General features: G+C 41.8%; 2 protein-coding genes across 5 annotated transcripts in view; one reads left to right on the plus strand and one right to left on the minus strand.

Annotated features, from left to right (window-relative positions):
* The window catches only part of RFC2 (replication factor C subunit 2), a 10,719-nt gene extending 7,510 nt beyond the window's left edge, over window positions 1-3,209 (minus strand). Inside the window, exons 1-5 of one of the 2 annotated variants that reach the window (XM_075262783.1) lie at window positions 3,028-3,209; window positions 2,099-2,168; window positions 673-714; window positions 484-590; window positions 1-66 (exon numbers count right to left, since the gene is read on the minus strand). The exon at window positions 1-66 is cut by the window's left edge and continues 36 nt beyond it. In XM_075262783.1, the coding sequence (XP_075118884.1) occupies window positions 1-66; window positions 484-590; window positions 673-714; window positions 2,099-2,168; window positions 3,028-3,134 (392 nt within the window). In that variant the 5' untranslated portion in view covers window positions 3,135-3,209. The remainder of the gene's footprint in view (window positions 67-483; window positions 591-672; window positions 715-2,098; window positions 2,169-3,027) is intronic. The other variant, XM_075262784.1, reaches the window with a different exon arrangement.
* A 10,324-nt stretch (window positions 3,210-13,533) lies between these two features.
* Window positions 13,534-98,127, plus strand: CLIP2 (CAP-Gly domain containing linker protein 2). 3 transcript variants are annotated; one of them, XM_075264866.1, is made up of 17 exons: window positions 13,534-13,983; window positions 44,759-44,980; window positions 53,284-53,822; window positions 61,743-61,867; window positions 68,690-68,903; window positions 69,629-69,826; window positions 72,601-72,704; window positions 76,152-76,212; window positions 80,449-80,553; window positions 84,386-85,330; window positions 86,135-86,192; window positions 87,632-87,715; window positions 88,789-88,945; window positions 90,595-90,754; window positions 92,851-93,036; window positions 95,650-95,712; window positions 97,138-98,127. In XM_075264866.1, exons 2-17 carry the CDS (start codon window positions 44,869-44,871, stop codon window positions 97,147-97,149), a joined length of 3,123 nt encoding a protein of 1,040 aa, XP_075120967.1. In that variant the 5' UTR covers window positions 13,534-13,983; window positions 44,759-44,868; the 3' UTR covers window positions 97,150-98,127. The 3 variants fall into 3 exon arrangements, with proteins under 3 accessions (XP_075120967.1, XP_075120966.1, XP_075120968.1); XM_075264865.1 differs by having other exon boundaries at window positions 13,534-13,778; XM_075264867.1 differs by lacking the exon at window positions 80,449-80,553 and having other exon boundaries at window positions 13,534-13,778.
* Window positions 98,128-127,423: the final 29,296 nt, after the last annotated feature.

Genomic DNA, 127,423 nt, shown 5'->3' on the forward strand with positions numbered 1-127,423 from the left:
CCTTTTGGAAGTGTAACCTTTTGCTGTGCGAACATTTTAATTTTGTTTCTCACCACATCAATACCTCTATAGGAGAAAGAAGAAGAAAAAAAAAGTTAGCGTATAATCAGCGAGAACCTCCCCACACTGCGGCGGCCAACCTTCATCTATCTCCCTGCCCTACCGGAACGTCCTTGCAGAACTAGACAACCACCATCCGGACGTATATACCAAATGGGCATTCCAGAAGTGGTTAAGAGGCTATACAACACTTTGTCTTATATAAAATGTGCAGGGGAGCAGACAGATGTATAAAAGGAGGGAAGAAATACTTGCTTTGTTTTAGACCTGCAAGCCCAGTTTCCTTCGAACCAGAATGATATAAATTCAAACGTTAAAAGACTGCAATTATTTTTATTACTCCTGTCTGCACAAGTCTACCCCTCAATAGTCTCCTTAATAGTATACATAGGTATCTTGATACTGACCAAATATTTAACTTACCGATCATTTGAGGCATTGAGCTCCAGAACAGCATCTTTAAGTGCTGGACCCAAAAGTGCCCGAGCTAAACATAATATACTTGTTGTTTTACCAGTTCCTGGGGGACCCTGTACATGAAATAAATACAGATTACTTTACCAACCAAAACATTTGTATCATTTAAGTCAGGTAGTGAGATTGTATACTTACAGCGATGATTATGTTTGGGACATTTCCCTCTCTTGCAAATACCTAAAAAAAAAACGACATGTCACATGAATGGCTCTGCAAAAGTTCTCTGAAAGTGGGTCATGTATAAGCTATAAATCACACGGTTGTTGTAACATTTTTAAAATGTAAGATGAGGGACTTAACCTATAATCTATACGTTTCAGGGTCATTGACACTTCTCCAAATGCAATATGGTAAAGGTGTGGTTACTTTAACCGTACTCTTTTCAAGAGAATGATAAAAGCATGACCGAAAACACACACAAAGAGCAGTAGCTTTAACTGAACAGTAAAACTACAGGATTCTGTTAAGGGCTCGTTCACATCTGCGCCCGGCACTCCGTTATGCAGGTTTCTGTTTCCTGCATAAAACAGAGCAGGAGACGGAAACCTGCAGGAGTCTCTAACCCATTCATTTGAATGGGTGAGAAAGCTGTCCGGCCGTGAGCGGCGGTGAGCGTTTTATGCTCTCCGCCGCGAAACCGGGTTTTTTAATCCGGACACAGAGTCGGACATGCAGTACTCTGTGTCCGGATTTTAAAAAACGGTTTCGCGGTGGAGAGCTTAAAACGCTCACCGCCGGACCCGGTCTGTGCTTTCCATCTTCTTGCATGTAGAAGATGGAAAGCACAGAACGGAGTGCTGAACGCAGGTGTGACCCTAGCGTAACCAGTAACACATATACAGCTCTTGAACAAGATTTAAAGGAGTTCCCCATCATTAGAAAAACATGACTACTTTTATCCAGAGGGAGGAAAAATAAAACAAATAAAAACAAAAAACACACACCTATTTTTGGCTGGTATATAATACAGCCAGCTCCCACTGCAAATAGTTGTGATTGGTACCAAAACACTATTGTAAATACTGACGCGTTTAAGGGGGCGTACACACTTGTGCCCGTGTCTGCCCGCCTGGTCTCCATCCTATTTCCTTGGGAAACTGCAAAGGGAATGGCTTCCCTGCGGTGGTCAGTTTTAAAACCCATTAATTTGAATGAGTTTTAAAGCAAACTGCTTATGTCCACCGGAAGAAAATAAATAAATAAAAATAGCGATTTTTTTTTTCTTCACTTTTTTTCAAACCATCAGATCTTTCCCCAAATGGTATCAATAAAAACATCATCTTGTTCTGCAAAAAATAAAGATGCCATACCCAGCTCGCATTTGGAAATGTGAAAGCGTAACAGATGCCAGAACCTGGCAGGTAACACAGGTAACATGTAATTTTTACAACATACCAAATGCTGTGTGCAAATGCCCCCCCACACACACCAAAAAAAAAAAAAAAAACCCAAGCAGAAAAATATAAAATTATTCCATCTCCCATTAAAATAAGACACTTGCAGCAATCAATCGCCTGCCAATGAAGCCTTCAGGGCACTTATCTGAGAGTAAGGAATTTACCTCAAGCCGACTAACAGTTTCTTCATTGCCAACGATCTCATTCAGTTTTAATGGTCTGTATTTTTCAACCCTATGAGAAAGAAGCACATGATCAGTACAGGTCACATTGATGCAGTTTTTCCTGATAAATACTATTTGAACTGTTCAAAGATCTCTCATTGCAATTCTAAATTTGGCCATACCAGAGATAAAATGCAGCCAAATGTTGTTGACTAGGAAAAAATTACCATGAATAACCATCTGGGAAATAACTTCTGTATGGATTTTTTTTTTGTGCTGCAAAGAGGCAGAGGAAGAAAAATAAAAAAACAAACAAAAAATATACTCACCTGTCCCCAGTGTCTCCCACTCGCATGTCACCTGTCACCCCAGAGCAGTAGGATCAGACCACATTGGAAGACACTGGGGACATGAGATTGGTTTTAGGTATTTTTTTTCTTTTACATCACAACCAGAGAGCAAAAGCAGCTTTTCTGACCAAACCAATGGAGCCTTAAAGTTACTGCAACCACCAAGATGCTGGTAAATGTCAAACCTTCAGAAGCCCATGTTATAGCTCCCTCTGGGGTCAGTCCCAGGTCATGCAGAGAAAGAGGATGAAGTTCTGTTCTCTGCTGCCTGTCAGCTAATATTCCAAACATCTCCCATTGTACAGCGACACCCGGATTGTAATCTGGGCAACCACGTCAGGAGCAGAGCGGGTGTCTTCGTCCCATACAATGTAAAATCCCCCCAGACATGAACCTGCCCCCCTCCAGTGGTCCACTGTACATATTGTCCCGCACACCATATGCAATGGCTGGAATCTCTTCTTGCAGAATATAAACCTCGCAGGGAGATTTCCAATCACTTTACTAGCACCGTAACAAACTATACGTGTGCTCCAGGCATACAGCAGGCTATGGAGTCACTGTACCCGGCACACTCACCAGGGCAGCTCGTACGTCCCCGCCGGCCCCCTACTCCCTTGCGCGGCCTGCTGCGGCTCCTTGCTTCCCTGTCCCCCGGACTGCGTGTCTTCCATTTCTACTTCCATGTTTATTTCCCGCCGGCGCCACACGAACCCTAAGCCGTCATCAGCACGTCAGCACAGCGCGCCTTCCTCACAGAGTCTGCGCACTGGCGAGTAGGATTGACATGTAGCGGCGCGCTGTATTAGGCGCTACAGCTTCGTACATCTGACTGCATTTTGAACAGCAGATTCTGCTTTATAATTTAAGGCTGAATGTATATTGTAATTATGTATACGGTGCGTTACTGTGCCTGCTGGAATAGAAAAATGGACGTGTAGTGTCCTAGTCCGCCCTCTAGCGGCCATTCTTCCACATAACATGATGTGATCTAGGGTTCAGTCCGCTTGTCGCTCGCCATTGTTCTTCAAACCTACGGCAAGCAGATGCGGACGTCTAGGAAGGGAGAAGGTTCCTTGTAGGTTACAAGACACCAGAACGTGGTGTAACATCAGGCTGGTAAACTACTAGCCAGAATAAACAATGGCGGCCAGTGAATTTTATTTTACTGACAATAGTGCTATATGGTGTACAGTGGCATAACTAGGAATTGTGGGCCCCGTGGCGAACTTTTGACATGCCCTCGACCGACGCCGAAGACCCCTCCCCCTGAATTCCTGCATGCAATATTATGCCCCATTGTGGCCCCTGCACACAGTATTATCCCCATAGTGGCCCCTGCACACAGTATTATGCCCCATAGTGGTCCCTGTACACAGTATTATGCCCCATAGTGGCCCCTGCACACAGTATTATCCCCACAGTGGCCCCTGCACACAGTATTATGCCCCATAGTGGCCCCTGTACACAGTATTATGCCCCATAGTGGCTCCTGCACACAGTATTATCCTCCATAGTGGCCCCTGCACACAGTATTATCCCCATAGTGTCCCCTGCACACAGTATTATCCCTCATAGTGTCCCCTGCACACAGTATTATGCCCCACAGTGTCCCCTGCACACAGTATTATGCCCCATAGTGGCCCCTGCACACAGTATTATCCCCATAGTGTCCCCTGCACACAGTATTATCCCCCATAGTGGCCCCTACACACAGTATTATCCCCCATAGTAGCCCCTGCACACAGCATTATACCCCATAGTGGCCCCTGTACACAGTATTATCCCCATAGTGGCCCCTGCACACAGTACTATCCCCCATAGTGGCCCCTGCACACAGTATTATCCCCCATAGTGGCCCCTGCACACAGTATTATCCCCCATAGTTCCCCCTGTACACAGTATTATCCCCATAGTGGCCCCTGTACACAGTATTATTGCCCCATAGTGGCCCCTACACACACAGTATTATCTCCCATAGTGACCCCTGCATACAGTATTATGCCCCATAGTGGCCCCTGTACACAGTATTATCCCCATAGTGGCCCCTGCACACAGAATTATGCCCCATTGTGGACACCCATAAACAATTATTATAGGAAAAGGGCAAAAAGAATCCAGCACTCAGGAGTCCAATGTAGAAATAGATGAATAAAACTTCACTTTTATTGTGGTGGAGCCATACTCCGAAGATAAAATGAGTCATGAGTCCGACTGCAGAAATGGATTACCGCATTCCCAACGCGTTTCGGTGCTATAACACCTTATTCATGCGGGCCTAAGCATCACATTATAATATACAATTTTAGTATGTATAATGGTAGACATGTATAGAAGCAAATACAGATAGATATAGAGAGAGAGATAGATAGGAGACAGATAGATAGATAGATAGATAGATAGATAGATAGATAGATAGCTGTATATACTTACACATATACCCATCTACTCACACACATACAGTCATATACAACATACACACACACACACACACACACACACGCCCAAACTGGTATGAGTCCACAGTCTGTCTAGTTAAATTACTGATGATGCACGGACCAGTCCCCACGGATTGGGACGGCAAAATGTACACAAAAAGAAAAATAGTCAAGCACCAAAAGCATGTAATAGTCAAGCACTAAAAGCTATGTTTTAGCATATTACATGCTTTTGGTGCTGGACTATTTTTCCTTTTGTATACACACACACACACACAGCTATCTACACACATATAGGACTCACACAGTATATAAGACACATAATGTAAACACATATACACATATTTTACCCAAGAATATATACTTACCTTTGGCTGAATTGCTGGGTGCACAGGACATGGAGGAAACTGAGGGTGACATCTTACTAATCCTCTCTGGTTTATTTCTAGACTCTTCTGGAAGATTGAATAGAAGATCCTGGGCCACAGCTGACCATGATGTCCTCAACCGCAGACAGCGAGGCCATGGCTAACCCCGCCACAGAGCATCATCACCACAGAGAAGCAGATCACCACTGCGCCGCTTCCCGGAACATCCGCAGTCCCTGCCAGGACCCCCCGCACCAGGACCTGCAGAGCCAATTCCTGACCAGCAGCCGCCAAGACCATTTCCAGACCCATCGCATAGACCAGAGGAGCCAACACCTGCGCCCACCCCTCCAGCACCTGACCCAGTACCAACAACACCAGCCGCAAGACAGGCGCGAATCCACACAGTAAGGCATCTGAATCTGCTGCCTACACAAACCGTCACTGAGAGTCACCAATCCTGTCCAATATGCCTGGAGGACTACGAGCCTAGAACGACCATCACCGTACTACCATTTACATATACCTTCCACCAGCCCTGGCTCGAACGTGGCTCAGCAGCACCCCCACCTGCCCAATGTGCAGGACGAGATGTATCACCAGGAGACGGAGGCGGAGACAAAGGTGGTCATGAGCGGCCCAAACTGCGAACAACAAATAAGAGTGTAATAAACATTGACACCATTTACCTCGTTACAATCTTGTACGTTTCCTGTTATACGTTATTTAAGGTTTTCTCCATCGTCTCCATCATATCGCGGTTATGGCGATCACGTGCTGGGACGTACAGAGGTAGCGGCGGCGAATGGTGCAGCCCACGGGCACTATGGCGATTTACCATAGTTACATAGTGCACCATACGGTAAGGCTGGGTTCACACAGAGTTTTTTGGTCTGGAATTTGAGGTGGAATCCACCAATAAAAGCCTCAGAATAGAGTCCTATGTAATCTGCTAGCTTTTTTTCCCTGCTAGCAAAAAAAAAGAAGCGACATGACCTTTCTTCAGGCAGATTCAGCTTGAAAATACCAACAGGAGTCAATGAGAGGCGGAAAAACCGCGTCGCAGTTTTTGACACGGTTTTTGCCAAAAACCGCTAATGGTTTTTTCAAGGTCCATACACTGTGCTGGAGGAAAAAAAACTAAAAAATGCCTCAAATGCTCCAAAAAACGCATCATGTCATACAACGCTTCCTAACCAAATTCATTGACACCTAACAACGTGTGAACTAGCTCTCATTTTGCATTATTCGATGTGTTTTGTTTTTTGCTTCTCATTTAACTCTTATTGCTACATAACGCTTTTGTTTCAATTGTTCAATTATTTATGTTTTTTTTTTTTTATTGTTCCATGCTTCCCCTTTTTCTTTATCCCTTACCTATTCCATGTCCCTTTCCCCTCCCTCCACACTCTGTACCAATATTATGATATGCAGGTGTCCCGCACATGCGCAATAGACTGCAAATAGTATCCATATCACAGTACTGTATGACACATGTGCTGCATGCAGACATTACGTCCCGGGCCTGCTGCCGGCTCCCGTGAATATGCAGTATCTGACAGTCCAGGCTCATTTACTCTTGCAACAAGTAAACTCTTTTCCATCTTCCAAATGTTGGTGATCTTTTGGAATGCTGGTTAACCCTTGACTCCCCTATTGTCAGCAGGGCCGCCGATAGGCCAGTACTACTGGTACTGGCGTCAGGGGCCCGGCCAAATTGAAAAATGGAGGGGGCCCGGTTTTGGCCCGCTACCGTGTGCCGGCCCCCTGGCGCCCGTAGCAGTCATTGTGTATGTCCTATTTCAACTCAGATCTGCATCCAGAGGACGCAGATCTGAGTTGAAGACATACGCGGCTGAAGCAAGGAGCTGACCTGTGTCAGCTCCTCGCTTCGCCGCCGCCGCTGCTACTGGCTTGTAGACGCGATGTGATCACATCGCGTCTAAAAGCCAGTAGCCGGCGGCAGCAGCGAAGTGAGGAGCTGACACAGGTCAGCTCCTCGCTTCAGCCATCGCGTCTACAAGCCAGTAGCCGGCGGCGAAGCGAGGAGCTGACACAGGTCAGCTCCTTGCTTCGCCGCTGTGCGCCTCTCTCGCTGTCACATATGCGGCTGAAGCGAGGAGCTGACCTGTGTCAGCTCCTCGCTTCGCCGCCTCCGCTACTGGCTTGTAGACGCGATGTGATGACGTCACATCGCGTCTATAACTGTGCGCCAGTGAGAGAGAGGCGCACAGAGAGCTGCGAGGGAACGAAGGAGAAGGTAAGTCAGTCAGTGTAATGTGGAACGTGAAACTGGGGGCAGAGAGAGGACGGCATGACACTGGGGGCAGAGATGGAGAGGACGGCATGACAATGGGGCAGAGATGGAGGGACATGAATATGGGGGCAGAGATGGAGAGGACGGCATGACAATGGGGGCAGAGATGGAGGGACATGAATATGTGGGCAGAGATGGAGGGGACATGAATATGGGGGCAGAGATGGAGGGGACGGCATGACAATGGGAGCAGAGATGGAGGGACATGAATATGGGATCAGAGATGGAGGGGACATGAATATGGGGGCAGAGATGGAGAGGACGGCATGACAATGGGGGCAGAGATGGAGGGACATGAATATGGGAGCAGAGATGGAGGGGACATGAATCTGAGGGCAGAGATGGAGGGGACATGAATCTGGGGGCAGAGATGGAGGGGACATGAATATGGGGCAGAGATGGAGGGGACATGAATATGGGGGCAGAGATGGAGGGGACATGAATATGGGGGCAGAGATGGAGGGGACATGAATATGGGGGCAGAGATGGAGGGGACATGAATATGGGGGCAGAGATGGAGGGGACATGAATATGGGGGCAGAGATGGAGGGGACATGAATATGGGGGCAGAGATGGAGGGACATGAATCTGGGGGGCAGAGATGGAGGGGACATGAATATGGGGGTAGAGATGGGAGACATGAAACAGGACAGAGATGGAGGGGACATGAAACTGGGGGCAGATATGGAGGGGGGGGACATGAAACTGGTGGCAGATGAAGGGTGTATATGAAGCTGGGGGAGAGATAGAGGGGGGACATATAATGTACGGGTGACTGTAGGAGGATTATACTGTGTGCGGGCACATGAAAAATTAATGAGAATGGGTGGAGTCAACATAACAGTGGGTGGGGCTAAATTTGCCGCGGCGCGCAAAGCGCGCCGCACATTTTGTCCCTCTTTTGGTTCTTCAAAAGTTGGGAGATATGGGTACAGGGGGCAGTGGAAAGATGTTAGAAGGTGGACGGGGGGGGGGGGAAGGGGGATTGTTGGGGCATTGGGTGTGCGGCACTGCGGAGAGGGAACGTCTGGGGCAATAATATATAATATATAAGTTTTTAGCTGGAGAACTACAAAGCACACAATACCTCCAAAGGTATGTGTGCTTTGTATTAATAATGATGTAGGCCGCTATGCTACTAGCATAGCAGCCTGTTTGGGGTTGGGACTTTCACTTTAAAGGAGTGTTCACATTGCGTTTTTGGCCTCCCTTGCCGGGATACGTTGGTAACCAGTCACAATCAGCTCCCCACTTATCCCTGCACAGAGAACTGCAGGCCCCCCTTTTTTTTAATGGCCAGTTCTTCGTGCAGGGATAAGTTGACAGCTGATTCTGACTGGTTACCAACGTATCCCGGCAAGGGAGGCCAAAAACGCAATGTGAATAAGCCCTGAGGATTTATTAAGAGAGCTCTTATAGATGGTGTTGGCTCTCTATAGGCGCTGTCACAAGGAGCAGATTGTACCTGCAAATAGAATCTGATTAAGCCTTGTAATGCTGCTAAATAAAGGGAAATGTAATACAGAATTGGTATGTCGCAAATTAAAGTAGTTTTAAAATGGGGGAGGGGGGGGCCCAGACACTTAGGCTGTATGGGGCCCCAAAATTCCTGATGGCGGCCCTGATTGTCAGTATGAAATTATGAAGTTCCTTTTCCCCTAATACATACACTCACCGGCCACTTTATTAGGTACACCTGTCCAACTGCTCGTTAACACTTAATTTCTAATCAGCCAATCACATGGCGGCAACTCAGTGCATTTAGGCATGTAGACATGGTCAAGACAATCTCCTGCAGTTCAAACCGAGCATCAGTATGGGGAAGAAAGGTGATTTGAGTGCCTTTGAACGTGGCATGGTTGTTGGTGCCAGAAGGGCTGGTCTGAGTATTTCAGAAACTGCTGATCTACTGGGATTTTCATGCACAACCATCTCTAGGGTTTACAGAGAATGGTCCGAAAAAGAAAAAACATCCAGTGAGCGGCAGTTCTGTGGGCGGAAATGCGTTGTTGATGCCAGAGGTCAGAGGAGAATGGCCAGACTGGTTCGAGTTGATAGAAAGGCAACAGTGACTCAAATAGCCACCCGTTACAACCAAGGTAGCCAGAAGAGCATCTCTGAACGCACAGTACGTCGAACTTTGAGGCAGATGGGCTACAGCAGCAGAAGACCACACCGGGTGCCACTCCTTTCAGCTAAGAACAGGAAACTGAGGCTACAATTTGCACAAGCTCATCGAAATTGGACAATTGAAGATTGGAAAAACGTTGCCTGGTCTGATGAGTCTCGATTTCTGCTGCGACATTCGGATGGTAGGGTCAGAATTTGGCGTCAACAACATGAAAGCATGGATCCATCCTGCCTTGTATCAACGGTTCAGGCTGGTGGTGGTGGTGTCATGGTGTGGGGAATATTTTCTTGGCACTCTTTGGGCCCCTTGGTACCAATTGAGCATCGTTGCAACGCCAAAGCCTACCTGAGTATTGTTGCTGACCATGTCCATCCCTTTATGACCACAATGTACCCAACATCTGATGGCTACTTTCAGCAGGATAATGCGCCATGTCATAAAGCTGGAATCATCTCAGACTGGTTTCTTGAACATGACAATGAGTTCACTGTACTCCAATGGCCTCCACAGTCACCAGATCTCAATCCAATAGAGCATCTTTGGGATGTGGTGGAACGGGAGATTCGCAAAATGGATGTGCAGCCGACAAATCTGCGGCAACTGTGTGATGCCATCATGTCAATATGGACCAAAATCTCTGAGGAATGCTTCCAGCACCTTGTTGAATCTATGCCACGAAGAATTGAGGCAGTTCTGAAGGCAAAAGGGGGTCCAACCCATTACTAGCATGGTGTACCTAATAAAGTGGCCGGTGAGTGTATGTCCCCTTTATTTTACTACTGCATACTATTATACTATTTTACTCTTCATTCACTCTCTTCCATATCTACCCTTTTAACAATATTCTACTGGTGTTGTTCTGCAATATTCTATTTTATACACTCTATATACTGTTTGCACTTTAACTATGTACTCCCCCATACAGTATGTTTATTCAATATTGCTCTAATGTTCAGACCTGACTTGATAAAGGTCAGCATTGACCCAAATGCTGTTTTACACTGATCTATTTGAAGGATTACTACCTTGCTTTACCTGAATGGATGGATTATTTAATATATGGATCAAAATGTGATCTCCCATGATCTTCACTCACTGATATGTATGAGAGTTCTTCTCACAATAAATCTTATTTGATTTAAGCAGTATAACCAAAACGAGTGTGTGCTGTGGTTTACTACATCATGTCTATGTGAGTTTTAGAACCCTTCCATTGAACACCACGTGATAGGGGAGTGCAGTATCATTGTTGATATATCACCTCTTCAGGAAGGCTTACAACCTTGGTACTACTGCCACCACACCACCATCTGAACAGCATGTACCCTCACCTATCATCTCTATCCCCTTTCCATCATAGATTGTAAGCCCTTGAGGACAGGGCCCTCTATCCCACTATCCCAGTTGGTCACTGTTAGGCATGGTTCACATCTGCATTCGGTATTCTGTTTGAGAGTCCGCTTGGGGACCCCCAAACTGAATACTGAACGCATTAAAAAGTGGTGAGGTAAGAGACCACACAGACCCCATAAACTAGAATGGGGTCCGTGTGTTTTCCATGCGGTGTCCGCACAAATCATGCTGAGAGAAAAGTGTGCAGTACGTGTGGTTTCTTAGCTCACCACTTTTTAATGTGTTCAGTATTCCCCAAGTGGACTCCCTGAATGGAATGCCGAATGCAGATGTGAACTTGGCCTAATTATTATAAATGTTTTGTGTATTTACACAATACATAAGATACGATGTATAGCACCATGGAATTAATAGTGCTCCAAAAACAAACAATAATAAATATGTCACAGTTGGAATTTTTTTCTATAATCCCCACCATTCCTGAGCAATCTTTATATGCTATTTACACTGTGTGCTATCAAAAGGGCAATTTCGGGCAGGAGCAGGCAAGGGGTATGATTATGAGACACTGGCTGCCTGTTTTTGGAGCTTTGAATCACGTCCTTGTGTTTGACACTGCACTTCTGAGAATGCAAAGCTTAAATAGTACTTGCTGCTCAAGAATGGTGTGAACTAGAGAAAAAAATCCAACTGCGCTGGAATCAGTGGATGCTAAGAACTGGAGGTGGTGAAAGGTTCTCTTAAACCCTGCCCAATGCCCATCGAGCCTACTGACCTGAAGGCTTGATGTTTCTGTGAGTTTAGGATCTTTACAGAGAAAACAAGATCATATGACCAAAAGGTTCTGAATCCACAGAATATGGCTGACGAAGTCATATTGGCGAAACGCGCGTCGGGGCGCATTCGTATGTGGTAGAGCTTATGTTTATGATTTGTATTTGTGGTCTCATGAGGGTCTCCTCCTTTCATGCACTTTAGTTGGCTGAGATTTTTCTCATGCCTTGCTCCACTCCTTGTTTCATGTTTTTTTTTTTTAGATTGCCTTTTAGCACACCATTGTTTCTAAAACACCACTATTATATTCACCATCTATGTGGCTGTAGGTTCCTCATGTTTGCATTTTTATATTTTCTCTGAGTCTGCATATGCTTTTTACATTTATGTAAAAGTGCTGATTTCTCCCTGTTAAGACTTTGTCTTTTGGTTAATTTGTAATTGCAGCACTCTCATTATTTATGTTGCAGTTCATGTCCGCTCTCAACATGATTTTCCATTCAGACCTTCCACATTGATATTTCAGGTAGCTTTGGTCCCCCTGTCTTGTGTGTAATGTTTGACATGTCTTAATTTTATATTGTGTTTCAATAAACATGATTTATTTTATTATGTTTGGCGGTTTCTGTCATTTTGACAAGTAGTGTAAGGCCCCGTTAACACGGGGCAAGAGGGGGCAGGTTTCGGCGCTGAATCCACGTAACAATCCACCCCCTCACAATAGTGGTCTATGTAGACCGCTAGCGCTCTTTTTTCCATGAGCGGCATGTTGCCGCTTATGGAAAAAAGCGAGCTGCCCTTTCTTCAGGTGGATTCTGCGGCTGATTCAGCAGCGGCGTCTGCCTCGCGGCAGCACGCTCCGGACTAGGCCCGTTTATTTGACAGGCGAATTTTGGTCCTATTCTGACATGGCTTCCCGCATCAAAATCAGGACCAAAATACGCCCCCCTTGCCCCGTGTGAACTAGGCCTAAAGCACAGCATTTTGCATCCTGCTGTCCCAGACTTACTGGATTTTAATTCGCATATATAGGCAGACACACGTGTGTGTGTGCGTGTGTATATATATATATATATATATATATATATATATATATATATATATATATTATATATATACATATATATATATATATATATATATTATATATATACATATATATAAAACCTTTTTCGTTTTAATAACTTTATTACAGCCTGTATGTGAAGATGGTACAAACATGAAGGCCTGTTTATCGATGGCTGGATAGATAGATAGATAGATAGATAGATAGATAGATAGATAGATAGACAGACAGACAGACAGATAGATAGACAGACAGACAGACAATGGAAGTCTGTATAATACACACCTAATGTGATTGTGTGACATTGCTCAAAAATAAAAAAAAAGATGTGGCCATTTCTAAAATGATATCCCCCATATTACAGTCGACGGTTTATGTTAGTAATGTCTTGGTCTATAGCCTAACCAAAGGTGAAATCTATAGCGATGTCCACAGTTACAATGGCATCATATCCATGACCAAGAAACATAACAGGAGCAGCAATATTGCCTTGTGACTGAGGAAATCTGAGCCTCAAAGAAATCTGCCCTCCCTCCTGGCTTTAAAAAAACTGCCGGTCTGGGAAACAGAAGTCTCCATTCTGTGCTGCCTCATAAAAACAGCTGGATTTCCCCTCCTCCTCCTCCTCCTGCCTGTGACTGGCGATCTCCCCTCTGCTTCCTCTTTTGTTTCATACATTCAGTAATGCAGACTGAGTGCATGTGAGCCAGGCAGGCAGGGAAGCAGGCAGGGCATCCTCAGCAAGGCTCAGCCTTCACAGGCATTGTAAGGACAAGTGACTAGACAGGGCACACTACTAGGATGCATGGGATGCCACACAACGCTGCTCACAAGCCCTGACTGCTGTATGGATGTGCCCTTCATGAACCCCAGGAAGGACAAGGTACGATCTGAAGCCAGTAGCCATAGTGAGTTGCTGCTTGTGCTGTCACTGCTGTGCCCACTCTGGCCACTGCTTCCTCCCCCATGTTGAGTCCTTTGCCTGCAGGGAGTGGCTGGGCTGAGAGAGCAAGGGGCTGACTGCAGGGCTGGGCTGGGACTCACAACATCTGATACCCAGACTTCACTGGATGCTGACATGTCAAGAGGTAAGGGCATGGTCTGCGGGCATTGCTTGGGTAGCAGGGTGGGCATGGCAAGGGTGTGTAGGGGAGTTACCAGCAACCCTCAGAGATCTGCAACAAAGGAGGTAAAATGCAGCCGGCGTGGCACCGGTGCTCTGCTCCATGCTGCCTGGCATATACAACTGGGCATGCTGCTGGCTGGCTGTGGAGCATCAGGGGGTCTTCATGGCATCCAATCATACACTAAAATGTGCTGCATCTGGTTTTCAGGAGAATCAAATTGACATCTTGCTTTTGTGCTGTATGGTTAGCAGACAATGCATGTGTTATTCCCGTCATATACAGGAAGACTGGAATGTATGACATATTGGAAAGCATTCAATCAATAGCTGGATGGTGTATGTACTGAAGGGGTGTGAGTAGCGAATATAGGTAATGTATAGATGAGGAGATCAGGCAATGTACAGAGAGCTGCTCCGATTAGATACTTACTGTATATTCTAGCTACTGTTTGCAAGGGACAATAGGACGTGGAATATACATGGTTTCAGCAGGGAAGACCAAGGAGGTATTGTAAACTACTAGTAGATATTTATGTCACTTCTTTACAGAAAATGTACCGTGGTCCATGTTTGGATATTGTATTCCAGTGTGACTTGTATTGCATTGTATAACTGGCACATCTCTATAGTCTTTCTTGTAATGAAGACATGAATATTGTTATTTTATCTGTGTGGAGAGTTCACAGGGATTGTTATTTTTTAGATATTTGACCTAACCCATATAAATCTTCCAGACAAAGCTCTGTGAGCAAATATGGCCCATCACATATCCATATCCTGCAGTTCTCATCTGTAGTAACTAAATGTTTCTCCTTAAAATGTTTCGGTTCTTATTTTCTAAACCTTTTGATGTTATTTATGAAGCAGCCAACTGTTGTGACACTGCGTCCTAACAAATTGAGAATGGTGTTGCTGACTGGATGACCACCTGGCTTACTGGATAACCACCCAGCTGACAAGGATCTTCTTGAGATCCTACAAACTCCCATGGTCTGTTTATTCTACCCATGAGTAAGCAGATACATCAATGCCAAATTCCAGGCCACTTAGATGAGGAAGCCTCCTAGACTGAAAGCTGCTGGGACATCCCACTAGGGAGGACCTATTAACATATAGACCTAATGTCAGGATGACACTGCAGTCACACTTGTACAGTTCATCCTATCATATCATTATCAGAGCCACATATACTTATCTATTTTGTATGTCTTATAGGATACCAAGTATCATAGTTTGTAGTGAGTTTTCGTATGTGGTCATCTAGTAATGTCTAGCTTGGTTCCCAAATTGCACACTAAAAATAACTCTGTGTTTGTTCAACAAATGTATTTATTTTAACATAAAAATGTCCTTCTCTTGGTATGGATTTCCACTACATAGCAGATACACACTATGCCTTAGTACATCCTTGTACCATGGCAATAACATTTTCAGTGGAATATATTTATTTTAGCTATCATCTATAGAAATGTGTGACGCTGGGATAGTAGTATGAGCAGGATGTGAACTTATATTTGGTTAAACACACATACATTTTGCATGGGATATTTGCAGGAATATAGACAGGGGAATATGTTGTAACTCAGTTCTGGTGGAGGAGGGTGAAAGGTTATAAACAGCTAATTCCATAGATTGGGAATACAGGCCAAGTTTTGCAATCCACAATAAATGGTGTAATTGCTTCCTGTCTCTCTGTACGCTTCTTGAGTGCCAAATCCAATCATGGAAATGTAACTATTGTATAACATAATGTTGCATTCTTAGTTCATTAACGTCTGTATTATAGTAAAGTGTGTGCAGCAGACACAGGATAAACAGAGTTATTGTACAATGCTTCCTATCACATAACCTTAGATAGACGGTGCAGCTGACCTGCGAGTGCTTATGGGGAAAACATTGAGTGCATTGTGTTTCATGATCCTACCAACTCCCTGCTTAGGATTTTAGGCTTAATAGCTGCCTATACTATTAAATGTTATGTTTTAGTTCATTTCTTGGTATTTTGTTAGTGCTTGCATAGACTCATCTTTGGTGAATTTACAGTAAAATGTTAAGGAGTTGAATAAATAATCACAACTAATATCTACTTATCAGCAAGCAATCCAATCATTTTCTTCTAGGTCTTAAAGGAATTAAAATATCCTGCCCATTCCCTATGAATAATGCAAGTTGCTAATGGGCTGACAGTATTGACTGGAATACCTTGGACCAACCAGAGTAAACAGTAATGAGGACTCACCCTGCAGCTATATTGAAAGAGTATATTTTATTACTGAGCCCTTTTCATAACACAAAATAGGAATATGGTACTTGGGATGGTAAAACAAAAAGTGATGATCACAGCAGTGATGAATCTGCTCAGCTGTCAGCTTCAGATAGGTCCAGGAATGGACAACCCTATCTAGCTGTCCATATACATTAGGTTACTGTCGGTTACTGTCGGCTGAACCCAGCGGCAGCAGCTTACTTCTCACAGAGACCACATGTATGTTCAGCCAAGCGGAGCACACATGTGTACAATTGGTGGTGGGGGTGTAGTTATGCTATTTTTTTCACTTTGAGTTGTTCTGTATCTCCAAACAGCAGACATTATAGAACAAAGCGTCAGGTATATTGGGTGTAAGCATCTCTGTTATGGCCAGAGATAAGTATTTAAAGAGGTGTAATACATGCCTGGCAGTTCTCCAGTATACTGAACCTGTAGATAATGGATAGAGAGGAAAACCAGAGAGGAAGTACTTACTCTATAGGAGTGGATTCTGACCTCCATGAACCTCACCATTCCTGAGAATGAAGGCCTCCGGATTCTAGTTTGTGTGGTAGTATGTGCATGTACTTTCCCTCTGCATACAGATGAATGTGACCATCCGAAACAGTCAAGCAGTTGTGTTCATGTCTACTGAAAGGGTCCTACTTTCTGGCCAAGTATAGCAATTTGTAGCCCTTAGTTCTCATCAACTGTGTGGTCACATTATTGTACCCCACTTTAATTCATTAATGACCTAATCATAAAAAATGATATATGGATTTGATTGCGACTTGTCTTATTTTCAACTCTGTTCACATTACCATTATGAACTTCCATTGCTCTCATTCATCATAGGCATTAACAGTAGTAGAATGACGTCTATCCGTGTCCGTTCCAATTGAATCTAATGTTAAAAACATAATGGAACTTTTCTACCATGTTATTTGTTTAATTTTGTAAAATGCACTACTTTTTTTCTGTCAGAAAAAAATTTGGCAGAAAGATTCCATCATTTTTTTTTGCTTGCTGCTGGGATATCACGTGTATTGACAAGTGTCTGTTCATATTTGGTAGGTAAAGTTGAATTTATCTAAAGCTACTGGATCATGAAATATTTTTAGTAGATGTTATCAGTCTCGCACTTGTTGTCAGAGTGTGAGAAACGCCATGGTCTTGACACCACGGCAGCTGGCAGCTGCACTTAACTACTTCTTTACACTTGGTATATTTCGTGCTGTACACTGCAGTATTCTTATCAGACAAGGTTGTACGTATAAGATTTTTAAAGAAAGATCCTTTTATTAAAGTTCTGTGACAGTCCAATCATGAAGTATACAGGTTTGTAGGTTCCTACTAACCTAACAAACTACAACGTCCAACAGGTTTTCTTCCAGGATTGCTCTGTATTTAGCTCCATCCATCTTCCCACCAAATCTGACCAGCTTCCCTGTCCCTGCTGAAGAAAAGCCTCCCCACAGCATGATGCTGCCTCCACCATGTTTCACAGTGTGGCTGGTGTGTTCAGGGTGATGAGCAGTGTTATTTTTCTGCCACCCATAGCGCTTTTCATTTAGCCCAAAAAGTTCTGCTTTGGTCTCATCTAACCAGAGCACCTTCTTCCACATGTTTGCTGTGTCCCTATTATGGCTTGTGGCAAACAGAACTTCTTATGTCTTTCTTTCAACAATGTTTTTCTTCTTGCCACTCTTTCATGAAGGCCAAATTTGGGGAGTGACTTACAGTTGCCCTGTGGACAGATTCTCCCACCTGAGCAGTGGACTTATGCAGCTCCTCCAGAGTGACCATGGGCCTCTTGGCTGCTTCTGTGATCAATTCTCTCCTTGCTTGATCTGTCAGTTTAGGTGGATGGTCATATCTTGGTAGGTTTGCAGTTACAGAATACTTTTTCCATTTTTGGATGATGGATTGAACAGTGTTCCTTGGGATGCTCAAAGCTGGGATATGCTTTTATAACCTATCCCTTCTTTAAACTTCTCCACAAGTTTATCTCTGACCTGTCTTGTGAGTTCCTTGGTCTTCATGATGCTGTTTGTTCACTAGTGTTCTCTAACAAACCAGTGAGGTCTTCACAGAACAGGTGTATATACTGTATACTGAGACTAAATTGCACACAGCTGGACTCTATTAACTAAGTGACTTCTGAAGCAATTGTGGGCACTGGATTTTATTTAGGGGTATTAGAGTACAGGGGGATGAATACTTTTGCAAGTCACACTGTTCAGATTTTTATTTGTTTAAAATTTATTAAGTTACTTAAAATCTCAATAAAATACATTTAAGTTTGTAGGTATAAGGTGACAAAATGTGAAGAGGTATGAATACTTTAGCAAGCCACTTCTGTAGCATTGTCATTGGGAGAAGTAAAGCTAAAGGGAGTGAGACAAAAGCCTGTACAAAGAACAAAAATTATTTTAAGATAAAATTTGTAACTACACCAAACTATGAATTCAGGGACTGTCAAAGCAAACACAGTGCCCTGTATAAGAACAGTTAATGGCCCCTTGTTTATTTCTTCTTTACTTCTCTTACATATATAGTACTAACATATTCTGCAGTGTTTCACCAGCATTGTCAGTCACTGTCCCATATAGGGCTCACAAACAAAGATTTGTATCAGTATGTCTTGATGTCCATTATGGAAAAACAAGAACAAATACCGAACCGATCCTCGTGTATTATCACTAAATAAGTGTAGTGAACATATAGAGACCGACAAATACCTGCTCACCTGGGTGGGTTGTGAAGAGTCACAACAACCCAAAAAAGCCTTGAACACCTGTGGGTCCTAAGGGGATGGTGCTAGGACAGAAGCTGTGGGTACGCCTCTAAGACGTGTAGAGAACCAGCAGAGAATGGACCAACCCGAGGTACAGGTTAATAACAGTGCTCGTCCAAGCGACTATTGGAGTTCTTCTTTATTGGTAAAAGTAAGCACAACGCATTTTGGACATGAACATGTCCTTTGTCAAGTGCACAATCACTGGCCTGGATCAAGCCATCCAAGCCAGTGATTGTGCACTTGACAAAAGACATGCTCATATCCGAAACTCATTGTGCCTACTTTTACCAATAAGGAAGAATTCCAATAGTCGCTTGGGCGAGCGCTGTTATTTACCTGTACCTCGGGTTGGTCCATTCTTTGCTTGCTGTCCATTATATCAGCATAGAGCCACCCCCTTATGTCTTTCTAACAATCCACCAGTAATTGTTAGCCATGAAGTTCATTAGCTTAGATGTTTACCCACAATCTAATAGACAGTAGAAAGCTACTGTTCAGGTAAGAGGCCCCGTGACATACTGGGCCCTGCACAGGTTTCTCCAATGGTATGTCCACCCTTGTATGAATGGGAAGCCCCCATATTTGTGTAACACATTCATTGATCAGGCTCTTCGGAGCTTGTGTATAATTCTCTACCCAGTTTTGTAGGTTTTCAAAATGGTACACATTATATGCACCAGGAGCATGACAAGGGGTGGTGAAGGTCACTGTTTTTCTCATTTTACAGAGCACTTTGTATCACTGGCCTGTTGTAGTAAACTGGTAATGTGGAATACATCTCTTTGTTACTCGCAGAACTGAGTTGATGCTGACAGACAGGGTGCATTGATGTTTGTCAGTGAGTGAATGTGTTTTCCTCTGAATGTGCTTTGATACAAAACTAGTGCAGTTCTGGAATGCCTCATTTGTATTCCGCGTGGCTGCAGTCTGCACTACATAGTCACAGCTGCCAGTTCCACTCTCTGTAGACCTCTCCTATTTGGTTCCTCAATCACCCCACAATTTCAATGGCGATGGGACTGTTTTTGTTTGTCATGTGTTCCGGAATATTTCATGTCATTGTCCAATTCAAGTGAATAAATTGATTCTCTCTAATGAGTGAAACTTGGTAGTGGATTTATATTTCTATATTTCTATGAAAATACATATTTTAACTGTTAATATATTTTGTCTCTTGGTCCTGTTAAATGCAGCAAATATAGTCTTTTAATAGCTTATATTAGTTCAGCGTTTGTATCCTGAGCCAAAGAAAATGACTAGCTATGACATCGTGCTATAATTTTCACAGGATTTCACCACATTTGTGACTCATGCTTACAATAATTGAGTAGTTTGGGTTCATTGACTTCCTGTTTGTGCTACGACTGTTCTCATTACATGTGTGTGTCTGACTATTCACCCTTCTAGACGGAGGCTCTAATCTGCCTTCTCCCAATGACAGTGTATGGCACATGTAGGGTATAATACCACATGAAGGCTCAGATGACAACAAGCAAAGCCATGTTTTCTTGGTCTACTTACCCCATTCTAAATTTAGTTTGCAAACCAGATCACTATGTGACAACAGAACTATAAGGGCATTGTACCCATTGGACAGTACTGCAGCAAAATACAGTGATTCAGCCAACATGTCAATATGCCTTAACTATGTAATGTATTTGTTTTTTCAGAATCTGCTAAAAGCAGTTTTATTAGATCAAAATATTGATGGGTGACTGCATGGCTGGGGGATTAAATGAAAAATAACTGAAACTGAATATCAAACAGGATAACCAATGTGATTTTGTTTTGTGAGGTTCCACCTGTGGATTTGTTCTGACCAAACACATTGGAATTATAAGTGCTATTGTCTTCAGACCCCAGAGTATTAATGAGTGGAGACCCATGGGAGAGAGCAAATAAAAAACAGTGCTACTCACCTTTCAAGGGCTCCAACACAGCTCCCTTTTCTCTTCAACACTTCTGACTGATGTCAGGGACCACTGTGGCCTATGAATGTGCATCAGTGGGTCACGTGGTGTTGTTCCACATAGATACAAGCGTGGCCATGGCCATATGATATATGGTTCAAGGTCATGTGACGAACACTCAGGTGCAAAGCTCATTACCGGGCAACTGTCTGATTACTGTGCTGTGACTATAATGAGTTGTGTACCTGTGTTCATCACATGACAATGGACTGTATAACTACCAAAGACTGAGCCCCACAGCAATTTTTTGACTTCGGGGCCCTCATCCCATGGCATAGTGCCCACTTTCCTGGCCCCTCCACACAGTATAACACCAAATTTGCACATACTTTTATGTCCCATAGCATCCTCTCCACACAGTATAATGTTCCATAGTGCCAGCCTGCACACAGTATAATGTCATATAAAGCGCCTTCACACAGTATAATGTTCAATAGTGGCCTCTCCGCATAGTATCATATCCCATCATGGCCTCTGCTGGGTTCGTTGCAAATACTGCAAACATTTCAGGTTTTGCAGAACTTGAAATTTTTTTGGGTACATAACCCACAAACTATTATTATACTCTTGGGTCTTTTCAGACCCCAGAGTATAATGATCGGAGGCTCAGGGAAAGTGAAAACATAAAAAACAGTGGTACTCTCCTTCTCTGTGCTTCGGTACGACTCCCTGCTGTTTTCTGCCCTCTTCAATGCCATCACAGACATGGGTTATGCCGTCTGTGGTATCACTACAGAGATCGAAGTCGAGGCCAGAGAGGTGAACAACACCAGTTTTTATGTTTGCTCACCTTCCATGGGCCTCCGATCATTATACTCTGGGGCGTGAAGAGACCTGCAAGTATAATAATAGCAGGATTTGTTGGCGTTCACCCAACAAATACTCTTGCTGCAGGCCCATGACTTAACTTGCTGATCCCCACTCCTGCTACCAGCCACCTCTGTTTCCCCTTCTTGCCTCCAGGGGGTCCCAGTGATAATATATGAGAAGCGGGGGGCGCCCTGGAGAGCAAAAGGGTAAGCTGAGACGGCCGTGGGCAGGAACAAGGTTGGGTAATTAAATAGAGCCTGCTACCTGCTGGCAGCAAGAGCCTAACAGGCCCCTTAAAGTTTTGGCTCTGTGGCATCCATAACCATGGACTGATTTTTATCCAGTGGAACTAAGCAGAATGGATAACAGCAAGCAGAGATCCAGAAATCTATGAGAAATTGGTAGAGAATGTATATTGGAAAATTATATGACTTTCATTATATAAACAATAACATTTTTCCCTTAAAATTGGTGTGAAACTGGACAACCCCTTTAACTAGTCATAGGGGAGGGACAGGGATTTAGCAAAATGACTACATGACTGGATATAGCTGCTCCCTGTTCCCTGTGACTATTTAGGGTAAATTTCTTTATGCTAATCTAGATTTCTAGGAAAGGGTGGAAAAAAGACACATGATAGGTTCCCTTTAAAGAGGACCTTTCGTGTCCTCAGGCACATGTGGTTTTATATATCGCAAGAAAGCCAACAGTGCGCTGAATTCAGTGCATTGTCGGCTCTCCTCTTATGTGCCTTGGGGCTGGAGATATCAGTGCCCTTATAATGTCACCGATGTCTGCCCACTGTCAGAAAGGCATTCCTGACGGTCTAGCTGGGGTGTGAAGAACACTCCCCCTGACAGTTCTCGTCCATAGCTCTGTACTGTCAGAAGGGGTGTTCCTTACCACCTAGTGATGACGCTATGCTGTGAGGAACGCCCCTCCCCGACTGTACTCGTCCATAGACTAGTATTGGGGGGGGGGGCGCATTCCTCACAGTTCAGTGTCATTGCTGGGCGGTAAGGAACGCCCCCTCTGACAGTATAGAGCAATGGACGAGTACTGTCATGGGGGCGTACCTCACAGCCCAGCAAGACTGTCAGGAACACGTTTCTGACAGTGGGCAGACATTGGTAACGGCACCGATATCTCAAGCTCCGGAGCACATAACGGGAAAGCTGACAGTGTGCTGAATTCAGCTCACTGATGGCTTTCTCACGGTATATAAAACCGTATGTGCCCAAGGATATGAAAGATCCTCATAAACCATCTACGGTACCGGGACTGATAGCGCTTTACCCGGGGCACAGAATTCAGCGCACTGTCAGCTTTCCAGCAGTATATAGAACTGCCTGTGCCCAATCTGATGAAAGGTCCTCTTTAACCCCTTCCCGACATGCGCCGTAATAGTTGAAAGTGCCAAAACGCCATTTTTTCACTGTTTTGATTCTGATAAAAATTTGAATAAAAAGTGATCAAAGCAATAACATTTCCCGAAAATGGTAGAACTAAAAAGTACACCCGGCTCCGCAAAAAAAGACGCCCTATGCATCCCCGTACACTTACGTATAAAAAAGTTACGGCCGTCGGAATATGGCGACTTTTAGAAAAAAAATTTTTTAACACAGTTTTGGAATTTTTTTTAGGGGTCAAAATGTAAATAAAACCCTATAAATTTGGTATCCCTGGAACCGTACCGAAACACAGAATATAGGGGACATGTCATTTTGGCTGCACAGTGAACGCCGTAAAACCAAAGCCCGTAAGAAAGTCGCAGAAATGCATTTTTTCTTCAAATCCACCCCATTCTGAATTTTTTTCCTGCTTCCCAGTACATTATATAGAATAATTAATGGCGGCATCATGAAGAAAAATTTGTCCCGCAAAAATTAAGACCTCATATGGCTCTGGGAGCGGAGAAATAAAAAAGTTATGGGGTTTTGAAGGAGGGGAGTCAAAAACGAAAAACGAAAATCAAAAAATGCCATCGGCGGGAAGGGGTTAAGAATAAGTTGGACTGGAAGGTTTTATGAACATGTCACTTAAAGGGATTCTGTCACCCTGAAACTTGATACCAAGCCAGTCACTGTACATTGTAGCTGACGTTATTCTAAGCACCATCATACCCATAGATAATCCAATAGATGCACCATTTCCCAGGAAAAAAAAAAGATTTATAAATATGCATATTAAGTTAGAAGTATAATGGGGGCATGATGACACTTATAAAAAACAGTTGCACAAAATAATATTTGTGTAAGCATTTTTGATGTGAACAGTAACAGCGTTCCCACAATAGCATAGACTAACTGGAAACAAACAATTCTGAGTTTCATTCTATTTCCATATGCCCTAAGTGAAGAAATAAAAATATGTATGATTGTGTCCATATGGAAAGTGTCAGGAAGTTGTTTCCATTCTTTCCCCTAGTTTTATGATTTTAGCTTCTTAACTCTTACACTTCTTCTATTTATGAGAAAAGAGAAGTACCGATACCTCTGCATTAGGAATAAATAGTTAACCTACAATTCTGGCTGTGGCTTCTGTACAGGCCATTGTTACTTGTGTAAGGGACATTCTTGTTCACTTATTTGCGTAATAAGAAAGACATCTCTGAAAAGTACAGAAGCCGCCCTACAAAGAACTGTCATTAGCTTGACACTGACTTCTACTTTATTTTACTAGCTTCTATGACTGTATGGGAGGAAGTGGTCCCTAACCTAGGAGTTCCGTCTATATGAGTTCAAGTTGGAGGTCTCTTTATTCAAAAGCTAAATTTTCATATACTGTCTATAAACAATTGCTCTGAATTTTCTGTGGAGGATGAACAAAAAAGACTCTTTGTAGTGTGACAATATATAGATAAAGTAGTTAGCAGAAGTTGATATATGGTTTGTTGGATATGGAGCACTGAGCACAATGGGGGTATGTCTTAAAGCTTCTGCTGACCAGACGTGTAAGAATCAGTGGAGCTTATTTATACTGTTATGATGGCATTTTATTAACTCCACCTTCATAGAATATTCTTCATAGTCCTTTTGGGAATTGTCATCAGCATATTGGACAACTTGTTGCTTTTTAAGGGAAACACCCTAAAAATTGGCTGGAGGGGACATGATATCAATATATGATGGATCCCATTTGTTATTCCATGACTGCAGTTCATAGTAAACAGATTGTAATACAAGGTTTCAGTTATTTGTCATGTGTTTCTTACATAAGTAGATAATTTTAAGGTATAATAATTATGAAGATTAGTAATTCAGCATATAGAAGGTTGTAAATAACTCGCCAGTGGCAATCAAATACCATAGACATAATACACATGTCAACACCATATGTCCTATTCCTAAATGCCAGCATCCCACAGAAAACACATACCAGAAGACCCTAACACCATAATACAGTACAACATCTTACTGTAGTAGTGCACGAAACACCACAATGCTTCACCACATCCAACTGTAGAAGTGCCAGATAACACTGTGCACCACATACTAGTTTGGCAATAATCCCCACATTATGTCATTAGGCTTATTGAAAAAAGCCATGCATGATGCTAAGGGGGCTGTCCTTAGAGACAGCAAACTGAGGCACTGTTTTCCTAGTTACATCCTGGATTTGCATATTTTTCCCATAATCCCCTAGTGGAGCGAAAATGGCTTGTAAGTCTCCATACGCCTGTAAAGGTGCACACTCCCTAAGGAGTGTTACTATCCCCAGACACCACAGTACACCATCATCACTGGTAGCAGGATTGCCCCCAAAACCTTCCCCTGTAGTAATAGCAGATGTAGTCTCCCCATTTCCACCTCTCTCCCACTGGGAACAGCATTCTGCCCAAATAAAACCTTTCGAAACTGCAGCAACTCATTCCTCAATTCTACACCTCCCACACTGTCAGGAGAATCTCCACAACAGAGAGGGTAGATAAGAGAAAAACTTCCTACCTCCAGTACCAGTCCATGAGACTTCTGCCTCCAGATAAGAGCATTCAGCCTAAAGACTGTGCTTGAACTGACCCCTGCTCCTGTGGACTTTTGGTGATGTCATCACAGGTCCATCAGCCTTTCTAGCTGTGGAGTCTGCATTGATAATGTAAAACTGACATTATCAGTGCAGGTCCTACTTTAGAGTCCTTGCTTTGTGCTAAATCTGAAGCTGGCAGGGATCTGTGCTTCACCACCTAGTAAGCCTTAAAGAGGACCTTTCACCATATCTGGGTACAGGCAGTGTTATATACTGCCAGAAAGCTGACAGTGCGCTGAATTCAGCACACTGTCGGCTTTCCCGATCCGTGCCCGGTGTAAAGCGCTATCGGTCCCGGTACCGTAGCGCTTTACAGTCAGAAGGGCGTTTCTGAGCATTAGCCAGGAACGTCCTTCTGCCTCGCGGCGCCTATTGCGCTGTGCTGTGGAGCCGGGAGGAACGCCCCCTCCCTCTCCTGATAATGCTAGTCTACAGACAAGCAGAGGGAGGGGGCGTTCCTCCCGGCTCCACAGCACAGCGCGATAGGCGCCGCGAGGCAGAAGGACGTTCCTGGCTAATGGTCAGAAACGCCCTTCTGACCATAGAAGAGCTACGGTACCGGGCCGTAAGCTCTTCACACCGGGCACAGATCGGGAAAGCCGACAGTGCGCTGAATTCAGCGCACTGTCAGCTTTCTGGCAGTATATAGAACTGCCTGTGCCCAAAAGTGGTGAAAGGTCCTCTTTAACTTTTTTTTTTTTACATATGCTTGTGACTTTCTCTGATTTTTCTTTCCTGGTCTTTAACAATTAAAGTACAACTAAAATGTCAGCGGTATTTGTGTGATTAATACTTATTGTACTATATATACGTTATTAGCATAATTTCGGATCCTTTCTGTAAAAATGTTACCCTGTTTTCTATCTATCTGTTGCTTCTGTATTGAGATCTGTTTCCTCCTCTCACTAAGTGTTACTGTGTATGAAGTATGGGCTTGGAGTACATGGCTGTGTAATATGTAGAGAAAATTAGGGAATTCAAACAGTTATATCTTGGATATTTATAAATTGTACAAACTTGCTTTTGGTGTCATATGAAGAGGAGATCTAAATTATTCCCAGAAATATCACTGGTTGAAAACACAGTTGGGATTAGGAATTTTATATCATATACATTATACAGCTGCATATACATGTAAATATCAATCCCGACTGTGTTTTCAACCAGTAATATCTCTGGAAATAATTTAGATAGCATTGTAAAAAACAATCTCTTCTTTCATATGAAACCAAAGCAAGTTTGTATGTTTTATAATGTTTGAAGTTACCCCTCCCCCCCCTCCTCATTTTACACAGCCCCATACTCCCGTACACCACACACACTGGATCCAAAATGTATTCATAAAGTGTATTACAAAATCTGATCCGTTCCATAGCCACCTGTCATCTTCCTAGCCTTGAGCTATTTATAGCTTATCCTACAGATAGACCATAAATTCCACATTCCTGCACAAAACCTTTACAGAAATACGTTGATAACAGATAAAAACACCCAAGCTGTCTCCAGCATCGCACATTTGTAATATTTTAGAAATATAAACTTATTAATGCATGTTTTGTTTGAAGGACATTTGTATGAGGAGCTTCTAAAGAGTTGCCTGGAATCTACTTGTTGCTACCATGTACAACGAGTAAGCATTTCTCCCAGTCATAATACCGATATATCCTCCTGTACTTGGTTACAGTAGTCAGGTCAGTGATGTAGTGAGTAGGAGTCACCAACTAAATCATGAAAGGCTGATTCACTCCAGGTTCATTGACAGAGATTTCCTCACCCTCAGCTGACTGTTTCAGTTTGTAGACATTCACAGCAGGATGTTTAGTCAATGGCTGTATTTAGCAACCACTAATAAACCCTATATGTCTTTGATGACTTCTTCACAGATTGTTTTGCTTGACATCTCATGACAGATGCACTTGAAGCCAGGGAAAAAGATAGCAGGTGTGCACCTTATTATTCCCCTCCCCCAGTCCTCCCCTCCAGGTCCCAAACATAAAATATTTGCCATTATGGTTATTGGTAAGCCATCAAAATGTTACCATGATATATTAAGAGAGGCAGTAAATTCTGGAACACAGGGTTCTGGCTTTGTAAGTGACACTAGAGATAGAGTACAGAAACAAGTGCCAGTTGACACAACTTAGCATTGAACGCAGTATATTGGGGGTTAAATGTCAAGTATGATTTCTGATTGAACAAAACTCCATGGTATCCCATCTTCTGGGGTTATAAGCTTAAAATTCTTTATGTTCAACCAGCCCGCATATTATCCTGGATAGCCTTGAAATGTAATCTATTGTTTGAGCATAGTAACATACTGTATGCTGTAAGAACATGTGTTATGTTCAAGCAGACACCTGGGTCCCTGCGTAAAACCTAGGGCTACTGATCAGTTACAAACCCCTAGTGATTACATTTCATACTTGAAACAGAAAAAAAACATGTCATAAAGGCTGTATATAAAGGGAGTCTATCATTGGCAAAATCAATTTTGAAATAAGCATAGATTCAGATAAGGAAAAAGTAGAGAGTCCAGCAGTACAACGTTTCCTAAAATATAACTTTTATTCTGACATGATAGATAATAAAATTAGGGGTGCTTATTCAAGCAAGAAGAACCCCTGTCATGCAAACAACGTCTTGGCTGTCGCGTTTCGGAAAAAAACGGTTTCCTTAGTCGTAGCCTGAGCCTATGAACTGACTGCAAGTGGGCTGTGTTTTTTTCCCTCCCCCTTATCCTACTCTGTCAATATAGATTAAGATAGCCTTTATAAATTAAAGACTATTCCCGACACACCTTTATTATGTTTTCTCCCAGGGTTTTTTCATAAATCAAGTTTTTAGCAATATGTAAATCAGCTGCACGGAGCCCAGGTGGCTTTATCCCTGTGCTCTGAGTACAGCCATGTCATACAAATCTGAACTCCAACGTCTGGATACATCAACGCCCACTTCTTGTAAAACCATGCCTCCTCCTCTTCTTAGCTGCATTAATAGCAGTTTCCGATGTGAGTGTGATCCAAATCTTGCGTCGTGTTGGAGCCAAGCTCATTACATGTGAATAAAAACTTGATTTATGAGAAAAAAAAACGCTTGGAGGATGGACATAATGAAGGTATGTCTGGAATAGTCTTTATAAAGGCTTTCTGAATCTATGCTTATTTAAAAATTGATTTTGTCAATAATAGACTCCCTTTAAAATGCTACTTATATATTATATATCCCAATAAATGCATGACAGTCCCATGTACACACAGAGTTAACATGGTCATGGTGGTGAGGAGTCTTGCAACTGTAACCTGTAATTTAGGAACTTATTTTAATTAGATTCACTTAGACTTTGTAATCTCTGGCATTGGTGCCATATGAAAACTTTACTTTCAGGAATCCGACCACCCACTCACCACAAAACCACATGTGAAATAGAATGTGACTGCAAAAGGTAACTCGCTTCTGTACTTACTTCTGCACTTTCCTATCACACTAGTATACAAAGGAGTGAAGTGACCCCCAACATACACACAAATAGCTGCCACCATCCACCACTTACAATAGGTGAGACCACAATATACCCAGACGACTCGCAGTTGCGCCCTCACCAGATGATGGGGATGAGTGTTCAGAATGCAGCGAGACATAGGCTTTATGGCTACTATGATGGAAGTTGATACCAAATGCCAATAACGTGTGCAGCTGAAGCAAGGTTCCTAAACAGCACCAGGGGATCAAGCAGTGGATTTAGCCCCAGATCAGTCTAGAGTAGCCGCATCAGTTTGCAAAGTAAAACAGACTCTTGTGTGCCATTAACACACCAGCAGCTAAGAGAATGTGAGTTTTAGATTCAGTCACAGCCACAGCTTCTGTTACAAAAACATTAAGCAGAGTGTGAGTTTGTTGAGGTTCAAGTTGAGAGGGAGTACAAGCTGGAGTTGACTCCAACAGAACGATGAGCCCAGTGAAGCAACAACAATGCAGTGAGACATTGGCTTTATGGACACAGCTGACATGTAAGTTAGCCCCAGGCCCCTTAGGATTTGTGAGTGACCCTAGGCATATGCCCATTGGCGTCATCATAACATTTTGCATTTGAGAAGACCTTTGATGCCCTCTAAGATGTGGTATGTTATATTCTTCTCCAAAGTTGACAATGCACCACTTTTTCAGTTTGCAGATATGTGACTCAGTTTCAGAGATATTGGTGCTATTAGTTTCAGCTATTGATATCACTACACTGTCAGAGGGACTGACCTCACAGCTGATCATCAGTCGCTGGGTGATGAGGAACGCCCCCTTGAAGGTACACCACATTGTACTGTAAAAAGACTTCCAATTATCATTATTACTTCCCTCAACAAGGGCAAGTGGCACAAAAACCTACATGTCGGGTTATGCTGTCCGCTTGAAAAGTCGGACATCTTTGGGAGTGGACAGTTAAGGACAGGCACGGACTGTAAAAGAATGCACCCGATATCCATTTAAATCAATGCAAAATGTCACGGACACAGCTAGTGTCAGATGCTAATGTCCGCACAAGATTTTACATGGACATTAGCAGCGGACATTAGCTATCGGACACCGATGGTAGTGTGAACGCCCCCTTAGAAGTGAATGTTAAGAGCATTTACTTGTAGCTTTGTACTTGTAAAGCATTCCTCTAGTCTTTGTGAGCTCTACCCTTCTAGAAAATAAAAACTGTACAGTAGCTTAATAGTGTAAAATTACATGGAAGGGCTTTTTTCAACTCTGTGGTTGCTTCAGCCATCTTTTTTGGTGTGGCCTGCTGGGGGAGCAGTATATCAACCAGGTAGAGAAATAGACTTGACAGGCTGATCAGAAGGGCCAGCTCTGTCTTGGAGAGCCCCCTGGACCCATTATAGGTGGTGGGTGACAGAAGGATACTGTCCGCGGTGAGCTCCATGCGAGAGACTAAATCCCAACCCATGTATGAGACCGTGACAGTACTTGGCAGCTCTGTAAGTGACTGACTGCTTCACCCCAAGTGTGAGAAGGAACATTACTGGAGGTCCTTCCGCCCAACCGTGGTCAGGCTACATATCTACATAATCAGACCAAGGGAAGAGACAGCTAAATGATCCTGAAGTCTTCTTTCTTTCTTTATTTTTCCTTAGCTGCTATTGATTCCTAGTATTTTTCTCAGCCTATGTGTCTCATTCTGTAATATATTACTGTTATTATGCTGTATCTGTATTACTATGCTGCTGTAACATACTGAAATTTCCCCATGGTGGGACTATTAGGGCTAGTTCACACGTGAACAAAGGGGCGGATTTTGACAGCGGATTTTGCTTCAAAATCCGCCCCTTTACAATGGTGGTCTATGTAGACCACCGGGCTTTTTTTCCCGCTAGCGGCGGGCTGCCGCTAGCGGAGAAAAGAAAGGACATGCCCTTTCTTCAGGCGGCAGCTCCCTCCTATGTCGGCTCATTCATTTGAGCCGACAGCGGAGGGGAAAGCCGCGACCGCGATGGTCGTGGCAGGCGGGTTTTGACCAGAGAGAGACGCGGCTCACCACGTCTCTCTCCGTGTCAAAACCCGTGCGGGCAGTTCACGTGTGAACTGACCCTTAAAGGATTATCTTATTTTATCTTATCAAAGCTGTAGTGCAGCTTCATAACATGACTTACTGTATATACAAGCCCTAACTGTCTGGTTCATCCTTTGATGCTAGTCATCCTCGTGTCTTCAAAACCATTATGTCATTGCTCCTTATTTGCTAAGTAATATTGTAAATGTAACAGGCAGCAGATTACAGACTCACTGTGCTACTAAACTGGTTTCACTTATGGTTCACATCTGCGTTCGGTATTCCCCGAACGGAATACCCAATACCAAATGCATTAAAAACATGGACCCCATAGACTATAATAGGGTTCATGTGTTTTCCACACTTTAAGCACTACTTTTCTCTCTGCATGATTCATACGAACACCGCGCGGAAATTATAGTTTATGGGATCCGTGGGCTTTCATTGCTCACTGCTTTTTAATGCATTCGGTATTCCGTTCAGGGGTCCCCAAGCGGACTCCCCGAAAGGTATACCAAACGCAGATGTAAACCAGGCCTTAGAGTCTAGGCAGTCTCCCTGGCTTCCCCCCCCCCCATACAGGAGTGTGTTAGATTTCTACCTCCACAGGGCATCCAAGTATCAGAAATCAGTCACCTGTTATATAAAGATAGAGGCGACAAATGTGGACCTACATTAAAAATCTTAAAGAGGACCTTTCATCAGATTGGGCACAGGCAGTTCTATATACTGCTGGAAAGCTGACAGTACGCTGAATTCAGCACACTGTCGGCTTTCCCGTTCTGTGTCCCCCGGGTAAAGCGCTATCGGTCCCGGTACCGTAGCGCTTTACAGTCAGAAGGGCGTTTCTGACACTTAGCCAGGGACGCCCTTCTGCCCAGCAGCGCCTATCACGCTGTACTGTGGAGCGGGGAGGAACGCCCCCTCCCGCTCCTGATAATACTCGTCTATGGACGAGCTGTGTGAGCAGAGGGAGGGAGCGTTCCTACCCGCTCATACTGTGCAGCGCGATAGGCGCTGCTGGGCAGAAGTGCGTCCCTGGCTAAGTGTCAGAAACGCCCTTCTGACTGTAAAGCGCTACGGTACCGGAACCGATAGCGCTTTACTCGAGGCACAGATCGGGAAAGCCGACAGTGCGCTGAATTCAGCGCACTGTCAGCTTTCCAGCAGTATATAGAACTGCCTGTGCCCGATCTGATGAAAGGTCCTCTTTAAGATACCAATGTTTACTGACTATTTCTCACCATAGTACTGTATTATGTTTTACTGCAAAATTATTATTTTTGCTCATCTGGAACGCTAATAAATATCCCAAGACACTTCAGAGTACTGGAGTGGAGAAGAATAATGGCTGTGATGGGTCACCTTGATACAGTGAGAGACCTGGTGTAGCTTAAAGCTCTGCAGTAGTCTGTACCACTCGAATAATAAATCAAATATGACATTCTCCTTAGCAGAACTCACATTTGCTTCTCTTTCCTTATCTACCATGTCCAAGCAGCTGTGATATATTAACGTTTGATAACTTTATTAAAATCTGGAAATCTTTGTAGAATTTTTGGCAATATTTGTTTCTGTAATATAATGGTTGAAAAAAATGTATCACATTTTTGATATTTTTGTGGTAGTTAACCACTGTGTAATTCTAAAAATAGTGAAGCCTATATGGTAACATCCACTCATATAATGTCAGATCCAGTCATATTGATGGGTCCAGCAAACAATGAGCTCACAATACACTGCATCACCACCGCCTCTTCTTTCTAATGGTGGGAATTGTCTCAATGAAGGTGTTTTGAAGGTGCACATACATCTAACCACTCATACATGAATAGGTGATTATTTTTAATATACAATCATTATTGTCATACAATAATATAATACCTCAAAGGGGGATGTTCCTTTCCATTATTGTATCTTCCAATAAGATATTATTCCTTTCCATTGTTGAACAACTAAAGTCTGTTGCAGCGCTAGCTTGGGATATATAGTAGCAGCTTCCTAAAGCTGCCGATTTTGGAATTCTCTTTGTATCTTCAATGTCTTTATTACTATAATTAATATATTAAAGGGGATGTCCAGGAATTAAAGGTCTGGGCTGACAGGCCAGAGAAGTCGAAATATCAAAAAATATACTCACCTGTCCCTGGCGCTCTAGTGTTCCCCATCGCTATCTGCTCCAGCGGTATCTGGAGGCTTGTTTCAGCGAAAGTCCTTGCCACAGACTGCTAAGGCCTATCAAGCCTTCACAGGAATGGACCAGGGAAATCACAGGTAACTTACGTGAGTGATCTCTCAAGTCCTTTCATGTTATCGCTGAGTGTCACGAGAACTTCTGTCAGAACAAGCCTCCTGACACTGCTGAACCGGGCATCAGCAGGGGACACCGCAGCGCTGGGGACAGGTGAATATGTTTTTTTTTTTCTTTTCTTTTCATGTTTCACCTTCCTCAGCCTCCCGGTCCAGAACTGTAATTTCTGCACTACCATTTTAAGTCTACTTGACCAAAACTATGATGACACCCTTAAATGGTTTGTTCAAAATGAGATATGAATTCATTAAATGGAAGCTGAGCTGCTATAATACAGAACAGCTACTACACAGTGTATGGAGCCATCTACTTCTGCACAGTTATCAGGTGATTGGTGGGGGTGCTTACCTGAGATGAATAAAAATTTCACTGCAACCCAGGCTTTTACAGACATCATATAGCGCTGCCATAGCAGAACAGGGAAGACTGTCTGTAGTGCTTCTTTTTTTAAAAAGAGTTGATGCCACATTGTCAAAGTTAACAGACTTTAAGCTATGTAATGTACATAAGGATATCATCTATTTATTACAGTAGTATGCTGCATCCTACAAAAAAATAAAAATTGACCTTGCATATGCTTTAATCTTGAAGGTGACCGAACATCTTGTTAGATGTATATTCTACTCAGCAAAATCTTGTAAGACCTTCATACAAATGGTGTTTCAAGATTGTCGTCATACACCATATGTTCAGTTTATTGCCTACTTCTAGTGACATAAGAAATGTGGCAGCTACAATTTAGTTATACAGGATATTTTCTTCATTTCCAGTCTTAATCACTGTAAAGCTAAAATAAATGCTACCGTCATATATACACAATATCTGAATGCTGCTATCATTATTATTATTATTATTACTACTCAAATTTAATAACAAAAATTAACAATTGTTCAGATTATTTAAAGACGGACCTAGAGTAGGAAATATGGTAAAATAATCAATTGTCACCTTTTCAATCTACTGCCTCTCCAGTGCTGTTGTTGTAGTGGTCGCTGTCAGTCTAGAGCAGGGGTAGGGAACCTTCGGCTCTCCAGCTGCTGTGAAACTACAACTCCCAGCATGCTCCATTCACTTCCATGGGAGTTCCAAGAACAGCAGAGCAAGTGTGCATGCTGGGAGTTGTAGTTTTGCAACAGCTGGAGAGCCGTATGTTCCCTACCCCTGGTCTAGAGACTTCTAAGACCAGTGTTTTGTTGAAGTGGTTGGATTTATGGCCACCACAGCAAGATAAACAATGATCAGAAGGGACCATGAATGTTATTACAAGAACTGGAGTCCCTGAGCTCCATATGTGAATGGAGTTGTAGTGTGCTTACACATTCACAATCCTATTCACTTTTATGACACTGACATAACTGTATCATTCAGAAATGAATGGGGCAGTGATCACGCATGTACACTACCACTGTATTCACATGAGATATTAGGGGGCCCTTGTTATTGTGATCAGTGGGGGTTCTGGCAGTTATATGGACCTGAACAATTGAGAACCTGATGCTATTGTGGACCTAGCGTAAGTTGTAAAGGGCACTTGCCAGGAAGTCTATCAGGTTGCTACCTCTTGAGTTGGTTGCAGTATTGGTAACAGTTGACCAAGAAGGTCAGGCACTATGGTGTAGCGCACCAAGAATTGGTAAGTAAGGGGTAATTAGAGCAAACAATAGAGAACAAACATAGCTTTTGCCAGATACTACAAAAACTAGAACCTTGTTCAGGTACAATATGGCTGGTGAAGGAGACGTATATAAAAAATATATGATTGGCTTGGGGAAGATTTCTAATGTGTGCTGATCCTTTAAGTATCAAAAAGGCAATGTGTGCGCTCCCTGTGGGCAGGTCATGTAGCAACAACAGCAAAGGAAAGAGCATTTTCATGGCAGTGAATGGTATGCGTGTATCAAAAGTAACTTGGTGGTGATGCCTGCTGGGAGATGTAGTATTCTGGCAGGCACAGACCACTGGCATTACATAAGTATATGTGTATTTTGTGTATGTGGCAATCTATCAGCTACAGACGAAACAGGCTCGCCGTGTTTCTTTCTTTTTTAAAGGGTAAACTATTCATTTCCTGGCAGCTTCATTCCCATACTGTCTGTCTGCACTAAGCCTTTCATTATGTGACTTGTCAACTGTCTGCCACATGCAATACAAATTTGGAAGTGATTATGTTAGATGGATCTTTCCATAAAATGTAGTTTCATATTTTTGCAAGCATGAAATAACACAAGCTGAGTTGTCAAGTTGTGTCAGTTCAGCCAGTATGTAAAAAGCGTCAGGGTACAAGTAAGCAGGGGATGATTATCGACTTTTATAGCTTATTTAGATGTTTACACCTTTAGAAAAAACATATGTTAGTTTAGTGAAAGTCAGCAAATAGAAATATTACATGGTAGACTATTTATTAGGAGTACCCCCAAGTCCCTACTTATTCCATTGGTAACCAAGTATAATCCATTTATCAGTAGGTGAAGCCTGTGTAATATCCTAGTATTATATGGTAATATATATATATATATATATATTAGCCTCTGCGTGTTGTTGGAAAATTGCTGCTGACGGTGGTTTGCCTGTTTCGGCGTTTCAGCAGCTCTCAAGCTGGCCTGCCGCTGAACTTGTTCCTCTTGCTATGCCCATGATTGTTCCGGCATCTCAGCAGCTCGCTGGGACGATATATAATGAGCACGTTGTTGGCGTCAATGATCCCCGAGCTCCGCTTGATGAGAACTCAGTGACTTCTGGCTACCTTCATAGCTCTCTGTTTTAGAATTTTGCAACAAATTAGATTTTCTTTTTCCAGGCATGTTTAAAAGTAGCAAACTGCCAATTTGGATTAAAGATGTTTTCCCACCCTGTGTCTCAGCACTGCTTGGAGCAGATCAGATAATATGCAAATGTATGTACACAATCCACTGAGGGTTAGCTGTGTGTTTAAATAGAGAGATAACAGACCTGAGTTTATCAGTAGTCTCCAATTAACTCAGATAAGCTGCTGCCAAGAGCAGTTTAGTATAGTATGTGAACATAAATTCATAACAGTCGTGAAGCCCGGTCATTTACCGGGATAACCTCTGTGTTAATCGAGGTTACAAACTATGTGCCAAATTTCATCAAAATCCATTCAGCCGTTTTTGCGTGATTGAGGAACAGACACACAAACTTTCACATTTATAATATTAGTAGAATAGAATAGAATATATCATATTGTGATTAGAATTTTCCATGCGTGGTACTGTAATTAGAGATGAGCGAACACTAAAATGTTTGAGGTTCGAAATTCGATTCGAACAGCCGATCAATGTTCGTGTGTTCGAACGGGTTTCGAACCCCATTATAGTCTATGGGGAACAGATACTCGTTAAGGGGGAAACCCAAATCCGTGTCTGGAGGGTCACCAAGTCCACTATGACACCCCAGGAAATGATGCCAACACCTCTGGAATGACACTGGGACAGCAGGGGAAGCATGTCTGGGGGCATCTAACACACCAAAGACCCTCTATTACCCCAACATCACAGCCTAACAACTACACACTTTACACACTCAATACCACCTCTCTGACAGTAGGAAAACACCTTGAAACATGTGTATTTGGCACTTGCAGTGAGGAGAGCTTGTCACCAGCAGTGAATTTGGCCCTTGTAGTAAGTTGAGGTTGGCACCAACATTTGTTTTGAAAATCAGGGTGGATTGAGCCTCTAACCAGCAGAGTTTGGGCAAATTCATGGTGGAGGGAGCCTCTAAAAACCCCAGTTTGGGCAAATTCATGGTGGAGGGAGCCTCTAAAAACCCCAGTTTGGACCAATTCATGGTGGAGGGAGCCTCTAAAACCCCAGTTTGGACCAATTCATGATGGAGGGAGCCTCTAAACAGCCCAGTTTGGGCAAATTCATGGTGGAGGAAGCCTCTAACCAGCCCAGTTTGGACCAATTAATGGTGGAGGGAGCCTCTAAACAGCCAAGTTTTGGGAAATTCATGGTAGAGGGAGCCTCTAAAAAACCCAGTTTGGACCAATTCATGGTGGAGGGAGCCTCTAACCAGCCCAGTTTGGACCAATTAATGGTGGAGGGAGCCTCTAAACAGCCAAGTTTTGGGAAATTCATGGTGGAGGGAGCCTCTAAACAGCCCAGTTTGGGCAAATTCATGGTGGAGGGAGCCTCTAAAAACCCCAGTTTGGACCAATTCATGGTGGAGGGAGCCTCTAAAACCCCAGTTTGGACCAATTCATGATGGAGGGAGCCTCTAAAACCCCAGTTTGGACCAATTCATGATGGAGGGAGCCTCTAAACAGCCCAGTTTGGGCAAATTCATGGTGGAGGGAGCCTCTAACCAGCCCAGTTTGGACCAATTAATGGTGGAGGGAGCCTCTAAACAGCCAAGTTTTGGGAAATTCATGGTGGAGGGAGCCTCTAAAAAACCCAGTTTGGACCAATTCATGGTGGAGGGAGCCTCTAACCAGCCCAGTTTGGGCAAATTCATGGTGGAGGGAGCCTCTAAAAACCCCAGTTTGGACCAATTCATGGTGGAGGGAGCCTCTAAACAGCCCAGTTTGGGCAAATTCATGGTGGAGGGAGCCTCTAACCAGCCCAGTTTGGACCAATTAATGGTGGAGGGAGCCTCTAAACAGCCAAGTTTTGGGAAATTCATGGTGGAGGGAGCCTCTAAAAAACCCAGTTTGGACCAATTCATGGTGGAGGGAGCCTCTAACCAGCCCAGTTTGGGCAAATTCATGGTGGAGGGAGCCTCTAACCAGCCCAGTTTGGACCAATTAATGGTGGAGGGAGCCTCTAAACAGCCAAGTTTTGGGAAATTCATGGTGGAGGGAGCCTCTAACCAGCCCAGTTTGGACCAATTCATGGTGGAGGGAGCCTCTACCCAGCCCAGTTTGGGCAAATTCATGGTGGAGGGAGCCTCTAAAAAACCCAGTTTGGACCAATTCATGGTGGAGGGAGCCTCTAACCAGCCCAGTTTGGACCAATTCATGGTGGAGGGAGCCTTTAACCAGCCCAGTTTGGGCAAATTCATGGTGGAGGGAGCCTCTAAAAAACCCAGTTTGGACCAATTCATGGTGGAGGGAGCCTCTAATCAGCCCAGTTTGGACCAATTCATGGTGGAGGGAGCCTCTAACCAGCCCAGTTTGGACCAATTAATGGTGGAGGGAGCCTCTAAACAGCAGAGTTGTGGGAAAGCAGGGTGGAGGGAGCCTCTAACCAGCAGAGTTGGTGGAAATCAGGGTGGAGGGAGCCTCTAACCAGCAGAGTTGTGGGAAAGCAGGGTGGAGGGAGCCTCTAACCAGCAGAGTTGTGGGAAAGCAGGGTGGAGGGAGCCTCTAACCAGCCCAGTTTGGACCAATTCATGGTGGAGGGAGCCTCTAACCAGCCCAGTTTGGACCAATTCATGGTGGAGGGAGCCTCTAACCAGCAGAGTTGTGGGAAAGCAGGGTGGAGGGAGCCTCTAACCAGCAGAGTTGGTGGAAATCAGGGTGGAGGGAGCCTCTAACCAGCAGAGTTGTGGGAAAGCAGGGTGGAGGGAGCCTCTAACCAGCAGAGTTGTGGGAAAGCAGGGTGGAGGGAGCCTCTAACCAGCAGAGTTGTGGGAAAGCAGGGTGGAGGGAGCCTCTAACCAGCAGAGTTGGTGGAAATCAGGGTGGAGGGAGCCTCTAACCAGCAGAGTTGTGGGAAAGCAGGGTGGAAGGAGCCTCTAACCAGCAGAGTTGTGGGAAAACAGGGTGGAGGGAGCCTCTAACCAGCAGAGTTGTGGGAAAGCAGGGTGGAGGGAGCCTCTAACCAGCAGAGTTGTGGGAAATCAGGGTGGAGGGAGCCTCTAACCAGCAGAGTTGTGGGAAAGCAGGGTGGAGGGAGCCTCTAACCAGCAGAGTTGTGGGAAAGCAGGGTGGAGGGAGCCTCTAACCAGCAGAGTTGTGGGAAAGCAGGGTGGAGGGAGCCTCTAACCAGCAGTCTGTCTGTCCCCCAAGCTGATCAGCTTCAGCACAGCCTGCTGACGTCTACCAACGCCAGTGCTGCAACGTTTCCAACTCGTAGCTGGGGTCAATCTAACAGCGTAGGAGGAGGAGGAGGCGGTGGCGGAGGAGGAGGAGGCGGTGGAGGAGGAGGGGGGGGGTGTTCTTCTCGTGTCCCTGCCAGGAATGTTAGGCGGGGAGACGAGGTACACCGGGCCAGTTTGGGAAGCAATCCCAGCCTCAACTACATTCACCCAGTGTGCCGTCAGTGAAATGTAGCGTCCCTGTCCGCATGCACTTGTCCACACGTCAGTGGTCAAGTGGACCTTTGTGCAAAGCGCGGAACTAAGGGCCCGCCTGATGTTGAGTGACACGTGCTGGTGCAAGGCGGGGACGGCACACCGGGAGAAGTAGTGACAGCTAGGGACGGCATAGCGAGGTGCCGCAGTTGCCATCAGGTCCAGGAAGGCGGGAGTTTCAACAAGCCGGAACGCCAACATCTCCTGGGCCAGCAGTTTAGCAATGTTGGCGTTCAAGGCTTGCGCGTGTGGGTGGTTAGCAGTGTATTTCTGCCGCCGCTCCAATGTCTGAGAGATGGTGGGTTGTTGTAAAGAAGCGCCTGATGGTGCCTTTGATGGTGCAGGAGAAGGAGATAAGACAGGAACAGGGGAGGATGAGGAAGAAGTCAACAAAGTGGCGGAGGCAGATGAAGTGGTGTCCTGGCTCGTCCTCTGGAGTGCATCGCCAGCACAGTCAGCAGTGGCAGTGGCAGAGGCAGTGGCAGAGGCAGTGGCAGTGGCGTGAATGGCAGGCGGCCTTTGTCCTGCCGTTGCTGCCTGCCACTGATTCCAGTGCTTGGATTCCAAATGACGGCGCATTGAAGTGGTGGACAGGTTGCTCTTCTCAGAGCCCCTAATCAATTTCGAGAGGCAAATTGTGCAGACAACACTATATCTGTCCTCGGCGCATTCCTTGAAAAAACTCCACACCTTCGAGAAACGTGCCCTCGAGGTGGGAGTTTTTCGGGGCTGGGTACGAACTGGAACATCTTGGGAGATTCCGGGTGTGGCCTGGCTTCGCCTAAGCTGCTGACCTCTGCCTCTGCCTCTAGCTACCCTTTTTGGTGCTGCACCTGCCTCAACATCCACACTACTTTCCCCGCTTGACATCCCCCCTGTCCAGGTCGGGTCAGTGTCCTCATCATCCACCACTTCCTCTTCCAACTCCTGTCTCATCTCCTCCTCCCGCACAATGCGCCGGTCAACTGGATGCCCTGACGGCAACTGCGTCACATCATCGTCGATGAGGGTGGGTTGCTGGTCATCAACCACCAAATCGAACGGAGATGGAGGAGACTCTAGTGTTTGAGCATCTGGACACAGATGCTCCTCTGTTAGGTTCGTGGAATCGTGACGTGGAGGGGCAGGTTGAGGGACAATGAAAGGAGCGGAGAACAGCTCTGGGGAGCAGGGACAGTTGGGGTTATTGTTCTGTGAAGCTTCGGAATTTTGGGAGGAAGGAGGACAAGACTGTTGGGTAATAGGAGGAGAGGAGGCAGAGTCTGACTGGCTGCTGGACAATGTGCTGTAAGCGTTCTCTGACAGCCATTGCAAGACCTGTTCCTGGTTCTCGGTCCTACTAAGGTTTGTACCCTGCAGTTTAGTTAATGTGGCAAGCAACCCTGGCACTGTGGAGTGGCGCAATGCTTGCTGCCCCACAGGAGTAGGCACGGAACGCCCTGTGGCTTCACTGCTACCTTGCTCCCCAGAACCATTCCCCCGACCTCGCCCACGGCCTCGTCCACGTCCCTTTCCGGGAGCCTTGCGCATTTTGAATTCCCAGTTAGAAACTGGCACTATATACCAGTAGCAAAAATTGTGGGTGCACGTAACCCCAATATATTCTTTGAATTACCAGTCAGAAACTGGCACTATATGGCAGTAGCAAGAAATGAGGGTATTTATAACCCCAATATATTCTTTGAATTACCAGTCAGGAACTGGCACTATATACCAGTAGCAAGAAATGAGGGTATTTATAACCCCAATATATTCTTTGAATTATCAGTCAGAAACTGGCACTATATGGCAGTAGCAAGAAATGAGGGTATTTGTAACCCCAATATATTCTTTGAATTCCCAGTCAGACAATGGCACTATATACCAGTAGCAAAAATTGTGGGTGCACGTAACCCCAATATATTCTTTGAATTACCAGTCAGAAACTGGCACTATATGGCAGTAGCAAGAAATGAGGGTATTTGTAACCCCAATATATTCTTTGAATTCCCAGTCAGACAATGGCACTATATACCAGTAGCAAAAATTGTGGGTGCACGTAACCCCAATATGTTCTTTGAATTACCAGTCAGAAACTGGCACTATATGGCAGTAGCAAGAAATGAGGGTATTTGTAACCCCAATATATTCTTTGAATTCCCAGTCAGACAATGGCACTATATACCAGTAGCAAAAATTGTGGGTGCACGTAACCCCAATATATTCTTTGAATTACCAGTCAGAAACTAGCACTATATGGCAGTAGCAAGAAATGAGGGTATTTATAACCCCAATATATTCTTTGAATTACCAGTCAGAAACTGGCACTATATGGCAGTAGCAAGAAATGAGGGTATTTATAACCCCAATATATTCTTTGAATTACCAGTCAGGAACTGGCACTATATACCAGTAGCAAGAATTGAGGGTATTTGTAACCCCAATATATTCTTTGAATTCCCAGTCAGACAATGGCACTATATACCAGTAGCAAAAATTGTGGGTGCACGTAACCCCAATATATTCTTTGAATTACCAGTCAGAAACTGGCACTATATGGCAGTAGCAAGAAATGAGGGTATTTATAACCCCAATATATTCTTTGAATTACCAGTCAGAAACTGGCACTATATGGCAGTAGCAAGAAATGAGGGTATTTATAACCCCAATATATTCTTTGAATTACCAGTCAGGAACTGGCACTATATACCAGTAGCAAGAAATGAGGGTATTTATAACCCCAATATATTCTTTGAATTACCAGTCAGAAACTGGCACTATATGGCAGTAGCAAGAAATGAGGGTATTTGTAACCCCAATATATTCTTTGAATTCCCAATCAGACAATGACACTATATACCAGTAGCAAAAATTGTGGGTGCACGTAACCCCAATATATTCTTTGAATTACCAGTCAGAAACTGGCACTATATGGCAGTAGCAAGAAATGAGGGTATTTATAACCCCAATATATTCTTTGAATTCCCAGTCAGACAATGGCACTGTATACCAGTAGTAAAAATTGTGGGTGCACGTAACCCCAATATATTCTTTGAATTACCAGTCAGAAACTGGCACTATATGGCAGTAGCAAGAAATGAGGGTATTTATAACCCCAATATATTCTTTGAATTCCCAGTCAGACAATGGCACTGTATACCAGTAGTAAAAATTGTGGGTGCACGTAACCCCAATATATTCTTTGAATTACCAGTCAGAAACTGGCACTATATGGCAGTAGCAAGAAATGAGGGTATTTGTATTCCCAATATATTCTTTGAATTCCCAGTCAGACAATGGCACTGTATACCAGTAGTAAAAATTGTGGGTGCACGTAACCCCAATATATTCTTTGAATTACCAGTCAGAAACTGGCACTATATGGCAGTAGCAAGAAATGAGGGTATTTATAACCCCAATATATTCTTTGAATTCCCAGTCAGACAATGGCACTGTATACCAGTAGTAAAAATTGTGGGTGTATATAGCCCCAATTCTATTGCTAGGGGACTTGCAGGGTATTTCTGGGGTGAAGGTGGGGGGGCACACCGTTGGAACGGGTATCGGGGTATATATCGGGTATACGGGAATACACTGACAGTGTATTCCATTCAGGATCCTGGGAAAGCTGGGTTGCGGCGATTGAGCCCGTCAGTGCCACGTTACACTGACAAGCTTCTCCCTGGAATTTAGCTCTTACAAGAGCTGTTGTGGTTGTCTTCTCCTTCCTATCCTAGCCTGTCCCTGCCTACCCAGAATCTAAGCCCTAGCTAGCTGGACGGAAACCTCCGTCCTCGGTGAATTGCAAGCTCAGAATGACGCGAAGCTGGGCGGCGCTGTTCTTTTAAATTAGAGGTCACATGTTTTCGGCAGCCAATGGGTTTTGCCTACTTTTCTCAACGTCACCGGTGTCGTAGTTCCTGTCCCACCTACCCTGCGCTGTTATTGGAGCAAAAAAGGCGCCAGGGAAGGTGGGAGGGGAATCGAGTAATGGCGCACTTTACCACGCGGTGTTCGATTCGATTCGAACATGCCGAACAGCCTAATATCCGATCGAACATGAGTTCGATAGAACACTGTTCGCTCATCTCTAACTGTAATGTTTCCTGCTAATTTACTAATCCAACAAGCACATGGATTTGTGTAACAGATCTTTTACGTCTGAATTTACGCATAGAGGACACCTTTTAATCAGGTACTAATAATACTAACACTTAAGTACGTCATTAGAGTATTGTCTGTTTTGAGGAAATCTAAGGAGCTGACTCAGCAGATATACCAGTGTTGCATCAGTACCACTGCCAATGTGTGGAGACTGATGCAGATCTGGAACTAACATTGCATAGTATCAGATTTCTCCGCCATTCATACTTATTGCAATATATTTAGACATCTGTTACAATGCTTACCATAAAATAATCCAGTAAAATACTAATGTTCCATGATAACTACATGTGCAGCTGTGGCTACTGGTGCTGTGAGGTTAACTCTCTGCAGGTCAGCGGTATAGGGAAATGAAATAACAGACATTTCAGTCCACTTCATATGACAATGATTGTGCTCAGTACTGAGTTTTGGTTGGGAAGAATATAAAATGAAGTAGAGTTCCTTTTTAGAACACCTCAAGGCTAAGGCCCCATGTTTGGAAATGCAGTGTTTTGTTTTCTTTCTTGCAAAAACCACCTGATTTTCCAGCTCTATTAGTGACACCGCTAATGGACATTTCATCAATTGTTGTCACCTAAACTGACAATACAATGCAATGTAATAATAATGTCAATTTTCTATTTTAGGTAACTAAACATGGAAAGCAGTATCCATTACACAGAAGCCTAACAATTCCATGAGAAGGGATTCTCAGAAGAAGTGAAGCTACATAGTGGTTGAATCTATTGCTACAAATATGCTGAAACCAAGTGGACTAAAAATCCCAGGCAGGGGAGCAAAACACTCCAGCCCAGTAGGAAGGTCTTCAGCCGCTTCTGGTGTTACTGGCAGCACCAGCTCTAAAGAAGGTAACTAGAATTGGGTATTACATGGGATTTTCCAGAACTTGGTCATAGACACAGCAGGTGCTTTTTTTTACATTTATGTTAGGGCTTTGCAGTGACACATATCTGCAGTCTTTAGATGTATAATGAATTGTGTACAATATGTAATCAACTGGGATGTGACTATTCTGGATTCTGTTACATGCAATTTTTCAGTGGCTTTAAGGCTGAGGCCCCACATTGCAGAAAAGCTTCTTTTTTTGCTGCATTTTTTGAGCCAAAGCCAAGAATGGCTTAAACTGGAATTGGATATATAGAGAGAGTATTTATACTTCTACCTTAATCCACTCCTGGCTTTGGCTCAAAAAAACACATTTCTGCAACATGGTGCCTCGACCGTGGTGCCTCTTTCCTTATCTATCAGCAGTGAGCTGCAGCAAAAAAAGCGCTGTGTAAAAAGCACAGTGGTAGAAACGCATCACGGTTCCTCCCACAGCGCTTTAGACAGGTTTCCTCTGCCGACTTTGTTTCAATTATACCTATGGGGAAACCACTGACATTTCTGTAGGGCTAATTGTCATGCTGCGATTTCCAATGCTCAACAGTTTTGGAATCAGAACATTTCCATTGCGCATATTTTTATTCAATGTGGGGATGGGATTCATGCAGGTTGCCACTTGGGGCCACAGTCTAAGAAACATCTATTGCTCAGATCCATTGCTAGAGCCCTTAGAATAATAATAATATGATATATAACCTCTAATTTATATTTCACACACATAATGTCCTTTGTATTGTGAAATAGTAAAAGGGGTTTTCCAGCCCAAAGTAGTTTTTTCATATTGGTGACCTATCTACAGGAAATGTCAGTAGTATGTGATTTGTTGTAGTTTGACACCTGGACCCTGCACAGATCAGGGTTGCAGCAGTCCCCAAGTGCGAGAAGGTTCTCTAGTGGAAGAGTAATCAGCTCCATCTAGCTGATCTGTGCAGGATCATGGTGTCAGACCCCAGCAGATCATCTACCGATGACCTATCTGAATGTCATGAATATGAAAAAACTATTTGTGGCTGAAAAAAACCCTTTAAAGCCAAGGCCCCGCATTGTGAAAAAGCAGATTTTGTTCTTCCATGCTTTCTTTAGTTTGGGGCTATTCTCTTTAGGAAATGTTTAAAGGGACAACTAGAGCACTGGCCAATAGAAAACACCAGAAGGAGTTCAGAAAACGCAATGTCTTGGAGGTGACATTTATCTGTGGAATTCCTACAAGCAGAGACCTTCCCTGATCTCAGATTGAATGCTAAAAATCTATTAGCTAAAAATTATATGAGCATTGTCATATAATGTCAATAATTGCTCGAAGTAAGAAGTGTCATAATAAAATGTATAGGTGACTGCTAGTGTGTTTGTGCAAACTATGGCCTATGATACGACAGGATTGCTGATGTCAGTGTTTTATTTGTTGGGTGCATTGCTGGACTAGACCAGAGCTGAGGCTAGCATCTGGCTCAGCAACAATATCTCTCAATGAATGCGTCTCTTTTTGTTCTCTGATGGCACTTGGTCATCATGTTCTCATTGTATATTTCTGCCTGGAATCTTGTATACTATTTACTCATATAGAGTATACTGTTTTGCATGGCATTAGTATAGAGTATTGGACATCAAGAATGGGTACAAATGAAAGGGAATCTACCACCTACCCCAAGTGTTTTCTGATACCACCACATTACAGAACAATAAAGTGATATACAACATACCTTTGTTAGGTTTGTCACATATGTAGATTTGCAGAAAAATAGCTTGCGGCTCAAGGAGGTTGGATAACAGTGGGAGGATCAACTCTCATTGCAAAGAGTGGTGCAGACAGGAGAGGGGTGGTGTCTGAGTGGCAAGAGCAGTGCTCCCAGGGCTGAAGGTCCGACCCCAGTGCACCAACTGCCTCATTTGCATAAGACTTCAAACTAGTTTGTCTACAAAAGTGAAATAAATAAAAGAGGTATGTTGTTATCACTATAAAATGATCTGTAACATGGGGGAGGCATTTGAATAGGCTTACTCCTATGTAATTATTTCAGAATAAATTCGATATGACATGCATATGCATAGTGTACACAAGTATTGCTGAATAGGTATGTAGGTACCTAAAACCAGACATTTAGTTCAGTATTTTACATAGATAAACATTAGCAATAGAAAATGTTGTGACCATACAGATCAGTGATTTTCCGTGTGGTTCAGACAAAGGATTCATGCGGTGTCACAAGGTATGTTTCTATGGCCAACACGCACTCATTTAATGTTGCCATGTACAATGCCAAGGATCTGTTGTAGTGATGTAAAGCTTTCGTTTTTAGATTCTGCAGCAGTAAGAATGATGAATTACACTTTTCCACGTGACAATCTGATAGTTGAATCTTGCAGCCTAAATGTCAGTGAAATGCTACATCATATTATACTATACACTCTACAGAATTGTGGTTGTTCAACTTAGAGAGAACATCTAATAGAAGTCGATTCCTTTGTTAATTCAGCTTGATAATGCCCCAATGCACAAAGAACATGCTGATACAAGGTTTGCCAATATCAGAGTGGCTAAAAGCCCTGACCTTAAACCACATCAAATACTATTGTAATGTACTGGAACATAAACTGTAAGTCTGCTTGTTGTGTACATTACCTTCATGGGGTCACCAGGGTTAGAAAACTGTTACATAACCCTGATACAGTTTTTGTCTTCTAATATAAAGGTATAGTTCAAAGCGGATTTCAAATATTCTAAACATATTTTATATGGTGTGTAAACCTCCTACCTAAACCTGAGAGAAGTTTAAAAAGGGTGACCTGCCGCCCGTCTGGTGGAAATAGTAGACTCCAGTCAGGAGCCCACCGGGCCAATTGCAGCTCTTACCCGGACACCGTCCCACACAGTGGGTGGTGAAAAAATGGAAAGGATATATAGAAAAACCGGGAACTGGCAGAGCGCTAAAGGCAGCAAAATCCGTAATAGACTTGAAAAATAAAAATGACGATATGCAAGGTTAAGATGAATTGGTTCTGTTTTATTGCTCCAAGGACATGAATAACAGCTTAAAACGGCTACACATTTCGACACCGGGCGGGTGTCTTCTTCAGGCCAAGCAGGAAGTGTCCAGCAATAGCCTTAGAACCAACCCACAGTCATTGCCTCACAACCATACTCATTTTTTGCTCCGTTTCAACCGCAACCAGTTAAATTAAAGAAACTTATGAGACAGGTGCAACACGGTGGCTCAGTGGTTAGCCTTGCAGCGCTGGAGTCCTGGGTTCAAATCTTATCTAGGCCAACATCTGCAAGGAGTTTGTATGTTCTCCCCGTGTTTGTGTGGATTTCCTTACATATTGCAAAGACATACTGATAGGAAAAAATGTAGATTGTGAGTCCTATATGGGGCTCACAATCTACATAAAAAACAAAAGCCTTATGAGACAGAAATGGGATACAGGTTTCTAAAATATAGCTATTATTTTGAAATGTAAAAATAGTAAAACACATTAAAAGTACATTCACCGTGCAAAATAGGCCATTCAACAAAACCATGCATTCAGGACCACTCAATAGGGTGTATGGGATAGTTATCTACCACTGTATTATCCTCCTTAGGTCCAGCCAAGGACCTTGTTCCTATTCAGGGATACAATGGTTGTACCGTTCAGCACAGCAAGGACTAGTCAAGACCATTGCCAGTACTCTATGGTGGATTGCATTATGTCGTAACAATTTTAAGGGTCATTACAATCGCCATATAGAACCACTGAGGGTCTATAGAATTGTTTGGGACCATTCTAAGAAGAAACGGTGTTTTATGTTCCTCTCCCCCCTTTAAGTAATTCATGATTTATGAAATACAGTATATCTGGGAAGGCCTCTAACCTGATATACTTTATTTAGTGACCCAGTATGTATGTTTATGGGATAGAACAGTGCTATTCATTAAAACTGATATGGTTCTGAATAGGATCTGCAGTCTGTGTTTCCTTTTCCTCTGTAAGGGGGAGTTCACACGGAGGAAAGTGGAGCGCAATCTGGCTTGTATATACGTGCCGGCAGATGACGCTCTCAAAATGCTCCCATTCATTTCAATGGGAGTTAGGAGCGTATACACTGCGTTATTTTGTGGCCATGATTTTGCGGATGCAGAATGAATGGGAGCATTTTGAGCGCGTCATCTGCCGGCACGTGTATCCGTGCCAGATTGCGCTTCACTTTCCTCCATGTGAACTCCCCCTAAGGGATCCCTGATTTAGGAAATACAATATATCAGGGAGTGTCTCTGACTAGATACGCTCTATTTAGTGACCTCGAATGTATGTTTTTGTTGGATGCCTATTGTTCATGGTAAATAAGGTTTTGTTTTTGTGGGGTTTTTTTCAATATTTTTACACTTCAAAATAAAAGCCATATTTTTATAGACCCGTATCCTGTTTCTGGGAATTTGATTACTATACTTTGGGTGTTTTAGGGGTGTGGGGAGAACCCCAGAACCTTAGTGGTGCTTTTCTATACCCTCCCGATCTGTGAATTCAATGAAGAAACATATGAGAATGCAGACTTGCTTGCTAGGAACCTATTTCCTGGCTTTTAGTACTTTTTCATGGTATGAGTTCTTTCGTGTTTCAGCATGGGAAATGGTTTGCAGGAGCAGTTTCCTTGACAACTAAGGACTGCCTCATAGCCGTGCCGTTATTATTCACTATTACCAAAAGTTGTATTACCATTGTATAGTATTGGATTGGATACATGAAGAAGAAATATATTAGGTAGTGAATGTTCTTATTGACAATTTTAACTTATCTTCTAATACATTTCAATTTGTTAGTAAAGTTTAATTCTATAGTTCAGATCAGTATTTCTGTTTCCATTGACATAACCTTTCTTCCCTTCATCATACGCATTTCTATATGTATATACAATTCCTAGAGAGTTGAACCTTTTTACTTGCTCTAGTCTTTCAGTTTTCTTAATAGAAACCTTTTTTGTAATGGTTGTCAGGTTCAATTCTTTCAGTTGCCATGGTAACAGTCACCGAAACTCTTCCCTCTATTTGCAGCAGTAATTCTTCTTTAATATTCTGTGTTACAATAGGTTTCCTTTTAGTACATGTACTGAGCTATGCATACACGGCCAGCGTCAGCGCCCAGGTACTGGGCCCCAGAGCTGCTGAGGGGCCTACTGCAATGAGCGCGTCCACCAGAACTACATGAGCCTGATGCCAAATTCAGCAATCAGTGAATCTATTAGTCATCTCCAAAATCTAATACCTATAACCTGTAATATTTTTTCCTTTGAAGAAAGTCGTCCAGGTCTCTCTTGAATTTGTAAATCGAATCCAACATCATAACATCCTGTGGCAGTCGATCATTTTATATCTCTTACAGTAAAGAATCCCTGGCTATGCTGGTGAAGTATTTATTATTTGGAGAGAATTTCCCTTTGTAACCAGCCTAGGAATAAAAAGATCATTAGAAAGTTTTTTTCTACTGTCCCTTCATGTGTTTGTACATTCTTATTGGGTCTCCCCATAGACTTCTTTTTTTTTTTAAAACGGAATAATCCCAAATTTGTTAATATTTCCTTTGTTCTCCAATCCACCCATTCCCCCCAATTACTATGATCACGCTTCCCTGTTCTGTTGTTTGCTCCACTGAGATTAGTATCATTTGCAAATATGGACCAAGGTAGAAGGTTTTACAGAGCTGTGTGACCATCATAAACATGGTTTGTCCATTGATAAACATATTATTAAGAGGATCCAATTCTGACCCCTTTGGCATGCCATTGATGACTGTGAGCCAGTCTGAGCACATCGCATTAACCAGCACCCTCTATTTTCTATCACTAAGCCAGTTTTGAATCCAGCATTCTTAATTTGTATGCCAGCCTTATGTACAGTATAGAATGCCTTTGATACACCACAACCACTGCATTACCCATGTCCAGGATAGAACTGACTTCTTTATGGAAGCTGATCAGATTAGCCTGACATTACCAATTCCTCATAAACAAATGCTGATTGGGTGTTATAGGGCTATTTTCAATTAGATAGTTTAAGATAGCATCAAATATTTCAGCATAATACTATTTCTGGCCATTATGACTTTTGAATTTTTAGAAGTTTACCATTAGTAGAATGTCAAATATCAATACCATCCATCACCTTCCAGAAAATGACCTTTCCTGGCAGGGGCGTAACTACCGTGGAGGCAGCGGAGGCGGCTGCCACAGGGCCCAGGCCATTAGGGGGCCCGGTGACAGCTGCTACCGCTGGGTTTTTGTTTTTTTTAATAGGTCGTTACGGGCCCTATTCACTTGCCGATCCTGGTTGGGTCGGGATCGGTAAGTGACACCGCGGGCCCCACAAATACTATCATTATACTCGGGGGTCTTTGCAGACCCCCGAGTATAATGATCGGCGGACAGGGAGAGGTAAGGGAACGTAAAAAAATACTGTTACTTACCTTTCCACGATCCTGCCAGGCCTCCTTCATGCTTGTCTGACGTCTCTGACGCCACATGAATCCGTCCTGCTTCCCGGGTCATGTGACGTCCGACGTCATCAAAGAAGGACGAGAGCGGCGGCCGACAGCCGGGGAACAGGTAAGCAACAGTTTTTTTTAATGTTTTTATTCCCCCGGGTCTCCGATTATTATACTCTGGGGTCTGAAAAGACCCCAGAGTATAATAATTGTTTATAGGTGTCCACAGTGGGACATAATACTGTGTGCAGGGGACACTATTAGGGATAATACTGTGTGCAGGGGCCACTATGGGGGATAATACTGTGTGCAGGGGACACTATGGGGGATAATACTGTGTGCAGGGGACACTATGGGGGATAATACTGTGTGCAGGGGACACTATGGGGGGGTAATACTGTGTGCAGGGGACACTATGGGGGATAATACTATGTGCAGGGGACACTATTGGGGATAATACTGTGTGCAGGGGACACTATGGGGGATAATACTGTGTGCAGGGGCCTCTAATGGACATAATACTGTGTGCAGGGGCCACTAAGGGACATAATACTGTGTGCAGGGCTTACTAAGGGACATAATAGAGTGCGGAGGAGGGGGTCGGTCGAGGTCTTCGGCGTCGGTGTCGGTTGGGGGGGGCCCATGTCAAAAGTTCGCCACGGGGCCCCACCATTCCTAGTTACGCCACTGTTTCGTGGGTAACCAGTTTAAGTTCTTGCCCAAGGTTTGTCTGTGCACTTGCATTGTGTATTTACTTGTGCTTTTGTACATTTTATTGTGTATTGTATTTTTCTAAATATGCTGATTACTCGTATGATGTTAAACTGCCAATTTAAAGGTGTTGTCCATGGACTTAAATTTATCTTGGTTTATCTAGAAGATTCTTAATCATGAACCCAGGGGTTTGGCCTGGTGCCCGACTCCTGGGTCATGTGATTGGGACCAGCCCTTGACCTGATCTCACTGGTTATTTACCTGTGCTATGTGGGCTGATTATGCTAAAGACAAACAGTCCTTGATGTTGTAGGACCATCGTGTTATACAACAACAAAAAAATTGGGTTATACAGTATAAATACCTATTGCATTTAAATATTACAATGCATTTGTCTCTTCACCACAGTTGTGATATTGCACAACCCAAATTGTCCATTGACATGAAAGCAAAATATAATTTAGAATCCAAAATTTGAAACCAATAATAAAAAAAAGTGTAACCTAACATTGCTCACTAATAAAGAGGTACTGTATCTGGTTGGCTGTTCACGGCTCTATGTTGAGGATTCATCAGATCCCTCTAGGCCACAAATATAGCACAAAACAGGGTTTTGCAACAAATCAACTAAAGGAGTATTCTTACACAAGTATTTTTTTTGACACTGGCAAAAACTTAAAGTGGGAGGGGCTAGGGTACAGACACAGACATGGCTTCCGCCCGCGCCATTTTCATTATCATTTACGGTACAAAAGTGGAGCAAATGACAAAAGAATCTAGGAGGAATAACTCATCATGAATTAAGACTGCCTCCTGCTAGTGCAGGTGACTCAAGTCTGACGTAAATCTATCCCCTGTGTGTTCCTTCTGTTAGTCCTCTGATGTCTTAGGCATAATGATGGAAGGGACCAAAATCGTGGTATATAAAGTAATACTAGGTTTTGTGTACTCACACAGACCAATTTATATGATAATCTGTCCGAGTTTCTGATAAATATATGGTTTTGTCTGTTCACAATGAAAATAATTAATTATGTAATTCATTATATACAACGTTATGTATCTGATATATCAACGTTTTCACTTTTTTTCACAGGTTCACCTTTGCACAAACAGGGTTCAACTTCTTCAGTTGGTGGTGAAAAATCAAGTTCCAAGATCACTGAAGTGGGAGATGAGTTCCTGGGAGACTTCGTGGTTGGTGAGCGTGTGTGGGTCAATGGAGTAAAGTCTGGAGTGGTTCAGTATCTTGGAGAAACCCAGTTTGCTCCAGGTCAATGGGCAGGTGTTGTTTTGGATGACCCTGTCGGAAAAAATGACGGTTCTGTAGGTGGAGTACGTTATTTTGAGTGTCAACCGCTACAAGGAATATTTACCAGGCCTTCTAAGCTGACCCGACAACCTGTGGCAGATGGCACAGGGAGTGATTCACATTCAGTGGAGTCTTTGACAACTCAGAACTTGTCTTTGCATTCTGGAACTGCCACACCACCTCTGACCACTCGAATTGTGCCACTTCGGGAGAGCGTGTTAAATAGCGCCATAAAAACAGGAAATGAATCTGGATCTAACCTTTCAGACAGCGGATCAGTGAAGAAGGGTGATAAGGACCTGCGCATTGGAGATCGTGTTCTGGTCAGTCAGTTTCCTATTTACTTTTTGTATCAAATAGTTTTTTGTTAAAATTTAAATTTTTAAATGCTTTTTATTTTGGTAAGTTCATGCACCAAGAACCAATACATGGGTGTACTGAGTAACTACATATTAATATAATGAGTCTGATTAGTATTGCTAGGTATCTAAACTATAGGTTTCTAAATCTAGCATTGAACATTCTGGGTTGAGTGGTAAAAACGCAGAATGGTAAGTGTAGCACACTATCTTCTGCAATGCTTCTTTTTATATTAAAGATCATTTTTTGTGATAATGACCTCTGTGAAAGTCATTCATGCTCACTACAAAGAATCCTAGGTCTGTAATACACATCTTCCTCCATCTGTAAGGAGAATTGAAAGGAAATGTACCTCTTTTGAGAGGCACCTTTACATTATCTGTCTTATCACTTAATAGCCTCATGATGATGTGTCTGTACGCCTAAATCCAGATTTGTCTGGAATTGAGATTCTGTTTTCTTGTGATGTTTTACGTGATACTGTATATCCTGTTAACCTAGTGCTCAGGATGTAGCTGATAACATGATATCACACCTCTGAACTAGGTAGATCAACTATACGGAAAGATCATCGCAAAAACTTGGTTTGATTGTACATTTTGTAGCCAGATCGGAAAAGGCAATTGTCCTTGGGAGAGCACTTTGAGACATGTGGGCACAATCTTTTAAGCTCACAGCATTTTGACATCACTAAATGTTGCTCTGAAATCACAGCTTCATTCACGACCTGTTACAAGGTAGGCACTCTTCTGTGGACAAGTGTCAATGGCGCTCAGACATATGCAGTACCACGCATCCAAGCACCATTTAGTTGTAGCTCGCTATAGAACTCAGCATACTGCTCATTATTTCAGTTCTATAGTGAGCTACACCAAAATGGCACTCGGACATGCGCAGTTCCGATCTGAACAGAGCAGAACTATGCATGCAGCAACGCGATCTGGATGGAAAAACATCCAGGGAGGAGGAGGGCAGATGGAGCACAAGCAATGGAGGGGCATGAATAAAGGTATGATGTGGGGGGAGGGGGTGCTTGGAGGCCCTGAAGAATGCTGAGGATGCTCAGTGGGCTCATTTACATAAAGTAATTAACCAGCATTAGAACAGAACGGCGGGGAGAATAAAAAAAATGTAAGGTTGTAGTATAAGCATTTTAAGGGATCTTATCATTAAAATGCAATTTTTTTCTGACTAACACATAGGAATAGCCTTAAAGGCTATTCTTCTACCTTTAGATGTCTTCTCCATGCCACCATTCGGTAGAAATCCCGTTTTTCTTCGGTATGCAAATGAGTTTTCTCGCAGCACTGGAGGCGGTCCCCAGTGCCCAAACAGCACTGGGGGTGTCCCCAATGCTGCAAGAGAACTCTCCAGCGACGCCTCTATCTTCTTCTGGAATGGCCTCTTCACATGTCTTCTTCTGGCACTGGGGTTAAACTGTTACGCTTGCGCAAGCCTGCTCTGCCGTTGGTCCTTGGGCAGAGCCGACTGCACATGTGGGCTGCCATTTTTTGTGGCCGCTTACGCGAGCATGCGCAGTATGCTCCTGTGGTTCAACAGAGTACAGGAGTGTACTGCGCATGCTCGCGTAAGAGGCCACAGAAAAATGACCACCTGCCCGACAGCAGAGCCAACTTGCGCATGCGTAAAAGTTTGACCCCAAGAAGACACGTGAAGAGGCCATTCCTGAAGAAGATAGAGGCGTCTGAGAGTTCTCTCGCAGCATTGGGGACGCCCCCAGTGTTGTTTGATTGCTGAAGACTGCTCCCAGTTCTGCAAGAGAACTCATTTGCATACCGAAGAAAACCGGGATTTCTACCGAATAGCTGAGCGGAGAAGACATCTAAAGATAGAAGAAGAATAGCCTTTCTTAAGGCTATTCCTACGTGTTAGTCCGAAAAAAATAGCATTTTAATGATAGAATCCCTTTAAAGGCTATTCAGGAATCTCAAAACCAATGATAGAATCCCTTTAAACTTCTTTTCCTCTGCAGTCAAAATGCTATGATCTCCAAAATAAATTATGTGGATGGTAAGCACAGACTACTATTATTATTATTGTTGTTGTTGTTATTATTTATATAACACCGTTAATTTAAATTTCTGTGTGCAAGTTCTATAATTTGGGTGGCGTCTACAGGGCCATATGGTGTGACAGAAGTTGCAACAGAAATATATATAAGATGTTAATAGGCACGTTTTTATATGGTACCTTTAGCCAGTTTATTTGGGAGTTGTACCACCTTATGTACTCACTTCAGTAAACCAGTCTCAAGGATTGATTGAGGCCCTGTAGCTACAGAGGAGGCAAAGTGTGCAGCATTGTCTATGTACATAACAAAAGTATTTCTCCCTAGCATAAAATCATAGAATTCCTATCTATTGGTGCGACATATGATGCTTCCAGATGATTCAGGCAGTCTACTTGCAGTCTTGAAATTCTTGAGACATTAACTTGGACTGCAGATGTTTATGCTCCCAGCACTATATTGCCATGTGGCAATCGGATACCGGGATGGGGAAGTGCAGTCATTGAGAGGAAATGATGCACATCATCTAAAAATCTTAAAGACAGCTCCATAAAAACCCACAGCAGTTAGGTTAGGATATAAATGACTAGAAGTATTTGTTTATATATGTATCTTTTTTTACAGTAAGTGAATACTATAAGTTCTATATATTACATTTAGCAATTTGCTGTAATACAGGAAGGGAAGTGCATCCTCAACTTTGTGGGAACTGGAATATTTACTAAGAATAGAATTTATTGACCATTTCCTTTTCCGACATGCACTGTGCTGAATAGTATGTCAACTTGAGTACATCCAGGGAATCATTAAGGGAAATGCCTCAAAGTGCATGCTTTATTTAGGTTACATTTGATATAACATTTTTTTCATATGAGGTCAACCATCTATTACAGTTTTCATGTTACAAACTCTACTGCACAGATCATATACAATGTATTATATACAGTTATGGGATAATGTTATATAAGATAAAAAGAGCATGTTAGGCTAGGTTCACACTAGCATTTGGGCCCACATGGGGACCCAAAAGACAGAGACCCTGTCTGCTTAAAAAGTGGTTACATGCGTAACCCCGCAGACCGCATAGAATATAACAGCGTCCGCCAGGTTTTCATCTGGTTTCTGATGTTTTATACTGAAACTGTCAGAAAAAAAAAAGTTCTCCTTTATTTTACCTGCAAAGTGGATGCGATTCTGGTTAACCCCATCCACATATTGCAGAAGAATATACATAGATAGATAGATAATCCTTTAATAGTCCCACCTTGGGGAAATTTCAGCGTGTTACAGCAGCATAGTAATACAGATACAGGATAATACAGAGTAATATGTTACAGACGTAGACACAGATAAGCTGAGAAGAGAAGATATACTAGGAGTCCATGGCAGCTAAGGAAAAACAGAAGAGAAAGAGGAAGACCTCATGGTCATCCTCATAATCATTAGTTCTCTGTGCGGAGAGCTCTTCGTTTGGTCTGATGTAGATTATACAGCCTGGTCGCGGTTGGAAGGAAGGACCTGCGATAGCGCTCCTTCTCACACTTGGGGTGAAGCAGACGGTCGCTTACAGTGCTGCCAAGTCCCATCAGGGTCCCATACATGGGGTGGGATTTGTTCTCCCGCATGGAGGTCACCACAGACAGTATCCTTCTGTCACCCACCACCTGTACTGGGTCCAAGGGGCTCCCCAGGACAGAGCTGGCCCTCCTGATCAGCCTGTCAAGTCTATTTCTGTCCCTGGTTGATATACTGCTTCCCCAGCAGGCCACACCGAAAAAGATGGCTGAGGCAACCACAGAGTTGAAGAAGGCCCTAAGAAGTGTCCCCTGGATTCCGAAGGCCCTCAGCCTCCTGAGCAGGTAGAGTCTGCTGTGGCCCTTTCTGTGCAGCGCCTCCAGGTGGTCAGCCCAGTCTAGTTTATTATTGAGGAGCACACCCAGATACTTATAGGTCCTGACTATCTCAATACATGTTCCTTGGATCTCCACCGGGGTCGGAGCACCTCTCCGTTTACTAAAGTCCACCACCATCTCCTTGGTCTTCCCAGCATTAATCCTGAGCTGGTTCTGCTGGCACCATTCAACAAAATCCCGGTTTAAGTCTCTGTATTCCCTATCATCGCCATCAGTGATAAGGCCGACTATAGCAGAGTCATCGGAGTACTTCTGTAAGTAACAGCTGGATGAGTTGTGCCTGAAGTCAGCAGTGTACAGTGTGAAGAGGAATGGGGCAAGAACTGTACCTTGAGGTGCCCCCGTACTACAGATCACAGTGTCAGACACACAGTCCTGGGCTCTCACATACTGAGGGCGGTTTGTCAGGTAGTCTAGGATCCAGTTGGACAGGTGATGGTCCACACCACCAAGGTTCAGCTTCTCCCTCAGTAGCCCTGGCTGAATGGTGTTGAACGCACTGGAGAAATCAAAGAACATTATTCTCACAGTGTTCCCGGGTTTCTCCAGGTGAGAGAGAGCTCTGTGAAGAAGGTGGATGATGGCGTCATCTACCCCAATGCCTGGCCGGTAGGCAAACTGGAGGGGGTCCAGAGCGGAGCTCACTAGGGGGCGTAGGTGTGTCATGTCAATATCCACAGACTGTTGCATTTTTGTAAATCGCAGCATGTCAATTATACCTATGGAATCGCTGGAGTTTTCCGTATAGGTATAATTGGGAAACAGCAGGGTCCCATACCTATAAATCTTTATTGATGGCTATATAGAGCCATGGTACAGCATGTAGTTTTTGTTTTTTTCTTTCCCCTCACACAGGATTTATCATTAACTATTACCATAGCAGTTGTGATAGTTTACCACAGCTAATGATTTTATTTTTGTTTTTCTGTGTCTCCATTAGTATTTATCGTGGGAGTTTTTTAGTGCATGCTATGCCATCAGTAGGGGTGCTATACTTGCAACACGTAGACAATTTTAACGCTGTCTGCGGTTGTTCTAATGTACTAATAAATCATCAGTTTCTACGTATCGTACTGCATTTTCCTATTCTGTTTTGATTGTGAATGCTGAGCTGTGCACGCCAAGTGGATGTATACGGGTACAATTCACTGCACCCACATGATTTTTCATTACATAAATTCCAGGAGCTCAAACTGTAGATAAATCCTGCTTATGCGAAGTTTGTATTACCACATTATATAGTGTGTTGCGTGACAACGATATGCGCACATACATACATATGACATAGATATAGATAAGAGAACAATGTAAACAACATCCATCATTAGAACATTGTAAGAAGTTCCACATGCTATGATTCTTTGAAGTTCCAATGTTTGATCTGATTATTGTAATTACAGGTAACAACTCTTTTTGATAGGATGTGACTTGGGCTGTTTTCAGACGACCGTGCTGCAACTGGCCAGCCGTGAATTAAAAGCACGAGCGGCACATGGGGGACATGGGGATGTTTCCTGTGTGCCGCCTGTGCACGGACCATGCTTCTATGGCTCCTTTCATTGAATGAATAAGACCCATGGAAGCAAGGGAGCAAAATAGGACAAGAGTAGGACCTGTTCTATATTTTGTGGCCCGGACAGTCGGCACGCACACCGAAAATCACGGTCATATGTATGGGCCCATTGAAATGAATGGGTCAGTGTGTTATCCATGAAAAAACACAGATAGCACACTGGCCACGGTCGTCTGCAAGGGGCCTTAGGCTTAATTCACATGACTGGTTTTAGAGTCCTTTTCTCTCATCCATCATAGGATGAGCAGAACAGACGTAAACCACAATAGAAAAGCCAAGCCTTCATTCACATGGCTGTGGGTGAAAATGGTTCTGAAAAATGCCCAGTTTTCAACGGCTGTTATAAACCCAAGGGTTTCCCTTTTACCCAAATCTTTTATCAATTGCAGTGTATTGAGGGATCAGTGAAAACGGACAAAAATAAAGCATGAACTATCTTTTGATAGCCTGTAGCAATGGACCATCAAAATATTGGTCATGTGAATAGCCCCCATCAGCAGACATCCGTCCGTCCCATGGCCGCTTTGAGAACACATTGGTTTCATTGTGTCTATTCACATGTCCATTTTTTGACTGACCACTTTTAACAGCAGTCAGACAAACTGACATGCACACCCTTTGTTTTTTTAACTGATGTAAAACAGATTGATGTCCGTTTTATGTTCATCAGCAGGTTTGTTCAAAAAAAGACCAAAATTATTAATTTTGTGCAATGAAAGCACACGAACCACATAGACTATAATGGGATCCATGTGCTTTCCATACAGTGTCCTCACAAGTCATGTGGTGAGGAAATTAGTTAATGAACTACTTTTCTCTCCACATGTTCCGTGCGGACACCATGTGGAAAAAACTTGGACCCCATTATAGTCTATGGGGTCCGTGTGCTTTCATTGCTCACTGCTTGTCAGTGCATTCAGTATTCTGTTTGGGGGGGTCCCCATGCAGACTCCCCAAATGGAATACCGAACACAGATGTGAACCAGGCCTTATATGACCTTATGCAGACAGGATTTTTCAGATGAAGGGTGCAAGGTCCATAAAGGTATTCGACTGCCCTGCACTGAACCCTGACCTCAGCCCAATCAAACACCTTTGAGGTGAACTGTGAGCAAAGATCTCTGGTTCAACATCACTATCTGACCTCACAAGTAGGGTTGAGCCGATCATGAACTTTCAGGATCGTTTTTAAAATCCGATTTCCGATCATTTTCCATTAGAACCCGATCCCAATCCCAATTCCGATCCCAATGCAAGTCAATGGGATTTTTTTTAATAATCGAAGATCAGATTTAAAAATTTTTGGACTGCACGCTGTTTAGTGATTAAAAAAAAAATTCCCCCGGCTACTTAGCCCCCCTGGTGTCCACTTACCTGCACAGATCGCTGCCGCTCCCCGTTCTTCCCGGTCCGGTCCTCTCTCATTGACATTTCTTCAGAGCGCCGTACACGCCCCCACCTCCCTAAGCTAGTGTTAGAGATGATGGGAGTAGGCGGGGCTTGTTGTGGCTTAGGAGAGTGTGGGCGGGGAGATGTTAGTGCATCACTCATGTCTCCCCTCCCAGTACCCGGCCACACTCTCCTAAGCCACAAGCCCCGCCTTCTCTCAGCATCTCTAACAGAAGAGGAGTGAGAAGAAAGGAACCGGCAGCGACAGCACTTCTGTGCAGGTAAGTTGAGCGAAGTTTGCGAGTAGATAGATACTATCTACTCTTCTGCTTCTTCCCTGCTTTACTGTATACTCAGCTCTGCTACATCTAAGATGGGGGAAGGAGGTTTAGTTGAGGTTAATTTTTATTTCATCCTGGGCAACCCCTTTAACTACCCTCTTAAATAAAATTGCTTTTTGATCTCTTGTATATGGCAGTGAAATAAGCAGGTGGCAAACAGAAACCTTTGTTCTTTGTAGAAGCCAGAATCCAACAGAGTAAAACTCCATATGCTTCCAAATGAAGTTTGAGATATACAAAAGTACAATAAGAAGCCTTTGTGTAGTTGAACACATTTCCTCTTTCCACATGCATTTGTTCTGGTGCCAAAAATATAATCGTAGTATATTTTATTGTTGATTTTTGGATTAGATTGAGCAGTGTTTTAAACAACAAATCTATAAATACAAATCTTAAACATGTGCAATACACATTGTGACTTTATACCTCATTCCCTGCCATACTAGTATTTGATACCTATAACTAAAGTGTAGTATTGTATATAAGTGTATTATTGCTTTTTATGTTTGCCATATTGTTTAGTGCATATTACATTTCATCTTCATGTTCCTAATCTATAGAGGTTTATTTTGGCTGTGACACCATTTATTTATAGCTGTTAGATTTCTGAATTACACGTACTATGTTTTGTCTTTCAGGTTGGTGGTACAAAAACGGGTGTAGTTCGCTATGTTGGAGAGACAGATTTTGCAAAAGGAGAGTGGTGTGGAGTGGAGCTGGATGAACCCTTGGGAAAAAACGACGGAGCTGTAGCTGGAACCAGGTATGAATGAATAAAATGCTTACATAAATATAAACAAGTAACATTTTTAGAATTATTATAATAGTGTCTGAATATGAACATGGTACCCATGTTGGTATGGTTAGAGTAGATACTATATTTCAGATAATGACTCTTAAATAATTACCTACTACAAACTCTGTTAACATGATGTAGGGGAGGTATCTCAGTAGTGGCAACATTGCGGACCCAACCAGTCAAAGACAGGGACACAAAATATGCAGCAAACAGGTTTATTTATATTTTTTTAAAAAACAGGAAAGTAAATAAACCTTGACTTCAAGCACAAATTGAGCAAATAAAATACAGCCTTAACTTCAGGCAAAAAATGATGTGAAACAAAATCCTGCTCGTCCGGGCTCTTAACTGAACAGTAACAGTAAACTAACTATAAGTTTGGCGTACTACCAGTCACATGAACAAACAAATTAGCATGATGCAGTCTCACCAGACACAGATTATCAGGACAGCCCCAGATGCCTCCTCTCACTCCCTGGATCTGCCCTGAAGTGCAGGCTCTTCAGCCTTTTATAGGCCAGTAATGAGCCTATGACCCACACCTGTGCTTAAGCCTATGCCAGACCAGCCCTGGACCACACATAGGTCAGAAAACTGGAGTAGATGTAGCACTCTGCCTCTCACTTCTCACAATGTTTAATCTGAGTCATTCTTGGATTACAAGGTCATTCATTTGAATTGCCAGCATATAACACTCCATTTTGGTCAGACATGGCTTCCCTTGACAATAACAGTTTTTGCTAGATCAACATCAATCCCTTTAAAACATATATAACATTCAACAAAATTTTTAAATCATTAGTAAAGCCATCATACATGTTACATTTACATTCCCAACCCTCATATATTCTCGTAATCTGTTTAGTAATAAAAACACCACTTCAGATGTTGGAGCTACGGGTAGAAATGGTAGGGGCTAGAGAAAAACATATAACTGTGCCAGAATCAGTGGAGCAGCACTTATTGAAAGATGCAATAAATTGAAGTTGGTAGAAGCTTTTAAAGGTCAGGGCAGGTTCACACATGGCTCGGTCTCCGCTTTGCAGGTTTCTGTCTTCTGCCCGAGAAACTGGACAGGAGATGGAAACCGGCAGTCAGTTTTCAAACCCATTCATTTGAATGGGTTTGCAAAGTGCTAGCCCCTGAGCGTCTTGTTCCTCTCCGCGGCGAAACGTTTTTTTTTTTAAAGGGACAGAAAGTTGTACATGCAGGACTGTGTCCGGTTAAAAAAATTCAAAAACGGTTTTGCCACGCAGACCAGAAGATGCTCACGGGCTAACACTGACTGCTGGGTCTTCGTCTCTTGTCCAGTTTCTCGGGCAGAAGACGGGAACCCATAAAGTGGAGACCGGGTGCAGGTGTGAACCCGCCTTCACTTTTTAATAGTACTATCTTTCTAGTTGTATGTAAACATACTTGTAAGCTCTAAAAGCCCACACCATTTCCCAGCATCCATGGACTACTCTAGATCATGCTTTATAATTATTAATATGATACTAAACATGATATAATCCAGAACACAAATAGGGAACGATTAAGGTATCTTCAACCTGATTTTGTCCCCCTGGTAATCCATGCTTATAGTAACATTAGACTGACAGTGGAAGATATTCCCTTCTTTGTGTGTCTGGATTTACCGTAGTAAATAAAGAGCTTTGTTAAATGAAAATGTAATAGGTCACCTTCATCAAAAATGAATCTAATCTCATCAAATAATCATGAATGTCATTTGCAATTGAAAATGATATTGTTACTGTATGCTTCCTGTTCTTATTTTTCCGCATGTTTATAGGTCATGCATGATTTATACTTTCCTTTCAAGGGTCCATATATCTGTGCATTTTCACCTGGTTTCAGCATATTTTATGTGGCACTTTCTGTCAATGAAGAGTCATGCCAAAAACAACTTTTCAAACATTGGCTTACTGTATGTCAATATATGTCGATATATTTCTAATAGGCTATAAGTAAAGGTAGCCCAACTGAATATATTCTAGCCTTTTTCCCCAAACTCCATGGCAGTCTGGCGGAACTATCAGTAGAAATAAAGGACCAGATGGGTTTCTGGGAGTTATGTTTGGATCATATTTCCATGTGTTTCAATAGTGATCTTCCCAGTTTTTGAGGTGGGTATCACTGGGCATGCAGAAAGCTTTAGTCAAATTTGTGGCCATAACTGAATTGATCTATTCTAAAGGTATCAGAACCTGTTAGATTAAGCCTATGTTCACATAAACATCATAATCGCTGTGTGATGGCCATTTTGTTTAATGGCTGTCACACGGCTGCATTTAAAATCCATTCACGAAAATTGAGTCTATTCACATGCCTTTAATGGACCCTTTTAACAGATCATCAGAACACAGGTCGCGTTCTATTTTTCCGTTTTCTCAGATCTCTCAATACATTCAAATACATGAGGGATCCAAGACAAGGGTGTCCCTTGGGTGCAAGATGGCTGTGCAAAGTTTATATTGTGGAAACGAAACTTTTTGGTTACTGCGGAAAAGCAGTTCCAGCAAAGTTCATTTTGAGTCATTTCTTCCGCACATAATTGAAAAAAAGCTGCGCAAAACTTTCTCAAAGTGCCTGCCTTTTAAAATACTCTAATAAGCTGAGCATATATACTGTATATGTTTTTCGAGGTATGGGATGAATGACTATTGGCTGAACAAGTGTTTGGCTGACAGCAATTGAAGATCTCTGGTCATGTTGACAGTCGGACTACATTTTTTTTACTTAAACTGTGTCTTTGACAATGACATTATATGAAAATAAAGAAGGTATTGTCATTTGCTGAATCACTCCTGTTGGAAGACATATGTCATGTAGTTTAAACATGGCTGTCTATAAGATACCCATATTTGTTAAACTAGTAAGTACTAATAGCTTCATTTTTTACAGCCCCTAGGACAGGGGTCAGCATTCCCCGGTACGCGAGCTAAGATTGGCACACGAGGCATATTTACTTAGCTTGGCAGCAAGATGGTACTTAGACTAACTCGCCCAGCAGTTTCATTTGGACAAAACACGGCTGAAACAAAACTGCTATTATATTCTGGGCTGTCTTCAGACCCCAAAGTATAATAAGCTAAGGCCCAGGGGAGGTGACCAAACATAAAAAACTCTGCCTGAGAACAGAGATTGCTGATTGGGCCTCAGGGGTTATGTTGGGATCATGACGAGGTGTTTTTGCACAAAAAAAAAATGAAGGCAGTCTTCCAATAAAAATTCGTGCATTTTTGTGCAAAAATGCACCATGTGAATGTAGCTTAAGGGTGAGTTCACATGGAGGAAAGTGGAGCGCAATCTGGCATGTATACACGTGTCGGCAGATTGTGCTTCGCAAAAGCTCCCATTCATTTCAATGGGAGTGAGGATCGTAGACGCGGCGTTATTTTGTGGCCACAAAATCACGGCAGGCGAAATAGCGCCGCATATATACGATCCTGGCTCCCATTGAAATCAATGGGAGCGTGAACGGCCCGCAAAAGCTCATGCGGCGTATACGTGCCACATTACACGGCACTTTACTCCGTGTGAACTCACCCTTACAGTGAAGTGAAAGTACCAGTGGCCTAGGACTATAGCTGCATCCAGTCAATCCTTTCAACCCTGGTCATATGATGTGCCAGAAGGGGACCCAATACAGCTATACCTTGTGCCCTAAATAAAAATGGCCCTGAATGGCAGGTAGCATAGCCTGCCCCTTGTAGCTCAGCACATCAGTCTGTTCTTACGGGTGAAAATGCGTAGATGGACTGACTACTCTCCCTAACTCCTAGCCAGTAAAAATACAAAGGTAGAACAGAATGCCAAAGAGTTATATTCTTTCACTAATATTGTATAATAAGTGCTTTTATATTATAGTGCTAAGTTTCATATACTGTATAACCCTTCATCAGGTATGCATTTTTTTTTATCACAAAGTGTAGGATGAAGAGGGGAGTCTTGAAGGGGGCTTAAGCAGGGGCATAGGGGTGTAGCTACCAGGGCATGTGTGTGTGTGTGTGTGTGTGTGGGGGGGGGGCACTAACAAGCCACTTTTATATACTGAGATGCTGTGTCAGGGCTCTGACTCAACCTTTGCCCCAGGTGAAGGAACATTTATCTACAGCTCTAGCTTAACCCTTTCCTGTTGGGCACCATTCCACTACAGTAAATATATAGAATTTAAACATGGCGGCCGTTCAGGATCACCCCTGATTGCAGACATTAATCCTTTAGAAGCCTTGGTCAAATGTGATTTTTGGAGGCGATCTGTTACCCGGACAGCTGGGATCCTATTGAAGGGTCACCAGCATGTCTGCAATACAGTTCAATTACAAGAAGCCTGTCAGACTGACTTATATTTCTGGTATCATTTATGCTAGATTTCTGGAATAAATGGAATCAGGGCCGATGACCTCTTGCTACACACCCTTTTCTGAAAAGTGGCGAGGGTGACACAGAAATGAAAAAGTTTAATGATCTGTACAAAACCCCTGCCTTCTACACCAGAACACTAGTGTACAAGGCATAATAAATCTGCCCCATAGTTTCATGTGATATATAAAATGTTGCGGTTAAACACCTGCTGCCTGTGTTAGGATCATCCAAGACTTTCTTGACTTCTTACACTTGCCCAACTTACATTCCTGAAGTCTGGAAACAGAACTGGAACATTTGTGCTCAGTTACTTGGCTTATTTTCATATTATTAGATACAGCCAGCACAATAGTGAAGATGGAGTAAAAAGAGAAAATACAGTTGCATCTGGAAGAAAGCCAGCACAGATGGGATTAAACTAAAGAATGAGAGAATGGAGAATTGTTTGTAAACATTATGTTACAGTCCTGTTACCTAAAGACATCTCTGACTTGTTGTCTGCTGGTAGCTTTCACAGGACAGGCATGGTCAGGGTGAACGGAAAGTAAATGCTGTAATGTGCAGATGTTAGTAATACAGCTGCTTAGCACATTTGGCTGTAAGATCTGCACGTGATAAAGTTTATTCTGGCAAGTTCAAGTAACATCAGAATATTTTATTTTCTTTAAGTTTGGGAAAATTAGATAATTTAAGAAAGACTGTTGACTGGATACATGTAAGTGTAACGTCTCTGCCTGTTTGGGTCTCTGCGTGCCTTACGCTCGCACGCAGGAGGAGAGTTCAGTTTGATTCTTTGCTTAGTGTTTTTCGTTGCACTGTGTGAACACTGCTCTATCTCTGTAATTGAATTTCCACCAAACCCATCTCCTGCAACTTGTTTCCCTCTGTTCATCAAATGGTTAATTCTAGTCTTGCCTGGGTGATTGACAGCCTGTCTTCCAATCAAGCCTAGCCCCTTAACGACCCATGAAGTAATAGTACCTCATGGATGTAAACAATCCACGCTTCGCAGTGCGGGCGTAAATGGAGCGGGTATTAGTTGTATCTGACAACTAACACCCTGTTCCGTAATCCCACATCGGACCTGAGTGCCGATTTGGGATTTTAACCCATTGATTGCCGCGATCAAACATGATTACGGCAAACAACGGGTTGCGCAATGTTATCGGGGGCCCTGGCAGCCCTCGTGGCGAGATCAGGAATTATTCCTATAGTGATATAGTAATTCCCTTACAGTAAGTGTATGTAACCAGCATGCTAACGTGAGACATACCAACACTTGTGTATGTGTAAAGATCTTCTTTACATATGGGTAGTGCTTATTGAAAGAAACCACAGAATTTCAATGTGACAAAAATTATGAATCACAGTTTAGAAATTTCTAGCAAGCTCTTGAAATGGATTTGTGTCCTAATTATCTAATTAAATAGACTTACCATAAGCAGGTATCATAGAGTGAGCGGAGTGTGCCCACTACTATCACAGTGAGGAGCCTGCTGCTCTTTCACAGGGAAGATCCCCTCCTGTACCCATCACCATTTAACTATACTCATTTAGTTCCTGGGATAGGCAGAATCCTAGCTGTATGTTGTACTCATTGTGTACGCCATGTATTAATTGAACCTAACTCTGGGAATTGATTGAGAATGATCATTCAGCTGATAATAAGCCCATTTACAAGGCCTTTAAAGCTTTACCCTGGTAGGGGGCCGATAAGCTTCATAGAGCCCAGGACCCATGGTCCTCTTAATCTGTGCCTGCTTTCATTCGTTATAATTGGCCAGTGTAAATGTCCTCCTAATAGGTAAACAGATAAGTAAATGCTCTGTGTTTCCTGGTTATATTCCTGGTTTATTGCATCATAACAAATACAGATTATCAGCAGTATGTTTTTGTGTAAACTGGGATGTACTACTAATAATCAATAATACTGCTTGGGGGAAGAACAAGCATGGTAGGGATCATTCCTCCCTCTTTGTACCTTACATTGAGCAATGTAAAAAAAAAAAAGCACTGAACAACACTTTCGTCAGCTGATGTAATAAAACTATTAGGGTGCATTCACACTGAGTAACGCGGGGCGTGTATCACAGCCGTACACGCCGGCATTACGGCAGACTAACGAACACTTCCCATTCACTTCAATGGGAGCGCTCGTAAACGCCGCTGTTACGAGCGCTCCCATTGAAGTGAATGGGAAGTGTTCGTCAGTCTGCTGTAATGCCGGCGTGTACGGCTGTGATACACGCCCGGCGTTACTCAGTGTGAATGCACCCTTAGAATGCTTCTAATATTAGTTATGTACCAGCCTCTATTGTTTGTTGTTGTGATTTATATATATACTGTCTATAGAACCTATGCAGAACATAAAATGTTTCACAAGTTGTGACATATGATGTTTGTTTGATTTTCTTTTAGATATTTCCAATGCCCACCAAAATTTGGCCTTTTTGCTCCAATCCACAAGGTGATCCGTATTGGTTTCCCATCTACCAGTCCTGCAAAAGCTAAGAAAAGCAAAAGGATGGCCATGGGAGTGTCAGCGCTCACTCACAGTCCTAGCAGTTCTTCTATCAGTTCAGTGAGCTCAGTTGCGTCCTCTGTTGGCGGCAGACCCAGCAGGAGTGGCTTGGTAAAAACCTGTTCCACCTAATAATAACGTATATTGCTGAAAAATAAAAATTTTGTAATATGTTTTTAAAATCTTTTATCCTTTTAGCAATTTTTCAGTTTGTTCTTGCTCTTTATGGAGAATAGGGTTCTGTTCTGATTGCTGTCCAGTGTCTCCTTCATAGCGTTTGTTTGTCATTTTACAGCAATGCATTCAGCATTATTCTTGTTATTATAATGAAGAAAAGCTTGTTGGAATCCTGATTTACCCCTCTATGTTATCCGTGTTCATCCCGTACTGATTGGGTCTGTCATACCACAGATACAGCACAAGATCATGACTTGGGAACACAAACTTTGATGCAGATATGAACAGAGCGCGGCCTGGTTGTCGCCAATAAGAAGGCTGGCTACTGCTGACATAATTTACTATGATAAAGTTTTGTCATCCTTTGACGTTTCGCTGATTTAGTATATTACTAGTACAATTACTTATATGGACATATGCTTTTGTAACACATAAGATGGTTGTAATAGTGTGATTGTAGTAGTAGCCATTAACTATTTCTAATAGGCGATGTAAGAAGATAAATAAGAAAGAGGAAGCGCTACTAGTAAATTTTCCTGCTTTGCAGAAAATTTCAGGTCAGGGAGGCTGAGACATTGTCATACCTTACTTGTACTATGTAATCAGACTGGCCCTTGCCTTAATATACAGAAAGATGAATGCTTTTAAACTCCTTTCAGCTTACAGAAACATCATCACGTTACGCACGGAAAATCTCTGGTACGACCGCCTTGCAGGAGGCTCTGAAGGAGAAGCAGCAACATATTGAACAATTATTGGCTGAGCGAGATCTGGAGCGAGCAGAGGTAGCAAAAGCCACCAGTCATATCTGTGAAGTGGAAAAGGAGCTGACACACTTGAAAACCCAACATGAGAAGGTTTGTACAGGAGACGCCACAAGATTTTCCTGTCTATTGCTGGAGGGATCATGTCAACTCCACTACTGGGGTAAAGAGCACATGTAATATGTAGGAAGGTGCCAGACTTCAGCTCTCCGTGCAGGCTTAAAAATAAATCTGCTTGTACGTGGGTCAGTTTAATATATTTTCTAGTCATGAAAACATTTCTGCTGCTATTTTTATGGTGACATTTCCCAAAAAAGAAATAGATGATAAGAGTAATTTAGAATACATCGGATGCATCCTCTTTCCCTGCCCCTCCTCCATATTTTACAGCTTTACTTGGGCTAAGCATATCTAACATATGCCTAAAAGAAAACAGAAAAATGTTATTCTGGCTGGCACAGATGTAATAAGTTTAGAAAGTAGAGTATTTGAAGACATTTGAACGGATTGAAGATCTAGCTCTTAAAAGTTCATGAAATGCAGATACCACAAGGACACATTCACTGCCCAAACAGCACTTTGCTGTTCATCAGCTACTTCCGCTTGTTTTTTGCCATGTAAAAGCTTCTATAAATGGCCACATGAGATCTTCTATAAGCTTTTGATGTTTATATCCTACACCAGATGTTCTTTTTGTAGATCTTGGTGACTTTTCAGGTCATTGTAACAGCTGTTTGTGATCAAATTAGTCCATGTCACCAGATAATGTTACTCTAACAGTCTTTGAGGGTTCTTTAGACCTACTATAGTGTCAGTGTTGTGTCAGTGTATCAGATATTAGTGTATATTCTAATTGTTCACCATTTGCCTTGTCTCATACATTGTTCTAAGTGTTTATTATTATCATATTTCCTGCAAACAGTCCACACACATGAGAAAGATATTGGCGGAACAGCTACTGACCGTAACTCATCCACACACTTGCACATCGGTTTGTCTCTATGTGTGCAAATAGTTAACCACTGACATGACTACGTGTAGTGACTTACCTCCTACAAGTGTAATCTCCGACATTATTACTGGCAGCAACTTACCTCCTACAAGTCAGCCACTGACATTATTACTCGAAGAGACTTACCTCCTATAAGTTAACTAATGGCATGATTACTGGCAATGACTTACCTCCTACAAGTGTAACCTCTGACATTATTACTGGCAGCGACTTACCTCCGACAAGTCAACCACTGACATTATTACTGGCAGTAACTTATCTCCTACAAGTGTAACCTCTGACATTATTACTAGAAGAGACTTACCTCCTATAAGTTAACTAATGGCATGATTACTGGCAATGACTTACCTCCGACAAGTCAACCACTGACATTATTACTGGCAGTAACTTATCTCCTACAAGTGTAACCTCTGACATTAATACTAGTGGCGACTTATCTCCGACAAGTCAACCACTGACATTATTACTGGCAGTAACTCACCTCCTACAAGTGTAACCTCTGACATTATTACTGGCAGTAACTCACCTCCTACAAGTGTAGCCTCTGACATTATTACTGGTGGCGACTTATCTCCAACAAGTCAACCACTGACATTATTACTGGCAGTAACTTACCTCCTACAAGTGTAGCCTCTGACATTATTACTGGTGGCAACTTATCTCCGACAAGTCAACCACTGACATTATTACTGGCAGTAACTTACCTCCTACAAGTGTAGCCTCTGACATTATTACTGGTGGCGACTTATCTCCGACAAGTCAACCACTGACATTATTACTGGCAGTAACTTACCTCCTACAAGTGTAGCCTCTGACATTATTACTGGTGGCGACTTATCTCCGACAAGTCAACCACTGACATTATTACTGGCAGTAACTTACCTCCTACAAGTGTAGCCTCTGACATTATTACTGGTGGCGACTTATCTCCAACAAGTCAACCACTGACATTATTACTGGCAGTAACTTACCTCCTACAAGTGTAACCTCTAACATTATTACTGGTGGCGACTTATCTCCGATAAGTCAACCACTGACATTATTACTGGCAGTAACTTACCTCCTACAAGTGTAGCCTCTGACATTATTACTGGTGGCGACTTATCTCCGATAAGTCAACCACTGACATTATTACTGGCAGTAACTTACCTCCTACAAGTGTAACCTCTAACATTATTACTGGTGGCGACTTATCTCCAACAAGTCAACCACTGACATTATTACTGGCAGTAACTTACCTCCTACAAGTGTAACCTCTAACATTATTACTGGTGGCGACTTATCTCTGATAAGTCAACCACTGACATTATTACTGGCAGTAACTTACCTCCTACAAGTGTAACCTCTAACATTATTACTGGTGGCGACTTATCTCCAACAAGTCAACCACTGACATTATTACTGGGAAAGACTTACCTCCTACAAGTTAACCAATGGCATGATTACTGGCAATGACTTACCTCCTACAAGTGTAACCTCTGACATTATTACTGGCAGCGATTTACCTCCGACAAGTCAACCACTGACATTATTACTGGCAGTAACTTACCTCCTACAAGTGTAACCTCTGACATTACTACCGGTGGCGATTTATCTCCGACAAGTCAACCACTGACATTATTACTGGGAGAGACTTACCTCCTACAAGTTAAGCAATGACATGATTACTGGCAGTGATTTACCTCCTACAAAGAAGAACAAAGAATTAGGCATGTTCAGATCCAGCATGTTTCTTCCCCTAACTTCTAACTTTTGTGGACAACTGGAAGATCTTATTAGAGATGCAGATCATTGGATTTTCCCAGCAGGTTCAAATGATATTTTTGTAATTATTTCCTATATTTTTGCTTTCTAGTATATTGCAGAAGCAGAAGGCAATCTTCAAAGGGCACGCTCCATGGTGGAAAGCACACAGAAAGAGAAAATTGAGCTACTTAATCAGCTTGAAGAAGAAAGAAGGTATATTCAGATTTTTCTTTATTTCTAGCAGATAGCAGCTACTGCAGGGGTGTCTGTCCTGCTATAATAGGCCCAGGATGGTTATGAAGGCAAAATCATAAACTTATTTTAAACATTATGAGTTTTTTTGTGATAATGTTTTACAATGTCAAGGAACATAGACATATTTGCACACATGCTTTTGCATGTGTGGCTTTAGACTGACGGTGTTGCGTGGATTCCAGTGTTTTATCTTTCAACTGCGAACATTAAAATTGACACCATTAGACTTTACATGTGCTTAAGGTGACTTGACAAGGCACCGATTCTGAATAATATTTCAACCCACTATTGCAATCTTAGTCCTTTATTGCTATTTAAAAGTAAAATTAGAATAATTTAATTATTAATATTGCTACACAGCTACTACTTGGGACTAGCTGCTGGAATCAGAAAATATGCCAAGCCCGGCAGCTTAACCAGCCCTCAGATGGCATCTACGAGGTTAGAGGGTGAGATGGCCACCCCCGTCAATCCCGGTTTTCCCACAAGGGGTTGCTATGGCAACCAGAAGGCCAGTCAGCAGCCTCCTGGTTGTCTTTCCCTATAGCACATAGGGTACATAGAAGTATTGCAGTACATTATGCAGGGGATCAAGAGATCCCAGGTTCAAGTTCCCTTCTGGGACAGTAAGAAAAAAAAAAAAGAAAACGTTTTCAAAGTATCTAAAATTAGAAAAAAATAGAAAATAAATAATGTAAACAAATAAAATAAACATATTAGGGATTGATGTGCGCATATAAACCTGTGCTATCCCAATATAACATTACTTATCCCATATGATGAACACACTAAAGAAAAGCAAAAAAAACCCAAAATGCTGTATGCAAATTATCGTGTTTTGGTCACTTTGCATCCATCCAAAAAAAGGAATAAAATGTGATCAGAAAGCGGTGCATAACAGAAAATGGTACCAATCTAAACTACTTTTGTCTTACCAAAAAGGAACCCTCACATAGCTCCGGCAACCAAAAAGTTATGGGTGTCACACCCACCAAATTATTTATTTTCCCAAAATGACGTTAAACATAATAAGACTGATATAAATATGGTATTGCTGGGTTGTAATGACCCACGAAGAATAACCATGTCATTTTTTAATATAAAGTGAACACCATAAAAAGAAAACAAAAAATACTGAATTGTACTTTTTTGGTAATTTGGACCCCCCCCCCCCAAAAAAAAAAAACAAAAAAAAAAAACCATAAAATAAACATAATAAAAGCAAAATATTATACTGTATATTCCCCAAAATGGTGTTAACCAAAAGTACAACTGGCTACATTGGCAGAGAAATAAAAAAGTTATGCAAAGATAGAAAATGACAAAAAGGAGCAGAGCCTTAGTGCCCAAACTCCCCTGCAAGTTTATGGGGTTAAACATAGTTGCATATTGGTAGTTACCAGCGCAACATTTTATTTTGTATGTTTTAGACTAAGGCTACATTGTGATTTTGGCTGCAACTCCCATCATGCCACCAAAGATTGCAGCCTGAGGTGCCCTGACTGTCACAAAAGGTCAAGCAATGTTTGACATTTTTGCTACTAGAAGTCACCCTCTGGGTCACCATGGGACTCCATTCACTAACATGATTGAAAGAGTTGCAAGGTGACCCAGCTATCTTTGGTCCCACAGTGGTAGTCGTAGCCAAAGTCACCATGCAAGCCTAGCCTTAGATTAAAGCTTTAAGTTACTCATAGACCTTAAATAGGTAGGTAATAATAAAGCTCACTTACATAATAATTGCCTGTAATAAGTAGCAATGCAAACAATATATGGTACTATGATAATGATTAACATGAATGTGTTACTATTAAATTCAGTTAACCAGGTGGATGGGGCTGGAAAAAACACTCATACTTTTTCCTTGAAAAGTCAATTGCTTGTCCCCATTGACAAAATCCTAAAGGAAGCAATTGAAAACATTTTAAAACATTTCATAAACATTTAAAGAGGACCTTTCACCAACTGTACAAATTCTAGATCTTAGTATCTGTTACTAGCTGTTTATTTACTGATGCCAGTACAGTTCGATTTTTTTCTCTAGCCCCCACCATACCTGAGCTACAAGTGCAGGTAGTATTGATGCCTGATGTGCTATTTAAGCTCTGCAATGTCAGAAGGACAGTGTCAGTCAGGGGGATGGGATTCACTGCTCCAATCAGAGGCAGCCAGTGTCAGAGCTCAGAATCACACCCCATGCCTGCTCCTGCCTGACACTGCCATTTCACAGTACAGAGCCTAAATAGCAGGCACTAAAACTAAAGCATTGATTGCGTGGGAATGGGGGGACTACAATATGCTAGAATCAGTGGAGCCCCAGCTATTAATTGATCTTTAAAGAGGACCATTCACTACATCCACCAACTCTTTGCATTCTTCAAAAGGTGACAGTCCACTGCAATGGGAATTTTTCTCTCTAGCTCCTGCTGTTCCTGAGCTTTTGATGTATAATGATGGAGGTCTGCAATTGCGTCATACTCCCAGCAGGCACTCCCTGGTTACATTGGTTTCTCATTGTGCAGCCATGCTCTTCCTCCTGCTGTTGATTCACCTGGGTGCGCCCTGCTTCTCAGCCACTTGAGAGTTTAACATGCACACCTATAGCTCCTTCACTCCATCTCAGAATGATCTGGTCTCTTTATACCTGCTTAGTCATCTGTACAGCGTCTAAGAAACATAGATTCTTGATTGGTCCAATAGTGCAAAGGTTTCCATTTTGTGTTCCTGCTTGATTGTCATGTATTGACCTTGGTCTGTTTTCGGACTCTCCTACTGATTCTCCTCCTGACTTGCTGTTTTGCTGTGTATGACCTTTTGACTTCCTATAACACTGCATCTTTGCTGCCTGCCCTTGACCTTCGTACAGGACTTGACCACTCTCTCGCTTAACCCTCTGGTGCATCACATCGCTTTTTCTCTGACCTTTTGGTCAGTTACCACTTAAATTTTGACCACTCATAGCCCCTATACGAGTCAAGGGGTGAAAACTGGTGAGGCTACTTGGCCCAAGGTCAAACCCAATTATGTGAGTACATGAGTCGCTGTTTTTTACACAATTCTGTTAGTTTCAGCACCACTTCAGTACTTAGGGTTTCTGCTGTAATTTCTATCATAGGTAACAGAAATGATTGCTCAGGAATGGTGGGAACCAGAGAAATTGCCAGAAATTGTAAATAGTTAACGTTGGTTGGTAAAGGTTCACTTTAAATCTAATGTAAACTTCTTCATAGGTACCAGTTTTATTGTTTTATGTATACATTATAATAGCGGAATTAAAAACATAACCAGAGATGCAATTTGTCCATTGTAGCAATGACCAAGTAATGTACATTTGAAGAATTGAGTCTTTGCATTATACATCTTAATTTTTTATTTGGAGAAATAACAATCTTTTTCAAAATTTAGGAAAGTTGAAGATCTTCAGTTCAGAGTGGAGGAGGAATCTATTACAAAAGGAGATCTAGAGGTATTGTTTGTAGCTTAAACTTCAGTTTCTACAATTCTGTTGAGGTGTTGAAAGACTTATGACATCGGCATGTAAGAGTTCCTGTTCTATGTTCGCTCTATGAAAGCACAAGTCTACCTCAAGGTACTAGTTCTTTGTGGTCTACTGATGTAAACCATCAGTAACCTTTATCCGCATCATTTGTGAACACTGAATAAAACATTCTGCCTGCCATGATATAATTTTATTTTATTTTATTTTTTATACTCTTTACAGAGCTTGAGGTGTTCAGATAGTGATACTTTACAATAGACTTCCTCTTATTGAGGAATTTTTGAAGCCTAAATTCTTGAACCTTAGTGTAAAGTGTATTCTGTTCCTTTACAAGTGCATTGATTTCTTGTTATTGAGTAAGTTCTTTGGCGCACATTAGGAAGAACATGAAAATGATTAGTATGTTTTAGAGTCAATGTTTGAAACAATCAATTTGATTGCCACTAAGGCCATTGATGGAGAAGCATGTGACCAGAACCGCAGGGTTATTCAATGAAGACTGTTGCCCCTCCATCACCAGCCATGTTGGGAACAGAGGGCCATACATGCAGTGGTGCATATAGGAGTAAACAAGCGGCAGTAATATAGTAAAGGAACACTGGCACAGATTATTACTATGTACTGTTTCCACAAAAAGTGGCCAACCATTTTAATTCTATTTTATTGGGGTTAAATATGGGTCGCTTTCTTCCAAAGCTAGTGACATGCCTGACTATTGGTAGTATTGTAGTAAATGGGTCTGACCTGTAATACTGTGCACAACCTTTAGGCCTCATTCACACGGGGCACGATATGGCGTATTTTGGTCCTGATTTTGACACAGGAAATCAATGGGCCTATCCTGGAGGGTGCTGCCGTGAGGCGAACGCCGAAGCTGAATGAGCCGCGGAATCTGCCTGAAGAAAGGGCAGCTCGCTTCTTTTTTCCGCTAGCGTGAACAAACCGCTAGCGGAAAAAAAAACACTAGCAGTTTGCATAGACCTCTATTGTGAGGGGGCAGATTTTGAGGCAGATTCAGTGCAAAAATCCACCCCCTCTTGCCCCGTGTGAACGAGCCCTTAGACAGGTATGGTGTTCATTTTGGAAGAAAGTATTCCAGGTCAATCCTGGACAACCCCTAAAACTGCATTTCTTAAGTGTACAAAAATACAGATGTAACTGATTTTAAGTGTAACTGTCAAGGTATAGTTTGCTGCATATAATCAGAAGTGTATAGGAAATGTATGTGCTCTTCTTTTCATTTGATCCTCCTTATCCTATATTATTTGCATGGTCAGAATGTTAAATCTCTTCTACTCATGGACATGTCATTGATGATCCCCATTTATTTTGCACTCGGCATAGGAAAGCTTCTCTTTACTCATTAGCTTTCCATTTGTGTGAAAACAAAGATCACAGCAGAGGGACATTGTTAGCATTTCTCTTACTTGGACAATTGCATACATTATATGGTCTGTTAGGAGTGGGGCTGAGATCAGTGCCACATTTAGCCAGTAGAGTGTTATAATATAGGTTATGCTAATTTACCATATGTTTCTCAAGATATTCCCTTTATCCAAGAATGGGCATGTCATTTACAATGTCTCCTTGTTTTAAACATGCAGTAAATTATAATGTATACTTGTTCCTGGTGCAACACGTATTACTATAGTCACAAGAAGTCTCTAGTACTGCTATATTGAATGTATATCTGTACTTAAGACACAATCATCTACTTGGTATCTTATCTCTGCATATTTCAGTTATAACCATGTTCTTTCAGCCACAAAAATCTGGCACATTGGCCCTTAGTCACAATGTCCCCATTCTTTTTAGTTCATCCTCCCCGATGGCCCCTTCCATTGACATTCACTTGAATAGAAACACATTGTGGAATGACATTCAAATGCCTTTCTTGGGAATGCTTCCGGGCTCCAAGATCATATTTCTAATTGACGTAGTAAGATACTTTACTCAATAAGATATTTTTAATCTGTTAAATCCAGGACCTCAATGTTGTAGAACAAATCAGTCACATTATTTGAGAGATATTTTATCCATGGCAAATGTAATAGTCCCTGAAGTGTTAGATGGTCATTGCTGATGTGCTGGGTACAGATCGATGATAGTCACCCACTGAGTATTTGCCAGCATGTCAGAACTCTGCAGAAAAAGAAAGTTTTAGGCATGTTTAGGCTGGAGGTTGAACAAAATGGTAAGTTTGTGCCAATGTTAGGACTGAGGGATGTTGGAAAGATTGTTTCAAGATTACTCAGCAGCTATGGTTGTATATAGTGATTTCTAAGAGTAAGATTATTAGCAGTGGATCTGTTTTCATTCCTTGAATCCTTAAACGGATTATCCCACTTTTGAATGCTACCACAAGAAAAGCGATATCCCACATTCCACAAGATAAGAGTTTGACCCCAGGGGTCCTTTATACGGCATTTCCATGGGCTCATACAATTATTTTTCAAGAATTCACTAACTGAACATTGTTAACTGAAAAACATGAGTAAATAATCTTTTCAACCATTTTTTGGTAATATTTATGTTTTAAAAAACATCCAAAATGGGAAATCTGATGTATTTATGATACACATACCACTTAAACATCAAAGCAAAACTAGGCAGCGTTGTTGTTTTAAAGAACCTGTTCATGACTTTTAGCACACTAAGTACACAGGTCCTTAGTACCCAAGGTAGCAGTCTACTAACGCTGTCTGTGGCTGCATGTAAAATAAATTATGTACTTATCCGGAGTAGTACACCAATGCACATGTGCCAGACCGTGGATACACACAGGGAGGCAGATGTTTACTTTCCTGACTTCAATGAAGAGGTGCGCAGGAGCAAGGTCACCAGAGATGAGTCCATTGGACTCACCTCTAGGTAAGTAGAAAGTGTTAAATTTTAAATTGAAGCCACAGATAGCTTTAGGAGTGAACTATTTGGGACACTAGACCACTGGTCCATAAGGAACTGTAAGTGGTTTGGTGTCTGAAAAGTCAGTGACAGGTTCCCTTTTAAGATTCTAGGAAATTCGAATCAGCCTTGTGATGGAATCCTAGAAACCTACTGACTTACATTTGGGGTAGCTACAGTAACATTCGTTAATATGTATGTGGTTATCAGTACATTACCAGCCTTTTCTGGGATAACACAGCAATGGTCTGTCCTCAGGACAAGGCTTCAATGTAAGATAAGGATCCCACTCCCAGGACTCTGAATGATGAGAGGAATTAAAGGGAATCTATCAGCAGGAAAAGCGGGATTAAACTAGTTCCTTATAGAGCTCAGAGTACAGTGCTATGTTTTTATTGCAGAATTGCTGCTTCATTTTGATGTAAATCAGGTTTTTATTTCTATGGAAATGATCCAAGAGTGCATTGGGATCATATAATGTGACTGAGCATCACTGCTAGCTATTCCCCACACTCATTTACCCTCCCGATCAGAATGACCGCAGAGGAGCTTTTACCTCTTTCTGTTTCTCAGAGCTCTGAAGTGTGAGGCATGCTGTACTGCGCATGAGCACTATAAGATGCTGTGGTTGGTTTAGTCCCAGTTTTCCTGCTGACGGAGTCCCTTTAAGTGGCAGCACCTGGCACAGCCCATATGAAATAATAATAAGGTTCATAAAATCCATTTGAGTGTTTCAGTGAGCAGAGTTGCAGTACTATATTGCAGAAAATCCCTTCAGGCTAATGCCCCAGATAGTGAGTCACAGCCAAAAAGTCACAGTTTTTGTAAATTGCAGCTTGTCAATTATTCCTCCGGAAACATTGGTGTTATACTTATAGGTATAATAGGGACAAAAAGTCCAAAGAGGAAAACTTTGTGGACTTTCTGTGAAAAGCACTGGGGAAATAAATGCAATGATTTTCTAACGCGGTGCTATCTGCAGCGCTTTTTGGCTGCGGCTTGTGGGGCCTTACCCTTAAGGATTACTATTTGCTTTTTCCACAAAACTCCTATATACAACCAGTTGTTGTTACCCAGTTTTTGGAGGCTTAGAAATCAAGTTAGGAGAGTTACTGACTTGCGTAAGCTCTTCAATGTACATTAATTGCATCTGGTTCTTCTACCAATGTAACTTGCCAGCCATTATCTTATGGGATCCAGTGGATTTTTTTTATCCTTTCAACAGTATCCTCTCTTGTAGATGTTGGATGATGCAACTTTTCACTCGTGCTCTCTCTCTTTCCTATTCCGTGTGTGCAGACACAGACGCAGTTGGAGCATGCCCGAATTCGGGAGCTCGAGCAGAATCTACTGTTTGAGAAGGCAAAAACTGCAAAGCTTCTCAAAGAATTAGAGGACAAGAGGGTACAGTAAAATGGAATCAGTGACCCCCTGCCTGAAGTCCAGTGTGCTTGCCAGCTTCATTTACACCCCTTGGCCTGATTTTTTTGCTACACATTGTTTCTGCCCATATTTGGCTTAGAAACATTTTATTTTTGCATTCACTTTTTTTGTACCCTAAATAAGTTATTATTTGCCAACCCTTTATAGACTTAAAGCAGTAGTACTTTAATGTGCTCATTTCTGTCCAGTTGTTTTTTTTTTCTGTATTTTCTAAGTATTGTAAAATTTTCATTATGCAAAGTACATTTCGTAAACCAATAAAACTGAACAAATGTAACTATTTGGACCAATAATAGGCTGCGTTCACACTAGCGTTGGTGTCCGACAGCTAGTGTCCGTAGCTAATGTCCGCAGAAGATTTTAGCATCGGACACTAGCTGTGTCCATTTACAATTTCCATTATTTTAAATGGGATATCATGTAGTGTCCTTTACTGTCCGTGTCTGTCCTTAAGTGTCCGTTTACAAAGATGTCCGATTTTTCAAGCGGACAGCAAAATCCTACATGTAGGATTTTGTAAACATGTAGGAAATTGTAAACAAAGTTAGTGTCCGATGCTAAAATCTTCCGCGCACATTAGCTACGAACACTAGCTGTCAGACACCAACGCTAGTGTGAACCCAGCCTTAAGGTACGGCCTGTTATACACAGTACTACTGCTTTTAGTTTGTTGCAGAGCACATGGATTCATTGGGTTTCTGCATTAGCATTTTATACATCTTCATTACCGCATTGATAACAAATGAGCTCCATAGGTATCTGTTAGGAATTCAGTCTGGCTCATCTTAATTGGCATCATAATTTACAGTAACAACCGTAACATGTAATATTTTCATTTAACCCAGTCCAGTCTAGCATGAAATTGTATCACGGTTCAATAATATTCGCCAGTGCTATAATCTCTTACATTGATGAACATGGTGGCAAATGTGTAGCTTGAAACATTTTTTGTCTCTGGTTCAATGCTTTTTGTGGGACAATCACCTATTGCTCTGTTCACACTGGTAAAATATTATTATATTTTTTTAAGGATTTATGACAGCTATAACATACCCATTATGATCCAGTTGAAGGATGTTGTTATGATTCTTATGTACAATTTACTCATAACGGGTCATTCAAATTTGCATTTTTATTGGATAGACTAGACCAGCACAGAAAGCTATAATGCCATAAGTGTGAACAAAGTGTAATGGGTGGCTGCTGTTTTTTTTTTTGTTTGTTTGTTTTGCTGAATGTGATTACATTTTGCTAGAAAGTTTGTATTTGGAATGAGTTCCCGCTTGCATATTTTTGTGATTAGTTTTGTATTTAGAAATAACTGACCATGGTGTATTATTTGGAAGATCCAACACGATGCATATAACAGTCCAATTTTAACCTATTGCCGACATGGACTACTATTACAGTGGATGTCAGCACTTTCAAAATGATAATAGGTCTCCGCTGTATTACATCACCGACCTCATCTGGACGCTGCCATGTTTAATGTGATTGCTGTCCCCTGGAATGAGATCCAGTGGCGCTGACCTGTAGTGATGACAGGAGGAAGCCCATTGATGGCCAATCTTCAATGTATTTCCATTACAGGCTGCCTACAACTACATTTAATAGAAGTGAATGGATTTCACAATACACTGCAATATATTAGTAGTTGTAGTTGTATAGTGGTGATCAGCCCACTAGGCTATAAGTCCATAAAAAGAAAAGTAAAAAAAGAATTAAAGGGAGTCTACCACCTCCCCCACTAATGACTCTTTATCTACTGGATGTAAACAAAAAATGAACAACAGAATTTTGATATATTTTAACTAAACAGTACAACACCTATATCTAGAAGTTTTTGGGGTCCTTAGAAGGGAACATCCTTTTAAGTAAGCTTGCCACAAATATTTAGCAAAGAATAGTTTTTTTCCCCAAACTTGTTAGCATCTTAAAAGTTAAAAAAATAAAAATAAAATAATTGAACTTGCCAATATTAAAGAGGTTTCTTAGTACTTACAGTATATAGTATTGACCTATCCTTAGGATTGTTCTTTAACATGTGATTTATGGAGGTCCGACACCTGGGACCCCCACATATCAGATGGTTGTAGTGTTCAGTTGAGTGATGTGGCCTCTTCACTGAACACCAAGAACAGCAGGGGTCGTGCATGGCATTGCAGCTCAGTCCCATTCACTTGAAAGGGACTGAGCTGCTGCTATACCATGACTGATGAACATAATGTCATTGGTACAGAGAAGACCCATAGTAATCAAGATTCCTGCAGCTTCTTCAAACAACTTATTGTGGGGTAGAAGGGTAATTTGACTCTTCTGAGCCCAATGCAAAATATGTAATGGGACACCCATTCACCATGTGTTATCAATAATACCAATGTTTTCTTCTGTTGTAGACAGAACTTTGGGCGCCGGAAAGCTTCAGGGCCTAATAGCAATTGCTACCTCTGCACCCTTATAGTCTGACCCAATTGTCAGACTCCCACAGATCACATATTGATGACCTATCCTATGGACAGGCCATCAATGTGTAAATCCTGGTGAGCCCCTTCAATTGACCTCTATATAATTTAACATTGCGGGACAGTGGACCAGTAAACCATCTTTAGCACCTGAAATGATCACAAGAAGACAATGAGATACTAAAATGTATATGGGTGCATAAATGTGTTCAAATCCTGTAGTAAGAAATAATAATTCAATATTTAATACAAGACCACTTAGTAAACTGGCAAGTACATATTAGGCCCTGCATAGACTGCCCAAAGTCCATGTTCTGCTATCTTAGCTACTGCATTGAGTTTATGGGCTCTAAGGACCATATATCACCAGTTCCCAAATTGAATGTAGGTGCTGAGGCAAAAGAGCAGAATACCAACTACTTAAGTACAAGCCACAGCACGAAATTCAGAGGGTCCCTTAGAGGGGTGGAGAGTTCAAAGATGGCCCATGTGTTATTTCTACATAATTTATAGAAGGCCTCCTTACCAAGTCATAAAATCTGATTTTGCAATATTCCATCAAAGTTGGATTTAGTAGTCCTCTTATGTAGATAAGTACAGAAATCCATATATGGGCCAAGAAGTCATATGATATACATGCAAGCATCACCGCTAGCGCCAGTGTTTGGATGCAGTGATTGTGTGAAAGGTGTATGTGATGTCATCACTGCAGGACTGGTGGGACTGGCCCGGGCCACTGTAACAACAGTGCTGGAGCCAGCGGGTGATTTAATGGGTAATTTATAGGCTACTTTTTCATTATTTCATACCATATTCAGCTTGTTCTTAATTTCTTTAGAATCTCAGAAAATCCCTCTATATACCGAAGCACTTACTGCCACTACTTTATGGAAGGTCATGGCCCATCAAGTTGAACTTTACGACAAAACTGAGAATTATGGGATTCTGTATTTTTCCATTTTCTTTCAAAATCTGGCTTAAATCTAAAGTGCCACATTCATTTCAATTCACTTATTGTATTTTTCATTTCTTAACAAGTACCTTCTAACACCCAAGCTTTATGGCTCATTGAACTCTTTTTACACCAGGGCTTTTTTTTTTTCAGTAATTTTTTTTTTTAATGTAATAGTCTGCTAGCATTGATAAAACATGTAAAATAATGCCAATAAAAGTCATTTACATATTTATAGTAACACTGAGCCTAACCTTAACCCTTGGTGTAAAATAAAATCACTAAATTTACTGTTTAAGCTTGGATGTAGTTTTAGTATTAGACTCTTTAGTCCTAGCTCCCATAAACCACAACAGTTCATTCGTTTTTTTCTTTACAGCAGACAACTGTAGCAGAGCAGACGAGGATTCAGCAGCTGGAAGAGGAGCTTAACCTTCGTCGCAATGAGATTGAAGACCTTCAGCACTGTTTAATGAACTCTAGTCAGTCAGATTTACCGGAACATAAAATTGGGCTTCAGACGGAGGCCTTGCGTTTACGAGACCAACTTCTATCTGCTAGCAGGGAGCATCAAAAGGAAAGCAGTCAGCAAAGAGATAAGTATGAAGAAAAGATGAAAAGATATCAACAAGAAATTGAAAAATTAAAGACTTCAAATGAGAAGCATGTACAGGAGATCGGAGAGCTGAAGAAAAAGCTAGAGCAGGCTACAAAGGAGAACATAGGCATGATGGATAGTTGGAAGTCTAAATTGGACAGTTTAGTTTCTGACCACCAGAGATCTCTAGAAGACTTGAAAGGTTCATTGGTTACCAGTCCTGACTCCCAACACAAAGAAATAGTTGAACTTAAAGCTAATGTGGAAAGCCTAAAGATGGAGCATCAACTAGAAATTGAAAACCTTAAAGCTAAAAATGAGATTGAAATAGCAGTCCATGTCAAAGAGAGGGAAACTCTCAAAAGTAAACTTCAGGAAATCAGGGATGAACTTGAGGAAGGAAATAACAACTGGAAGACACAGCTGGAATCAAAAACCAATCAACACCTCAAAGAGCTTCAGGATATTAAAGACAAGTATCGAGAGGCCGAGAAGCAAGTGTGTGACTTACAGAAGCTGCAAGCTGAATATAATGACCAGACACAAGCCATTGCCTTCCTAAAAGAACAGATTTCAGTTGCTGAAAAGAAAATGCAGGATTATGACATGCTCCAGAAAGCAGACACAAGGAACATCCAAGAGATCCAAAGACTACAGGAGAGAATTTTGGTCCTGGAAAACAAACTGCAGTCAATGGAGGCGCTTCACTCTTCACAAAGTCCTAATGTGGGATACTATGATTTTCTGTTTTCACTAAATACTTACATTAGTATATGATATTTGTATTGCTAAAGCTACCCTCATTTAATGTCCTTTGTTCTCATCCATCACTGGATGAGAACAATGGAAATAAAATAACATAGCTGTTACATAAGTGGATCAGAATGGGTAATGTCTCTCATTAGGGAGAAACGGTACAGGGACTTATTATTCCCTGCTAAGAATTATGCGTAAGTAATATGCAAATAAGACCTTTTGAACTATAGATTATACCTGGATTTCAAAAAACCTTAGGGCATAATCTGGGAATAATAGCCAAGTCAGTATAACTCCTCCAAAAGGAAGAGATCCCCTTAGCTTTCTTTGAAAACCAGTCATTAATCTTTAGGAAGATAACTGCCAAAAGGTAGAACTAGACTTAAATCACGAAAATCTACGCATTAAACATGCTCAAGATGTGTACTCATCCCAGGCAAAAGGTAGATGCTAGCTAGGCAGATAATAAGTATTTTTAATTCAGTACATTATTAGAATAATAAAATTTAAGATGACTATGTAACATTGATTTCAGTAGAGAGGCTGCTGACTTTTATATAATTGATTCTATAACCAAGTAGAGGGCAGCTGGAGATTTAGAGTCCTGCATTCCTAAATAGTCTCTGACCTCCATAAAGATTCACTATATGGAATTAATCAGTAGTCACAATAGACTTTATTAACATATAGAATAAAAGCTGATATTGTCAATTTACATTCAATACCAGAGTGAAAAAATAAGTTTGGACATAATTGTATTTTTGTGTTTTGCAGATGATTGAAACAAATGATATTTCAGAAGAAAAAATAAAGATGAAAAAGACAGTGGAAGGTATATTCACCTGAATTGTGCGTTTCATACTAATTTCTGATGGACCTAAGTACTATGTAAATTATTGCTGCCTCAGAAGTCCTATACAAGTGAATAGAGAGACCTCCACATGTGCAGCCATCTCTTCTATCAGACACTTAAGGCATATGTTCTGGATATGGTCCTGATGCCAAGAGGGAAAATCTCCTTTTATGTATTAATGAGAAAAATATACAAAATACATTACCAGAAGATATCTTCAAATTATGCATTAAGGACAAATAATACATACTAGATATACAAATAATATATCAACAAATAAAGGAAATTAAATACATATTAAACTTAGTATCCATGTGGCAATCTCAGTTGTTGTTTTCAGCAACGTAAGGAACTAAGGAATAGCATTTTCTTGACAAAATAATTAATTCATAGCTTAGAACTTTTAAATAAGCCCTTACTATATACCTCTTCTGGAGCAAGTACTATACAACTTCTCTTTTGGAGCAAGTATTATACACCTTCTCTTCTAGAGCTAGTACTATACACCTTCTCTTCTGGAGCAAGTACCATACACCTTCTCTTCTAGAGCTAGTACTATACACCTTCTCTTCTGGAGCAAGTTCCATACACCTTCTCTTCTAGAGCAAGTACTATACACCTTCTCTTATGGAGCAAGTACTATACACCTTCTCTTCTAGAGCTAGTACTATACACCTTCTCTTCTGGAGCTGGTACTATACACCTTCTCTTCTGGAGCAAGTATTATACACCTTCTCTTCTGGAGCAAGTACTATACACCTTCTCTTCTAGAGCAAGTACTATACACCTTCTCTTCTAGAGCTAGTATTATACACCTTCTCTTCAGGAGCAAGTACTATACACCTTCTCTTCTAGAGCTAGTACTATACACTTTCTCTTCTGGAACAAGTACTATACACCTTCTCTTCTGGAGCTAGTATTATACACATTCTCTTCTAGAGCTAGTACTATACACCTTCTCTTCTGGAGTCAGTACTTTTCCACAGCGTTTTTAACATAAACTATGCAAGCATTTCCGCAGGTATAATTGACATGCTGTTGCAAGCAAAAGTGGAGCTTCAGCCTTAAAAAGGTTTTTTTAGAAGCACATTGTTGAAAAAAACCAGCAAAAGTGTGTAAGAGACACATTGTCCATACTTTTTTACTTACATTTTCCTGTATAATAAAGCCCTATGTGTCAGTGAAAACCTGCAGAACTTCATTTGAATAACCCGAGTGAAAAAGATGTTTTAGTCTACAAAATCACATGTACGATAGACAAACAAAAGTGTCTTTGGTCCTAAACCAGGGAAAATAGCCCGGTACTGAAGTTGTTAAGATACTATACATCCTAATATACATCTTTAAGTGAGGACTCCTTATTAGTAATTCATGACGGTTTGTGGGCTAGAAGAATAATTTTCTCTTTCTGTATTTAGATCTGCAACTCAAACTTAGTAAAAAAGACAAAGAGATTTCATCCATGTCTACGCATATTGAATCTCTAAGGGCTCAAATAAATGGTAAGTTAACATCTTTGGTGACTTCCAACTTAAAGGGGTGCTCTGAGTCTTCTTCATTATTTACCTTACACACTCTCTACATAGTAGCAGCTGTGCAAGGTAGTGCAGTTTTGTTTGATTTAGACTGAGGCCCCACATTGTAAAAATGAAGCTTTTTTTTGTTGCAGGTTTTGCTTTAGTTTTTTGACGCAAAGCCAAAAATGGCTACAAAGCAATAAAAAATATATAGGAAGGTCTTATACTTTTACCTGCTGCTCAGTATACTCCTATCTTTGGTTTTTTTAAAAACGCAGCAAAAGCTACAAAAATAAAAGCTGCGTTTCTGCAATATGGAGCCTTAGCTTTAGACTGAGTTCACGCAGAGTTTTTTGGTTAAGATTTTGATGCGGAATCTGCCTCCAAAAACCGCCTCACAATAGAGTCCTATGTAATCTGCTATCGTTTTTTTTTCTGCTAGCGGAAAAAAGAAGCGACATGACCTTTCTTCAGGCGGATTCCACCTGAGAAAAACAACAGGAGTCAGTGGGAGGCGGAAAAAACGCTAATGGTTTTTGAAGTGGATTTTGAGGCGTTTTTTTTGCAAAAACCGCTTCCAAAACCACTAGCGTTTTTTTTCAAGGTCCATACACTGTGCTGGAGGAAAATAAATAAATAAATAAGTAAATAAATAAATTAAATAAATAAACACCTCAAAACAACACTCCAAAAAACGCCTCATGTAAAAACTCACTTCAAAAAACCTTTTTCTAATTCCTGAAGCGGATTTTTTCCTCTCCAAAATCTTCGGCAAAAACATGTGAACCCAGCCTTAAAGGGGTATTCTGTTTTTGTATTCTTTTAATTGGTCCATAGAGCCTAAAATGATACAATTTTCTAAAATACATGCCATTAAAGTTCTGCTCGCATACATTTATTTTATCAGTCATGATATATATTTCTACAAAATAAAATAATCCGGCTAACAGAATAGGACTAAACATACAAAGCCTCTAGAACCATCAAATAGGAAAATCAACAATGTAAATTCTCAATGATGAATTATTATACTATATAACTTTTCATGTAACCTATAGCACTTGAAAGCAAATGCAAATCAGGGGACAAGAAGGTGGACTCATTAGTAAAAGATAATAAAAAATTGGAAGTGGAACTAGAAGCTTTTTCCAGAAAGTCCCATGATGCATCAGGCCAGCTTGTAATGATCAGCCAAGAATTACTCAAGAAAGAAAGGTGAGTGAAACTCAGCTATGACATCAGAGTGCATATCAGTTTCCTGTGTTCTTTTATTTCTTTATAATATACTAGGGGAACACTGTGATTGTGCGATGATATTTCTTATTGCGTACAGTAGTTACTGTTCCTTTCTTGCTTCTAAAAAGCTTAGTCGATAATTGATCAAAAACAAAAAAATACAAAACATTAAATGTCACCAGGGGTCGTGCCCCAAGTTAAACTTTTGCCTTTTGGGCCTCCCATACGGCATAGTGCCCCTTTTCCTGGCGCCCTATTTTCTCACAATATAATGTCCACAAGTGGCCACCAGATAGTATAACATCCCGCAGTACCCCCTCCACACACCATAAATAGGTCCGATGTACAAAATTATATAATAAAATATCTGTAGGAAGTGGAGCTCCAATTTCCTTGTATGATGTTGAAGAAATGCAATGTTTTTGGCTGTTGTGGTAACGCAGTGGAAAAAAATGTTGTGTGTTACAGTACCTGCAAAGTGAATGAGATTTTGTTTAATCTTATCAACACATTGAGGGGAAAAACCCCTCAAAAACTCCATGAAAAATGCTGTGGGGAAAAAAAAGTGTGCTTTTGACGCTTTTTTTTCTGCAGTTTTTTACAGCCTTCTTTTACCACATGTGGCCTTAACTATAGAGTTCTAAATCACCTGCCTCTGTTCACACAGCCCAACAGAATTAATCACATTCTAGCAGCCACTAGAGGGCACTGCATAGTAAATTAAACAGCAGCCATTGTAGTTTGAAAGAAGTCTCTCAAAAGTAAATTTGTTATAAACCTAATCACAGTACATTGTAGAGGTGATTCTACACTCTCTAAGTACATACTGCATTCAGCTTTGGAGCCCCATTTTCATATACATATGAATAAAATGGTGATTTATTAAATGAAAATGGGCTCCAGAGGGTAATTTGGAAACCGTATAATCTGCTCTACAATGTATTGTATGTACAATAAGGTTTATAATGAATTTACTGCTGAAAAATTCCCTTTGTAAGGCTAAGGCCCCACGTGAACGCATTGCGGTTCTTTCCGCTGCACTTTTAAGAGAAAGTTCACAGAGTTTTCCTCTGCGGACTTTCTCTTAACATTATATCTACAGGAAAGCCTCCGGCGTTTCTATAGATATAATTGACATGCTGCGATTTGCAAAGCCGCAACGGCTTTGCAAATCGCAGCGTGCCCGCACTGTGTTTTTTTCCGCAAAGTGGGCATGGGATTCGGATGAATCCCATTCCCTTTGCTTGCACTGTAAAACGCCACAATTTTTCCCGCAGCGTTTCCACCGCGGACAAATCACGGCGTTTACGTCCCGTGGGGCCCCAGCCCAACTAATTTTGTTGTATATTTTATATTACGGGCAGATAAAAGAATGGAATATTAGCTGTATAAAGAAATAGCGGCTACAGGCTGCTAGAAACAAAAAGGTTTTTCTTCTTGAATTTTGTATTAGCAATACCACTTGGCATGTAGATGTATGTAGGGCCCTAGTGTCAGTCTTATATATCGAATCAGATCTGAGAAATATACAGTATAGAATAAAAAATGAGCAATATAGCTTTTATTTTGGCACAAAACGTATGTAAGCCCTAAATGACCATATTTTCTGCTTGTCACTAACATGCCAGGAGTCTAAACGAACTAAGAGCGTTACTACTTGAAGCTAATCGGCATTCACCAGGACCAGAAAAAGACCTGAGCCGAGAGGTCCATAAGGCAGACTGGAGATCAAAAGAACAGAAATTAAAAGAAGAAATCAAAGCACTTAGAGAAAAGTTAATGGTTTTGGTGAGTTAATTAAAAATTGTAGCTGATTTTTTTTTTTTTTTTTTTAGTTTTTTGTTTTACTTTTGAAAGATCTATAGGAAAGGAATAGGCAAATAAGTTCTCCTTCATGAAAAAAGGAAACTCACTCAAGCTCCTCCTTTTGGAGTTTTCCTTTTTCTATCAAGGACAATTTATTTGTCTATTCCTTTCCTACAGTTAGTTCTCCTTCTGACGTACATCAGTGACCTCACACACAGACAGACCAGTTCTCTGCTTCACACTGATGAGGAGCATTAGGCTGTGTTCACACAGAGTTTTTTTGTTCAGGAATTTGGTCAGGAATAGAGACGAGCGAGTAGTATTCGATCGATACCATGCAGTAAACGCAGTAAAAATTCAATTCCCCTCCCACCTTTCCTGGCGCTTTTTTTACACCAATAACTATGCATGGGAGGTGGGACAGGACTAGGACAACGTAGGCATCGAAAAAATACATATACAGTCATTGGCTGGCTAAATCAGCAGCAATAATAATAATAATCATACTGAGACTTGGGCATGTTAGGTGCACCCAGGCATGCTTCCCCTGCAGTCCCAGTTGCATTCCAGAGGTTTTGGCATCATTTCCTGAGGTGTCATTGTGGACTTGCTGACTCCAATTGGTCGAATTTTGGTTTCCCTGAAACGAGCATGTTTTTCCCATAGACTATAATGGGATTCGATATTCGAACGAATAGTCGAATATTGAGGTCTACTTGAATCGAATTTCAAATTTTCGAATACTTCACTACTCGCTCATCTCTAGTCAGTTTGCTGACCAAATTCCTAACCAAAAAAAACTCAGTGTGAACACAGCCTTAACCTCAAAACAACTGTTTGCAGATGGGTTTCTTATCTTTTCAGAAGAGATGTTCTGGTTTGGCTTTATTCCCAGACAGTATCACTAAGGCTAGGTTCATACTAGCGCCCAGTATACATTCGGGGTTTCCGTCCCCCGAATCCACTTTAAAAATGCATTTTTCAGGCGGAAACTGGGCAAAAAAACCTGCAGACCCCATTCTAATCTATGAGGTCCACAGGTAACTTGCTTTTTTAAGTGGTTAGCTTTCTGAAGAACAGAAAGCTGAAGACTAGTGTGAACCTAGCATAAGTTTCATAGAAAACCAGGCATTGATCTATAGACAGCTACCTTCCAAAGGTGAGTTTTCTTTTTTCCTTCAAGGAGCACTTATTTGCATATTACTTTCCCAGAACTCCTATTAGAACATGCATGGTTTGTTAAACTCGACACAACAGAAGGTGTCCTGCAAATGAAACAGCATTTTCACATAACAAAAAATAAAGAGGAATCCGAGACGGTGCAGTTTTCCACAGCTGATTAAGCCAAGATGAATGATCCTAATCGGTGGTGAGTCTCAAATTGCCGAGTCCATGGAATCCGCAGTAAGATTGAACAGAGAGCTTATTTTTTCAGCATCCTGCTGCGATCTCTGCCTCTCAGTGAAGAATCATAGTGGAATCCGCCCAGGGGTGAACCTTCCCCTTTCGCCGCCCAAGCTAACTGCAGAAAGCCGCCCCCCCCCCCCCCGCCGGGAGGAGGGGGCGGATCGGGGCGTGGCCGGGTGGATCGGGGGCGTGGTCGTGTGGATTGGGGGCGTGGCCGGGTGGATCGGAGGCGTGATCGAGTGAAGGGGCGGGGCTTAGCCCCGTTCGCCGGCAGAGAGTAGGCCCGGAGACTGCCTGCTCTCTGCCTGAGCGTGAGGGGAGGCTGCCGGAGCAGCGCTGCTCCAGCGGCCTCCCCAAACCACCGCTCGGTGATAAGCCAGTCCAGGACAGCTTGTCCTGGACTGGCTTAGGTTAGCAAAAATGCCGCCCTCCCTGAGGCCCTGGCATAGTGCCGCCTGAAGCGCTCGCTTCAGGTCGCCTCATGGGAGGTGCGGCACTGAATCCGCCCCAAAATCAGAGACAAATTACGCTATGTGAATATACCCTAAGAATATAAAGTAAAAAAAATGTAAAACACTGTTAGATGCTGATGTTATAGATGACTATATAAAATGTATTTAGGTTTCACACAATAAGTGCCTATGTTAATTCATTTTATTCCTATACATCAGGATAAAGAGAAATCAGGGGCAGATCAGAGGAGATTCTCATTAATAGATCCAGCTACAGAATCAGAGGTGCTAAGGTTACAGCAACGCTTAGGCAGCACTGAAGATGCTCTTCGAATAGCTCTTGAGCAAGGTCAACAAATGGAAAAGCTAATGGAGGCCATGAGAAGCAGTGCTGAAAAGCTTCAGGTAAAACCTTCAGACAGTTCCCATACAGTTAACATTCATCTGCCTCCATTTTTGCTTAATTTTGGGTCAAAAGGTGGGCTTTTTACAGCTCATGTCAAACAGACTTACTGATATGAATGTGGGAAGTTATTAACAATAATAAATTTTATTTATATAGTGCCAACATATTCCGCAGCACTGTACAATTTGTAGGGTTCCAGTACAGACAAAAAGATACATTACAAAGAAATAGTCACTTCACACAATGGGACTGAGGACCCTGCTCGCAAGAGCTTACAATCTATGAGGTAGAGGGGGTGACACAAGAGGTAGAAGGGGCGGCATTGCTTATACAATGGTCAGACAATTTTTTAATACAGGTTACTGTCACTACACAAACCTAATATTCTATGAGCCATCACCAGTCGTGTCTTTTAACGTGCAGATGGTGCCTAGACATATAAAGTTAGCATGAAATGGCATCATATCGTGTGGGGTAATGTGGGATCAGGAACAGGGCAGAGTTCATTTTAGGGATTCTAATTACGGTACGGAAGGGTTTACATTAGGAATTGTGATAGGTCTGTCTGAAAAGATGTGTTTTTAGCTTGCACTTGAAGCTGTAGAAATTGGGAGTTAATCTGATTGTCTGGGGTAGCGCATTCCAGAGAAGTGGTGCAACTCGGGAGAAGTCTTGTATACCGGAGTGGGAGGTTCTGATAATAGAGGATGTAAGTGTTAGGTCATTGAGTGAGCGGAGAGCACAGATTGGGCGGTAGACAGAGATGAGGGAGAAATGTAGAGAGGTGCAGCATTATGGAGAGCCTTGTGGATGAGGGTGATAACTTTATATTGTATTCCATAATGAATAGGCAGCCAGTGTAGTGACTGGCACAGACCAGAGGCATCGCTGTAGCATGTAGACTGATAGATGAGCCTGGCCGCTGCATTCAGAATAGATTGTAGAGGGGAGAGTTTAATAAGGGGAAGACCGATTAGTTAGGAAGTTTTTCCTAAAAAAAAAACCTGCAAAGGATTATTCTAAAATCTGTGATTATAAAATGAAAGATATTTGTACTGTACATTCAGTCAGTGGACATCAGTATTAGTATTTTAAAGAATTTCTGGGGATTAAGTTTTACTTTAGCACAGACGAAACAGGTAAATCATCACTGTTGCCATAGTTCCTGCACTTTAAGTTTATTCGGTTCCCTGACGCTCTCTCTGAGCCCCCCAAGTATATAAAATGGTAGTAACATTTCTTTTCATCTTCAATGCTTGCAGTGGCATAATATTTGTCAGATATTATTCCACAACCACATTCAGCCACAAACATCTTTTATTTTCGAGAGCAGAACAACCATTTTGTACTTTTAATGAGTAAATCCATTTTTCTTGCTTGATATATAAAAGTCCTAACCTTAGAAAAAAAAAATAGTTTTAAAGGTACAAATTTATCAAGCAATAAAAATAATTAGCAGTGTCCCCATCCTGAGCGGTTTCCTTTCTTAGCTGCTTTTGGAAGATTTTCATGTTACATTATTATACTTTTAATTTTGAAGCATTTATTGCTGCTCCCATCACCATTCCTGACTAACCTGGAATCCAACACTAACTACTACTCCTATATGAATGCGATCCCATTAGGGTTCATTTGACTAATAGAGGTTTTCCGGGCAAAAAAGATATATTTTTAAAAAAAAAGTCAGTTAGTGCTATTAATGGGTTAATAAGTGCACCCAAATACATTTAGCAATGTTTTGAGTGATTACTGAGTTTTTCTAGGAGCTTCTGGCATCCTCTGCCTTTGGTTACCAGGCACAGCTTCCTGTTTGTTTATCCTACAACTACCAAGATGCATTGCTCTTCACTTAGAGCTGACTCACACTACATCCCCCTCTCATTCCCTCCCCCTCCCTCTCTCATACCCCCGGCCTGTTTCCCTAGCTGACCCACCTACTACTAGCCCTTCCTAACTAACTAACTCAGCCCACCCCGCCCCATCGTACTTACCTGTATTCCTGTCTGAATCTTCTGGGCACGAGAGATTACTTTCTTTTGCGCGGCCGGCTCCTTCTCCTCTTGATGTCTGTCAACTTTAATGTGCAGGCGTGGGAAGCCAACAAAACGCAAAAAAAAAAAAAAAAAACACAAAAAGCAATAAAGGCTTTTTTATGGCTTTCTTTTCTTAAGAAAAAAACGAGAATAAAAGGGTGAAAGTAGCTTGAAATAGATGTATCCATTCCTTACAACTAAGTAATAAGTAAAAGTAACACTGTTAGCTTCCAAGTAAGAAAGCAACACTGAGAACTGAAAATTAGATTTCAAGTATCAGTATTCAACCTTATTCACACATTTGCATATAGTGTGGAGACACCATATGTACCTATTTATTTCAGTGTCTTTATACAGACTTCCAGATGTAGATATCTGAATGAAGCTTTCTCAGAAACTATTTGCTTTGCCAAATCAAAAAGCTTCTAAAGTTGCTTTTATTTTTATTTTATGTGTCATGTTACCATTGTTTCATTGATATTTCCACCGACTTTTAAAATATTTTAATGATTTTTTTTTTTTACTTATACATTGTAGTATAGGAATTATAGTATTTAATTTGTTTTAAATTTTCAATAGGTGACTGGAAACTCAGGTTCTGCCAATGGTATCCATCAGCAAGAAAAAGCGCATAAACCAGAGGTATTTCAATTGTATGATTATATATGTAAGACTGCAAAATTTCATTTTATTTTAAATTTTTTTTATTAACAATAAGTAAAAAAATATACCATTGACAGGAAAAAAGTAGCAAGAGGTAGGTTATACTGTATATTAAAAACACAAACTGAGAGTGAATTAGGGGGCATTCACACGGGGTAACGCAGCACTGATTCTTGCACAATAACACGTAAGAATTAGTGCTGCAAAGCAGAATCCCATTGACTTCATTGGGTTCTGTTTAACGCGCGTAACACATGGAAGTCAATGGGATTCTGTTTTGCAGCGCTGATTCTTATGCAAGTTATCATGCAAGAATCAGTGCCGCATTACCCCGTGTGAAAGACTCCATTTAAGGGGGCAATCCTGGCCCCCAGCAAGTTATTCAAAGTATTTTAGTGTGAGCACCTAAAGTTCAGGTACTTTAAGGCTAACACCCTACTGGGCAGAAAAGAAGAAGTAAAGCGCTGCAGGAAGAACCGCGGCGTGAACGCATTGCGGTTCTTCCTGCAGAGCTTTCAACAGAAATTTCAGATTTTTCCTCTGCGGACTTTCCTTCGTGGACTTTGTTACAATTATATCTATAGGAAAGCCACCGGTGTTTTCGTAGATATAATTGACATGCTGCGATTTTCAAAACCGCGACGGCTTTGGCGTGTCTGTGCTGCAATTTTTTCCACAAAGTGCGCATGAGATTCGCATGAATGCCATCCACTTTGCAAGTACTGTAAAACGCTGTGATTTTACCACGGCATTACCGCCACGGCCAAATCACGGCGTTTCCGGCCAGTGGGATCCCAGCCTAAGAGTTCATTCACACGAAGGAAAATGGTGTGGAATTTGGTGTAGAATTTCAGCGATGAAAAAAAGCCTCCTATTGACTTCACTGGGTTCCCTTTTCTGCTAGCAGGAATCCATTGACATTAATGGGAGTCCTTTTTTTCAGCGCTGAAATTCTACACCAAATTTCTCACCATTTTCCTCCATGTGAATGGACCCTTAAAATTCCTCTAGTGGAAGAAAAAGCTAACAGAACCCATTGAAATCAATGGGAGGCTTTTTTTTTCATCGTGGAAAATTCCACACCAAATTCCTCACCATTTTCCTCCGTGTGAAGGTATAACTTACATGCTGCGATTTTGGAAATCGGAGCATGTAAGTTATACCTTCCAGAATGCCAGTGGTTTCCCTGTATGTATAATGGAAGAAAAAAGAGTTGCAGAAAAACATTGCAATTTAGGTTTTATGTGTCCATCTCAAAACTGTGAAAATTGCCCCGACTACCAGAAGTGCAAAATATCCAGAAAACCCTGGCAGCGAAAAGTTTAATAGATGTTCTACATGACAACATTTATTAGAATGTTTTGCAATATAGCTAAATGTCATTGTGTATATGTTTTATTTTAGGAAAACCATTGATGTCCACACAAGAAAGAATACTGACAATACACTTTTTAACTTTTGCAAGAATTTTCTCTGTAGTGGGACTGACATATCAGAAAGTCTTGTGCAGTATTCCTATGTGAACAGTGTTGACTTGTATCGGTAGATCCTCCCAGGACAATCATCTGATGGTCACTGCTGTATTCTGAAAAGGGCATGGACTTGAAGACCAGGAACCATTAGATCCTTACCCAAAATGTTGCTAATGACCTCTATAGGCTGGCTAGTAGCACCGATTCGAAACTTCCAAGTTCAATGTCCCCACTGCAATGAATTGCTACATATTGAGACTTATAAGATTTTATGAACTGTTTGGGATTTCTTGTGGCATTTGCAACTTAAACACTAAGGACGACGAAGACTTTAACCATCCTCTGCTTTGTCTATGACCAATAAAGTATTGCAAAGTATGAATGTTCTAAAAACAATACAAGGTTATACTTAATAAAACCAAGAGCATACCCTCTGCCCACTCTAGATTGGCCCTCGGCCCCCGGCATTGCTTTACCATATGGGCTACAGTTCATCATGCATATGTTTTATTAGAGCCAGACAATGTTTAATTAAAGAAGAGGTACATATATTTCTTTTTTTATTGTAAATATCTTATTTTATTGTTATAATGGCCACTGTCTAACCATATTCTACAAAATGCTTCCCTGTGTATGTTATAATCGAGCCTATTCATAACTAGACAAATACAGTTAGTTAACTTGGTTCTAGTATAATGGATATGGATTTATGGCTAATGATATGGAATATATTGCCGATTACTCATGAACGGTTTAAAGGTACTTTGTGTTAAATTATGTCTTTCTGTTTAAGTCTTACTGATTTTATGTTGCTTATAGAACTTTTGACCAAGGATATTTTATGTTAGATAAATGCCAGAGTTCAATACATGAACATAAATGTAAGATATGCCTTTTTAAATAAATGTAATTCCTTATTTATCATAACTCAGCCAATGACTTCCTTACCTTACTTTACCTGTAGTATGTTACTAAATTCTTCTATCGTCATTAGCATATTTAATTATTAGTGTGATTTTATGTAAATGATAACAAGTGTGGTCTGATTAGATGCTGGGCCTCGCCACAGGAGGGCGCAAAAGTGCTTCTCCCACTGCCCTATAAGACGTCTCTCAGAAGCTACACTTTGGTATTGAACCTCTTGGTGAGAGCTCCCTTGACTGCTAGGCATGTCTCTACAACACACTTTTAAGAAATTTTCTTCAGTTGACAGACTTTGAGAGTATATTATTGGACTGAGAGAAGCAGCATGGCCATTTTGAAAAAATGCCCATAGTATAGGCCATTTTTAGCCAGCTGTTAGGAAGTGTTGTAAGCAGTGGTAACATGAGGGCACACACAAGGTGAACAGGCTCCGGATGGCCCAGACAGACTGCCAATAAAGAGGATAGCTTAATCCGACAGCAAGCATGAGCAGTTTCCACAGTTTCCTTGTCTACCACCCAAACACGGGTGACACCTTTATTACACACCAATCTGTGCGTGGACCATTTCCAGGCATTTAACAAAAGGAAATTTGTTGTAATAACGTCCATTATGTGTCTTGCCACTGACAGCTAGCCACCTTCATCTTCAGTGGCGTATCAATAAATGAGAAACCTGGACTGCTATTGACTGAAGCCATATTGTCTGTTAACAAAGAATCCAGGTTCTGTTTGAATGCTTTCAAGTATGGAGCCCACATGAGGAAAACTTCAATTGTGCCTTTGCTGTAGAGCAATACCTTGCCTCCACTGCTGATTTGAGAAGCAATTGCATATGATAGTAGATAAACCCTAGAAGTAATAAAAGGGACATTAACTGCCCAGTGATACATGGAGGACATCCTGGATTCTCACATGGTAGGGCTTCCAACTGGCATTTAGAGCAAAATAATGCTTGCTCACAAATAGCAAGGGTGACCCGGGAATGTCTGCCAGATTGCACCATGTCCTTGGCCTGACAAGTCACCACATTTATCGCCAATTGAACATTTGTGGAACCTGTTGGTCCTCCGCTTCAGTAACCTACAAATTTCAACATCTACAGATGCAGCTACAACATTTGTGGCCAATTGTGCTGCAGGATGCCATATGAAACCGGTATGTCTCCATGCCCAACCGTATCTCATAACCCAACTAGAGATGGCCCAAAATAGTACTAGTGCATCCTTGCAATTGTTCAGACTTCCCTAATAAACTTATTTTTTATTTTAGTATTGGAATCACTTCCATGTATCATTATTACATTCAACCATATAAAGTTTATTTCAATTTCAACCACTTTATCTTTTCCAAAAGTTTTGAGACTGACACAAGTTTTGTTCTTCTTAAAATTTGCTTCAGTGTTTTTAGAACTTTCAGGCTCCATGAACTGGGCCTGTGAAATGGCATGTTCTAATTTATTATTGCAGTGTTCACACAGACAATTTTTCACGAAAAGTTCACAGAGTTCTACCCTTATTATGGCAGCGTTTCCTGCAATTTAAAAAAAATGCAAGCAATTTTTTTTTCTGCAATGTGTTAAAGGGATTAGCCAGAATCTCACTTACACTAATCCACTTTACAGGTACCGTATACTATAAGACGCACCTAGGTTTTAGAGGAGGAAAATAGGGGAAAAAAAATTTGAAGCAAAAAATGGTAAAATATTTAATATATGGGAGTTGTAGTTTTGCAACAGCTGCAAGGCCACATTGACAGGTGACCCTGCAGCTGTACGGGGATGTATAGAGTGGGTTTTTTTGCGGGGCCAGAAGTACTTTTTAGTTATACCATTTTGGGGAATATCTATTGCTTAGATCACCTTGTATTGAAAAAAAAACCCGGTGGTTTATGACATATGATTTTCTACTTTTATATATATATTCTAGGGACAGGAGGTGATTTAGAACTTTTATTTTTCATATTTTTATGATATATTTTTAAAGGTTTTTTTTTTTTTTTTTTTTTTTTACTATTTTATTCCCCCCCGGGGGCTTGAACCTGCGGTCACTTGATCGCAAGTCCCATAGACAGCAATATAAGTGTATTGCCGTCTATGGGACATTCTGTCTATTAGTATTACGGCTGGTCATAGAGACCAGCCGCAATACTAATACAGCAGTGACAGGCTGGGGAGCCTCATTAGGCTCCCGGCTGTCACCCGAACAGGTCGGCTCCTGCGATATCGCCGCGCAGGAGCCGGCCTGCAACTCTACAGGTACGGGGCCGGTGGGGACCGGCCCCGGGGGAGAAGAGGCCGCTGACAGACTGCAGACCCGGCATCCGCTGTACTAGAGAGGCGGATGCCGGGGAGGGATAGACGCCGGGGCCTGAGACATCGCTCCTCTGCCCTGCCTGAAGCCAGCGGCGGGGGGACGGAGGAGCGGAATAGCATCACTCCTCCCGCTGCTGGCTTCATTCAGGGCAGAGGATCGCAGCGATGTCTCAGGCCCCGGCGTCTATCACTTGCCGGCATTCGCCTCTCTATTACGGCGGGTGCCAGGCCAGGCACATTCAGACTATAAGACGCACCCTTCTTTTCCCCCAAAATTTTGGGGAAAAAAAGTGCGTCTTATAGTCCGAAAAATACGGTAATTTAAAATGCAGCATTTTCACAAAATTGTAATTGTGGTGAAGCTAGTGCAAAATGCCACTTGTGACTATTTCAGTCACAAGTGGTATTAAGTGGTATTATTATTGAGCCTGCTTTATACCTCTTTTGTGCTATAAGAGATTTTATAAATGTTCTCTTTTCTAGTTGTTGTCACTTCCATAGGTTTATCTGAACACTGTAGTAAGTGATACCACAGACTATTTTTACATGCCATGCAACTCAGCATTTGACAACCCTGTAATGAAACTTTACTAGGTCTACCAATTTATAGCAGCGCTGTTATTACTTCTAGACACCGCCACACAGAGGCATAACTTAGATGTAGCACGCAAGGCCCCTGCATTCAGAGCCGGGCATGAGTCCTCATGCAAAATCTGCAATGGGATCCCCACTTACCATGTACTATCTATAATACTGGTGTCTTATGTTGTTGAGAGGCCTTCAGACCCGATCAAACTCCAGGACCAAGAAGCAGTTGCTACCTCTGCCCCCTTTATAGCAACACCCCTGCATTCACAATAATGGCACTTACAGTTGGCCATGGCATACGTAGTAGAGAAAAAATGAAAATGTATACCGCTGCTAATTTGGCTAGGTATATTGCTTTATATTGCTGTGTGCTTCATTTTAGCAGCTGTTTCCAATGTGTGCGGCTTTGTTCAAGTGAGTCAGATTAAATCTCTGCATTTACAAAATAAATATGAAAAGTCAAGAAAGGACAAGTTCAAAGGGAGGCAATGTAAAATGCAGTGCACCGGCATCCAGTCTCGGCACTCCGCTCCGGATTAGGCCCAAATGAATGAGCCTAGTTGGGAGGGAGTGTCTTCAGGTGGATATCCGCCTGAAGAATGGGCATGTCGCTTCTTTATTCCGCAAGCAGGAACAAACTGCTCGCGGAAAAAAGAAATGACCGTCACCCATTGATTTTAAAGGGAGACTTTTTTTGGCCAGGATTTAGCCACCGATTCCGGCAGATTGTCGGTCAGTAATAAACAGACAGGCCAAAATGCATTGGAATCTTAAATATAAAATTAATTTAATAATTAAAAAAAAAAAAAAAAAAATTGAAAAAAAACCATTTTCTCATTTAAAAAAAAAAAAATTACTTTTTTTGGGGGGTTGAAAATAAACACAAAAAAAGATATATGGTAATCTATGGCAGTGGAATTGTCTAATTAACCCTTTAAGGGCTAGTTCACAGAGTTTTATGGCAGTAGATTTTGACGCGGAATCCACCTCAAAATCCGCTGCCAAAAACGGCTCCCATTCATTTCAACGGGAGCCACTCTCTTCTTTGTTCGCTAGCTAGTAGCGGAAAAAAAGAAGCGACATGCCCTATCTTGCCACGGATTCCGTGGCTGAATCAGCCGCGGTGTCCGTGGCTCGAGACACGCCCCAGTGTAGGCCCATTCATTCGGGCCTACGCAGGAGCAGTATGCTGCGACAGAATGCCAATGCTGCATCAGCATTCTGTCTCGGCAAGCTACACAGAATGTTCACACGGTAGAAAAGGTTTCTGCGACCTTTTCCTCCGTGTGAACATACCCTAAGGCCGGGACCCCATGGGCCGGAAACGCCGCGATTTGGCCGCGCCAGAAATGTCGCGTGAAAAATCGCAGCGTTGTACAGTACTTGCAAGTGGATGGGATTCATGCAAATCTCATGCCCACTTTGCAGAAAATATCTATTGCGGTTTTGAAAATCGCAGCATATCAATTATATCTACGGAAACGCTGGCAGATTTCCCATAGATATAATTATAACAGAAAGGCCGCGGAGGAAAACTCCATGAATTTTCTCTTCAAAGCGCTGCGGGAAAAACCACGATGCGTTCCCGCCACGGTTGTTCCCGCAGCGCTTTAGCGCAGCGGTTCCAGCCCGTGCTGTCTTAGCCTAAGGGTGCAGGGTAGTTTGTACATTAATGTTTGGAGCCTTTTTTCATTTTTCCTTTCCTTGCGGCCGCAACATCACGGGTGCAAAATAACGCGGCGTATACACTCTTAACTCCCATTGAAATGAATGGGAGCATTTTGAGCACGCAATCTGCTGACACGTGTATACGTGCCAGATTGCGCTCCATGTTACATCGTGTGAACGCACCCTTAGGGTGCATTCACACTACGGAACGCCAGCGTGTATCACAGCCGTACACGCCGGCGTTACAGCAGGGCTGCTGGACACTTCCCATTCATTTCTATGGGAGCCGGCATGCGAGCGCTCCCCATAGAAATGAATGGACTGCTTTTTTCCATTCATTTCTATGGGGAGCGCTCGCATGCCGGCTCCCATAGAAATGAATGGGAAGTGTCCGGCAGCCCTGCTGTAACGCCGGCGTGTACGGCTGTGATACACGCTGGCGTTCCGTAGTGTGAATGCACCCTTAGACAGAAAGTTTGTAGAGGTTTCCTCTGCAGACTTTCTGTTTCAATTATACCTATGGGAAACCGCCGGCATTTCCATAGATATAATTGACTTGCTGCCATTTCCAAAATCGCTCCGGTTTTGGAAATCATGGCGTGTCAGCCTCACAGTTTTTACCGCAAAGTGGACATGTGATTTGCTAGAATCCACTTTGCCCTGACTGTAAAAAACTGCGATTTTTCCTGTGGTGTTTCCATCAGGGGCAAATTGTGGCGTTTAAGCCACGTGGGGTCCCAGCCTTATATGTGACGCACATGGAGGATTTCATGGCATGAGACCATATGATCTGCCACTGACCAGAATATAGACCTCCCCACTGCCTCCTATAATCAAGACATCTATCTATGTATATTGTGGTCTGAGCATCTGGGGAGGGGAGGATCTAGTAGATAGAGGAAATTAACCTTTTCGTTGATACACCTGATCAGCAAATCTGTTCAAATTGAGTAGGGAGAGAGACCGGCAGGGAACTATATAAGGAGTGAACAAAATGGGCAACATCGGTGGCGTAAGTAGGACCGGCGGGGTCCCGTGGTGAACTTTTGACATGGGCCCCCCCCCTACTGACACCCGGGGAAGACCCCAACTGTCCCCCCACCCCGCATTCCTGCGCACTCTACATTATTATGCCCCATAGTAGTCCCTGTATACAGTATTATGCCCCATAGTGGCCCCTGCACACAGTATTATGCCCCATAGTAGCCCCAGTACACAGTATTATATCCCATAGTGGCCCCTGCACACAGTATTATGCCCCATAGTAGTCCCTGTATACAGTATTATGCCCCATAGTGGCCCCTGCACACAGTATTATGCCCCATAGTAGCCCCAGTACACAGTATTATATCCCATAGTGGCCTCTGCACACAGTATTATATCCCACAGTGGCCCCAGTACACAGTATTATATCCCATAGTGGCCTCTGCACACAGTATTATATCCCATAGTGGCCCCTGCACACAGTATTATATCCCGTAGTGGCCCCTGCACACAGTATTATATCACGTAGTGGCCCCTGCACACAGTATTATGTTGCATAGTGGCCTCAGTACACAGTATTATGTCCCATAGTGGCCCCAGTACACAGTATTATATCCCATAGTGGCCCCTGCACACAATATTATGCCCCATAGTGGCCCCAGTACACAGTATTATATCCCATAGTGGCCCCAGTACACAGTAGTATGTCCCATAGTGGCCCCTGCACACAGTATTAAATCCTGCAGTGGCCCCTGCACACAGTATTATATCCCGTAGTGGCCCCTGCACACAGTATTATGTTGCATAGTGGCCTCAGTACACAGTATTATATCTCATAGTGGCCCCTGCACACAATATTATGCCCCATAGTGGCCCCAGTACACAGTACACATGACAAGGCCCTGCGTCTTGGGTCATGTGACGTCAGGGAGCGTCCAGGAGTAGGCCCGAACCTGCCCGAAGCGTGTAAAGGTAAGTAACATGGTTTTTTATGTTCTCTTACCTTTCCTAGGCCTCCAATCATTATAATCAGAGTCTGAAAAGGCCACTGCCAGGATCGGTAAGTAAATAGGGGAAAAAAAATGCAGCGGTAGAGGCTATCGCCAGGCCCCTAGTGTCCCGGGTCCTGTGGCAGCCTGTACCCCTGCTACCCTGGTAGTTATGCCACTGGGGAACATGCTGATAGTGAAGCCACTCTGGAGACCAAGGGTGAAAGTGAGGTATTCGAAGCGCCTGAGCTCTAAAGTAGCAAGATAGACAATATCCCCTATACAAAATTTGTCTGCAGCTGAACAAATACGGACCATATGTGTTATCAACCCCTCAGAAAGAAGAGGATTGTACAGGAGGGAAATCATCAACAACTTGTTTTTTTTTTCTTTTTATTAGTATACTTTTTAAACTTTTTAAACTTTTTTTTAATACTTTTTCCTGTCCCACATGGAGGCTTGAACCTGGGATCTGCTTATTCCCATTGCAATGAACTGCAATATATTTTATTGCAGTACATCCACATAGATTCCCTATGTGCAATAAGGAAAGGAAGTAAGGAGGCCATTGTTCTTGGATACCATTGCCATTCTGTGGAACCTGTAATCTCATCGTTGGGGATCCGAGGGGTGGCAGGATGGAATCTTGCTCCTGAACCACCTGTATGCCTGGGATCGCTATTGATCATGCCCTCCGAGAGGTTAAACTGTCAGAGCTGGAATATTTTCCAACCCTGGTGTCTAGTCCCTGCATAATAGTATGGTATTGTAATGAGTTGTGCCTGCAGTATTACTTCCAGCTTATTATGCTCAGTGTGATGTAATAGTATGGCAGTGAGCAGGAAGGGGTTAAACGTTTACATATGTGTGTGGTTTATATATATATTTATATATATATATATATATATATATATATATATATATATATATATATATATAGACACACCAACACATCACACCTGTGTAAAGTACAACTCATTTACATAGAGGACAGATTGGCTGATCCTCAAGAAGTTACTTATAGCTTTGTTATAACAAGCATTTTAATGCCATTTATAATAAAAAAAAAAATTCTCATTATATGAAATTATTTTATAATAATTTGTTTTATAGTAATCTGTCATTACTATTGCAAGCCGATGGCTGGTCAGGTAATAGAGGGGGTGAGTAGTCTGAGTAGTCTCACTCAAACTACTCAGGTGGGTGAGATGAGAAAACTCCAGGAATGTTTGTTCTCAGTAGACAACTTTCGTCTGCTGAGCATTTTGGTAAATGCTCAGTACTGGGCTGGATTTTTAGGAATAGCAGGTAGGTTGGTCGTGGGGCTTGTCATTCCGCCCCCCCTCCAGTCCACACTTTGGGGATGTTCCGGCAGCGACTCAGCTGCAGAGAGTCTGCGCATCAAGGGAGGCTTAAGAAGTCAGCTCCAACAGCAGACTGGGGGCAGAGCTTGGCTGGAGAGCCAAAGAGAGAGGTCATATTTTTGGAGCGGTGTCCTGAATGAATCTACTGGCTTTTGGATTTCTGTTATCCTAGGTGAGGTAACCTATTCTATGTTTAGTTAGAGCCTAGCCAGGCAGGTATTTAATTTTGTATTGTTTCCTTTTGTTGCTACACTACCTTTTTTGAGTGAAAATAAAACTCTACTTTTGTTTTGGACTAAAGAAACTGGACTTGTGTCTATGCCACCCTACCTAGCAACCCCAGACCCTGACACTATTTACACATAGAATTGCTCTAATATGCTTCCACTAGATGGCAATGTTTCCTTCTGTCTGCAATCTACAATCAGTATTAAGGTTTATCATAAATTGTTGTCAAATATTTTAACAAGATATAAGTATAGGGAAATAGTGTAGTTAGAAATATTTGATACTTTTGTGTAAAAAGGCTAAAGTGCTTGTAGGTATGATACCTTTATTGGCTAATTGGAAAAATTACATTTGTAAACTTTCAAAGCACAAATGCTCCTTCTTCAGCTTCTTTATGCATTTCCAAGTGAATGACTGAGAATACAGCACAAAACTGGCAATATACTACACAAAGGCATTTAGTTAATAACGTGATAAATTAGTAAGATAAGGTAGTATACTAAAATTAAGGTTATAGGAGTGTAGAGTTGTGGTGGGAGTGGGGTTTGAAGTCATTTGAAATCAGTCTCATTGAATTGCGAATTATGTCCATGTAAGGGCTCATAAGCGAATGTTATAATGTTAATCTGTTTTCCTTTAGTCCCAACAGAATGGACAGAATGTAAATATTGCTAAATACTTAAATGCTTAAATAATTAACCCCTTCCCCCTCAATATAAGGAAGAAAGTACCATCCTCCAATGTGTAATTATAAAGACAAGTACATATACATATAGAGAGGAAGTATTTTGCTGCTGTGGAGACTAAGAAAAAACAGATTAACATCATAATCTTCACTTCCCTTCCATCCCACCAGAACAACAGTGGAGATCTGACAAGAAGAAACCCCGAGACTTGGTCCTGTCTGATCTTCCTCTACACTCTCTGTACCATGGAAACTGGAAGGAATATGTATGCCAGCCTGAACCTTCAAGGGATGGACAGGGCATCCACAGCTATAGGATTGTTCTACTTGTAAAGAGAACAGAACTTCTCCACCATGACATTGAATCTGGTTGCCATCAGGTCTATATGTAGATAACCCTATTTCAGGGTGATTCCCAAAAGGGTGGAAGCTGAAGTGAGAGAAATCCTGAGCAGCTTCACCCCTTCCTTTGCTAGTACAGAAAAGGGGAGTGTCGGAGGAAGACAGAAATACAGAAATCACTACATAGCGGCAAGGAGGGGAGCAACCAAGCCCCTGTCCCAAAAACATCACAGAAGTCTTTGGCGTCCCCATAAAGGGACAAAAAAAGAACTACTTAAAGCAGCGCTGAAGAACTTCTCCTGAAGCAAGGTAAGTGCCAATTGCTAACAGCCGTGGCCAGATGGTTCATCAAGAGAGTTTATTCACCCCTTATTTTGCTCCCATTGAACAGGAACATAGAGCAAGGTCCTCACAACTGGAGGACATAAGAAAGAAGGTCCCCAGCAGGCAGTAGTGAGAAGGGGTAAAGAACCTAGAAAAACTCTGGTTAACCTCAATAGAAGGAAGGAATAACATCCCCCCCCCCAACTGTTACACCAACACAGGAAAGAAAAAAACATGTTGGAGAGTTGGTACTTCCTTCCTTGAGGAGGGGGAAGGGTTAATTACTTAAAGGGGTACTCCCACCTCACATACTCAGCAGTCTTCACTCTTGTAAAATCTTCTTTCTTCCTGGTTTCTTGCATCATTTGGTGGGCGGGGTTTCATAGGCAACCTGTCGTTTAGCTCCGCCCCCAAATTCACGTGTAGCTCCGCCCACCCATATTGGACTATGAAGTACAGGCAGCAGCAACTCCATTCTGTGTTACATACAGAGACTGCCTGTCTCTGCCATAATGAACACAACTGAATTAGCTAGCCTGATAACTGGGAGAACAGAAGAAATGAAAGCAGCTCCTCTATCTGAGTGCAGGACCTAGGTCACATGGTGTAGACACAGGAATAGCAAGAAACACAGGCTCACTCCCTGCACTTAGCCCCTCCTCCCTCTCCCCTCAGAGCAGCAGATACATCACTTGACTCATGAGCAGCTAAGTCAGGGCTGTGGCCACAAAGAATTGAATAAAGTAAGATAGTGGACAAACAAAGCAGTTTTGCTGAAGCAGTGTATTTAGGAAAAGTTTTACATCCACATTAACAAGCAGTATAGATAGGATCCTTGTGATGGGACAACCCCTTTAACTATTTAATGATTTAGTAAAAATTCCATTCTGTCCTACCAGCACACAGGGGCAGAAATACCCCACTATTGTGCTGCTGGAAACATCTTTTGTCCATGATCTGTATTTTATCACCAGCTTGAATTCCCAAATATTTCACACTTTCATTATTGAAAAGACTTTTTAGAACCAGGACTTTTAAATCTGGCAAGCCATGATGTAGTCTAGAGAAGTGTTTTCCCCACAGAGGTATCCAGCTGAAACTTCATTGAGTGTCTGCGTAAATTCATCCTTGCCTGCAGTTTTTGGAATAATTTATTTATTTTATTTTAATGAGCCCGGGCGAGGTGAAAATAAATAACAATCAAACATACTTACTTTTCCCCCTAGCTCCAGGTCTCCCATCATGGTCTGGTCCTGCTGCTCCAGTAGTATCTTCTGGGGGAAGTCCCCATTGCATGTGACCTCTGAGGCCAATCAGCGGCTTCAGCGAAGTACATGGGATGACACAGCCAGCAGGAACTTCTGCTGCAAGAAAACAACAGAGCAGCAAGACCGGACTACTCTGGGAGACACTGGAGCACCAAGGACAGGTGAGTATTTTTTTTAAACCTTCCCCGGCATAAATATTGCAGCATATCAATTATATGCAGGCGTTTTCCGTATAGGTATAATTGAGGCAGAAAGTCTGCAGAGGAAAACTCCTGCCTAAAAGTGGTGGTTATTGTTATTGTAGGATGTAACTTATTGAACTTTTTATGGAAAGACAGTAGTTTGTTTTCTGAGCTTGTCCATATTGATAGTGGGTCATCAATGTACCTGAAGTAGGCTAGAGGTTTAACTATACAAGTTATTTAAAACTCCTCCTCTAATTTTGCCATGTACAGGTTATCGGACAGCGGTGACATATAGTTTACATCCATGGTTGCCCATATTGAATCTTCAGGTAGTGGACCCAGGGCAGAGGGTATCTATGTTTTCCTGGTTATAGCTGGGTGTGCTTTATTAACATCTTGAGTGATGGGTGATGGTCACAGTACAGATTCTCTCTTCTTTTTCTATAAGCTTGAGATGATTCAAGTTGGCTGCCATATATTGGCATTTATATGTTAACTTTCAAAACTATTTTCTTATCCTGGACAATGATCACAATCACTATACTCACCTCTGCGTGTGCTAGCGCTGCAATTGGCGTTCTGTCAAAAGGGGAGGCGCTATAGAACCCCGTGACAACGAACAGTCACCTCGCTCTCTCACTCCCTTGGACCAGCCTTCAGTAACATGTCACGTGTGTCGTTGTCTCTAGATCCCACCCCTCTTTATTCTTGATTGTAGGTGGGATTACCAGGGGATGGGAGTGGTTAAGGCCTTTATAAGGCCGAGCACTCCAGATGGACAGCTCTGACTGTAGCTCTCTCTGTCTCATGATGAACCTAATGTGGGGAAACGTGTCAGAATTTTTGCTTTACTATAAACTCTGCTGATACTGCTCCTTGACTATTAAACTGGTCTAGCTTTGCAATAATCTGTTGGCATTTTCATACCACTATTTCTTGCTAGTTTAACCCCTGAGTTCAGTTGAATATCACTCTTGTGCACCCTGGCGTTCACCCAGGGGTGTGTTTGCATCACATATCACACATTTTTTTAATTTATTTTATAATAAAAGTTAAGTTTTACTATTTTTGAAATATCTATCAATTCTTTAGTTTATTCTATATATAAATGATAATGTCCTAAATACATTTGTAACGACAAGTGAGCTATTCGTTTCAGAACAATGGATAGGTGGACCTCTAAAATAGCAGTAACAAATGGAGTCCAACTAACCCCTTTGGCTAGAACAGGGTCTGTTGGGTGTCTGTCACTTTAAAACTGAAAAAGGCATAGGACAAAGTCCTCTGTGAAGGTTTGTTGTTACTTGAGAGACAAATTTGTGGCTGTGTTTGAACATGAAGAAGATGAAGAATTGGCCTTTCAAAAAAAGAAAAAAGGCCACCAAAAATTATACCTTTATGGTAAAAGTTGTGAAATCAATATGGTTGTTTGTTTTTGTAGCACCAAGAGAGCAGTATATTGTAATGTGATGAATCACGCCTCAGGACATATCTGGCCGAATGGTAACGGTGGTGACAGTCGTGGCAGGCAGTAAAGTATGGATTAATATGGTGGACCAGTTCATAGGACATATCTGGCTAAGTGGTGGTAGCTGTGGCAACATGAGTGGCAGTACCACATGGTAAATATGATGGACCAGGTCACAAGATATGATTGACTGAGCTTGGCAGTGGTGGTAGCTGTGGCAGTATGAGTATCAGGCAGTAAAATATGGATTACTATGATGGATTTAGACAAAATTATATTATTGTCAATGAAAGGGTTAATTATGTATGTATTATTGCTGCAGTCAAGCTCACATAGCACAGATATAATCCTTCACTCCTATCTAGGATTTTTTCATTAATCTGCCTGTAATTGATTAAATGTGACCAAACTGTGTTGTAATTCTCCTACACCTAAGATTTTCTAGCTTTATTGCAAATTTTGCAGCACTCTGTGCTCTGTATCATGCAGTGATGAATAACAAATCCATCCAAAAACCTTGCATTCCAGCCCACACAACCTTATATACTGTATATGGCACCAGCACTGTAAAGTGTCTACCTATCACTGACTATTGGCCGAGAGCCTGTCAGAACGTCACAGTGACTCACAAGATACATTTCTCTTCTGCATTTTATTGTTCAGTACATATGGTGACAACCATTTTAGCTTGTCCTAAACTAATCGCCATTTATTCAATTTAATTAAAACCTGAACAATTTGGAATTTGGTTGCTCCAGCTCGTGACAAATCAGTTCACTTATGTCTAGTTATATTATTTTGAGTAGGTGACAGGAACATACAAAATGCTAAACTAGGAGGCACAATGATGGCATTGAATGGCCCTCTATACTCCCAATATAGAACCATATGTCTACTACTTGTGCGGAGTTATTGCTTGCAATATTACAGAAGCCATTACATATCTGGTCTATATTAATCATTGCAAAAATAGAAAAAAAAATCAATAGGATTAGGTTCTCTCACATGCTAGCTGCTGACAGACTGTCTCTCAGATGAACATGTTGGTGCTTTGACCCCATGCCATTGCATATGAAGCTGATTTCTCACAAATAGTAGAGATATAATGTGGGGTATATACATTAGACATGTTTAGTTTTTTTTCAAATTGAAGGTTTTTATATACAATTATTAAGCACTTAATTTAAGTATTTAATATCTGGTGGGTTGGTGGGAAGTCTACAGGTTCACAGAGATCATCAGTGACAGACTGACTCTCTATAGAAAAGGTAGAGGTGGTTTAGTTAAGGAAGAGAGAGTAAGAAGTCACATATACACTAAATACGACCATATGCCAAAATTATGACTTTTATCAGCCATAATTCACCAGAAACTGGCATAATAGGTATTGTAAATGCACTTTGTACTATAATGCACTTTCTCCTTTTTTTACATTCTTATGGATATTATAAAAAAAAAATTAGAAATAAAATAAAAATTATATAAAAGTATAATTCTATATAACTTTCACTGCTGTACTAACCCCCCCCAAAAAAACTCCAAATGTGTTTGGTCCCGCCTCCATGTTTCACAGTAGGGACAGTGTTCTTTTCAAGATATTTCTGTGACCATTGTGGGTTTTTCTTTCATTAAACGAGGGGTACCAACAATTTTGTTCACGTGTGTAAGTGTCATAGCGATGAAACTTTTTGGTTTTCAATTAAACTAATGGATGATTTGGTGTTTCAGGGCTCTATGGATCACTGAAATGAGTCTCGATAACCTGTGATAATTTGTTTGCCTGGTGAGACCAATTCCCAATTAAAGTAACCTGCTTGCAGAAACGCAGTGGTTTTTTTTGTTGTTGCAGATTTATTCCAAATTCAGGAGTGGCTTGAAAAAGAATGAAAAATATAAAGAAAGCACTTAGATGAGTCCCTTCTCTTAAAGCCACTCCTGACTTTGTCTAAAAAAAAACGCTGCAAAAACTGCAACAAAAAAGATGAGTTTACGCAACATGGGGCATTAGTCTAGGAAGGACGTTCTACATTATTAAGCAGGCCAAATGTATCAAGCAGTATGGAAAAGTGAAAAAAAGGATCTTCCTGCTACCGAAAAGCATCAAATAATGCAATGCTTTGGACAAGGTAGGTAAGCATTGGATATTTGACGAACACTTTCAGGATCATCGTACTAAGAAGATATTGGTGGCTGATTCAGAGCAGAGACGGATTTGTGCAGATAAAGGCATAATGAAGAATGTTTCTGCCATAAAAATTAATTGGCTTAAGAAAACAGCTGCTAAAATACCATTACAAAGCAGCAAACAGGTATTTGAAGCCGCTGGTGTTTCTGCTCTGGAGTCCCATTTACTTCCTTCAGCAGGCAGGGAGAGGACCTGCTCTCTGCCTGAGCGTGAGTGGAGGCCGGTGGAGCAGCGCTGCGTCCACAGGGCCTCCCCAATCCACCACTTGCTTCCCGTGCCGGGCTGCCAAGATGGTGACGCTAAGCCAGTCCAGGACAACTTGTCCTGGACTGGCTTAGGTCAGCAAAAATATCACCCCCCCCCCCCCCCGGGGGCCTGGCATAGCGCCGCCTGAAGCGGTCGCTTCAGAACGCCTCATGGGAGGTGCAGTGTCATGCAATCCTGGATGGTCCGGATGGATGGTTGATGGATTGCCACCATGTCTTAACATATTAGTGAAGTCAGCAAGGAGGTGGTGGAAATATGTTTTGGACCGTAATCATGTGGAGAGAGCTGGAAGGACTCTATAGGGTCCCTGAAGGTGTGAAAATTACCTCTGCAAAATATATAGAGATTCTGACTAACCACTTTCTTCCATGGTACAAAAAAAAGAACTGTGCCCTCAGCAGCAAAATCATCTGCATGACAAAGAACACTTCTGAGTCAAGGGCATGAAAAGGAGAGAAACTCTTGGTGCGTTTCTCCCCTGACCTTAAACCTATTGAGAACCTATGGAATATCCTTAAACAAAAGATCTATGAGGGTGGGAGGCAGTTCACATCAAAACAACAGCTCTGTGAAGCTATTCTGACATCTTACAACAAAATTCAAGCAGAAACTATCCCAAAATTAGCAAGTTCAATGGATGCAAGAATTGTGAAGGTGATATCAAAGTAGAAGTCTTATGCTAATATGGCCTGTTAAGATGTTTTTGATTGAAATAGCGTTTGATTTCAGTAAATGTGACCTCTGTATGCTGTAAATTCAACAAGTAACTATTTTCAGTTATTTACAACCTATAAAATGTAACATAATAATTTGGAACAGTGGATTTAGATTTTTGAATTTGTGAAAAAAAATCTTGTCGTTGGTTTGTTCAATAAAATTTGGTTTATACTCTAACGCACAGGTGTCAAACGCGAAGGCCCATGGGAAAAATATGAACCACAGCCTTGTGTTTTGTGTCCCGCGGCAGCACTGCCCCATCTGCCATGAGGCGACCTGAGGCTATAATCTCATGGCATAAACTGGGGGCAGCAGTCTTATTCAATTGCCCACTACCTACTGGAGTATTGCAATAGGTAGCGGTCGATAATTTACTCATCTATCCAGACTCCTGTCCCGTATAACCTCCGCTACTGCCTCTAGGTGGCACTGAACGTTAGGTTCTTCAGCATCTGGTACAGCATGCCCTGGTGGTGGTAGCGGAGAGTAGCCTGGGCAGGAGCGTGGATAGTTAAGTAAATAATCGGCTGCTACCTATTGCAATAATACAAATAGGGAGCGACTTAACATAGCACTGTGTGGGATCTATATACTGTTTGGAGGCCAAAACAACCAGGCTAAATAATGTATAGGGGCCATATTATGTCTTTGGGGCTAGTAAGCCATGTCACGTGACATCACTTTGTTCTGTCTTTGACCAGAAGGGCCCCAGTACTCTATACCTGGGTGTGCTGTGGACCTTCCAGGCAAAGATAAAACAAACAATTAAAGGTGTGGTCACAACAGCTGCCTTTGCGACTGTGTCCCTAAACCAATGGGCCTCACAGGACTCCTCACCACACTGCTCCAGGAATAGGGAATTTAATAATTACCTCTTTTTCTTAAGTCTTGATGAGACACCAGGCTGTGCACCTCTTTTAATGTCCTTCAGGCTATGCTGTTTCCGGCTCTATTGCTTGCAGTACCATAGTGAATGTGACAGAACATTAGTGCTTTGCAGGAGGAAGAGGTAAGTGTGAAATTCACCAGAGTGTTGTGGAATGGACTGTATGTGATGTATTTTGGAGTGGGGAGGGAAGAACTACCCCTACCTGTTGTGTTCACCAATATCTATGTGGGGGGACAATTAGGACACTATAACCTATGTGTGGGGGCTACTACCACTTTGTTACCTAGACTATTACTACTAACCTATCCGAAATAGTACAAACTGCAAAAACTAGTGACAAGTATGATATCCTGAGTTCTGCTGACAGACCCCCCCCCCCATAAACACCACTAAATCTCCAGTAACATGTCCTGCTCTTTTCTCAGTAAAATGTATTTGTGCTAGCGCAAACAGGTATTCTGTCAAAGCAATGTATGTACTGTTGCAACATAGAAACCTCTGTCAGTTCAAACAATTTTAAGAGTTCATGTTTTTCTGTTGCATTAACAGATATTATTTTGTCTTGTAAAAAAAAAGTGAGTTTATTAGAGCAATAGCCTTTCTTTATTAGCGGTTATCAGCATTATTTATTTATTTATTATGCTTACTTATATGCTTACTTATATAGCGCCATCATATTCCGCAGCGCTTTACAGACATTGACAGTCACTGTCTCATATAGGGCTCACAATCTGAATTCCCTATCAGTATGTCTTTGATGTGTGGGAGGAAACCGAAGTACCCGGAGGAAACCCGCGCAAACACAGGGAGAACATACAAACTCCTTGCAGATGTTGTCCTGGGCAGGATTTGAACCCAGGACTCCAGCGCTGCAAGGCTGCAGTGCTAACCACTGAGTCACTCCCCCTCTATAATGGCCATCTATAGGGTTATCATCATGTTAATTCTTTATGTAAATGAAAGACTTGTCACTCTTAACTAATCCACTTGCCTTCGGTACAGGACTGTACCTTTCCCCAGGAAATAACACGTGTAAAAGACTGTGTGGATCATCAAACAAAAATGCAAAAGAAATCTTAAGTTTTCAGGATTTTCTAACAAACTCAACATCATATGCATCACCCCAAGTGATGGGCCTTTGAAATGTAAATGAATCCAAATTTATGCAAACATTAGGAACATTCTATTGAATCTTAATAAGGTGGCCCAATTATAAGAAAATGTAACAATGGGAAAATGTGTCTACAATACAAACAACAAAGGCTAAATTGTATGTGAATCAATACGATTAATTAATATGGAGGAAAGGATAAAGAAATAGTCCCCATACATTTATTTCTGCTCAGTTATTGATTATTTTATCATTCTAACAGAAGGCTGGTAATTCTCATTTATAACATATCCAGGAAATTCATAAACTTTTAAAAACTAACATATCTTAATAAACACCATTAAACCTTGCAGACTAAATATTAGAATGTATTTAAATAAAATCTATACGAAAAGTTGTGCTTTGTCTAGTATAGGCTCTGTTCGGTATCAATTTTGTGATGGAGTGGAGTGTTTTAACCCCTTAATGACACATGCTAAAGCAATATGACATGGAGTCAGAGCTGAGCCTGCTTCATATGTGACATAGGCTGACACCTAGCACTGACAACTGCTGTCGCTGCAAATTTCATTGTGGCTGTTTAACTACTTATATGCTATGGACCATAGTGACAGCACCCACCATCCATGTCATAACGGACAAAGATCAAATGTTATTGCAGACAAGTGCCTATTGAATCTTTGTATTATCTAATCTTTGCATGCCTTCCATGATGCCAGTAGTTCTATTACATTTTGAAGGTGGTACTCCAGTAAATAGAATAAGTAATCAAAGTAACACATGTTAAATCCCCTATGAAGGCTAAAAATAAATTTTAAACAAAATATAAAAATAAAAGACACTAAAATAGAAAAAATAAACAATAAAAATAATACGCATCATTTGTACACCTGCATCCAAAAACGGCCAAGCTATCCAAATATAAAAGTATGCCTTGTAGAGAATATCATAACAGTAGCCATTATGTCACTCAGCCTTCTCCATAACCAGTTTGTGTTCCAGAAAGGAGCATAGGTGCTGTGCAGGAAGGATTAATGTATACATTAACACGGTCCTCCAGTAGCTGCCATGTTATGGTAGAAGACATGGGTTTGGCAGAAAGGGGGCATCCATAAATTTCAAATGAAAAGAAACGGAGAGGAAAGAGCACTAGTGAGTAACTGGCACTACATAACGATCCATCAGAGAAAATGAGGAAATGCAGCTTTTTTTTGTTGCAGATTCTGTTGCGGTTTTTTGAGCCAAAGCCAAGAATGTCTACAAAAGAAATGGGAAATATATAGTAAGTATTGTTGAACGAATACTATTCGTCGAATACCTCGCTCCCATAGCAATGCGGGTTAGCAGCCGAACACACAGGGTTTAAGCGCAGTGAATATTTGATGGCCGCTAACACGCACTCCTATGGGAGCGAGGTATTCGACAAATACTATTCGCTCAATACTAATAGTAAGTACTTATATCTTCTAATTCAAAGTAGTAGTATGTAAATTTCCAGCTCACCCTGCTATGATAACCAGTTTTCGTCCTGTGTTGCACGGATAGAGGATGGACTGTGTCTCCAAAAAACCAACCGATTCCAAACTGAAGAAAATCCAGCAGGCGAAATTCTTAAAATTCCAGCTTTATTAATTCATTTAAAATACCATCACAGGTTCATCCAAGAGACATGCAGTTATTGTGGCATGCTAAACGGCTGCGCGCTTCGGGACTGCAACACGTCCCTTCTACTTGGCATACTGCTATATACACACCTGTGTCTTAAATACCATGAAGGCTACAAAACCCCACCCCTAAAAATTAACTCCTTGATGGTAACTTCACCTAAATCACATATATCAACACTAATCATTATATCAATGTCACTCTATGTTTTTTTTTAAATAATAATCCACAATATGTCTTATCTTCACATGCATGATTCCAATATTTTACACTATTTCTCCCATAACCTCATGTGACTGTTCACACCTAGCGATGTTATTCCAGTGCATGCGTTTCTTTTTAAGGGCCCACCGCTCTAATTACATACCTGTTCAGACCATTCAATACTATTGCGTTTTTATATATTATTATAAACTCATCAACCTTATGTCACTGTTCACACCTAGCAATGTTATTCCAGTATATGCGTTTCTTTTATACCTATTCAGACCATCCAACACTATTGCGTTTTTATATTCCATTATAAACTCATCAACCACATTATATACTGTATACACTGCCATATTATACTAGCTATTTAAAACAACCTGAATTATTTTATCCTACCCCATCAGACGACATGCAAGGAATACCACTGCTACATACACATGTATCCGTTCATTCCGGTCATGTGATACTGATACCCATAGTCAGCTATCACTAACAAACCCCGCCCTTATTTATTTCTTGAATGGGCAGATTTGGTATTCACTTACTACTGTCACGCCCTCTATCCTAACCCCACCTACTCATGCATTTTAGATAAATGAAAGCTGTATATTCGACCAAATAATCCACACTCCGTCCATTCTAATCATATGATCGGGAGGACACAGCCCACCCATCATGCTCAGATCATCACAAGCAACAGTAGGTGACAAGTACAGTTTGTTAATATATATATGACAGATCTGATCTTATATTAAGTCCCTCAGGGTATCTAGTTTTTAATTGGACTATCCAGTAAGCTTCTCTTATTAGCAGTCTATGTCTCCAATTGCCTCCTCTTGGAGGTCTCTTAACTTGTTCTATACCAGTGATGGCGAACCTATGGCACGCGTGCCAGAGAGGGCACGCAGAGCCCTCCATGCTGGCACGCGTGCGGTCGCCCGGATCGCTCACCAACAGGGAATCCGGTACAGGATTCCCCGTTGATGAGCGATCACTGCCTTCAGTTGTATGTGCAAATGCACATACAGCTGAAAGCTGTCAGGGTAGGCCGCGGATCGCGCGACCGCGGCCTACACTGGCTGCAGAGTTTGACCTCTGCCCCGACGCGGGCGCGATGACGTCATCAGCGCCGCCAGTGACAAGAAGGTGGATGCCGGCGGCTCTTCAGGGGGTGAGTATGAGAGTGGCTCACTGTGTATATGATGTTGGGGGGAGCGCTTATAATACTTGGTGGGGTGTATGATACTGGGGGGGCTTATAATACTGGGTGGGGTGTATAATACTGGGGGGAGTGTATAATACTGGGGGGAGTGTATAATACTGAGGGGGCTTATAATACTGGGGGGAGTGTATAATACTGGGGGGGGCTTATAATACTGGGTGGGGTGTATAATACTGGGGAGAGTGTATAATACTGGGGGGAGTGTATAATACTGGGGGGGCTTATAATACTGGGGTGGCTTATAATACTGGGGGGTGTACTAAAGAGCATATAATACTGGGGGGGGGGCTATTTATAAGCACACAATACTGTGTGTGGATGCCACTGTGGAGCATATAATCCTGTGGGGGGGGGACACCTACTGCGGAGCATATAACACTGGGGGGCTACTGTGGTACTGTGGAGAATATAATATTGTGTGGTGGGCCCACTGCAGAGCATATAATACTGTCTGGGGTCCCCTCACTATTTATATCACACAGTATCTGTTTTATAGCAGACGTGATATTAGTACAGGATGTAAGAATATTACACGGTAACTATAAAACAGATCCTGTGCGATGTAAATAGTGAAAATTAATTGTTCAAAGTACCAAATGCCGAGACCTTTACATTTCAGTACAACGTTGTTTGTATTATTGAAAGCTCTGTAAAGCCCCACATGACTGTAATTTTTGGTCAGTAACTGTCCGCAATTGTGGATCCGCATAGTATTAAGTCTATATTGTCGTGTTGGCACTCCGCGAAAATTTTGTGGGTTTTGGGTTGCAGTTTGGGCACTCGGTCTCTAAAAGGTTTGCCATCACTGTTCTATACCATAAAAAAACAGGTCTTCTGTGTTACCACCATGTACTAGTTTAAAATGTTTAGATACATTGGATTTACCATCTTTAATTTTTGAGACATCTGAGATATGCTCTGATATCCGGGTTTTAATACTACGGATGGTGCATCCAACATACTTTAACTTACATTTTGTACATTCTGTTATGTAGACCACATGATGGCTACTGCAGTTAAGAAATCCTTTTATGTGGTATTCTTTTCCCTCATCTGAAGCAGAAAAAACCTTTGTTTTTTTACTGTACTGACACATAGTGCATCGTGTTTGTCCACAACAATAATATCCCTGTACACTCAACCAGGTGCTAGATGTATTATGTCTTCTGGTTTGAAAATAACTAGGAGACAAAATGTCTCCTATAGTTTGTCCTCTTTTTGCGACGAACTGTATTCCGTCTTTTAGTAATTCGTTGGTAACCGCATCCTGGCGTAAGATAGGGATATTTCGTTCAAATATAGATTTTATTCTATTGAATTGTCTACTAAATGATGTCGTGAAGACTAATTTATTGTTATTAAACATTTTCCCATAATGTTTAGTCTTTTTATCGTTATAATTTTCCAACAATTGATCTCGTGTTTTTTGTTTGATTATATTTTTGGCCCTGTTCAATGACCACTCAGGGTATCCTCTATTCTTCAATATTTCTGCAGTAATTTTCTCTTGGCATTTGTAAATTCTATCATTGGAGCAAGTTCTACGGGTCCTTGTAAATTCTCCCACTGGGATTAGAGTGGTGGGCCCTTTAAAAGAAACGCATGCACTGGAATAACATCGCTAGGTGTCAACAGTCACGTGAGGTTATGGGATTAAATGAATATAGTATATTAATTGAGGAATAATAAAAGGTTAGGAGAAATAGTGTAAAATATTGGAATCATGCATGTGAAGATAAGACATATTGTGGATTATTATTTTAAAAAAAAAACATAGAGTGACATTGATATAATGATTAGTGTTGATATATGTGATTTAGGTGAAGTTACCATCAAGGAGTTAATTATTAGGGGTGGGGTTTTGTAGCCTTCATGGTACTTATATCTTCTACCTGTGAGACTGCAGCCTAAGGCTAAAGCCCCACGGGACGTCCTATAGCAAAAAAGTGAAAAGGGAAAAACCTTGGCGACAACGCATCACGGTTCTTCCTGCAGTGCTTTAGATAGAAAGTTTTCCTCCACAGATTTTCTGCTACAATTATACTTATGGGGAAATTGCAGGTGTTTCCGTAGGTATAACTGACATACTGTGATTTCCAAAACTTTGACAGTTTTGGAAATTACGGCGTGTCCACATTGCGGTTTTTACCGCAAAGTTGGCATTGGATTTTCTAGAATACCATCCACTTTGCCCTTACTGTAAATCGCCGTGATTTTTCCGGCGGCGTTTCCAAATCTGTCCTGTGGAGCCCTGGCCTTAAGTGGTTTTCCCATGAACATAATCATATTTAGGCTTACAATATTATAAGTGGCCACTTTCTTGTGGCCGGCGGGCATGCACAGTTGGCTTTGCCCTAGGCCTAGAAGTTTGAAGCGAGCGCTGGAAGAAGACGCAAATAGAGGCCATTCCTGAATAAGATGGAGGCAGCGCTGGAGAGTTTTATCGCAGCATCGCTGTTTGAGCGCTGCCCTCCTCCCCCCAGTGCTGGGAGATAACTCATTTGCATACCGATAAAAACCGGGATTTATACCGAACGACGAAGAGAAGACATCTAAAGGTAGGAGAAGAGTAGCCTTTCTTAAAGCTATTCCTACGTGTCTGTAGTGCATATCTTTTTGCAAGGCGTGGATGGGATTTGCTGGAATCCCATCCACGTTGGTGTGCATGTAAAACACCATTTCTTTACGCCACACCCAAACAGTGGCATTTACGCCACGTGAGACCCTAGTCTTAAAGAGGCTCTATCAGCAAAATTATGCTGATAGAGCCCCACATATGCGTGAATAGCCTTTAAAAAGGCCATTCAGGCAATGCTAAAGTTATATTTAACTACCCCCATTTTAAAATGCACCGACACCATTTTTTATCAATGTCAGTTCGCGAGTTAGACGGGACCCGAGCACATCACTGGAAGAGGGGGCGTGGCAGAAGATGACGTTGGACCCTGAATGCCCACCCACCGAGCACGTTCGGTAAGATGAACATATTCTGTTTTAGGGTTTTATTTTTAAACAGGGGGGGGTAGTTTAATATAACTTTAGCGGTGCCTGAATGGCCTTTTTAAAGGCTATTCATGCATATGTGGGGCTCTATCAGCATGATTTTGCTCATAGAGCCCCTTTGAATGTTTCTGCAACTGTTATGAGTTCATTTAAACTTTGTTACCAAAAAGTTATATTTTTTTGCTTACTATTTTGCATAATGAAACACTTTAAATGAAAAAATAAAATTGGTTTCATGAGACGCTTGATTTTTTTTTTTTATTGCTTTATGCCATTTTTGTGGAGGTGTGATGAACAAAAACAGCAAATCTGGAATAGTTATTTTATCAGGATAAATAGCACATTAGTTTATTATTAAAGGTTATTACCATTGAAGCAACGCCATTCATTTATACTTTTTAATTGCTTTAAACTACCGTATATATGTGATATGTCACCAGAACGCAGATCTGAATAAACTGACAAAACTGCCACAGGTGAATTTCTTTGAGGCTAGGGCCTTAAGTCGAGGACTTTGCCGCTTAGCACTTTGGAGCAATGACAATGCCTTCATTGCTCAAAAAAGTTAATTTGCATATTGAAAAACCAACGGTGTTTGGCAACATAGACACAGATTCAGGGAAAACACAGTTTGATTTAGGTGACTAATTTATATACTGTATCTACATAGCTGTGTTGTTCACATGTGACAGTTTTGTTGCAAATATTTTTGCAACTGAATACCAATTCTGTTCATCAGTGTGGTTGTTATGGTGGTATGGACATGGATTCCTCCATACTACTGTAGGTAAATGTCAGGTGCAAAAATTTCTGCTACAAATACACCACATGGTAATATTCCTTTACACAGATGTTTTGTATGTATATTATGTAACTTGTTTCTTTCTATGGATACACAATATGCCAGTTTGCCCCCTAGGTCATACCTTTCCACTTTATTCTCACAATTAGACAACTGCAACAAATTACACTTCAGAGGTCTCCACATTAGAAAGAGTTCCTGGATTATTAAACTCAGGAAATTCCATGGATTTAGTGGCATAACCAGGGCATTATGTTCTGGAATTACTGGAAACAATTAACTACTTATACTACATTCACTAAACTAGGCCTCCGGTAAGTGTTATTGTACTTATTTTGTGCAAAGTGCATTAGAACTAGATTTCTTGCAACAATTTACTGTATGGAAATTTTGGTTTGAGACACTACAATAGCCTTACATGTTGTTACACTCTACCATACACTCTCATAAGTTAATGTATCTGTTATGTCTCTGTTCAAAGCATAAGGAACAGTATTATTTTTATTGCCACACTCATTATAGCTTGAAGAGATTGTGCTTACAGAAAGCTATTTATTTTAAGCCAAGATTTTACATTAAAGACTTTATTTAAGAACTTTTGATATTTTTTGTTTTCTTTGCCACTATATTTTAAAAAGTTCTATGTACTTTAATGTTCACTCTTACATCACAAACAGGATTACAGTATAAAATAACATCTGGATAGAGAACACCACATAACACCCATTATTGAATTCACTATTGGAAATCTTACATAATCACTCTCAGTGCACAGAGCAGTTCTAGAGAACTCTCCCATATACCTCAATGATTGAGCTCTGGACTATGATGCCTATGACCAAAACACAGCTGTAAAGCATATCCCTACGTGCTGTTAACAGAGCAGAAGGAAAGCTAAGGCAAGAGGGTCACCCCATAATCAGGTAAAAAAAATGTTTTCCTATCAGTATTTTTTGTAGAATGGGAGGAAATCCATGCAAACACGAGGAGAACAAACAAATTCCTTGCAGATGTTGTTCCTGGTGGGATTCGAACCCAGGACTTCAGCTCTGCAAGGTTAACCACTGAGCCACCATGTTGCCCCCCCATAACGGGCCTTATTTACTTACTGATTCCCGTTCCTTCTCACAGCTGGATCCACTTCCCCTTCTGCCCTGTGTATCTCATATGATGTTGCTGGGGCCCCATGGAGGGAAGAAGGGAAAGCAGAGGCGGCCGTGAGCAGGAACGGGGATCAGTAAGTAAGGCCGCAGGTACATGGCGAGAGTATATGATTGACGAATTCCAAAAAATACTGCTATCATTATACATTGGGGGTCTCTTCAGACCCCAGAGTATAATGATTGGAGGCCCAGAGGAGGAAAGCGAACATAAAAACCAGTGTTACTCACCTGTCCTGCGCTCTGACATGACTCCGTGCAGTCTTAGGTCTCTGTAGTGACGTCACAGATATCACATGGTTCAGGCCAGTGTCATGATAATTAATGATGCCGGTGTAACCCACAACTGCGATGTAATTGAAGAGGAATGCGGCAGAGCCCAGGAAAGGTGAGTAACCCTGGTTTGTATGTTTGTCTCCTCCCCTGGTCCTTTGATCATTATACTCTGGAGTCTGAAAAGATCCCAGAGTATAATAATAGTTTGTGGCTGGTGTACCCCCTAAAATTTTGGGTTCTGCTGAACCCAAAATTTTTGCAATATTTGCAGCTAACACCATTGGGGCCACGATAGAGTATACTACTGTTTGGCGGCTGCTATGGAGCATTATAATCATAAGGGTATATTCACATCTGCGCTGGAAGTCCTACTTTTGCAGATCCATCAGATACAGTCCTATGAAAAAGTTTGGGCACCCCAATTAATCTTAATCATTTTTAGTTCTAAATATTTTGGTGTTTGCAACAGCCATTTCAGTTTGATATATCTAATAACTGATGGACACAGTAATATTTCAGGATTGAAATGAGGTTTATTGTACTAACAGAAAATGCGCAATATGCATTAAACCAAAATTTGACCGGTGCAAAAATATGGGCACCTCAACAGAAAAGTGACATTAATATTTAGTACATCCTCCTTTTGCAAAGATAACAGCCTCTAGTCGCTTCCTGTAGCTTTTAATCAGTTCCTGGATCCTGGATAAAGGTATTTTGGACCATTTCTTTCTACAAAACAATTCAAGTTCAGTTAAGTTTGATGGTCGCCGAACATGGACAGCCCGCTCTCAAATGATCTGAAAACAAAGATTGTTCAACATAGTTGTTCAGGGGAAGGATACAAAACGTTGTCTCAGAGATTTAACCTGTCAGTTTCCACTGTGAGGAACATAGTAAGGAAATGGAAGACCACAGGGACAGTTCTTGTTAAGCCCAGAAGTGGCAGGCCAAGAAAAATATCAGAAGGGCAGAGAAGAAGAATGGTGAGAACAGTCAAGGACAATCCACAGACCACCTCCAAAGAGCTGCAGCATCATCTTGCTGCAGATGGTGTCACTGTGCATCGGTCAACTATACAGCGCACTTTGCACAAATAGAAGCTGTATGGGAGAGTGATGAGAAAGAAGCCGTTTCTGCACGTACGCCACAAATAGAGTTGCCTGAGGTATGAAAAAGCACATTTGGACAAGGCAGCTTCATTTTGGAAACAAAAATTGAGTTGTTTGGTTATACAAAAAGGCGTTATGCATGGCGTCCAAAAAGAAACAGCATTCCAAGAAAAACACATGCTACCCACTGTAAAATTTGGTGGAGGTTCCATCATGCTTTGGGGCTGTGTGGCCAATGCCGGCATCGGGAATCTTGTTAAAGTTGAGAGTCGCATGGATTCCACTCAGTATCAGCAGATTCTTGAGAATAATGTTCAAGAATCAGTGACGAAGTTGAAGTTACGCCGGGGATGGATATTTCAGCAAGACAATGATCCAAAACACCGCTCCAAATCGACTCAGGCATTCATGCAGAGGAACAATTACAATGTTCTGGAATGGCCATCCCAGTCCCCAGACCTGAATATCATTGAACATCTGTGGGATGATTTGAAGCGGGCTGTCCATGCTCGGCGACCATCTAACTTAACTGAACTTGAATTGTTTGTCCAAAATACCTTTATCCAGGATCCAGGAACTGATTAAAAGCTACAGGAAGCGACTAGAGGCCATTATCTTTGCAAAAGGAGGATGTACTAAATATTAATGTCACTTTTCTGTTGAGGTGCCCATACTTTTGCACCGGTCAAATTTTGGTTTAATGCATATTGCGCATTTTCTGTTAGTACAATAAACCTCATTTCAATCCTGAAATATTACTGTGTCCATCAGTTATTAGATATATCAAACTGAAATGGCTGTTGCAAATACCAAAATATTTAGAACTAAAAATGATTAAGATTAATAGGGGTGCCCAAACTTTTTCATAGGACTGTATGACCACTTGGAAAAGCCCTGTAAGACCAGGGCCCCACGGGACGGAAACGCTGCGATTTGCCGCAGTGAAAATGCTTCAGGAAAAATCGTGACGTTTTACAGTACAGGCAAAGTGGATGGGATTCTAGTGAATCCCGTGCCCGCTTCGCAGTAGAAACCGCCGTGCGGGCACAATGTGATTTCCAGAGCTGGTGCGGTTTTGGAAAGGGCAGCATGTCAATTATACCTACAGAAACGTTGGAGGTTTTCCCATAGATATAATTGTAACAGAAAATCCGTGGAAGAAAACCCAGTGAACTTTTTGTTTAAAGTGCTGCGGGAAGAACCGCAATGTGCTGCTGCCGCAGTTTTTCCCGCAGCCCTTTATTGCTGCAGGACATCCCATAGGGCCTTAGGCTATGACCTACTTTTTCTTCAAGTGATTACACTTAAAAAACCCAGACATCTGACTGACCCCATTATAGTCAATGGGATACTTAGGGTAAGTTCACACAGGTTTTTTTGGACCGGATTTTGACTCGGACTCCGCCTCAGAATCCGGTCCAAAAAATGGCTAGCCGTGATTGGATGCTGATGCAGTGCACCGGCATCCAGTTGTGGCATCTTACGCTAGGTTCACACCTGCGTTCAGCGCTCCGTTCTGTGCTTTCCGTCTTCTACATGGAAGAAGACGGAAAGCACAGACCGGGTCCGGCCATGAGCCGCGGTGAGCGTTTTATGCTCTCCGCCGCAAAACCGTTTTTAAAAATCCGGACACAGAGTACTGCATGTCCGACTCTGTGTCCGGATTAAAAAAACCCGGTTTCGCGGCGGAGAGCGTAAAACGCTCACCACCGCTCATGGCTGGACATCTTTCTCACCCATTCAAATGAAAGACTCCTGCAGGTTTCCGTATCCTGCTCTGTTTTATGCAGGAAACGGAAACAGAAACCTGCATAACGGAGTGCCGGGCGCAGATGTGAACGAGCCCTTACTCTGGATTAGGCCCAAGTGAATGGGCCTAGTCAGGAGAGAGTATCACGCCGCGGACACTATGGCAGAATCCGCGGCAAGAAAGGGCAGCTCGCTTCTTTTTTCCATGAGCGGCATAAAACCACTAGCATAAAAAAGAAGTGAACGGCTCCCATTGAAGTCAATGGGAGGCGTTTTTTGGAGGCGGATTCCGCATCAAATTCTGGGCCAAAAAAATCCGTGTGAACTTACCCTTAGGGATCTGTTTGTGTCCACCATTTTCCTGATCACTTACTGTCCATTTTTCTAGTCTTCTAGTCCTGTGACAAAAACAGAAGAATGAACAGGAATGGACAGATGTGAGCATAAAACTATATACTGGCTCTGAATGATAATCTGAGCAGCTATATACCTATATTACTGGAACAACGTGTAGGGATGCATT

The sequence above is a fragment of the Leptodactylus fuscus genome, chromosome 2 (genome assembly GCF_031893055.1).
Source record: "Leptodactylus fuscus isolate aLepFus1 chromosome 2, aLepFus1.hap2, whole genome shotgun sequence".
NCBI classification, from domain to species: Eukaryota; Metazoa; Chordata; class Amphibia; order Anura; family Leptodactylidae; genus Leptodactylus; species Leptodactylus fuscus.

Excerpts from the sequence above, each read along its gene's own strand:
- CLIP2 (XM_075264866.1), top strand. The coding sequence starts at position 44,869 with ATGCTGAAACCAAGTGGACTAAAAATCCCAGGCAGGGGAGCAAAACAC. Across the intron at positions 80,554-84,385 it reads AAGAATTAGAGGACAAGAGG|CAGACAACTGTAGCAGAGCA; the intron begins GTACAGTAAAAT and ends TTTTCTTTACAG. Across the intron at positions 86,193-87,631 it reads GATGAAAAAGACAGTGGAAG|ATCTGCAACTCAAACTTAGT; the intron begins GTATATTCACCT and ends TTCTGTATTTAG.